The following is a 129,619-nucleotide window of genomic DNA, read 5'->3' on the forward strand; positions in this document are numbered from 1 at the left end:
GCCTCTGATTCACTGCTCTGAGTTAATCTATGTAACCGGAAGATATGACCACAGTAAGATGGCCAATGTAAGAGATGTAATCAGTTAATCAATGCAAGAAAGATCATCAGTAAATTTCTAATATGATGCAATTATGCTCAGCCCTGATGAAAGCATGATTGGGAGAACTGACAGATCTCTATATTCTCCAATGTACTACTGTATATGCACACCACATTAAAACCACTGATAAGTGATGTGAATCATGTTGATGATCTCGTCACACCTATCAAAGGGGTGGAATGCATTGTGAACAGTAATTTCTTAATTGATGTGTTGGATGATGAAAAAACTGGGCAAAACTGGCAAGGGCCAAACTATGATGGCTAGACATCTGGGTTTGAGCATCTCCAAAATGGCAGGTCTTATGAGGTGTTTCTGTTATGCAGTGGTTTCTTATTGTAAGTGGTAAAACAGCCAATGACAGGATTATTGGTGCCCAAGGCTAACACATGTGCGGGGTGAAAGCTAGCTCATCTGGTTTGATCCCATATGCAGAAGATCTACTGTAGATAGAGCAATGAAATCACATTTTCTTTAACATCATGTGGATGGCAGGGTGCGTGTACATGTCAAACCTGGGAAAGAGATGTCACCTGGGTGCACTGTGGGGGAAAAGGAAAGTGAGTGGAGGCAGTTTGGACAATCCTTCGGTTGGGAATCTTGGGTCCTGGTGTTCTTGTGTAAGTTACTTTGGCACATACAGTATCACCTACCTAACCACTTTTGCAGCCCATTCAGTTCATCCCTTCATGTCAAAAATATTTTTGAACCTCTATTCGCCACTTTCAGCAAAATAATGCACTTTATTCAAACATAAATCATCGGCCCAACCTGTGATCCTCAGCAATCTTAGGATATCCTTTTATTTTTCTTCATTCATTTTTCCCTCTATGCTGACTAGTCTCCTAGTCCCAGTTACAGAAAAACATCCCCACAGCGTGATGCTGCCACCACCATGCTTCTAAACTGTTAAATTCTTATTTTATCAGACCAGAGGACTTGGTCAGTCAGGTGCTTTTAGAGAAACTCCCACCAGGATGTCTTGTTTCTTAAGTGAGGAATGGCTTCCGTCTTGCAATTCTATCATAGATGTCTGATTGGAAGAGTGCTGCAGTGATGGCTGTCTTTCTGTAAGTGTCTTCACAAAGGAACTCCGGATCTTATTTATAGTGACCCTTGGATTCTTGGTTACCTCTCTGACCAAGGCCCTAGATATGCAAAGACTCTTCCATTTTTGCATCTGGGAATGATGACGAGCCTACTGTGCTCTTGGACACTTCCTAATGCTCCAAAGGCTTTGCTTCTCATGGCTTTGGTTTCCCTTCAATATACCCTATTTAAGGTGACACCTTATATAGACAGTTTGTGTGCTCTACCTAATTATGTCCAATGAATTCAATCATCCACTGGTGGACACCAATCAAGTTGGAGAAGCACCTCAATGACCACTAATAGGAGTAAGTTGCACCAAAACTCAACTGCCAGTGTCATTTGCAAAAAGTCTTTAACAAAACACTCAAAACACCTGTTTTGGTTTTTATCTTTGTGGAGAATCGTGTGTAACATGATGAGGGGAAAATGGATTTAAGTCAATTTTAAGATCTGTGTGTAAGACATAACAAAACGTGTAAAACTTGAAGGGGGCTTCAAACTTTCTGTAGGCACTGTACTGTATATACTCTTCGATATAACTTCTTCACAGAGACCAGGGGCTTCTTACAATTTTTGTAGTTTTTGTTTTTGGGAACACTAGATGTGTACTACAGTAGGTTTTTTGGAAAAGGTTGCATGTTGTCAGAACATGATGCCCGAGTGATTTTGTGCACTTAGTGTCAATCTTGAAGCAGATTGTCCACCCACAGGAACAAATCAGTAACTTTATCTTCTTATCACAAGATCCCAACTTACTTAAGAAATTGGATTTCGGACCCTCTCTAAATGTTACAGATAAACAGTTTCCATCCAGTCTGTACTAGCAGCAAATATGCAGACGTCTAGGGTTTACTTTGCAGCTTAGTGAAGAAAGATGTCTTAGTGACAGAATGACAGTTCATCATAATTTGAGGAATAGTTCTTGGTTGGGACCAGACAGTTTTGGAAAAATTTCTCAAATAGGGAGCATAATAATAATAATAAATAAAAAAAAGCTTGACCTAAGAACCCACTAGTTTCCAAACCAATATTCTATATTTTCCCCTACTGAGAGATATTCATGTTATTGCGCCATCCAGCACTTATGTTGTAAAAATTCGCAGCTCTATTCACCACAAAAGGTCGGAGAAAAGCAGCCTGTGGCCAAACCTGCTGGGCTTATTTTCTCTGTCTGGTTGTCATCTCTTCGACAAAAGCACGATTTTTTCTTCTCAGGGTTGCAGCCGCAACAGGAGTGAAAAGTTCAAATATTAGACTTCCCTGTGGGGCTAGGGCTCTGTGACAGCCTGCTTATGATGCCAACATCAACAGGGCAGGCCAGTGGAAGAGGGCACGTCTGTCTCGCCTGTGGTGAGTTGCTGGGATGGCGTTATGTACAGACGGACCACCATGTACATCACCTTACCTGCTGGAGAATGGATATCTGGTGCAATAGCCCTTCTCTGTTTTCCACTAAACTGTGTACTGGGTATCGTTATGGAATGCCAGTACAAGCCTTGCTTCCTGGTTTTATTATGATTGGTGTCCTGGTTTCAACTGAAGAAGGATGTGGACAGATTTCTGGACATCCCATGTTTCTGGATTCAAATCCAATTAGATCCAGCTGATATTGATACATGGAGTAAGGAGAGGAGGTGTCATAACAGTGAAAGACTTATTGTTGTGGAAGAGCGTGACTGAAAGAACCTGAAATCATCCAGTCATTATATGCAGTTTGCCATATTACAACGTAACCCCAAAGATGCATGTCATCTAATATAAAGTTACATCTCTTACACTAACTACAACGCACTGACTTGCACTGGAGACTCCTTTCAAAAATATTAAATAAACATGTTTAAACCTCACTACAGTCTAAAACCCATACTGTATAATAAGTGCATTAAGATAAATCTGTACTTTACTTTGCAGCTAGAATGGCACTGCATAAAAAAACCCTCGACTACAATCATAATCAAGTATTCAACGACCATGTGCCCTAAACCCCAAAAATGCACAGTGTTGAACAACAAGCAAGCTGATTATGATTACTGTTGTGTGAAACTTTAAACAGTAATCTTACAGTAATCATTGTCTTGCAGCCTTTGCATAAGAAATATATGAAAAAATTCTCTCAACATTTTTCATCGCGATTCCCTTTGTCTGGCACAGCCAGATTGCATTTGGCATTTCCTATTCAAGTAATTTTTCTGCATCCAGTGTAAAAAGCTGTGGTTTAAGCATCCAGATCCTATCATGCTTTTCAACTGAGGAGGGATCAAATGGACTCTTTGAGTGGGCCATAGTGCAGCTTTGGCACAGATTCCTCAGCTAAGACCTCAGGCTTATCAAGAAGAAATGGGGGCTTGAACGAAGAATGGTTTCCCTTCCCTTTCATGCTCACTTCCTTGTTCTTTTTTCACAACCTGCATTAAGGAAAAGTTGGCAGCGAAAGCAGGATGGCGGACGCCTCCTACTGGCCTTTGTGTACCAACATCAGTTAATTACATTATAACTGTAAGAGCTATTAACACTGGCTTTTTATACTTTCCTATATATTTGCAGCCTGCCATTTTTATTCAGAGATGTAAAGATGCCTTGACATTTTGCCCATAAATGTCGATTCATTTTTTTTTAATGTGAAAATGGCCATGCTCCGGCTGTGACAGTTTGCAAAGTAAGTATACGCATTCATGATTTTTGTAATAAGCAAATCTAAAAAATGCTATGTTATATTCATTCATATTTTTTTAATTGTTAACTGAATTATAGGATCCTTTAAGCCTGACTTTATCACAGAAAAACACAGCCTTTATATTCAGGCTTTACCCCAATTTGATTAAATAATAAATAATATTTTTATTATCCATGCTGAATATGGTATTTTCGATTATGCAGTTTGCTTTGTCTCTATGTAAATGAAGGAATTACTGTACATATTAAGCAAAATAAATAAAAATAGATATAGACAAATAGATTTTTTTAACAATAAAATTGTTAGGAAAGAAATACAGAAATTAATCGCGCAGAGAATAAATTGTTTAAATCTTTAATTCTAATAATTATTTTTTTATTAATTCATACGGCAGCATGAAAGCTTAGCACTGTAGCCTCGCACCTCCAAGGTCCGGGTTCGATTCCAGCCTCAGGGTCTGGTGCATGGAGTTTGCATGTTCTCCCTATTCTTGGCGGGTTTCCTCCAACAGTGTACACATAGTGTGTGAATGTTTACTAGCGGTTCTATCATTGTCATAAAAATAGGCAAAAATACAGTGGTCACCATTGGACATAACAGTCCCTAGTTGGACTACAGAGGTTCCTCAGTAGAAAGTTGGAATTCAATCATAGTACATAATTGGGTACATAACCAGCTCAGCCAGGTTACCATTGTTTGGCCCCTGAGCAAGGCCCATAACCCTGTCTGCTGGAGCTGGAAAGTCCTCCATAAAGTCAGGAGGTTATTTACCATTCATTATATTGCTCAGGTTTGCATTGAGTCTGGGTCCAAATCAGGTAACATTGGATCCAAGGTTTAAGAGTACATCCTGGACAGAGCACCATGCCATGGGAAGGCACCATACACACGTACTGTAGACGTTCACCCACTCCTTCACATCTAGGGGTAATTTAGCTCAATCAGACTGCCTAAGTGCATGTGTTTCGAGCGCACAGGAAACCCATGCAGACACAGGTAGAACGTGAGAAACTCTGCACAAGCAGTAACCTGAGTTTAGAATTGAACCCTGGAGCTTTGAGATGGAGCAATGCTGACCGCTGTGCCACCATGCTTCCCAAATATAATAAAGTATAATAACTATAATAAAGATTTAAAAGAAACAACAGATGAAAACCCATGTTGCATTTTTTTTCTCTTGCACTTACATTCTATTACAAGAGTGTATACCACATCCAAAAAAAAAAAAAAAGTCTGGCATTAAAAGTTGTATTGCCCCATTTTGTTGTGTACATGCTCTCTTTCTCTTCCACACACACACACATACATACACATTTACGTCCACCCACACATGCATGGTACGCTAGAGCCAAAATCCTGCTGGAAAATTGTGAAATGAAAGAAAAATAATGTCAACTTGCACCACAAACTTTTAATCATGATAGTTGTAGAAAGGAGTATTTTAGTAAAAACAGTGACCTACATTTGTTAAAATACAGGGAGTATAATGTGGCGAGCATCCAACGGAATTCCATTTAAGTACTGTAAGTCATTTTCTTCTTCTTTCCTTCTTTCTGCCTTCGGCCCGAACGAAACAGAAAGCGAACACGTGACCCTAGTCTCCCTTTGACCTTTTAGTGCACCCGATGAGTTCCTGGGTGGCTAAAGACACGTCCTGTTACCACATTAGTGGATAAGTGGTTCTGGCATTAGTCACATTCCAAGCATGTCGTGAAAATAGTCCTACCGCGGACTTGTCAGGGTCTCCTAGTAAAATTCTTTACATAACAATTAGCAGAGCAGCTGCAATTACTGTAAAAGAGACGGATTCAATAACCAAACCCTTTCGGTAGAAAACGAATAAAACTGTCTGAGTCATCCAGGTCTTCCCGTGACTCAGGATCAAATCAGGAAATAGATGAATCGAACTAGGGACATGTTTAGTTACGTTCCCCCTTCGCCTTTCCGTTATCCCACAGTTCCTCGAAGATTGTTAATGCTGTTAATCTTTTCTCCTACAGTGACGTCTGTAGACAAACCCATTCAGCCTCAGGGTGGATGGGTCATACCACCAGCAAGATGCGCCATTGTGATTTTGGCATGCCTTTTGTTTCCATTGTTGGCATTGTTTCTTTGTTCTGAAACAATGATACGAGTGTAGCAAATGAGAAACTTGACATTTGTCCGCCCTGTTTTGCATCCATTATTGCCAGTACAGATGTCAGCTAGGTCAGGCGGTTCGCAAATTGCCAACTAAGGCAGGTCTGGCTTTGTACAAAACGAGGTGGCTTGCCAGAAAGGCAGTCTTGATTAAAACAAATCAGATTAATCACCTTTAAAGAGCTCAGCTTTAGAGCGAATTTCCCTTCTTTACTAAACATTTGAAATAATATACGATATCAAGCTTGGATACTGTATATCTGAATAAACATGAAGTATATCAGAAGGGAACGACCCTCCAATGCAAAAATGCATCTATGACGTTTTTCTCAACATCGACATCGTCACGTATACGTCATCCTGTTGTTGATTACTTTACAGCCGTCTTAAATGTCTATTAGGGGAAAAAAAGGGGGTTGGAATCACAGACAGGAAACAAAGGAGGTGCTGGCATTCGGTTTTACCCCTCCATAAAACCTTAAGGCTCACTCTGACCTGAGGGGAGACGGATTCTCAGGACCTCTAAGTGCTCCCTTTAAAATCAGCATCCACAATGAGGCTGGGATTTTTTTTTCTCCTGCATTTCAGCAAAACAGTGCCTAAGAGCTTAGAGAGCAGCCAGAGACAGGACTGAGAGGATCGTCTAGTGCTGTTTGAGATGTTCACGTCTGTGCTGTGTTTCCTAAACCATGTGTGTGTGTGTGTGTATAAGAGAGTATCCCGTGAGGGAAACGACAATATCACTTCTACATCAACAAACCAAAACCGATTTAACCATCAAATAAAGAAATAGTAGAAAAGAGACTATAATGTACTGTACAGTAAATATAGTTTGAAAAAAAAGGTTATAAAAATTCATTACTAACCGTAGCAGATGATGGATGTTTATTGTCCCTCATGTCTTTTTCGTTTTAGTGTCTTATTGCGTTAACACTTTACTCCTGTCCCTGTGCAAAATATGGAAAATATTGATCATATTATATTATATGCCACATACACACATACAGTATTACTGCATCTAATTTAATTGTTTGTTTTGTTAAAAGCTACACAAGACTGTTGCTTTATATGTTTAGATACAGTCACATGTCTATAGAAGACTGCTCAGCACTACATCTGAACACAGCTGCTATTTATTTTACTACCTTTTGCGCTCTTGTTCACATCCTGTGACTGCATGTAGTGCTGTGCAGTGTTTGGAGTTAGCATCTGCACTGTTTCCTCTGTCCTCCCCCTTTATCTTCACATGGATATATACAGATCCTAACATTAAACACTATACAGTATATATATATGAGCCTTTGCCACCCATGACCCTGTCACCAGATCACAAGTTCCTTGGATTACTTTTGCTAGGTCCTGACCACTTCATACCAGAAACATCCCACAAGACCCGTGGTTTTGGAGTTGCTCTGACCCAGTCCTCTGGTCCTTACAATTTGTCCCTTGTCAAAGTCAATCAGATCCTTATTCTTGCCCATTTTTTCTGCTTCCAACGCATCAATTTTAAAGATAATACGGATAATAATAATATAGATGCCTAATACAGTATATCTCATCTACTTCCAGACACCTTTGTATATGAGATATTAAAAAATGTAGCTACAGTCCTGTGGGATGGGTCAAATTGTAACGGCTACAGTAGACACCTCAATCAGAGCATTTCCAAAAATTGCAGCTTTTATGGCATGTTCTTCTTTGTCTTTCGGCTGTTCCCTTTCAGGGGTCGCCACAGCGAATCATCTCCCTCCATCTAACCCTATCCTCTGCATCCTCTTCTCTCACGCCAACTACCTTCATGTCCTCTCTCACTGCATTAATAAATACTTTTGTGCTTTTGTGGGATGTTGCCAGGCTGCAAATTGAGGTAAAGGGTAATGCTGGTGGCAATATTAAACTAGTGACAGGATCATGGAGGCTCATTTATACCTGTGGGAAGCAAAGACCAGCTCATCCAGTCCGATCCCAGAGAAAAGCCAAGGTAGCACAAATTGCACAAACAAGTCTGATCTGTGGAAGCCCGACCTTGCGACTTACACACCGCTAAGGATCAGCTGCTCATGTCCTTGTGCCAGACACCACAGCACAGGTCTTGTTGAGTAAAGGGGTTCAAGCTGTTTTGATGGGACAATGGAAACCTATATTATATTGGGAATAATCTTTTAAAGTTCTGTTAATAATGATGTTATTTGATTGTGGAGCCTACTGATTTACATTTACAGCATTTGGTAGGCGCCCTTATGCAGAGCAACTTATATTTTTATCTTATTATACATCTGCACAATTAAGGGTTAAGGGCTTTGCTCAAGGGCCCAAAAGTGGCATCTTGGTGGTGCTGGGGTTTGTACCTTGGACCTTCCAATCAGTAGTCCAATACCTTCGTCTGATGGTTGCTAAGCCCCATACACAGCAAGATAGCTTGATATCATAGTCAGTATTATCTCTTTTCAGCATATTTGTTGGGACAAGATGGGCACCTCACAGGCATACATGAGCCTCAGGTGTCCATGATCCTGTCACCAGTTTACTGATATACATTTGATAATCAGTGTTAACATGTTAATGTTCTGGCTGATCAGTGATTAAGGTGTTGGATCAGGGTTGGACAACACTTTACTAATTGATGGCAGGTTTCCATGTGCCAGAGATTAAAATCTCCTGCTTGATTCAGTTTGCTCAAGAAATGTGCAAAGAAAAAAAAAAGTCTTAGTAAGCTGCTGGGTCACAACAAGGTGCCATTCCAACTTCAAGTGACCTTGGCATAGATTGTACAAGTCTCTGGAACTGTACTGGAGAGAATGCCAGGGTTTTGAGGATGGTGATGGAGAGCGCTGTCTAACAAATCAAGCCAAAATATCTGACTTTGTATTTTCTCTATAAACCAGTCCATTAAAGTATTTATTATTTATTTTTTGTAGTAGATACATTTAATTTCTGCATTTCTCTTTGTAACACCCATACTATAATATCCATCCCTATGTACAGTAGTTATCTATGGAAAGTCTGCTCAGGTGCTGCCCTGACACCCACCATTTGTGACCCAGTCTGTGAAAACCCAGCTAAAGTCTTTTTTTATTGAGGGTCACTGTTTTCTACCAAAAAATCATACGATAATATTTTTATGTAGAGAACAGTGACTCACACACAGAAAAAAAAACCTTTTCACAGCCTGAGTCACATTTACTGTATGTTGGAGAAAATGCACCAGAAAGTGGTTATTAGAATGTATTCCCACAGAACTTAATGCGGATGTCACTTACTGTAAGTCACTGTTACCTTGACGTAAGCAGCCGAAAGACCAACAAGAACAACTCATGGACAAACGAAGTGTTGCACTATTAAAAAAAATAAATATATATATATATATATATATATATATATATATATATATATATATATATATATATATATATATATATATATATATATATATACACTGGGAAGGTAAAATAACCATCCTACCCCTGTGAGCTTTACCTTATTGTGGATAACCAAACCCACATCTCCTCATGCATGCAGGAAATTTGCCATGTGATTATCTCCAGCTGACTTGTCTTGTTATCAAATTAATTGATTATGCATTTTGTCTTCACACTATCATGTCCTATTTAGACAGTGCTAGCAGAGAGACGGCCATCAGAATGATTCAACTTGGTGCGACGTGAGCAGATGTCGCCAGACAGTTTGGAGTTGCCAGGAATATAATTTCTAAGCTATGGAATAGATTCGGAACAACTAGTTCCACTACTGATCACCCCAGGTCTGGAAGGCAAGAGTAACAATGCCAGGACAAGACAGACTAATTTAATGATGAATCTCCTAATCATTAGCAATGACTGAAATATAATTAAAAATGGAAAGAAAATAATATCAATCTCAGTATCATTCTACCATATTAGTGATTCTTTACCTACTGTATGATAGAAAAAAGTTTTTTTTTTTGTTATATTTTTTCTCACTCTATGGTTCACTCATACTGCTAGTGTTATACATATAGTCCATATCTTTCCTTCTAATGCCCTTTTCATTTTGGACATTCCATATAATTTATACATATTATAATTTTTACATTATACATTTTATATATTTTTATTTTATTTTTTATTTTATTGTGACTGTACAGTATACTGTGTATTTTTAGATTTTATATATATTTTAATTCTAGTGCAATTTGCCTCTTCTTACCTTCTTATTCTATTTCATCTTTTCTTTTTAGGCACTGATATTTTATATTTAAAATGTTTGTTCTATATTAGTTTGTTTCATAATAAATTAAACATTTGAAATAAAATAATACATGATAAGTTAATGCTTTAATTACTTGTTTTTGCTTAAAACTTGCTAACATACTGAGACTACTTTTCATCTGTGTTCTTCTCTGTATAATTAAAAAAGATAGAAAAACATGAAAAATAATTTAATAAATCTGACAGGCCAAAATAAAATCAGATTTTATTTTATAGTCTTTATTAAATTATATTTTTTTGTAAACAGAACAAAGAGCTAATTTGCCATTTAGGATGCACAAAATGTAAAATAGGCTATTACATTGAAGAAAAAATATTGCATGCTGAAATATAATGTCAAGACAGGACAGGGTCAAAATGGAAAAATGTGCATTTATCAAGTTCATATTACTTCCTAGCAACGCCACTGTCAGACTTTCAATGCGTCTATCATGTTGTCACTAATTTCCTTTCACACACATGAACATATTCTCACCACGTCCGTTAACCAGTGAGTCACCACTCCCTAGGTTGTCCCACATAACCCCTTTAACCTTGATCCTTCTAATGGCTTTCTATAGCTGCACAAATCACACACATTTCAAACATTGACGTTTGCCTGTCTGAGCCTTACGCTACTTCAAATCATGCTTGACCCATCATCCCTTGTCTTGCAAGGAAAAAGTGCATCAGAACTGCGTTGGAACCAAGAGGTGGTTTAATAAGATTCCCTTGGTATTTAGAAGCACTGAGTCACCGGTTTTCTTCAAAAGAGCACCAAAGCCCTACTTCAACATCAACACTCTGAAAATGTTGTTTTAAATGTTGAAAGAGCATGAATTTTTCATTACAATGTGACTTTTTTGCGCTAAAGAAAAGTGCTCTTGTCCAGTACAATAAAGTTCATGATTTTATTTACCTTCTGGTTGTTTTGGGCAAAGTCACACACAACCCTCACATTCCTTATGAATTTATCAGTTACAGTATATAATGCAGTGATTTTCAGTAAACTGTGCTGCATGCATAAGAAGATTTTTTATTTTATTTTACCATAACCCTAGACACATAAAATGATGTCATGGCGTTCGAGATCCCCGCTCTGGCATAACTAGCAGTGCATACTGTGCCAACTGAACCACTGCTGAGTACACCTATTCAAGTGAGCCAGGTCATGCTACCTGAACGCTACAAAGGCACAGCATGGAGAACTGGACTTTAGGGGGCCAAAAGTGCTCAAGCATGGTCCAGATTGGCTAGGGTGAAAGCATAAATATAAAGCATAAAGATATAACAAGTTATTTTTTTTTTATCTTGTGTTGCTTTCTGCCAGGAAACAAAGTATTATGTAACTGCCAGCCTTCAGTGCTCTCTGCAAACAAACAAGAAATGCCGATGATGCACTCAGACTGGCCCTGAACGCATCTTCAAAATGTGTTTGACCCCATTCACACTCGTCCACTTGGAAACAGATCACTTGGGATGCATGTTAATGTCAATGCCATGTGGTTAGCACACCATTCCAGAGTCAATTTCTGCCTTGGATCTGTGTGCATGGAGTTTTCATGTTCTCCCAGTGCATGATGGATTTCATACAGTACATGTCCTCCCACAGTCCAATAACATGCAGATTTGCCATTTCCAAATTGCCTGTAGTGTAATAGTGAGTGTGTGACTTGTGTGCCCTGAGATGGACTACCACCCTGCCTTCTGCCTCCAGTACCCTGGGATACGCTCCAGGCCTGCTGCAATCCTGTACAGCAGGTATCACTAAATAACAGACCGTGGTCTGGATCTGGACTGAGTGACTGTTTTATCAGAATCCTGATGCTTTCCTTATAAATGAGAATAATGAATTAATAATTAATCACTAATAATCTAACAGTTTTTTTCTTTTCCCTTAAAGTGGGCTTGTCGATATGCGTCACTCAACAGGGTCCGGGTTCGAATTCTCGTACCAAGGTCTGTATGCATGGTGTTTGCATGCTCTGGTTTACTTCCACAGTACAAAAACATGCAGATCAGGGTAACTGGCATTCCCAAATACTCTGTGGTGTGTGAATCAGCATGTTTATGCACTGGTATGGATTGGCACCCCATCCAGGGTGTACCCCGCCTCGTACAGTACCTGGCCCATAACGACCGTGTTTACAGAATATAGAGTGAGCAAGCGAGAAAGTGAGTGAATTTAATATATCTTGACTTCAAGTTGAGCCACACTCACTCACTCACACACACACACACACACAAGAAGAAGCCAGTACTTGTCAGAACTACAGTATAGAGTAGAAAACATTCACATTTGACTGTGTGAGAGTTTGTTCAGTGGTTTGATTTCTGTATGATTCCTTCAGCACACAGAGGAGGAACTAGGAGTCTTCACAGTTCACTCTGGCAAAAGTACTACCATGTGTTTTCTTTCCATATTCCTCCTCCTCCTCCTTCTCCTCTCAGCGCGCGCTGCGCTACTAACGGACAGCCAGTGACGTCACACCCCGGGTTGCTCTGGAGTTTATTAGCCAGGTCGCGCGAGCCGCCTCTCTCTCTCTCTCTCTCTCTCTCTCACTCACTTTTTTCTCAAACACACATATACTCTCCGGCACACACACACACACACACACACACACGCGGCTCTGTCCAGCCAGCACAAGGCTCGGACTCACAGCTTATAAGTTAGTTGTAACAAACAGTGACCCGAGTGCTACAAACTTTCGACAGACGCAACCATGCCTGCTTTTTTACTGTTGGTTTGATGGTTACAGAATTAATTTAGTGGCCAAGTAGGTGGATAAAAAAAAAAAAAACTTTATTCTTCTTCTTTTTGTTTGTTTTTTTTGGAAAGACTTGAACTTTCTTCAAGACTGAAAGTTGAAGGGAAAGAAATAAAAAAGCCGACTCGTGATGGACGCGCTGTCACTCAGGTTACTCGTTGTTGTGGCTTTGACCTCAGCCACTTTGGTAAGTCAAACTGCTAGTTTTCTGCTTTATTAAGAAAGAAATTTTGATGCAGCAACACCGTGTGTGGCTTGACAGCAGCCTGGCGTGAAGTTTAACGGATTTAACGGTAATACCGCGATATTTAACGTTAGATGATATTTAAATATTTAAATAAATTGCTTCTGAACAAACAAACAGACTGGTGTAACTGTTAAGTGGTTAGCACTGTTGCCCTCCACCTCCAGGGGTCTGAGTGCATGGAGTTTGCATGTTTCCCCAGGGTACCCTCTGGGTGCTCTGGTTTCCTCCCAAAGACTAATTGGCGCCCCCAAATTTCCCATGTGTGAATGTTGACTGACAGTTCTACCATAATCACAAAAATAGAAATAAATACTATGATAATCACAATTGGATTCCATGGTGCCTAGTTAGACTAAAGAAGTTTCTAGATACTGTAGATGGATGGATATATAGTAAAACTGGTAGTCTGGTATGACTGGTAAGGCGTATTGGTTAACACTGTTTGCTTTGCATTTCCAGGATCTGGGTTCGATTCCTGCGTTAAATTCTGTGTGCATGGAGTTTGCATGTTCTCACCGTGCTTGATGGGTTTTCTCCCACAGTCCTGCCGAAGACATGCAGATTAGGCTAATTGGTGTTCCCAAATTGCCCATATTGTTGTAAATGAGCGGTCGTAAAAATGAGAATAAATACAATGGTTATCACCATTAGCCTCCACGGTCCATAGTTGGACTACAGACATTCCTAGATGGATGGTATGACTGGTAGACTGTTGTGTATACTGAAATGTCCTTTAATTCTCATGTTTCATATTGTATACTTTTAGAAATATATTATATGTACCCCTAATATATACCTTTCAATTGGAAATGTGAATATATTCCATAGTTTAAAAAGTGTTTTGGACACATACAGTCAATGGACTAGTGTACTCTTCATGTATTTCCAGGTAAAAGATTTAAATTAAAGGTATACAATGTGTAAAAATGCGGATCTGTGTATATCTTTGTACATGTTTGTCTATTATAATAACTTGCCTTGCTAACCTAAAAAACATGATCTTTAAATGTATACCTTGACTCTATACATGTGCATTTTGATCAATCTTTCTTCTTTCTTTTAGGCTGGCGAAACTAACAAAGAAGGTAAGACACTTAGCTGAGTTTTGATCCTACAGTATATACTAGGTTTAAGAAATCTGCACTAATGGATTTGGTTTAAATTGGCATTCTAGTAATTATGTGAACAGCGACACTGTTTGAGAGGAGACGCTGGAGTTTATGGAAAGATTGTTAATAGCTCTCAGGTAACCCTGGAGGAAAAAGTGAAGCATAAACAAATTTATTTCATTCCAAGTGGGAGGGCCACATTGGGAAGTTGTGAAAAAACGATGGAATGAATATATATTAACACTTAAATGTAACACTTAATATGCTATTAAGTAACTAGGGTAAAGGTTAATAGCATGCTGCCTCTCAGTTTGTTTATTATTTTCCTTTATTTATTTAATGTATAGTGGCCAGTCAAAAGTTTGGACACACCATCTAATTCATTGCCTTTTCCTGATTTTTATTTCATTCTACATTGTAAAAAAATTCTGAAGACGTTCAAAATATGCAATGAACTTTGAACAGTTCAAATTGAGATGCATTTCCTATTCATGACCTGTAAAGTCTTCATAACAGCTCTAATTGGAGGTGCTGTTTAGTAATTGGTGATTTCTAAGAAAGGTAACTTTAAATGAATTTCTCCTTTCCAGCATAATTTAGGTTTAGGAATCTAGGTTTTTAGTATACTGGACAGCAGATAACATGTATGGTTGCCTTCACAAATTACAAAAAGAGATATAATACTAGTTGACTAATTTGGAACATTTAAACAAATTTAGAGGTTAGTTGCAGAAATTGCAGAAATGACTGCAAGTTAAAGTCTTGCCAAATTTGTTATCAAGGCAATAAAAAAATGGACTCTTAGCAGGTAAGATAACTTTGATTGGAGAGATAATGTTCAGTTACATACTGCTGAGCCTGTTTATTATATTGGAAATAAAATTTGTAAGTAACTTATTAGTGTGAGTATAAAACTTTTATAATGTAAATGAGTAATTATAATGTAATCAAAGAAAAATTAAAGTCATTTATACTGTATATAATTTAAAAAAGGGCAAAAGCAAAACTGCCTTGTAAAAAAGGTTTATACATGTATTAAATAATTACCTCATTGATATATGAGACCTTAGTTCTTCCTTGAGGGACTTCTTTATGTTTATCCTGAAAGATTGGATAAGTTGCACAACTTACTGAAGAAATAGTTACAGTTCAGATAAAGAATTAAAGTCCAATTCAATTAATTTTATTGACATGGGTGCAGTTACAGTAGTAGCATTGCGTTAGCACTAGCATTACCACAGCATTGCCAAAGAAGTATTACTCTTACACCACTCAGAAACATTTCTGTAAACTTTACCAGGCAAAAATGATTTATTCATTTCAAATCATATCAATACATATCTGATAAAAACAACTGATGTGAGTGTTCTTTTCCAGGATGCTATACACAGGTCACTCTATAACTTTAAAAGTTAATTTACTGTGTAGGTAAATTATGGAACTCATATTCCAGCCTTCTCCAGATCAGTCTAATCCAGTGGAACAACTATGGTCTACACTAGACACATTATAATACAGGCTTCAAGACACCATATTGATGCAAGACAAATATAATAAATACATTTATTATATAACAACATGATTCCTTGCAATATGCAGTGTAAGTTGGCAAGGCCTTGTCCAACAACACTTCTTTTAGCTTAATAGGACTGTTAAGCAAGCATGCTTTAAGGCAGATAGGTTTCTACTCATAAAGTTTGTGCTCTGTATGGCATTAGCTCTGGTGCTGCTGCTGAGTGAATAAAAAGGTGTAGGGCTAATATAAAATATTAAACAGGAAAATTGCAATATATGATAGCGGCAGAAAATTTTTCTTGGTAATGTTTTGCATCACATTGGTATTCTTTTTCATGCCTGCTTTACACTACCATCATCAAAACAATACTGAGGGAAACAAATGTATTTTAGATGTAAAGTGTTTATCTGTCCAATATCTATCCATTTAGACATTTGGAAAATTGATTGTGTCAAAGTATATTGAATCTGTCCTGGTGGCTCGTGTTGGTCCAACACTTTACTTACACAGTTTACAGTAGGTTGGGTTCTCTTTCAATTTGTCACTTGTCTATAGGATATCCCCTAAGATGTCGTTTTACTCAGAATTTGACAGATGCCTTAAAAACTAAAAACGTATCAGCTTTATTATTATAATTTTTTTGTACATGTGCTTGAAACCAGACCAGGCAAGGAGGAAAGGCATGCAATTTTGTCAAGCGTAAACAGTGTGCTAGACTATAACATCTGCTTTTATATCCCACATTGGTACTGCAGGCAAATTACAAGGCACTCTGACAGCTTTTTACCTATTTCAGGTGCTTACCTGTATTCAAGCCATTGTTTATACACGTGGCATGCCAAGTGTGGGGGAAAATCACTTTGGAGTTAGACTGTTTAAAAGTGTTAAACATCCTTTGCCTATTAAGTTAACCACAAAAGAGTGTCTGATGGACTACTGCAATATAAATGAAACAGCATAGCGAGTTCAGATAAATAAATAATTAATCACAGACAGAATTCTAGGTTGTTATGTATGCATTTTTTTCTTTTCCTGGTAGAAGGAAATAGTGTGTGGTTAGTAATTCCTAAAAAAGTTGAAAAGTTTGCTCCCTTAAAATCGAGGCTGTATTCAATTTAAAAATGTTAGAGCCTGAACCAAGCAGAGACCTTTTAATGATGAGTGATTTCTCTGTAGGATGTCTGACTGCTGTCTGACCCTGATGTGCTGTCTTTCTCTCCATCCTATCAGACTTCTTAAAGAGCCGACTGAAGGAGTATGGCCTGGTCACGCCTATCAGCACAGACTCTGGCGGACACTTCTTGTCACACCTCCTCTCAGCAAACCACAAGCAGCGTGTCAAACGCAACGTACCCCATGCCCCTAAGCCAGCAGGTGAGAAACTGTTCTTCAACGTCACTGCTTTTGGCCAGGAGTTTCACCTGCGGCTCTGGCCCAACAGAAGACTAGTGGCACCTGGCGCCATGGTAGAGTGGCACGACGAGGTTTTGGTGCCTGGCAATGATACTAAGAATGCCACCCACACAGACAGGATTGTGAAGAGAGAGTCGCTCAAGACGGACTGCAATTTTATTGGGGACATCACTGACGTCCCTGGAGCATCGGTTGCTATCAACAACTGTGACGGTCTGGTAAGTGTTTGCACAGAATGTCCTGACCCTTGTTCTTAATTTGTATATACTGTACATACGTTCACTTTGTTCTTAACATGGCCTTACAATTATTTTTAATGTCTGTGCTAAGTTTGTATCAGATTTATGTTTGATGGAATTGATGTGATGCATGTTTGTTTAAGCAAAAGCCAAAACACACTTGCTTTGTGAATATGTGCTAATGTTATTGAACTTATTGAATAACTCTAATTGTTAAGATAAATAATGAGGGTTCATGACATGGTTATTGATTGGAGATCTCATGCTCAGTAAGGAGGCGTCCTGCCTGTTAACTACACACTCTTCAACAGAATGTGCAGCATATAGACTTAACTTCCTCTTTAGGGCAACATATATCTTCCTTGTAAACATTTGTTTTCCCCGCATGTGGGGGCAGCAGGGTGTTCCGCTCACTCGGGCATGCTCCAGGCTCTCAGAGCTTAAACATTACCATTTTTTACTGTCTTACTAACGGTAATGATTAGCATATTGGAAAGCTATTATCTTTGTTTCACATCAGCAGATGGACTTTTGGTGATAATATAATTAGTTAACAAAAGTAACTGTAATTATTCAGCTCCAGCGTATACAGTATCCTTTGCTCCTCAGGCTGTTGTCCATTAAACAGTACACATCACAACAGTACAGAAGGGGTATTAAACCCAAGTAAAAATTGTACATCTCTTCCCCGACTGCAGTTGAAGTTAGAGCTGAAGCTTATATAAATGTCCTTGATGTAAAAAGCACACAGCGTTTACATTGTGCAGCACTCCTACCCAAGCAACCCCCTCACAGTCGATAACGGTGCCCCGGGTGAGTGTCCAAATTGATAGCCGGGTTGAGTGAACCTCAGGTCACTCCAGGATGCTGACAAATGAGCTGCTGCTTCCAGTCCTCAGGGGTTCAACTACCACTGGGACAAGAGTGTGCTTCCTTTGCTAAGAGTTACCCAGAGGCAAAGCGATGTTTACAGGAAGGGAAAAAATATGGGTTTACCAGAGCGCCAGGTTACACAATGAAGATTAAGAATGTAGATCTCAAATACACAGGTGTTTTCCATTGTTACACAATCTAAAAATACGTCAGTGTGGGTTCTGTGCAAGTAAATCCTGCAAAGAAGTGTTGGCCTACCTGTTAAACATTATTATAAAAAAAGATTTTTGGTTAAGTAGCTTAATGTTCCACAGAAAATATGAGAGAAATCCAACCTTTGATGGAGATTCTGTAATATGGCGTTACAGTTGTTTCCATGGGTATTGATTTCTTCTGCCCTCATACTTGTACTTGTACATAATTAACTATATGAACGATATGCCTATTTAACAATATGTTAGAGGAGCTGTTCTTCCTTTTTGAGTGCTGTGAATTCTGAAACACGTGCTGCCTTTTTACACAATGCATAATGGTAGTTGAAAAGGTCTAATAGCCTTTAATTATACATTGATGCACTAAGGTACTACACAACATAGTCTCCATCAAGCAACGCATTTGTGCCCTTGTTGAAACCTCTGAAAATCACTATTATCACACTTGATGGTCTCCAACTGCATTACAGACTGGTCACAGGGATGAAACCTAAGGCTGGATTGGTAATCTGTCGTACTGGGTATTTTCCCATGGGGACAATGAGTTCTGGGGCTGATCCAATGGATTTTGAATTTTATTTCTATTTATTTAATAATTTATGTTTGCCAGCCAATCATGCCAAGACAGGCTATTGGTTTGTCTCCTATACTGACACCGTAAGCCCTCCCCAGGCGGAGCAGTTACCATTTTTAATATTAATTCCTTCACCCCTTCCCACTTCTTTTCACCTCAAAATGAACAAAAGCTGCGCAAGAAAAAAATTTAAATTTGGAAGTGGATGCCGCATGCGTGTGTGTTTGGGTGGTTTGAACGGTGGTTTGTCCAGTGCATCACCAAAAATAAGAATACCGTAGAAAGTTTTTTTTTTTTTGTAATTTAATTTAAAAACAGAGATGCTTATTTTTTTCTAAATTTGTTACAACTAATCTAAAGTATTTCAAGCCCTTTTTGTTTCATTTTGAAGATTATACCTTACAGCTCATGAAAATCAATTGAGCATCAACTCCGAGAAAGGGAATTTTTAAAGAAGATTGAGATTAACGATAATGCAAATGTATCACTTGTGATGGAGACTATATTGAGTAGTACCTTTGTATAGAGCCGTGGTTCTCAAAGTGTAAGGCGCGCCCCACTAGTGGGAAATACAGACATGACAGGTGGGGCGCAATGAACGGGAGGGAATTAGTGGAAAATCATTAATACAAGTGAGGCTTGAAAATTCGCCCACCCCTTAAGTGGCGAATGACAGAGAATGTTTGAGAACCACTGGTATAGAGAAAGAGTTATTCAACTAACATTTGATGTGTAATGTAAATGACTAGTACTGTAATACAAAGTTTTGCCCACTTTTGCGTTACTTTCAGTACAGCCCCTGTACATGGCTAATTTGTCTTAATGTTCTTAATGTTTAAAAAGCAAGATATGGGTACAGTAAGTACTGTACATAAGCTCTTTTAATGGATTTCTCTTTTTAGTGTATTTGAAATTCTTGTATGTTGTTTGTAATATAAGTAATGAAATATGTGTCTGGGACAGTGTGCATGGTGTCCTGCTACTTTATGGTCGGACTAAAAGGGATCTTTCTCTTAAGCGAGTCTTGAGTGATGCACAGAGTAGAGTTAAAAAGAAGGTCAGTGTAATGAGGTAAACAGAAGTGAAATAAGCAACCAAAGGAACAAAATGTGTTTTCTTACACTGCAGTGAACAGAGAACAAGTTTAAGCTGAATCTAATCTCTCGAAGAAGCTGATCGCCTGCCCGTTACAGTAGTTTCAAAAGTCCCCTGGGTGAAATAATGCACACACTTCTAATTAATTAATTTATCTAATCAATTGATTTGTTTTGGTTTTGAAGTTTGGAGGTCGGGACAGTATTCACCATGGATATTCATACCTACAGTAGACACCAAAAGATTTCCCTATGAGCAAACAGGAATAAACAGTAGAACTTGTTATTCTTTTTTTTAAAGGGTTTATGATCCATAAAAGTGTAGTACCAAAAAGGTTTTATCTTCAGTTACTTGGAATCTCTAGAATTAGGCTATAATCTCAGCTCTCAGAAGAGAACTGATGGTAAAAGTGGAGAGCATCCAAAAGAATAAAACACTGCATGACCTGGGCAGCTACAGTATTTAAGATTTAATTTAATCTGCACAGATTAAAGTCATTTACATTGCATGACATCTTACATACTGCAGTATTAGAATACAGTATGGATACATTGTGTGCTTTTTATAGAATATGTATTTTATTAATAATTACTGATCATGTAAATATTTAAATGAGTTATAATAAGTGTAATGAAATTACACATATAAACTTATTGTGCTTCATAAAAACCAGGAGATGTAAAATATTGTTTTTCCCCTTTTTTTTACTGTAAACAAGTACAATTAAAATTCTACTAATTTGAACATGACTTAAATGCTTAGATAACGATGCATCTAGTCAGTATCCTAAAAATTGTATATAGGTACGATATTTCACAAACTAAACTAATTAGACATCTGCTATACAAAATTCACCACCAGACATTTTCTAGTATATATTTTTTTTAACCACAGAGTCTAGGTTTCCTGGCTCAGAGAGAAGGTATCAAAAAGTATCAAGGAATATCAAAATTTTGGATAACATTAGTCTGAGGTCCTGAGAGAAGTTTAACAATATGCATACATCTCCTGGCAGTAAGATAAAGTGTCATTGTGTTTTTAATCTGGTACTGTAGCTATAACAGCAAGGTTTTTCTATAACTTTACCAGAAAACTGGAAACATTCTTTCGCCTGAAGATGTAATTATCAGAAAATGTAACTGTTCTAAAAATCCTCTAAAGCCTGAATAGCCTGTTAATGTTTTACCACCCTAAGCACATCCTAGAAGACTGGATCTAATGGTGAACCTTGATGGACTGGCTTTGATGTTAAGTGGCCCTCTGTCTTTACTAGGTGTGTGTATCACTGGTCTTAATTAGATCTGCTGCAGGTCTGGAAGTCTTTACGCGTAGCCTTAGTTCTTAGGCCTGTGAAGTCAGTGGGAGCGTAGTGGAATGACCTGAACCCCTGTGGAGGAAAGGCTAAAGGAGGAGTGGACTTGCTAACATGAGATAAACATAGTTCTGGCGTGTGAACATTCCTTATAAAAATGGAGGAAGGAGGAATCTTTAGAGTGATTGTCTGTTCCTGCTGTGCAAGAGACCAGAAACTAATCTTGGTAGTTGGTGTGTGCAGAAACACTTACATGGCCTTTATGCATAAATCAAAGCTTAGCTCTCATAGAGCTGGTTAGACCATTGTCTAATAATAAGTCGACATGACTAGACGGTGGTACACTATATGTTTAAAATTATGTGGATACATGACCATAAAACCCATATAAGTTGTTGCCAGCTGTTGCCACAAAGCTAGAAACACACAATTATCCAAAACGTAATTCTAAGCTGTAGCATTAAGATTTCCTCTCACTGGAGCGAACACAAACCTATTACAGAATGGCAATGATGAGGTCCATGAAGGTTGGTGTGGATAAACTCAAGGGGCCTGCACAGAGCCCTAACCTCAACCCTGCTGAACACCTTTAGTGAAATTTGTAAGCACACCAAGCCAATCTCTGGCCTTCCTGAACCTCAATGCTGAGCTGATTGTGCTTTTGTTCCCCAATGCCATCCCCAGTGCTTTAGACATCCCATCCAAAAACCATGGCAAATTAAAATTGAGTTGCTTCACCTTTGCTACAGTGGGTGTCTGTGAAAAATCTTCAGACATTGATGCTTATACTTAATAGACATCCCTGTGATTTCTATGGACTGGAAGTCATATTTATATTCCTCAGCCTGGTGCAGAATGTCTGCTCTAAATACTTAGTTTTTGGCAGAGCTTCACACAGCCAGCTGGCCTCATGCCCTGCTTCTTGGCCCCATACCACTCCTTTTGTCCAGAACTTAGTGCTGTTAATGAGTGGAGCCAGTGCTCTTCAGCACCATGTCTTTTTACATATCTGCAGTAGTTGCTGTTCCTTAGATCCATGTGCCAATGCAGTGTGGGCTTTGAACTCTTCTTTTTTCCAAGCCCAGTTCATACCTAGCATTCTTCTTAAGGTGGACAAAGAATACTGTGTTTAAATATTCATTTGTGGAGATTTTAAGGGAATCCGCGGGTACGTGGCGATATTATTCTGATTATTGTAGTCGGGTTGGAACATTGCTTGGTGGCCTAATGAACATTCAAGTCTTGCTCAGATGGACCACCACTTGAGAACACTTGTAGTCACATCTCAAAAATTCTCGTACTGTACATGTGTCACCACAGTTTATGTCAAACCATGCCACTTGGCCTACACTTGAAGGAAGAAAGTGATGACAAGAGCAGACCTGAGATACACTGCTGTGCTCAGTTTTCAAGCAGGGTTTCCCTGCTGTCTGACTTTTAAAGTAACGATGTGTGATCCAGAACAAGGCATGATTGTCCTCTTTCATAGGGCACATTGCAACTTTCTTTTTAAAACTCTTTAATTCTTCCCTTTAAGTCTTAAATAATTTTTTAACACTAATTTCTTGTAATAAATATAGAGGTGAGGATTATGCAGTATGGATGGACATATTCTTTTTTTTTTTTCAGCCCAACCTAGGCAATATGATGTAATGAAGTTAGATTTCATTTTAACCAACTATACAAACAAGTCTGACTAAAAACCTTTAAAATAAGCAAAGAAATAACACAGATACATATAATCAAGTTTTATCTGATTGTTTTATAATCAGAAATAATAGCAAGAATATAAGCATTTGGTAAGTTTACTATTTTTGCGACATCATCCCCAAAGTGGTAAACCTTACACGTTAAAAGTAATAAAAACTTAAAAGTTTAAAAGTAATAACCAATAACTTTCTGTTTGCTGTATCTGAAAACCCAAATGCACAGTTTGATATCTGAAGGTTTCCCAGTCCACACAAAAAAATATATATATATTAAAACTACTCTGTGTTGCGTTTGAGTTTTAACGGATAAACTAAAATGTACTTTTTAAATCAGTCGTATCTCGATCTGTCCATTTTCTTGACAATTTATTTCTCGCTTTCTGTACTCATCTTCCACAATGCTTCTGTTGTTGGGTGTGTCTCATTTGGGGGGCGAACGAGACACCTATGCTGTCTCTTACTGACGTATGATCATGAACGCTGACCCAGTGGTCTAGTTCACGGCTCCATACTGCCGTTGGTTAACGTTCAGTACAAAAGCCTCTCTCATGGAGTTGATTTCACATAAATCCTCTTGGTCTTTTATTATTTTTAAAATGTTTAATTTGTATATATTTTATTTATACAAGACATTTATTTTTAATACTTGTTGCACCCGTCATTTTAGGGGAAAGAAGGCCAATTGAAGGAGTATTCATAACGTGACCGCCTTAGGTGTGACACTATATGATCAGCCTTTAAATGTGTTCTTCGTATGCAGCCCCCGAATTAAGACACAACAGTGGTCTCCTAATGCACTAGTTTTAACCAGCCATCCTATCGAACACTTATTTTTCCATCATTGAAGAATTGTCTATTGTAACAGAAATTTTTTTGCATATTTCTGCAGAATTCTGCTGCAGTTTTCATTGTTGAAAAGTAATATGGTTGAAAATCAAAATATTTATACACACACAGGCAACTGGTACTTCTGTATGAATACTTGTTTATGATTGTGAAAAGGATCCTAAACATTGTGAGATATTATGAAAATAATCCATGGTGAAGCAGTGCTGTTATTCATTAAGTGATCGATGTGATTGATCACATCCAGTTTTCTTATGTCGATCGACATGTTGTTAAAGGGCCTGTCTTTGAAACCTGTGAATATGAAAGCAATCTCATATTTAACAGTCTATCCAAGTCAATTGGTCATTCTTAAAAACCTATGCAATAAGCATAGTAATATGTACCAGAAAGAAAGCGGAGTTAATAAAGGTATTGCAAAAAAAAAAGAAATCTATCTGCAATATAAATTTTTCCAGAATCTGAGCAGAGAGTATAGCCATATATACTTTAAAATTCATTGTGCTACATTTATCAGCAGTCTGGTCATCAATAAACCACCAGTGACCCGGTTCCATTGGCAGCCATAGACTTTCTGTTCTTGAGGTTTACCAGTGGTGTGGACATTATTGTAAAGGATCTGTGTTAGATGTTAGATAGTTTTATACAGATAATGATGCTATTAGCTTCCTACAGTATACCTCTTGATTGTAGACTTTGATATTGACACCATAGATGGGATTCTGCAGTCAGCCAAAAAAACAGCCGACTATACACACATAAGGAAAATATATAGTATAGCTAATTAATGTATATAAAATAATTTTATTTGTCATATACACAGTCACATACACATCCAGAATATTAGATTATTATAATATTAATAATATTAATGTTTATATTTGTAATAATATTCATAATAATATAATACTATAATTTAATAATATTATATTTTTCTTTTCCTGAAGTGTGTATACATTTTTTGGCTGACATTACTTGCATCTACAGTGTTTGAACTTTGTGAACCTTTTCGTTTTTATTTAAAGGTGTTCTAAAGTGAACTCTAAAACCCAGCCATCTGGAGCGAACATATTTTCCCCTGCAAATTTTGGCTCAGATCAATGGCTCTTTTCAAGGACTAAAGCAGGTAATGTTTGGATCATCGGACATTGTCCTGGCTCCTGTAGCATAAAAGAATACCTGAACTAAATCAACTTTGGATGTAAGCTGAGGTTAACATTAGCTGTTCTCTCACTCAAGAAATAACAGCTGGGAGTGCCCTTCCACATTTCTGAGCTTCTTCTACATAAATTCCTAAACGTGAATTTATAACATAGGGAAGTCATTTACTCATTGTGTTTTGTAAGAGGCACCTGTGCTTTTATCCAGCTCTTCAAAATGCTTTTCAGAGAAAATCTTAATACTTTAGGGTATAGTCAGGATATTTTCTGTTTCTCAAAGCTAACATATGCAAAATGTTGAGATGCAGCAAAAAGGTTTTCTTTGATGGAATGAACTGGAGCCCGTTACATCCCCCATCCAAGCACGACCGGGCACAAAAGTCGTATTCACTAATAGTTACTGATGTAGGCTGTTGATTCAGGCGAGGAGTTTGCGTGTTGCAGAAGCCTGACCCTTGAGCTGTTTTGGTATATGGTTTGAGGTCCAGGAAGGGAGATGCCTAAGGATATGCAGAGGCAAGCGACTTTTTTAATTTAGCTTCAGCAAAAACCGAGGAGAAGTAGGTCTAGCCGTGTACTTTGGCGACTTATATTGATATATTTATGTGTTTACACATAAAATGCCCCTTCCAAACATAAAAAGCGCCCACATTTTCTGTTGTCATTGCCCTGGACATTGGGGCCTATTCACCCAACGAGGTCAGTTTTATTTTCAGTTAACCAGTAAGTGTTAGACACCACTCGGAGCACTGGGTAAACGTTTGCCACTTTTTTCTCTTGAGAGCACAAAAAGAAACGAGTGATCCTCACTTGATTCGGATGTTGTCTTTTCAAATGGGAATTAAAATGAAGTATTATGTTTTTTTTTTATTATAATTTTTATAGTTTGTTTGGGTTGTTTATATGAAATATGTTTTTTGGGCAAAGATTTGTTTAAAGTGTTAAACACTTTACGAATGTGTGAGAATCTGAATGCTCAGTCTAATGGGTTTGCACCATACAGTTTAGTTGACTACGGAATCTATTTTATTATAATTATTTTTTTTTCAACCCCAAATTTTTACCATAATTTCTATAACCTAAACTAATATTAGTATGACATTTTTCCCCCACTTATCTTTCCCCAAAAAAATCTTTTACTCCGGCAACTTTGAATCTTAAGTCTATAAGAAATTAGTCCATGTATTTTTTTTTTTTTTGCTTTAAAGTTCCTTTTTAAGGAAGGATGAAAATGGCAAGTAATGATGACGAAGGTTTGCACACATTTCTTAACCAAATACACCTTTAAACACACAGGGTGAAAGGTAGCAGTGTCTCAACCTGAATCCATGCATTTTTCCGAAGGTGGTAGCGTCTTTTTTTAAAGTACGTTCATACCGGCTCTTTAAAAGTTTAGACTAGAGGGCTGTCTTAGAAAACTGGACCCCTTCAGCTAAATCCCATATGTTTGTCTTGGCCAAGGGTAGCTGTCTGCTTGGCGAGTCATGATGCTGGGGATATTAAACTGATGGAACACAGGACTCTTGATCTCTTTTTAAGGTTGCTATTTAGGCAATGCAAATCTCCATCAAGCCACCTGCTTTTGTCTCTCACTTGAGCCAAACACCTTATTGGTCTTATCTTTTTTACCACTTAAGTTGACAGCAAACATAGCCATATGGTGTTATACATCTGTCAAGGAGTTTATTTATGATATGTTGGATTTGGATGTGCTCGGTGTTATAAATTTACTAGCAGTAATTAAGATGAATGCTTCGTTGCAGCCACCAGCTTGTTTTCTAGTCATTTCTGCAGCATGTGCCATGTTTGGTAATATTGGTATGCTTGGCATGTGTGGGTAACTCTGAGCTCATTACTGTTTTGAAGTGGTTGCAAATGCTAACCATATTGCGTATCATGTCTTTGTAATCTTTTAGATATGGATGGAACCTGCACTTAAATACAACTATTAAAGGAAGTGGTACTGTAGGTGAATGTAGAAGCCAAAAAGAACTAAATTATTGAGCATCAAGGTGACTCCTTTTAACCTTTATTACTAGGCTGTAAATGAGTCAGTGCAAATAATAGCCTGTATAAAAAGAAATACGATACGATTTTACACCAGGCACATTAACAGTTATTGTTAATCGAGTAATTGCAGGTTAGAATTTACTGGATTAAAATGCATTAACTGATCATTTTTATTTGAGCAAACAATCCATGTTTAAGTTTAGGAATTTTAAACTTAACAACAGCTAATTACAGGGTGCTAAGCTTAACAATCCAGCTGTATCACATTAACTTAGTTATCCTTAGTAGCCAGGCTTCATGCATGGGTTCCGTGATTCCTTTCGTTAACTTCAGATTGAGTCGACCTGCTTACAATCCACCTTGCCTTCTGCCATATTTATTTCTTTAAAACCGATCATTTAACAGCATGAACTATCATATGTTCACTAGCGCATATGATTAAAATAAATGCACATTATTATTAATTATTAATCAATTATTGATTGCTAGCATGTTTAAATGTCATTTAGCAAAATGTGTGAAATTTGCATCCCTAGTTTAGACACACTTGCTGATTAAAATGTTTTTGGTTATTTTTATTGGAACACAATTAATCATAAAAATTTATCTTGCAATATGATCTGGTAGGGAAAAAAAACATACTAAAAGTATGACATATCCCAGGTTAAATCACAATGAGAATATGTGTCTAAATAATCACCATGTCAATTTTTGGGAACAAATCTTGCAGTCCTACTTAGTTTTAAAATCTGACATTGTACAGTATGTGCTATAGATTTTCTTTTCTTCTTTACTGCTTTCAAAAGATAATAAGAGCATTACCACTATGAAATTATACAAATGAAGGTTTGCACGAGTAAAAAAAACAAGGGTTAAACAAATCAAAACATTTTCACATTTTCCATTTTTAACAGTATTCCTAATAAATCTTTGCATACCCTTGGCAAGTGCTTTATGATGACATGCTACCCAGGAGGCCCAAGGAGACCAAGCTCCTCACTGCTTCTCCTAAATTAAATCTTTTAAATAAGAAAAAAAATATTTTAGTTTTAAATTATACAACATACATATTTTATTTAGCACATCTAAAAGCCTAATTGGCAGTGTATGTGGTTCGAAAAAAAAAAAAAATTAAAATTTAAGGCTGCTGCCTGTCATAAAAATAAGACAGACATTAATTATTCATGGCTTTTTCAAAATTATCAGAATATAAGCTGTAGACACTCAGGTCATATCAAGGTATTATAAGACAATTATAAAGACTCATAAATAGCCTGTCATTGTTGAAGATTAATGACTTTTTTTAATTTATTGTTTTCTCACTTTTTACAACAGATAAAAGAAGAAAAAAAACAAAAACAAAAAAAAAAAAACATATACATACCTTAAATAACATAAACAACATAACATATACTGTATACAAAGTGCTTTTCTATTGTGTACAGGAAATAGCATCAGAACAACATAAGCAAAACCTGGTAATAGCCACATAGTTTGTCCTCTTGTAGTCATATTTGGTTTTTGATGTAATCTATGAAAGGACGCCACCTAGCCAAGATTAATGACTTTTAATCTCTTTAAAAAACAACAACAACACATAATTATACATACAAAGTAAGCAGGGTTCAGACATCAGCATCATAGATTAGACAATTCTAAAACAAATGGCCATGCTTTCATAGTACCTAAGCACAGAAGGTCAGCATAGATTTTATGTTCAGCAAGGCACAGTCTGATGCAGCCTGTGACTAGAATTATAATAAATTCCAGTGGGTAGTTCTATGCCCTGACATTTTATATGGTGCTAGAGGTATGTCTGCTCATCTTGTTATCTTTTCATACAAACATTTTTGCATACAAACTTTTCATACAAACTATTTGCAAATTCACCATGGTTTTTTTTTGCATGTGAATTCATTTTGTTATACCCTGATTCTGTATATTTAATTTAAAGTAAATTAAATTAAAGAAATGAAAACAGATGTTTTACTGTGACAGGCTGCAAAGTGCAATTTAAAGATAAATGTAAAAAATTGTTTGTCAGCAGCTACTTCATTTCCTCTCTCGTCCATTCCAGCCACTCATCATTCAGCATCACTAGTATAATCACCGGTACTAATCACCGGCCTAGTCGTCTGTCATCATCTGCACCTGTTTCTAACTGGTTCATGCCTTAAGTTAGATGCTTTTAATGCTTGAATGATTTATAGGTCACTGTGTGGCTTAACAAACAGAAATCATTGCTCTGTCATTGTAAATACAAGAGAGGCTGTCTCTTTGGAAGCAAAATATGAAGACCTGAAGGGTGGTTCAAGACCTTTACATCATGTTAAATCTGGATTGATGTGGTTGAAAAATCAGTGAAAATGTGTTAGTTATGAGATTCAAATAAACCTAATAAAGGTTTAATATACCTATTTCTAGAAGGTTGTTTAATAATTTGTACGGTAGACTGAAATATTTTTTTCAGTTTTGTCAGATTTTCATATTGTAAGCATTTGTATTAAGAAAGAAGCTAACTTTTATGCACAAAAATATTTAAAGCTTTAAATGAATACAAGCTTCTTTAGCCTTCATAAATTTATCTTCAATTATCGCAGGATAAGAAATACATAAATATATTTTTCCATATTAAGAATATTTTCACATGCTAAATGTCATTGCTTTTTCAGTGTTGAGGTTAAGGTTGGGGAAATTGGATTATCACAAATGTTATTTTTATAAATGTCAGAGTTCATGGATTTTGGCTGAAATAGACAGTAAATATGCAAAAATAAACAGTTTCATGTGAGAAATTATTGTTTGTGATTCAACTTTAACAGCAAATATGAAATAGATCAGTAGGTCAGTGATAGCCACAAGCGATTCGGCTTTTTGTGAAGCCTTGCACATTAGTTCTTGAGATATATGAATGTAGCCAAAGCTTAGAGTAAGCTCTGAATGTCAAGGCTAATGCTCCCAATGCTGTTGAAAACTTTAAAATCATTTTGCATGCATAGCATGTTATAGATTTTTTTGTTAACGTTTTGCATTATTTTCCTGCTGCACACAGGGGCTTCTTTTCAGTTTAGCTTTTTTGACTGACTGTGCATTCTGTGAAATAGCTAGTATCTCCTGGAATTCATTCTCCTATTTACCCCGGAATGTTTCCTCTGCCACTCTTACACAACCCCGCAGCTTAATAGATCTACTCCAATGCATAACAATTGGCAAGGTGCTCTTTTTATTAAATGCAGGTGCTTTTTAGCTAACAAAGGATTAGTATTCATTCATTTTATTGAACCAACCCTTCCTGTTATTTCAGCCCAAGTATGCTTTTTTTTTTTTGTGTGCATCAGAGTTGCATGCACCTGATGCATGCAAAAAAATAAAAAAACCTAGATAAGCAAGAAGCATTTTGGAAACAACTGCTAAAGACCAATACTGTGCCAGCTAAATCTTCTTGTAGGCCCTGCTTGTGATTTTGTGGTTTTCTTTTGCATTTGCCCAGCAGGTAGACACTTCTTAATAAGTTTATTGTTCTTTGGTGTTGCACTGACCTCCACAGTTCTCCTTATCTGTAATTTCTCTGTGATATTTCAGACAGTAGAAAGTGTAAATCAGAAGTGCTTTTTATATTCTTTCTTTGCATTGTCAGCATGAATTAATTCAGGAGAAGGCATCGCAGATTAATTCATATGTCCTAAACAAGTTGTGTAATAATTCAATTGATATCTAAAGAGTTATAGAATTATGTCATAAAATGTACAGGGTGTCTATGTTTTTGCACATGCACAATTATTTATTTATTTTTCTTCATAAGTTCATCACATATAAATCACACATTGTAGATACACTGATATTTAATAAAAAAGTGCTGCATGATAGCACTAAGAAGGCCAAACCTGTGATAAGACGAAAGCTGGAATCTGAGAGAGAGAGAGAGAAAGAGAGAGAGAGAGAGAGAGAGAGAGAGATACAATAGTCTTTTAGCACATTCCTGAGCACAGCTCTGAGAGGCTGGACTGTGTACATGAGTACATGAGGCCGGTTCTGGGGTTTGAGGCACTGACTAAAAGAGCTGCTTTAAAAGTGCAAGGAGGTCAGTGCGTGCACACACATTCTTACCCACACCACACGATCTGTACACACATTCACACATACATACCCACTCTCTAGGCTTGAACACACTCAGTGGCAAAGAGATACTCACCCAAGAAGGAACATTTGCAGACAGACTATGTCTGAAGCGTAGTACATTACTGTACATGTAATCTTTATTCTGTACTTTCATTATCAGCATTGATCCTCATCAGTGCACATTAAAGAATATGCAGTTTTTTTTCTCTGCGAAAAAAAACACAGAAGACAGGAGGACTGCAGTATGTGTAAAAGTGTAAGACAATGCACAGTAATGGAAAGAAAAACCCAAATTTGGGAGTGCCTTTTGGAAGTCTGAACATATGGTGGAAAATGAGACAAGCTGGAAGAAAACAGACAAAGGGAGAACACTTACAGTAGCTCACATTGCCAAACCGTAAAAGATAAAAAGATGAAGCAGTCTTGAGTCAGGCGGCACAGTGGTGTAGTGGTTAGCTCGGTCACCTTGCACCTCCAGGGTCCAGGTTTGATTCCCGGCCAGACTTGATTTCTGTCTCTGTGTGCGCTCTGAGTTTGCATGTTCTCCCCGTGCTTGGTGGGTTTCCTCCTGGTACTCCGGTTTCGTCCCACAGTCCAGTAACAAGCAAGTAAGGCTAATTGGTGTTCCCAGATTGCCCGGAGTGTGTGTACTGTATGTGTGTGTGCACCCTGCGGTGGATTGGCACCCTGTCCAGGGTGTACCCTGTCGCGTGCCCTAAGCCTCCTGGGATAGGCTCCAGATCCCCGTGACCCTGAATACAGGATAAAGGAGTATAGACGATGAGTAAGTGAGTCTTTAGTGAAAATGCTAATGACAAGGAGTGGAATTTTCTCAGTTACTTACACAAGATATCATAATACATTACTTTTTATTCCTACAGAGCGCAAAATGTCCAAAATATTCATTATAAAACAATGCAGCTTTTACCAATTGTTTAAATTGTGTCTCAGGTTTTAAAGAAACCTGACAAGACTTTCAAGTGTAAAAAATATGCAGTAATTGACATTTTATTCAGAACTTGATCCTTAGCAGTGCAAGTTATCCGGCCAAATTTCTGCATTTAGTTCATCCCTGGAGCAAAGCTAAAAGCTGTGTTTTTGTTTTTCATCCCTAAAGGCTGGCATGATCCGTACCGAGTCTGATGAATACTTCATTGAGCCCCTGGAGCGTGGCACGCAACAGCATGAGGAGGACGGGCGAGTGCACGTGGTGTATAGACGATCTGCACTGCTGCAAACCCCTTCGGACATCTCATCGGACTACGAACCCCCTGGTGCGTGCCCCGCAATGTCATGCTTTCTTTTTTACATTTTTTTGAAAAGCAAGCTTAGTTAAAGAATAGAGGATCTACATGCTCATTAGTTAGCTCACACTGATTTGCATATTCTAGTTGTTTATGTCTCTTGGTTTTCTGATGAGCATTCATATTTTATGCCAAAAGTTTCAATCATTTGCCATGTCTAGTGGTGATGTTTGCTGTTAGTTACTGTTACTTTGGTTATTGCTTTGAACTAGGAAGTGGAATTTTATGTGCTGAACAGAGGACAAGTAGATTAATACGCACAATATCGCAGTGCAATTTTAGAAAGTAAAATCACAATCCACTTTAGGTGGAACAATGAGTAAGTAGAATCTTATCTATGACCGGAGTGATTTTGGCATCACTCTCAGGGCCAATTGTCACCATTAGGTGCAATCACGATGTGCATCACCCCATGGAGGCCAGCTTCCTGGGGCATAACAATCTGAAACCTTTTGTGCTCAGGGTTCATTGTCAAGCGGGTTTGTTTTACATGGACTTTGTGCTTTATTCAGTCATGCAAACAACAGCTCTGCACACATCAAGGCTCCTAAAATTGCCTATAATTAACTATGTTATTCAACCTTAAAAGCATTGTATTTTCATTTAAAAGGAAAGCAGTTCAGTTATGTCGGATTTAGCGACTTCGTCTCATGGAAGCCTGCACTTCACTCCATCCTCTTATATATAGTATGTATAAAGCATTATTGTGTATATTTTGTCATGAATTATCTTTCATTAAATGAAATTGTTAAGAAATACTTTATAGACCTTTCACAGACCCGTGTCTACCATGATGTCAAATACAATAGTGATCGGAAGCACCTTTACCCAGCGTCAGGCTGCAGTGTTTTTTTTTATTTTTTATAATTAGGTTTGAGATGTATTTCAGAGCCCCAAAAAATTAACATAATAGTATTAGCCTACTTAGCGTAAATGTCAGTGAATCAAATAAGTCACCTCGAGGTCGCTTACAAACATACAGTAGGTATGACCAGTAGGTTCAGACCAGTCTGAAACAAGACCCATACATAATGCCTTCAGAGATGTTCACGGATGTTGTTAAAGCACCATACCTACAAAATTTCTCACCACGCGTAATCAATATAATTACCCATCAGTTTTCGTGTCCATAGGATAATTTTAAAGCATACAAAAAGCCTTGATGCATACCAGTATTTTGATGTGGACTCTGTAATGTGTATGCAGTGCCATTGCATAGACAACTACATCGTCATGGTGGAGGTAAGACAGGCTACCACTTACATACTACCGCCTAACATAATGTTTAATTTGTCATCATAACATCATAACACGATAATAACATAATGATGAAGAAATATGTAAATCCTCCTGAATTTGGTGGCGTTTGCTAGCATTAGAGTTTGCTTATTCCTTTGCCCTTCTTACACATGAGACGATGCTATGAATATGTATATATATATATATATATATATATATATATATATATATATATATATGATAATATATGAATATGTCCTGCTTCTTGCTGAATATTATTATGTGCATTTTACCCCTAATTAATTGCTTACTCACTGTTCTGGGGTTGAATCACAAATAAAGTAAAATGGAACGTGTGCTGTGTAGGGTGGTGAATCTCTTGTTCCAAACACCCAGTAATGCCCCTTGTTTAGGGGGAATGTGGATGTTAGAATCTAGTTAGCTTTGTAGCTCCAGATAACTGTAAAACACAAAACAAGAAACACAACACCTAAGGAGGCAAATAGTTGTTGAAGATGACAAAACATTATCAGATTATTGATAATATTATTCTTGCTGAAAGTGCTTCCGTCACTGGTTACGAATCTGGGTTTTGTCACTGAAATCTAGTAAGTTTTCCTTTTGTTTTTCAGTGGAGGGAACCATGGCAGCCCAACATTGTGATGTCAGGTGCAAAAGGTCTATAAATAATAGCAAAACCAGTTATTAAATTTGACGTATCGTCTAAACTCCATTCCATATGACAAAGCCTGTCACCATCCATGCCTACACATATTTTCTTCAGTGAGGCCGTTATGAGACTTGTTATTTGGGTCACGATAAGGGATGCACAGATCGATCAGCCCATGCCCGGAATTGGCCAGTTTTAAGCTTGATTGGCCAACCAGCTCAGGATATAACCCATTTTGTGCCGATCACGCACAAGCTCCCAAGTGGTACAACAGAAATATATTTGCTCCATCATCCAAAGATCGCAAAGTTCAAAACCCATTACAGCCATCTGTAGCCATGAGCTCTCACGGGGGAGGGGTGCACTCTGACGCCGTGCATGTGCAGCAGGTCAAGAAGCTCGCATCTCAGAGGAAGCATGTGATAGCTTTCAGTCTGTGTGTTAAAATTTTATTTTCAGTTAGAATTTGAAAATTCAACTAGAAAGACTTGTTGCCCTTTATATATAGGTCTAGAATAAAAAGAGAATCAGTCAAAGAATTAACAGCCTTAACAAAAAAAAAAGATCAGGTAAGACAGTTATAATCATTGTATCTCCAATCACTATAATACTTTGTTTTACAATAAATTCTCTACTTGAGCTTTGGTCCCTTATAATGTTATTATCTAAAATTGTATGATAAAGTATCATTTGAAGCATGTTCAACCTGGGAAGCAAGCAAAGCACCTCGCTTCATCTTATGTAATGGCTTTAACATATTTACTGTACAACACCATTACATACATAAATAGTGCATTTAAATTTTTTATTTTATAAAAATTAACCTGTTAAAGTCTTCAAACATGTATGAGACGAAATATCTACAATAATTTTTTTTTTTGCGAGATCGTGTATACTATACATACTGTATAACAGTTAATGTCATTTATAAAAAAAATGAAACAATGAATATAAACAGGCAAATGAATTTAACAGGTTTTTCATACGTTTTAAAACTGAGGATGATGAGTCCTCTAACATTTTAAAGAGTTGTTTCATTTACATTTCCTCCTCAATTTCTTTGCTTTGGAATTGGCCTTAGACTTGCAAATTATATTTCAGTGTTTTATAGATGAACATGTAATACCTGCTATACCTGTAAAATGTCTCATATCATCCCTTTACCTAAAAAAGACATGCACTAACAGCTACAAGTCACAAGCTCTCACGTTAAACCTAATGAAGTGCTAAAATTGGACCCCTATCAATTTGCATATCGAGTAGGCCGTGGCACTCTGGACGCCCTCATCGCACTAACCTATTTAATCAATAAGCATTTAAATAGACCACAGCACACATCTACAAGGAAATTTTTATCTGCCGTTAATACGATGTGACCGAGCATACTGTATTACTGGCCAAGGTGCACCAATGACTTTTACCTCAAATTAATGGATCATAGAATATACTGATGAGACATTTCTAGCAGCTCTTCTACATCAGGAGACACGAGTTTTCAGTATGAGGTGGATCTACTTAAGTGTTGCGATAAAAAAACACTTTAGTGTAAATTACAGTAGAAAAACATGAGAAATTATTTCTGAAATTCTAGGTAGTTCACATTCTTAACAAGGAGTAATTGTCTCCGAAATATAATCATATAAATACAAATACAAATGCATTATGCAGCAGTGTAGTTTGAATATTTAGTGAATATATATATATATATATATATATATATATATATATATATATATATATATATATATATATATATATATATATATATTCACTAAATATATATATATTTTTTACTGACATCACTGAGAATGAAAAATTTATACTTTTTGATGCAAATAAAGTAGTCAGTGTCAGCATTCTGCCTGGTGATTTAATTAAGGGTGGTATCCAAGCATCCTTGAAAAATAGGATGTATGGTTAAGGTGGGTTTTAGGACGTTTGTTGAATGATAGCAAGTTAACTGTTAAGACCTACAGTAAGAATTAATCTACCTTTTTCTGGCTGGCATTTTTTATAAAAATGTGTAAAAGTGGTAAAACCTTGGACCGGCATTTTTATTGTAAACTTGTAAGTTTAGGGTAACCCTACAGTAGTTAGCATGTGATCTGCTATCCTGTCACTAGTTACAGAAGTATTGTTTGCTAATGTCTGTGAGAAGTGCAAAGCTGCTGACACGTGCGTATGTATAGAACTAATTGCACAGTAAACTGTTTATTGGTGTGATAGTTTATCATACCGGAGTAAATGATATCGTCACTGAGGTGAAGCATCGCTACTTAACAAGCAGATAAAATCCTTGATTTGAACTATGCTGCATCTTAATCCAAGTACTTCCCATTCAAAAACTTTCTATGAAGAAGTTTATGATCCTACTGAACATGTGGGATACTCTGGCTCCCTACACCCCGTTACATTTACTACGGTGTGAACGCTTGTCTGGTGGTTGGGGTTGCTATAGAAAAGTGGTGGTGAACTATTGTGCCATTGTTGCAAGTATCCGGGAATGAGAAATGATTACCCTCTCGATTTTGGTTGCTTGGAAATTTTGTTCCTTCATTACAGTCTGAGAATGGGTTTCTTTCTCTCTGCCTTGCCAAACTTTTATACTCCCATCATCTTCATCAAATCACTGTGTAGTCTAGGATGCACTTTGGGGACGACCAGCTCAGCATTTCACTCATTTTCATTTTGAAAAAGTGGATAGGTTTTTTTCCTAGTGACTGCCTTTAGATAAGCAGTCCGTAAAGTTGAATCTTTAGCTTTCAGTTAAACAGGTCGTGATTCAATATGCTTAAATTTTCTTCTGATCCCATAACATTCAGTTCAGCACAGACAAACAGACAGATAATTTGTTTTAATCTGATTCAGTGTAAGTCAGTTTAATTCAAAATAGTTCTTCAGGACAGACAGCTTTTGCGGCTTTCCAAAAGAAACCTTTCTAGTAATTTGACAAGATGCATTTTGTCCCATAATTTATTTAGTACTTAAGGTTATTTATTATCAAAAGTCATGTAAAGAGAGGCCTGTCTATTGGTGGCAGTGTAATACATTACACTGCTTACTGTACAGCTTTAGAAACTTCAACAGGACCTCTATTGAACAACTTGCCTTTCAGTGGTAGAGAATGTGTCTATTGAGTGTATTGCAACACTGACTTGGCCACACCCAATGGTAGCGTGATGGCTGAGTACAGTAAGTTAGCAGACTAGTAAAAAAAAGAAGCGCCACTTAAAGGTGCGTTATTTGAATGCCTTCCATAGTGGGTTAAGTCAGGGTCGTTTTTTGACCATGAGTTCTTTAAAGACATGCTAACAAAGAAAGGAATGCCATGAGCACTAGTTAGTCCTATTCTCTTTTGCTCATCATAAGTGAAATGATGGAGTGTGTTTCTCTTGTAACCTGTTTCATAAGGTGAAAGGTTAAATAGAACATTTTAGAGGGTGTTACAATAGACTATCTCTATGCAGATTAAGCAAGATTTGCATTAGAATTAATGTGTTAGTCCAATTAGCTTTTTGGGTGATTAATAAAAGCCTTTTTTATTATTTATATCTGTAAATAGCAGACAGCACATAAAATCCATTAACATGTCTGCTGAATGTGTAGTGAGTAAGAGTGTTATGGCCTTCAGTGTATTTTGAAGAGCAGGAGAGGGTCTGTGATTGGGGTGGAGAGCTGGTGATTGAAAAATGTTGAGCTCACATCCCAGGACCTCTAGATAACCACTGGACCCTGAACCTCTACTTGATCATTTCAGTTGTATGTCACATGGAATAAATAGTGGTTGGTATGGAAATGCCTGTCAGCAGAATGTTAAAGCATTCTTTTATATATCTAGTGGATCTTATGTGAGTTTGTGAACCGGATGTAAAAACATATATTTATTTCCAACATTTATTTTTGCAAGCGTTAAAGCCTGAGTTATCTCTACAGAGTTTTTCTTCATCCACAGAAAAGCAAATTATATCAGCAGTGTAACAGTTCCGGTTTAGAGTAAATTGCAGCCTTGCAACAGAATGAGCATCTCATCTTGTCTCAACATGTCTCGTCTGTGGACGATTCACTGGTCATGCCTTACATAGATGCTCTTCAAGAGAGGGAGCAACAATTACCAAGAATGGCAGCATAGAATCTATTCTGCCTTACACAGCACTGGAAATTGCACATTTAACGTGGTGTAACTACTGAAAGCTCAGAACAGGTGGTAATTTAAAAATGTTAGATTAACATCAAGCTTGAGGAACAGTGCAGATAGTTTAAGACACCCTTGAGAATTCTTATCTGGTCCATCCAGGAAAGCAGGAGCGGTCAGGCAGATTTAATCTCAGCCACTAAGTGCTCTCGGAAGGGAAGAGCTGAATTTGGTAGTTGGAGTAAAAAAAAAAAGTGATTTATATTTGTCACACAGCTGTGCTAGGCTGAGCTTGAGCTGCCATGCTGGGAGGAATTTATTGAGGTGGCAAGAATGAAAAATGACATGTTGTCATGTTACGTGGTGACACGTAAAAAACTAAACAAGCAATCCTTTTTCACGGGCAATGTCCTTAGGAATGACAGAACGCGAGTTGACATTGGAGATAAACTGAACTATAGGACTTAACAAGAAGGACTTAAAAGTGAATAGGTAAGACAGTGGCTGAAATTAAGCTCCATATCCTGTATCCTGTCCCTGGTTACGCATGGATCATCAGCTTATAAAAAGGCCTATACAGGCTGAATGCATAACAGATACTGAAAATGGTCACAGGAGCTTCTCAGATTCATAGCACATGGCTGCAGTGTGTTTTAGCTCAGAGGGCCGGTTAGGGCTAACAGTGCATAAAAAATGGTGTTTATACATAGTGTCGCAGAAATTTGCCGCAATCTATACTGGATATGTGTATATTTATTGATAAATTATTCACTGGAGCATTCAGATAATAAATGTGTTAATCATGAAAATCCAGAAAATTGTTCCCAGAACTCCTGTGTTTGTGTATAATGTTAGTATAAGAAGGGTAGTATAATGAGACTAATTAATGTCAGCCTAACCTTGAATAAATAGCTTAAAAGTCATAATGTATGCAAGTTATTAAAATTTTATATGCCCTGCCAAGTTTAAATATCATTTATTTCAATATATGACACATTCATATGTGGTGAGAAGTGAGAACTTATGCTTTTATGTCAATGACTGGAATCCATAAATTAAAACAGAGCTGAGAATATCATGTTAATAAATAAAAATCATTGGCATCCTAAAAATCAGAAGAATTACTCTAACTATTACTGTAACTGAAATGGCTGAAAACACTTTTTTTGCCACTTTTGGAGCTTTGACTCTTATGACGATTTGTGACTAAATATAAATCTGTGGTGTGAATATGCTTGGATTGGCATTTTATCAACATGCTTATACTTATGTGCAAAGAAAATTGCCTCTAACAAAACATTTGTGAATCTATTTGTAATCAATTAATTTATCCTACAAAAGCATTAACTTTATTAAATAAATACTGATGAATGAGGCCTGGTGCATATATATATTTTTTTTACTTTTAACATTTGTAGCATTCCTTGTTAGAAAAATAGTTAAACGTATTATAAGAAGAATGTCGCCAACAATCAACCAGATCTAGTGTTGTCTAGATCTTATTAACTGTTGGCTAAATGGCAAAGTTAGATTTAACTCACAAAAGAAAGCTACAAAAGAAGTAAAACAGAGGCCAAGGGTCAGGAACATCCTGTGGAATGTAACAGCCCTGGAATCCACTTAGTGACAAGTGAACAACTCGGGACAATCAGGCTTTTTGGACATTAGGGAACGACCAAGTAATGGCACGCAGTTAGGAAGTGAACCATTGTGACGGCAAGGGACTTGATTGTGAATAATGGCATCACCTTAAGTATTTACTATCCCTCATTACCATACTGGAACCAGCCCCTGAGACATGAATCACGTTAATGTATGCGAGCCAAAAAGAGGAGAAAAAAGATATGAGTGCCAGCTTTTTGTTCAAGCCCCATTATGACTGAGTTGCAAAAAAAGAAAACAGTTAAAAAAAGCTGCAGAGTTTTATGAGCGTTATAAAACCTTCATCAACTTACGCACCAGTGTTTATTGAAGTTTTCTCGGAAAAACAAAACGATGAACCAATGGACAGATTGCTGTCAAGAGGTTAAAAATTCCTTCTGTGTTTGCCTAATGTAAAAAAATTAATAAAAATGTGAAAATTACTTTATTCATGGTCACTCGGGAATGTTCGATAAATTTTCTGTAAAGAAAGTGTTCATGCCCTTCTTACTTATTAAGTGTGACGTGATTGTGGGCTTAGTACAGGTGGACCTTGAGATAGTTTACTTTCATAAATTGTTAATACCTTACAGTTATACAGCCACAAAATCACCTGAATCTTGGTAACATGTATTGCAGCGTCTTAAAGGACAGCTCTTAGCCAATGCGGTACTTAAGATCACAGGCAAAGCGTATGTTTTCCATCTTTTTTCCCCCCCTTTGACTTCCCCCAACTTTTGCTATATGGTTTAGGAAGTCTGGTGCTCCAGGGGTCTGGTTTCCGTATTGTTCTCTAGAACACCATACGCTGTGACCTAACTCTGATCCCCAAGTTAAAGAAATAAAATCCCCCCCCCCCCACTATATACACACTGTATAAATGCAGATCAATTCCTGCTTTCTGTTTCACCCAAATGAGGATGGGTTCCCTGTTGAGTTCGGTTCCTCTTAAGGTTTCTTCCTATTACCATCACAGAGTTTTTTCCCTGCCACTGTCACCCGCGGCTTGCTCACCAAGAACTATCTGCTCATTTTGATTCATGCACACTCACATTCCATACAGACTTAAATAATTATTTTGATTGTGTAAAGCTGCTTTGCGACAATGACAATTGTTAAAAGCGCTATACAAATAAAATTTTATTGAATTGAACTATAATGTCAGAACCTCATATCGTACGGAAACATAAAGTCTTCCGGAGACCAGTGACTAAGTTTGTACATACTGTAGTGTCCCTCTAATGAGAGCTCATTTTAGTAAACCAGGCAGTAATTTTTGTTTAATTTCTTTTTGACTAAATCTGTTGGAAGGGCCTGCTTGTGGTGCCTCAAAGGAAGACCACGAGGTTGATGCACATCTTCTCCGGCATTGATTGGAACCACTAGTCAGGCTAGCTTTAGACCAGCATATGCTTACTGTCAGAATAACAGAGAGTGATTTCAAAGTATGCACTCTTTCAGTTTTATTCTTTCTTCCTAAACCTAAGACATCGACAAGGGAAACTTTCATGCCATGTGTAATGTATTGGCATTCATCTAGCCAGAATTTGCTCTTACGCTCTTCGGTTAATCGAGTGGCTCATCAATCGTGGATTACACAATCACCATGCTTGCCATACTTTCCCCTCAGAAATGAGGTGTAAGAACAGCCTGATAAATACTTTCCATGGAATATAGTTATAATAGCTCTCTAAAGCTCTGTCCTGAAAAACAGAGACAACCTTAAGCATTTGACATCACTTTAGTGTATCAGAGCAGGCCAGTTAAGCTAAGAGCATTTGTTCCATTAAATCACCTCACAGCCATGCCATCTGGCAGTAAAACAGGAAGTACTTTATTACCATCCCACAATGCTCTTCTTCTTCTTCTTCTTCTTTCTCACTGTCTGCGCAAGAACTAACTGTATTAGTCACATTGGTGATACGATTTCTAGGCATTGTCATTAAATAGTTAAATAGTTAGATTGATCATTAAATAGGTAAAATGTTTAAAAAGTTTTTTTTTTAAATACAGTCACAGTCGACTTTATTACAAGCACATGTACTGTACACCTGCTTGCTCATGCAGTTATCCAATTAGCCAATTCTATAGCAGCAATGCCAAGCAAAGAAGTTATTCAGATACATGTCATGAGCTTTAGTTCATGTTCACATCAGAATAGATTAAAAGGAAAAAAAAAAAGTTCTGATCTTTTGTATATTTAGATTCCTGACAGAACTGGAACCCAGTGTGTTCTTCGCAATCTGTTTCAAGACTTCACACTGTTTTTTGTTTACTATGGTTATAGAGTATAGTTATTTGCATTACCGTAGCCTTCTGTAAGCTTGAGCCAGCCGGGTCATTTTTTGCTGACTTGTTATCAGTGCGGCTTTTCCACTTCCAGAACTACCGTTCATTGGGTTTCTTTTTCACCACTCCAGTCTAAACTCTACTGTAGAGACTGCTGTAATACTCAAACCAACCCATCTGGCAGCAACTGCGAAAGCCACTGAGATGATTCATTTTATGTGGAAATTAACCACCTGTATGTGCATGACTTAATGCATTACACTACAGCTGCATGTTTGACTGATGGATATATGGGAGGTACAGCTGTTTCTAATAAAGTCTACATTGCATGTATATTTATGCACATTGGTGACTACTCGGATTAGCACTGCTATGTCACGACGAGCCAGTTTGGGGCATGAGAATTTGTTTAACTCGTGTGTGTGTGTGTGTGTGTGTGTGTGTGTGTGTGTGTGTGTTTTACTGTTGTAACTTAAATCTAAAGGTTGGAAGCCTGGAAGGCTCTTAGGGAAGTCTGAAGCTGAAGATCATTTCAGGGCATTTGTATGTGGTACAGATTAGTGGTTTGTATTGTTTGATGTAATAGTTGCCGGCATCTGTCAGGATGTGTCCCTGGCTTTCCCAGGAACCAGGATTTCCTCTGCATTTTTCTTTGATGCAAATCTCTACGTTGAACGTAAAGCATAAGAAAGTTCACTTCCTAACTGGATATCGGAACCAGATTTCTTTTAATGCCAAATATCCTAAAGCATTTTTTTATCCTCCTGGAGTTTTTGGTAATGTTTTTGTTTGCTTTTCTAGTAAGGATTTTTTTTTTTTGTAGGACACCTGGCTTGCCTTAGAGAAAGCTCAATATTAAGACCTCGCTGCATTTCCATCATTATGGCCACATCTGTTTTTGTTTGGAGAAGTGGAGGTTCTAGAGAATACCAAGCATTTGTGTGTGTGTGTGTGTGTGTTGGCTGTGGGAGTGTATATATCTGCCTAGTTATGGGGTCTGACCCACCATGTGAGAGACCTGCAATACCTCAGCGGCAAAAAAAAAAAAAATAGTGACACAAGCTGCCAGTTTTTTTTTTTTTTTTTTTTGTGTGTGTGCGCGTGTGTTGCTCTCCAGAAATGAAACAGCCTGTCTAGGCTACATTGAACTCACTCTCCTACTTTTTTGGACAGCATGAGAAAATCAGTTTTCTAAGCTTTCCAGTAAAGTCCACTAGATCTTTTATGGTATGTTATACAATAACTATATACCTCCTTGTGTTTGTGGTTTTGGAGCTTGCGACCAGGCTTGCCTCAGACAGCTAAATCTAACAACTCCACTTTATAAAGCATAAGGAAACTGCGGGGGAGGGTGTTTTTTTTTCTTTTTCTTTCTTCCCTCAATCCACAAAAACATACTCTCTGGTTTTTACGGTGATTTGCTGACAACTTTTAAACATTTTTTAAAAATGGACACCAACTCGTCCTGTCAGCGCCTTTGGAAATTGAAAGGAGTGAGTGTGACAGGTGTCCTCAATAGTCAGTTCACTTTTCTGCACCATTTCCAGATATTTTTTATCTACATACAATGTCTGTGGCAAGACTTATATTTAACTTTTGCTGTATTTATTTATTTTTTATTTTCTAATGTGATTACAGTACATTATACAGTATGCACAAATTTTATGTGCTATAATCTTGATATCCTCTGTAAAGATGGGTAAAAAAGTTACGAAAAAATAAAAAATTGCGTGTGTGCATTTAAACATGAATTTATTAACATTTTCCTTATACTTGCATTTGCACAATCCCACTTTACCATGATTTCAGCAAAGAGTTTTTCCTGCTTCAATGAGGTTTGAGAATGCAGAGCAAGTAATTGTCAGCTTGATTCTGTTGTAATTGAAACACTTTTAAGGCCAGATTGAGGTGGTTTGGACATGTCCAGAGGAGAGATTGTGAATATAATGGCCAGATCTGTATGTTGGTAGAAGGATGCTAGGCAGGAAACTGCCAGGCAGGAGGTTTAGAAGAAGACCAAAGATGAGGACATGAAGTTAGTTGGTGTGAGAGATGAGGATGCAGAGGATAGGGTTAGATAGAGGCAGCTGATTTGCTGTGGCAACTCCTTAAAGGAAATTGCTGAAAGACAAAGAAGAAGAATATCATGTACTGTATTATAACAGGGAAACATGTCGGCTTAGTGGTGGCTGCATTACCCCTGGAGGTCGGGGATTCAAATCTCACCTCTGGTCATGGAGAAAACTCACTACCTCACTCACTCATTTTCTGTACTGCTTTATCCTGTATTCAGGGTCACGGGGGCCTGGAGCCTATCCCATGAGGCTTAGGGCACGAGGCAGGGTACACCCTGGACAGGGTGCCAATCCATCGCAGGCCACACACACGTACACGAACAGGTGCACAAAAGCTGAGCGGTCAAAGATTGTAAAAATATAACCTGATGACTTTCAGTCTTGAACTGCTCAATTTTAAAGTTGTATGTACTGTAATGAATTGGGTGTTGAGGATGATAAGTATATTTCATGGCTTTTACTGTAAAATGCAATTAACATTTTCAGACTTTCATTCAGTCTATTAAATTATTTTCCTCAGGCTCACATTACTATACTATATATCCTTCTTTAAGAAGCTTTAAACTTATGTTCTGGCAAAACATGACAGTGAAGGATTGAATTTACAACAAAATGTGACACATCCAAAAAAAAACCCCCAAAAAACAATCACATTGTTCTTTCAGTCACATGATCAGTAAAGCAAAACTACTCGCTGGGGAAAAAAAAGCAGCTGCCAGCAATGAACTAAATGCATTAGTGCTGATGCCAAGAGAAAGGATTTTGCAGTCTGTTGCTGCTGTTTAAGTTACTCCAGCAGTCAAGAATTTCTATTAAAGGGAGCTGTTGCTGACCACCGAAGCGAGCGGTAGAAGTGCTGATGAGGCATCGTAAAACTTTTCCCCCCTTGTTTTAAGTTGCTTACTTCAAAAACACAAAGAAAGCACAAAAAATTTAATAAAATACAATCAACATATTATTGCTTATTATTGCTATTATTGCTATTGCATACTATATATTAAATTACACCAACAAACATAATTGCAAGCTAATTTATCATAAAAAATATTATATATATATGTGCTAGAACGCGTTCAACTTCACGACTAGCTCGTTCAGAATCAGGAATTTATTGTAGATTGTTTGACCCGATTTTCTTTTCATACATTTCCGTGCAGCACAGTGCGTTTAACCTTCCTGAAGCCCAGCCTTACTGGAGCTCTATGGGCAGCACAGAGGAGCTTTTTTCACTGCAGAAAAGCTGGACGGTAATTGGATAAATGCACCAAAATCGTCACCTCCAGGAAGGCTTAGCTTCTCTGGGAGTGAATGGAGCAGTGGGCGGGCCATGACGCTGGGCTGCTGCATGATAATTGGAGGAGCTGTCTAAAAGGCGGACCCCCTTTTTTGATTGACAGCATGTCTTAAGTATACATCAGAGATTCGAGTTCAGTCCCATGCGGATTTGCAGGGGAAGTGGTACGACAAACTGCTGCACTTTGTATTGTTTGCAGGTGATATAAACCATTTTTGTTTGTACAAATCATTCTTTAAATAAAAAAAACATATTATAGCGTTTTTGACTTTGCTCCTTGTTTTAGCATTGTAAAGTTAGTTCATTCATATAATTAAAGTACCTTGTGAAAGGAGAAACTAGCCAGCTAGCAAGCTGTGCATAATGGTAGACGCAGACGGTGCTAATATTGTTGACTCTTGACGAAACCTTTTCAGGGAATGGGATGTGTTTAGTCAAACGTGGGTTTTGGGGATCTGGGTAACTTACAAATACAAAGCATACAAAAGGCATGACAAGTGCAAAGAACATAATTAATTTTATGAAGAATACACTCAACAAAAATATAAACGCAACACCTTTGTTTCGGCTCCGATTTTTCATGAGATGGACTTAAAGATCTAAAATTCAAAATTCTCAGTCTAAATGTGTGATAGTGAGCACTTCTGCTTTGCTGAGATAATCCATCCCACCTCACAGGTGTGCCACATCAAGATGCTGATCTGACATCATGAGCAGTGCACAGGTACCTTATACTGCTCACAATAAAAGGCCACCCTGGAATGTGCAGGTTTTTGCTTTATTGGGGGTCTGGGGACTCAGAACCGGTCAGTATCTGGTGTGACCACCATTTGCCTCATGCAGTGCAACACATCTTCTTCGCATAGTGTTTATCAGATTGTCAATTGTGGCCTGTGGAATGTTGGTCCACTCCTCTTCAATGGCTGTGCGAAGTTGTTGGATATTAGTGGGAACTGGTACACACTGTCGTATACGCCGGTCAAGCACTTCCCAAACATGCTCAACGGGTGACATGTCCGGTGAGTATGCTGGCCATGCAAGAACTGGGACATTTTCAGCTTCCAAGAACAGTGTACAGATCCTTGCAACATGGGGCCATGCATTATCTTGCTGAAACATGAGGTGATGTTCATGGATGGCACAACAATGGGCCTCAGGATCTCATCACGGTATCTCTGTGCATTCAAAATGCCATCAATAAAATGTACCTGTGTTCTTCGTCCATAACAGATGCCTGCCTATACCATAACCACACCACCACCATGGGCCCCTCGATCCACAACATTGACATCAGCAAAGCACTCACCCACATGACGCCACACACGCTGTCTGCCATCTGCCCTGAACAATGTAAACCGAGATTTATCCGTGAAGAGAACACCTCTCCAACGTGCCAGACGCCATCGAATGTGAGCATTTGCCCACTCAAGTCTGTTAAGGCGACGAGCTGGAGTCAGGTCAAGACCCCGATGAGGACGACGAGCATGCAGTTGAGCTTCCCTGAGACGGTTTCTGACAGTTTGTGCAGAAATTGTTTGGTTATGCAAACCAATTGTTTCAGCAGCTGTCTGAGTGGCTGGTCTCAGACGATCTTGGAGGTGAACCTGCTGGATGTGGAGGTCCTGGGCTGGTGTGGTTACACGTGGTCTGCGGTTGTGAGGCCGGTTGGATGTACTGCCATATTCTCTGAAACGCCTTTGGAGACGGCTTTTGGTGGAGAAATGAACATTCAATGCACGAGCAACAGATCTGGTTGACATTCCTGCTGTCAGCATGCCAATTGCACGCTCCCTCAATGCTTGTGGCATCTGTGGCATTTTGCTGTGAGACAAAACTGCACATTTCAGGGTGGCCTTTTATTGTGGGCAGTATAAGGTACCTGTGCACTACTCATGATGTCAGATCAGCATATTGATGTGGCACACCTGTGAGGACGGATGGATTATCTCAGCAAAGCAGAAGTGCTCACTATCACACATTTAGACTGATTTGTGAACAATGTTTGAGAGAAATGGTAATATTGTATAATGAATTTTAGATCTTTAAGTCCATCTCATGAAAAATCGGAGCAGAAACAAGGGTGTTGCATTTATATTTTTGTTGATACCAAAAATATTATGCTGAAATAGTTTTGTCAGTATCAGTATATACAATATATATGTATATACAAAATAGGAAAATCACATTGTAGGATTTTTAAAGAATTTATTTTCAAATTATGATGAAAAATAAGTATTTGGATCATAACAAAATTTTATCTTAACACTTTGGTATATACCCTTTGTTGGCAATGACGGAGGTCAAACGTTTTCTGTAAGTCTTCACAAGGTTTTCACACACTGTTGCTGGTATTTTGGCCCATTCCTCCATGCAGATCTCCTCTAGAGCAGTGATGTTTTGGGGCTGTCGCTGGGCAACAAGGACTTTAAACTCTCTCTAAAGATTTTCTATGGGGTTGAGTGCTGGAGACTGGCTAGGCCACTCCAGGACCTTGAAATGTTTCTTACGAAGCTACTCCTTTGTTACCCGGGCGGTGTGTTTGGAATTATTGTCATGCTGAAAGTTTTCATCTTTAATGCCCTTGCTGATGGAAGGGGATTTTCACTCAAAATCTCACGATACATGGCTCCATTCATTCATTTCTTTACACGGATCAGTCGTTGTGGTCCCTTTGCAGAAAAACATCCCCAAAGCATGATGTTTCTACTCCCATGCTTCACAGTGGGTATGGTGTTCTTTGGATGCAACTCAGCATGCTTACCCCTCCAAACACGACAAGTTTTGAGCTTTTTGAGTTCTATTTTGGTCACCATATGACATTCCCCCAATCCTCTTCTGGATCATCCAAATGCTCTCTAGCAAACATCAGACGGGCCTGGACGTATACTGGCTTAAGCAGGGGGACACGTCTGGCACTGCAGGATTTGAGTCCCTGGCGGCGCAGTGTGTTACTGATGGTAGCTTTTTGTTACTTTGGTCCCGGCTCTCTGCAGGTCATTCACTAGGTCCCCCGTGTGGTTCTGGGATTTTAGCTCACAGTTCTTGTGATCTTTTTGACCCCACAGGGTGAGATCGTTTGTGGAGCCCCAGATCGAGGGAGATTATCAGTGGTCTTATATGTCTTCCATTTTCTAATAATTGCTCCCACAGTTGATTTCTTCACCCCAAGCTGCTTACCTATTGCAGATTCAGTCTACCCAGCCTGGTGCAGGTCTACAATTTTGTTTCTGGTTTCCTTTAACAGCTCTTTGGTCTTGGCCATAGTGGAGTTTGGAGTGTGACTGAGTGAGGTTGTGGACAGGTGTCTTTTAAACTGATACTGAGTTTAAACAGATGCCATTAATACAGGTAACGAGTGGAGGACAGAGGAGCCTCTTAAGGCCTTGTTCACAGGGATGTTCCGTTTTTGGATAAACAAACTTGCTCCAAACGTCCTAGACGTTTATGTTGCGTTTTGTAGTGGTGATCGATTGACTTCTACACTGGCGTTCGTTTGTCTCTGTTTAACGTCAGCCTGCAGCCCAAATAGTAGTTTGTGTGTTAACCTGTGGGGGCAGTGTCGGGAACTGAATATGAAAGCCTGCCGCTACCGGGTTCACTCTCTGACTGCACAACGTCGGATTAACGGAAGTTTTTTTGTGGCATATGAAGAATTGTGAAAATTTTCGCGTACGTTTTTCAACAATTTTTTTTTTATTTTGCCCTTTTCCGCATTTCCCTATGAATAGCATGTAGGATCATGGGATATATCCGGTCCTCCAAAGTGTAAAATAAACGCGAAGAAAACGAACTAGAAGCGGTTTCCTTGCGTTCGTTGGGTTTTAAACGGCAAGAAAAAGCTGCATGCAACGTTTTTTATTGCCGTATAAATGTGCAGCCGGACAAACGCACGTCACCAAAGCCTGTGTGAAAGAAGTTTTTTTTTCTTTTTGTGACTCAAACATGCACAGAATATTTTTTTCAGCTTGTATACACACACACACACATAACTCACAAAAAAGTCTTGAGCCACCCCTAATTTTTAGATATTTTGATTCCAAATATCACTAAAAAAAAAGAGGTGAAAAAAGTCCTTTATGAAGTCTTGAGGAATAGTTTTCCAGGCTTCCTGAGGAACGTCTTTTGATCTACGATTTTCTGGTTATGCCACACAGTGACCGTCTCGGGTTACTTTGCTGTAACCCTGTTTCCTGAAAAAGCGGGAATGAGATGCTGCGTATAACCTCAGGCAGGTGACGTCAACCGATGAGGTGCACCTGGAGGTTATAAATAGGCATGAACCGGAAACACCCTCAGGTCAATTTTGTCTGAAAGATGTCCAGTCACGCATGCATTGCGGCATTGGAGCGCAGCATCTCGTTCCCGCTTTTTCAGAGAACAGGGTTACAGCAAAGTAACCCGAGACGTTCCCTTTCAAAAGCTACACTCGATGCTGCGCGAAAGCGCTATGGGAACGAGAATACCCATTTCCGCCGCACTGCAAGTGTCTGGACCCCCAGGGTTGTGTCGTGTGCGCACAGTACCCCCAAGGAGTCCTAGACCCCACGAGTCTGGCATCCAACCATGACGCCTGACCAATGTCTTGCGGAAAGGCAGCCTGCTGCATGCCATGTTTGGAAGCACCTCTTGCCGGAGCAATAGATGAGACAAGCTTCCTGGTCGAACGGCCCTAATCACTAGAGGCGAAGTATGCCACGCGCCTCATAGGCTAGAGCACTAGCATCTTCAACCCGACTCGTCTAATTGCGGCGGCCCTTGGGCCGCGGCCCCACGACATATGAAACCCTACTCTAATTTACGGCCCTGGCTTAATGCTAAGGTGCGCTGTAAATTGAAGAGCATGAGCTGGACACAGCGAATGAAGACTTACTGCTCCGGAGCTAACGGCGGAGGACAGAAGGCTTCGACTTTGGGAGATAGTTGGGTAAGAATGCAGAACGGCTTTTTTTTTCAGGGCCAGAAATAGAGTCAACGTTTCAGAGCAATTGATGTGCCACACGAGAAGATGACCTCTCCAGCTCCCTTGGGCTGGACGGCCATCTAAGGTCGCGCTTCGGCCCCTAAGGGAAAAACGTCTGCCGTTAGCAACTCGCGACGACAGCACGGACCTACAGTGGGACCCAGAGTCAAGGACGAGGGTCTGAACCACATAGAAAGGGTACGAAGCTCCCGGCGCGTAACCCTTGTTGCCTCTGGGGATTGGCCCTTGGATGAAATCCCCCGGCACTAAGCCACCACTGAAACCACCCTGGGAGCGGTGACGTTACCACCTCGTCTAGCTTATACTCCTTTAGAGTATGCCTAAATAAATTCTGCGTGCGCAGGAGACAGCTGTGCCCGCATTGCGCTCGGATTCCGCATGACACTCAGCCTCATACCTCATGTAGGAAGGAGAGCACTTTATGGTGTTAGGCGGAGGGGTGGTGATGGTGGTGGCTGTTAGGTGTTCGGTGTCCTGAAACATGGCAGGAGGAACCCGAGCACCTTACACTTTGTCCTGAGGATACTGGTTTTCCACAGTGCTTCGTGCTTAAGGAAACATAGCTGGCAGTAGGTTCCCCGCTGCCAGCCTCTCTAAAGGTGCACAAACTTTAACACCTCGGCTAGATGGGTGTGTTAGGCGTTCGGCATCCTGAACATAGAAGGAAGGGACCGAACACCTACTGTAATGAATCACTGGAGACCGCTGCTCTTCGAAACGACAGTGGTGGCGGAGATTGAACCACGGCCTCCTAAGGATGCTGGTCTTCTTCATAGCTTCGTACCTAAAGAGACATAGCTGGCAGTAGGTTCCCCGCTGTAGGCCTCTCTAAAAGGTGCAGCTCTCAGTAGGTCAGTCTGGTATGCCTGCAAAGCCATTGTGTGCAGGGCTGCACCAGGCTGCCTGAAAAATCTTCTCCCACCAACGAAGATGTTAGTCTACACACTTGGTGGGGAGTGTGGATTTTTCCCAAAAGGATGAGCTCCCAGGAGAGAGATAGCCCGTGAGCGTCTCTCTGATCTGGGACCTCATCATAAAGGACCGCGCTTTCATCCATAACATTGGAACAAATCAAATGTCAATAGCACAAAAAAACAGGATAAATATGGCTTATTCCATACAAGAGTTAACTCATGGAGGTCGCCAGGAGGGGAGGGGCCATCATTGAGATATTCTTCTACACGGAGGGACGGACTCGTGTCTAACTCTGCCATCTTTCTGGTGAGTAGTAAGACACTTCGCTTTCTGTAAAAAAATGCTTGCACACACGCACACACACAACATGGATCCTGAAGAGAAAATGATCTGAGGGTGTTTCCGGTTCATGCCTATTTATAACCTCCAGGTGCACCTCATCGGTTGATGTCACCTTCCTGAGGTTATACATGCCAAAATATTTGGTGTGTTTGACACACACGTGCTTCACAACCAGTCACGAGGAATCGTTTCCCATAGCGCTATCGCGCAGCATCGAGTGTAGCTTTTGAAAGGGAACTACGAATCATTCACTCATAACAAGATTCAACTTAAGGCATGAATCAGTGAGAAACAAGTGGAGATGATGACAGATGATCAGGCAGATGCTGCCTACCTTCTGTACCTACAGCTCATAACACTCAAAAATACAGTATTTTAAAAGATCAATTACAAGTGATTTACATGGCATTTAGATAATCAGCCACTGGCCTTTTTTATTAAAAGACCAGCTTTGCTTTAATAGCAGGCTTCATCTCGTATGCATTACTGGATCGGGTGTTTCTTTTCTCGCTCTCTATCCCTCTCTCTTGACAATACCTCATAGAGTTTCTAAGGGGTTCAAGTCAGGTGAGTTTGCCTTTTGAAAAAAATAATATTTGGCCTCTCCATAAAGCTTGTCAGCAGTCAGAAAAAAAGTGTTTCTTCGGGTAGACAGCTGTGTTGATGTTGGACTTGAAAGATCTTCACATTGGACTCACACCAGCAGATGACATGGCACCTCAAATTATCACAGACTGTGGAAACTCAATACCGAACTTCAGAAACTTGGAGTCCGTACCTCTCCACTCTTCCTCCAGACTCTGGGAACTTGACTTACAAATGAAATGCAACATTTAATTCAATCTGAAAAGAGGACTGAGCACAGTTCTTTTTCTCCTTAGCCCAGTTAAGATGCTTCTGACATTGTCTCTGGTTCAGGGGTGGCTTGGTACAAGGAATGTAACAGTTGTAGACCATTTCCTAAAGACATCTGTCCCTCTTTGTAAAGCTCTCCCAAGGTCTTGAATCGGCTTTGCTTGACAATTTTTCTAATACTGCCGTCACCCCTGTTGTTTGTGCACCTTTTTCTATTACACTTTTCCCTTACGGTCAACTTTCCATGAATGTGCTTTGATACTGCACTCTACGGAAGGCAGCCCTTTCAGCGATGACCTTCTGTCACTTGCGCTCTTTGTGGAGAGCGTCGATTATAATCTTCTAACTGTAAAGTCAGCAGTCATCCCTATGCAGGTACTGAACCAGAATAAGAGATATATGGTAGCTACACTGTATAAACAGAAATTTACTTAAACGCAAAATTTATACATTTTCTAATATTTTGAGGTATAGGATTTTTTTTTCAAAGCTGTACATTGTAGTTATCGAAATTAAAACAGAAAAGCTTAAAATAAAAAATGTTACATGTAATGTTACTTTTAAAATTGAATTAAGATGATGTTTTTCTTGATATTTTAATTGTTCTAGTTGCGCCATACGTATATGTGGATTCCCTCACAAAAAATTCTACGTTTAAATATTATAGTACAATGTTAAAAATGTAAAATAGAAAAATTAACAAATTAACACCACAGTCTGACATCCTACTGACTGACAGCCAGCTAATAGATAGATAGATAGATAGATAAATAGATAGATAGATAGATAGATACTGTAGATAGAAAAATCACTTTATGCAAATAAATGTATTAATTAATTATGCAATAATTAATTGTGCCACATACACTGTAGATAAGGTGAATACTTCTGGTCTTGGACATACTGTATAAAGAAAATCAGGTCCATAAATTTAGGAACATCAAAGAAATCACCTTTCTCCATTGCTGTGTGAAACTGGTCCATCTGCACAAGTTAAGAGAAAACCTTTGTTACTTTGCTCTTACCCAGTCGTGTGTGCCTCTTTGACACTCTCCCTGTGGCCAAACATGCATACTGTATCTTCCTCCATTCTGAAATATGACAGCTCTCCTCATTAGCACTCAAAGAGCACCAAAAAGACTTCCGAATTGTGCATAATGAGTTGTTGAATAGCTTCTATGTCCGTATCCCCTTGGGCAAAGCATTTGGCTTAAAGAAACAGGAGGAGGAGGAGGAAGCGCTGTGTAAATGGATTTTGTGTGAAAATGTTTCTTAAGCAGCTCAGATCGTTTTGGCTCTTGATACCTTTGATCTGTAGAGTCAGATCTTCAAGCACAGTGTTAAAACACTGAGATCAATACAGTTTGCATATACAAGTTTGCATATTATTCATGTAACCAAAACACAGAATGAGTGCATTCAGCAAAACTCTGTATCGTTTCACTCCATCTTGTGGAGATTACGGCTTGCCAGCTCAGCTTGTTACATTTACTGTGGTGCTTTCGCGTGCTTATAAAGTGTTTTGCCAGTAAACGGTGATTTAGACTGCTGCTTCTGCCTTTATTTTCCAGCGCCATGTCTAAAGCATGCCACGTAAACATTCTTATACAGCACCTTTTACCTCGCTCATTATATTGTTGGTTACTAGCGTGCTGTTCAATCTCAATTGCTGATTCTAGTAAGCGGACAAAAGAACCAGCTTTGGCCTTCAAAGAGGTGCTTGTTAATCTGGGGTTTTATGCGCGGGAAGTCGATCAACCCCCATTTTCCAAAGGTAAATGAAACAGCGTGAACAGAATGAAATCCAGTCCCACGTTGTTTAACAATTCATCAGTCAGCCCATTCTTTTTTGGCACAAGAATAGACTAGATACACAGGGGGTCCAAATGTCTGAGACTATGCAGAAAATCTGGTGTATAGGTAATCTTTTGCCTTCCTTTTTTTGATGGTACCAGTCGAACGTTTGGACATAAGTTTGAATTTATTTTCTACATTCCAGAACAATACTGGATTTTTTCTATGAAATAACACGTATGGCATTGACTAATTCTGTAAGAACAACATCAACAACAACAGTCTAGAACAGCTGTTCTGGAATAGTTCTTGCAAGGACAGTATTGTCAAGTGCATTTGCAAAAACCCATCCAGCACCATGACGAAACTGGCTCTCATGCCAGGAAAACAGGATTAAAACTTACCTTTGCTGCAGATGAGAAGGTCATTTAGAGTTACCAGCCTTAAAAGACGCCAATTAACAAACAGAAGCTCAGATTAGAGCCGTTATGAAGGCTTTCTCATTTCTTGATCACTGTTTAAATGTAAGCACACTTGTGATATTTAACTTTAGTACAAAAGGTCACGTTTGCCCTCCCACGTGTTCAAATGACACGCTAATGAGGTTGATCTGATCAGGTGTTATGTGTTAAAGAAATTTGTGGAGATTGAGTACACACTGTCATTTAAGCTAAAAAGGGTATGTGCTAGATATTACAGAACTATAAAATGAATGTACATATGTTTAAGTATTCTGCTTTTAACTCTGCTGATTATATCATTTGTAATATAACAGCAAACAGAAGCATATTGAGTGGTCTCAGTCTTTTGGACCCCACTGTATTTAAAAAAAAGAGAATTGCTGCAAACACAGTGGGGGCAATTAGTTTGAAATTAAGCTCTATGGCAAAACAAAAATAGTTAAGCACAGCTAATTGCTAAGCACATATTTTATGGTTTTTACATTATTAATGCTGAAAAATCTGTCATGACCTGTGCAGTCTGCGCAGCAGAGTCAAATAGCACTAGCACATGTGTAGGAGGGTGACTTTTTAATGTGCCACAGAAATCCTACTACTTCCAGGACTTGCATGGTATATTTCCATTTCCGGGCACTCTTCCCATACCAGCTGCCATCATTATTAATTTTTAGAAGTTAGTGCTGGTTGGCTGGGCATCTTTTTTCGTTCCGTGAGCTATCTTTACATCTCTGTTGCGCCAGCCAAGAAACCCTCACAGGAGCAAGTTACTGAACAAGAGCAGTCCAGGTTGCCTGAGCGGGGACACACGCACAAAGCACACACACACACACACACACACACACACACACACACACACACACACACACACAGCCAGTGTGAGTTTTGAGCGCGGGGGAAGTCGTGTGCTTCTTTGAAGTGGAACCTCAGAAATGATGTTTACACTTTTGGGTGGCAGGCAGCGCAAGAATGCATATGTAATGATGGGATGCACAAGCAGAGGAATGCGCCTCACAATCCCCTCACTGTAAGAGTTAAAACCCAAACTGTGAGCAACTCGAGCTGGTAATGAGCTGTAGTGTCCATGCTCATGAGGGCCAGTGCCCTATAGACTGATGAATTATGTGAAGCACTCACAGCCACTTAATTGTGTTCCTGAGAGAGGCTGTTTATCGTGAGTGAATCATCAAAACTCATCTCCTAAAGCAACATGTAATAAGCACGATTTGGTCTTGTGGGACTCATCGAGCAAATATTGTTTTTTTTTCTAAAAAAAAAATTATAAAATTTTCCCTCTTCACAGAGCCAGAGCTTAACGTCGCAGACGCACTAGACAACATCGGCAAACAGCTGAACCACACATCCAGGAGACGCAGGCACGCCGGAGACGATGACTATAACATCGAGGTGCTTCTCGGCGTCGACGACTCTGTGGTGCGCTTTCACGGAAAGGAGCACGTACAGAATTACCTACTGACCCTCATGAATATTGTGAGTATCGTGAGGTATGAAGCGTTTACAGTTTAATAACTCCAATCCCTTCTCCGCCAGTGGCATAAATGAATAATTGCACTCCAGCTACTGTAAACAATAATTTTGATCTTAAGATGAAACAGTGGTTCAAAGAGCGTGCTGAAGATGAGCAAGAATAATTGGAATTTTCCTCCTGACTTGGGTTTTCCTGTTTGAAAAATGGTGGCTCATTCAGTGACAGCGACTTCAATTAGTACAGCTAACCTATGACCTCCATTTCAGTTTGGTTGCTTCATGGTTTTAAATGTATAACATCTACTGTATTTACTGGATTTTTTTAATAAGCAAGTTACAGCTCAGAAGAATGAGGGCTTCCTGGAGAATAGTTCGATAGTGTATATATAAAAATAGACTTTGTTCTGCTTGTTTAAAAATGTCTTCTTCCAGTAGATGTCCCTGGTGTACTTTACACACGTCTGTTTTTTTAGAAATAAGCTGTCCCTTTGTGTTTAATAGGCTACTAATGACATGCTGATTAAACGCCAGCTCACTGTGCTGGACTCATATTGTCTCGCACTTATCCAACTATACATTAATACATTAATGTTCCAATTGCTTTAGAGGAAAAAAAGACTGCTTTTACTGTTGATTGTGGCAATAGAAGTCTCATGCCAGCCCCTCACACCCCTTTGTGATGCCCAGTGGAAAGAGATCACTGCACGAGCTTGAGTGTGTTTCTTAAAAGGAAAAAAAACAAAAAAAACATGAAAAGCCATCCTAATAGCTCTCTGATAATGCAGAATGAAGAATTGATTCTGATGGATTGTTTTGTATCACCCCACGAGGCCCCTTTTTGAATCAGTTGAACACTGCGCAACACAACTGAGCTCACGCAATAACCCTTCTCCACTTTTTTTCGCCATCCACCTTACTAACAGCAACATAATCAATTAGGTTCGTCTTGTGTAAAGCTGTAAACAGGTTGGTTTTCTTTAAAAAAAAATTGATTCTATTTTTGTGTAATAACAATCCAGACAGTCTATATATGAATATACCGTAATATACAGGTCATCTATTTTTAGAAGTAGATCTATCCATTTTTGACAAAATTGAATCTGATGAGACCTGTAAGCTCTTTTTTAGCGCATCCGCCATAAAGTTTGATCTGTTACGAGTTCTAAGATCCCGTTAAGAGTGTTTATTTGAGTTTGTACAGAGGTCGTGTCAGCTCAAACCAATCTGGTCGTGCTCCTGTGACCTCAGACTGTTCCAGCCTGCAGACCCTCCACATGCACAAGGTTTTTTTTTTTGTTGTTGTTGTTGTTTTTCACACCTTTCTGTGTAAACTCCAGCAGGTGTTGTGTGTGAAAATCCGTTCAGGAAATCAGTTTCTAAAATTTTCAAACCAGCCTCTCTGCGAGCAACGAGGATCCCACGATCAAAGTTACAGATGCCATACTTTTTATTCTTTCTAATGTTCTATTATAAAGTGAGTGTTCCTAATAAAGTGAACAGTAAGTGCAATATACCATTACTTTTGTAATGTCTAATGGAAATGTCTAAAGGAGCACATATAAAATATGTTACCATATGATACAATATAATTATTTTAATGGCAAATCTTTTAAAGTTTTAATAAGCTGCCATGATGCCAAGACACATGCTCAAGCTAACAGCGTGCATTTTCGCAGACAGTAATCCACCTAGCCAGAACAACCAGTAGAAAACCATGTCTGCAAAAACAGCACCTGAGCTCAAGATCAAACTAAGTACCCTGGAGCTGTGAGGGCACCATCATGGAGCTCGAACTGCCGTACCATCATGCTGCCCAGGGCAAAATTTTGTTTACGCTCCATTTTCTTGCTGCTTGCTCTGTGTTTGGTTTAGTTTTAAACGATTTTTTTTTTGTAAACACAAAGTCTATAATTTTAAGTGTGGCTCGAATGTTGCTTTGTCAGATACTGATTCCTGTCAGCACACGCTTGATTGGTCAGCGTTAGCACATAACCAGTCTCTGCTATCCCACACCTCCTTAATCACCTCAGACAGTAGAGGTGTTGCTTTTTTAATGATCTCTCGGCTATTGTGTTTTGAGCTCAGTTTCGAAAAGATGTTACATGCATTACTTTTCCAGAGATCACTCTGACACAGGGCTTCACCCCTGTTGATTTTGCCAGTCTAGTTCTTACTCATTTGTTTTTTCCATTTCTACTTCCTGTCATAATAACGACCAATCCCATTTCCTGTCAAGATGTCAGTTACAGGTTGTTGCTGATGAAAGTAATACCCAAAGCAGGAGATTTTCTAACATCCACTTTATTAGGTAATTTTTAGTATACGCTTGTACATTCATGCGAGTATCCAGTCACCTGATGATGAAATCATACAGTCATGAGTCAAGAGCTTCAGTTCATATTTACTGTACTAAGCATTAGAATTGGGGAAAATGTCATCTCAGTGTGATTGGTGTGAGTAGAGGTGTAATCTTTAAAAGTTTGTCCTATTTGGAACAGGACATTTGGTCTGAGATCCGAGTGAATACAAAATCCTAGTTACAGCTTTAACTAGTTCTGGTGAATTTTCTCCAATAATTCGATAAATTCAGCTTAATAGAACAGGCAGCCCGTCATTCAGACGGGCAAAAATATTCCATACATATAAGCATGTTTTCTTGAAATTAAATTCATGCATTTTTATTTTACCTTTACTGCACCAAAAATATACTGAACTGTGAGATTTATTTTTTTTGTGGCCAGATCCTCTGTTATAGTAACTCACGTATCGAACTCATCTTTACAATCATGGTGAGCAGAAAAGCCTCTGAAAAAGCACAACACTTTAAAGCTTCAGCTAAAAGACCAGAGCAGAAGACCGCATTCAGTTCCACTTCTTTCAGCCAAGAACAGGATTCTGATCTACAGGGCACAGGCTCACCAAACTGGAACCTGAAATTGGAAAATGGTCACCTGGGGCCTCATTCATAAATGGCGCATGTGCTCAATACTGGGTGTGGAGTGTACATACGCAACCGCTGGGGTTTTTATAAAGAAACACTTGTCTAGAAATTGGGCAAGTATTCAAGGAAGCTTTGATCCATGAGTAAATCCATGCATAGCATTTAGAGATGGTGGGAATTGACAAGAAGTTTTGGATATGTAGAGAATTACAACTAACAGCATAAATCGCTACAACTAACTACATAAATTACCACACTCGCACTTCATATGCAGTTAGGAAGCTCTATAACAACTACTGTACATGTTGGCTGGAGGTCATGGAAATTTTTATTATTTTTATTTTTTTACTTGTGTATGTATTGATGAGAATACTCACCTATTGAGAGACAACAATATTATCAATAATGATGATGAGCTAATGAGTTGTACCCAGGTTAAAGGGAACAACACTGCGAAAACAGGCAATACCTGTCCGTTTAGAGGTCTAATGGAACAGGGACGGTTTAATTAAAGAACCAGACAGTGAAACAGCACATTTGTTAAAGGAGTGAAGCAGAAAGAAATGCCACAGAGCATAATCTGAGTTGTATTTCAGGTGGAACATTAACAGACATACTTTGGCGACACCTAAGACTTGTGGAAACGTTTTAAAAAAAAGAGTATAATATGACATTAAATTATTAGCTTTCTTTGCTCTGTGTTTCTTAATTTTTTAGCCTTTTTTCTCTGGGTCTGTCATGGTCCGTAATGTTGATCTTCCTGGTCATTTTTAACACAGTGTAAAATATGCTAAAGCTTTTCATTTTTTCTTGTTGGTGGTTTGATCTCAGTAAAAGACAGAAGCAAGGATTTGATATCATCTTAGACACTTATGTAATGATATGTGTTTGAGCTAACCAGGATTATTTTTTGGCATGATTATAATTTGTCGAAAGGTTGAATAATATTATTGTATATTCTTATAAAAATATTTGTAGTCACAGTTCATTTCATAGTCTACCGATGCATTCAAATCGTTACACCATTGTGTTAATTAATCTTCTAATCAGTATCGTGGTTTGCACTTTTCTACACTGTAAAGGAAAGACAGAACGTGCATATCCAGTATGGCTGTATTCAGACTTAAATCAAATATAAGATTTTACTCATAGGAGAATGTCAGAAAAGAGAATAAAATTCACTTTTAATCATAATTATATGAACAACAGGTGTTAGACAGACTTTCTAAATATTGGCAAAACCGTCCAACGATTTATTATGTCATGTTTGTAATTAGAGATTATCCATTTTAATTAAATTAAATTTGTTTGCAAGATTATTGCTTGGATTTTAGTTTTTATGTGTTTAAATAACAGGAGTTTAATTAGAGTAGATTTAAATGAACTTCTGCTGTTAAATAAGACCAGTTCACACCCATATTGTTTAGCCACCTGGTTTTTCAGTAAACACTGAATGATCCTGTATACATGGCTGATTTGGGAAGATTTTACCCATTTTAAATCTGTCATACATCACTGAGCTCGAATCCCGCAGTGAATTTTTAATTTAGCTGAAAATGAACATTAGGAACAAAATGGATAAAAGCCACCCTGCTTGAATTTAATTTTAAATTAAAATGAAAGATAAGATAATGTAATAAAATATAACAAATATCTGACAGCTTGTCTCTGCGGAATTGTATAAATACTGAATATTATACTGAGACCTTTTTCCATAGTTTACATTTTATGTTTCAGCTCTAAAACTATTGACATTTCACCTCTTGTGAAAATATGGATAATACATGTATTATAATTATAAATAAATAAATAAGTAACTTCTGTAAAAAAAAAAAATTTTTTTACCTTTATCTTTTATGTGTGCGAAATTATTGGTTAAACTTATTTACTTATGTTAAAATTATTGCCCTAACCCAAATAAACTTGTGTCTTAGGGAAAAAAGTATAGGGTGTAAATATGAATTAACAGAGAAACCCCTTTTTGAAAGGCTAAAAATATGTATTTCATTAAAATTACAAGTAGGTACTATCAGGTCCAAACAAAGAAGTTAAAAAAGCATGGAAATGTTAAAAACCTGCTAGGAAGGTGATGTGTCTGCTTATTGCTTTCACACAATGTAAGGATGATGCTAAGTGAGATCAACTGTTAGCTGTTCAAGCACCTTCATGTACTGAATCTATAAAAAAATTTTTTATATGTTCCACAAAAGAGACGTTTTTGAGACCAAGACATAAATTCTAGCATCTGAAGTTTAGTACGCACCATTGGTGTTAGAATTATGTTGTGGTCAGATGAGACAAACTTTTTTTTGTGTTTCTTGAATGTTTGGGGCTGTTTTGCTGCCAGTGGTCCTGGGGCTATTCTTACAGGTATCGACAAAATGAATTCCATTCAATACCAAAACATTTTAGGCAAAAAAATATCATGTTGCCTTTGCCAAAGAGCTCAGGCTGGTCATCCAACAAGCCAGTCATCTGAAACACATCAAAAATTGACAAAGTAATGGTTCCAGTGACACGAAATCAAGGTTATATAATGGCTTTCTCAGTCTCCAGACTTGAACCTTTGCCGGTAGTTGAAAATCTGTTGTCACATTTTGAAGTGGGCAATTCGCAAGAGCAACCCTAGAATCTTAATAAGTTAGAAATTTTCAGTATGGAAGAGTGGCACAAGATCTCTCCACAAGTATTCTCCATCCCTGTTACACACTACAGAAAGGAACAGTGAGGAAAGGGAGTGCTGAGGCTCTACCAAATGCTAAAATGATTTTGTGGAAGTTTCATTATTTATAATATAATATTATTTTATTATTATAATAATTTTATAAATTGATATTTTTTTTTATATATTTAAGCACTTATTCATGAGGGGTGCCAATAAGATAATTGTGCCTTCATGATTTAATATTTTTTGCATATAAAAACACTTTGAGATCATCAAACACTTTTTAATATTACACAAAGATAGTCTGAGAAAATACAAAATGCTGTTTTTTTAAATTAGGATTTTATTTATTACAGCAATAAATCTGCCCCCTATTTCTAATAACTGGTTGTGCCACCCTTGCCAACAACTGAAATCCAGTGTTTGGGATACCTGACAGTGAGTATTTTACATCGCTGTGGGGGAATTTTGGCCCAGTCTTCTTTGCAGAATTGTTTTAATTAGAGCATTCATGGCCTGTTTATGGTTATGCTACAGCATCCTAATCTATACTTTGACTAGGCCACTCCAAAATCTCAATTTTGTTTTTTTAACCATTCAGAGGTGGACTTGCTCAAAAAGTCAAAAAACTTGCTCAAAAGTCTTGGGCATAATCAAGAGGTTTTTTTGGCAAATGTAGAACGAGCCTTTCAGCGATGTCGTCTTTTTTTTTATTGTCAAATCATAAAAATTCACCTTAACTGAGGCAAGTGTTGTTCAAGATGTTGTTCTGGGTTCGTTTACCGTTCCAAGTTTTCTTCATTTGTGAATAAACCCTCTCACTGTGGTTTACTATAGTCCCAATGCATGATGTGTTACTTTTTGAGATCTTTTACCGTGCTTCAACTTCATCAGACAGGTTTTGTTTAAATAATTTCTAGATTCAACAGGTCTGACAGTAATCACACCTGTTTGTGGCAAGTGAAATTTAACTCAGCCTTTTGAAAATTTTAATGTTAATCAGTTCATCCATGATTCAGCAAGGGGGCAATTACTTTTTCACACAGGGCCCGGCAGGGTTGGGCAGCTTTTTTCCCTTAATAAACGAAATCATCATTTTGTATTTACCCGGGTTATCTTTCTGTAAGATAAATAAAATTATAAAATAAAATTATTTTGATGATATGAATCGTTAAAGTGATCACAGATCTATATATAGAATCAGAGACTAAGTAATGTAGCAAATTTCTTAGACTTTTGGCTGAGATTATGGAGTAGGCGTCAGGGGTCTTAGAGATCCTGTGCCTCCCCACGCTGAGCCACACTGCAGCCTCTTAGCTGAGTGAGGAAGGAAAAACAGCTGTGTTTAAAAGACCTCTGTCTGTAATACCAGCTCAACACTAGGGCCCTTTCATCATTCGTCTGCAGCCACACCAACAAACGCCGTCATAAACTTCCGTCACCGCCTACTTGTTCCCTTCTCTTAATGAAAGCACTGCTGCAAATCAAAATCTGTTCCAGTCTCTTCATCATTCATGTCACTGCTTTTTTGTAGATACTTTTACTGGTACTGCTTTATATGAAGTAATAATGGCACTTCAGTATAGCTAATTGTGCGAGAGCTGGTTCTGTTTTTTTATCAAGAAAATGCTTATATGGATAAAGGACAAGTACAGTCTTCTAAAGTATTCCATTAAAGCAGAGCAGTGCCCGAATACTTCTCAATCACACTGTCTTATTTTTACACATTCAATTCCAATGTTTTTCTTATATTGAATCATTTCAATTAATGTTAATTAAAAGTCATAGATGCCATGTGATAGCCTTGGGCTTTAAACAGGCATGTTGTTCGAAATTGTGCTCTCATATTAATTGAATAGTCTTTCCAAGGGCAAGATCACGTGTAGTCTAAATGAGCTACCACAGTGTTTTTCTATACACTGATCAGATTGTTGAAAAGTTTAATTTATAAAACAATCTGTCAATATGAATAAATAAATCAATATCGGATGATTTAAGCACCTGAACAATACCTTTACAGCCACTATGTCATCCTACTTTAAATTCACTGCATTTTTTAAAACACCAACATTTAATCTACCCTCTTGTTACTACTACTTGGGTATTATTTTTTCAATACATGCCCTAGTTATGAAGCTTCGAAGTGCAAAAAAAGTAATGGAGCTTAATGTACCAGTGATTGTTTTAGAGCTTACATCTCACTAATTCTCTATATCACTTGTCCTGTTCTGGGTTACAGGAGGCCTGGAGCCTATTCTAGGGACTTGGGGCACACCCTGGACAGGGTGCCACCTCAGCACATGGCACAAGCACACACACTCACATATACACACACGCATATATATTTTATATATATGTATATATATGTACACACATAATATGTACACACACACACACAGTTGTGTTCAAAATTATTCAACCCCCACTGAAATTGAGTGTTTTGGCCAGATTGACATTGATGTTGATCATTTCAGTCATCTTGTTTACAATTAAATTAAAGAGGCACTTGTAAGACAAATATAACATAACATTCATAATGAAATAACCACAAATGTATTTTCTGTGCTCACATCATTATAAAATTTTTTTCACCCCCCAAGTGACATTCATTCTTAGTACTTAGTACAGCATCCTTTTCCAGTTATAACAGCTTTTAAACATGAAGCATAGCTCGACTAAAGTGTCTTGCAGCGATCTACGGGTATCTTAGCCCATTCTTCATGGGCAAAAGCCTCTTAGGCTTGCGCGCTGCAACTGCTTTCTTTAAGTCCCACCAGAGGTTTTTAATCGGATTTAAGTCTGGTGACTGCGATGGCCACTCCAAAATGTTCCAACCTTTAATCTGCAACCATGCTCTAGTGGACTTGGAGGTATGCTTGGGATCATTGTCCTGTTGAAAGGTCCAACGTCTCCCAAGCCTCAGGTTTGTGATGGACTGCATCACATTTTCTTCCAATAATTTCTGGTACTGAAGAGAATTCATGGTACCTTGCACACGCTGAAGCTTCCCTGTACCTGCAGAAGCAAAACAGCTCCAAAGCATGATTAACCCCCCCGCCATGCTTCACAGTAGGCAAGGTGTTCTTTTCTTCATAGGCCTTATTCTTCCTTTTCCAAACATAGCGTTGATCCATAGGCCCAAACAGTTCTAATTTTGTTTCATCAGTCCACAGAACACTATCCCAAAACTTTTGTGGTTTGTCCACATGACTTTTGGCATACTGCATTCGACTCTTTTAATTCTTTGGAGACAGCAAGGGGGTGCGCTCTGGCATGGAGGCCTTCATTACGCAGTGTGCGCCTTATTGTCTGAGCTGAAACTTCAGTACCCGCATCTAAAAAAATATTTTTTCAGTTCCTCTGCAGTCACACAGGAACTTTTCTCCACTTTGCGCTTCAGGTAGCGCACAGCAGTCGAAGTCAGCATCTTCTTTCTGCCACGACCAGGTAGCGTTTCAACAGTGCCCTTTGTCTTGAATTTGCGAATGATGCTTCCTATGGTGTCTCTTGGAATGTTTAACATCTTTGCAATCTTCTTATAGCCATTGCCCTTTCTGTGAAGAGAAAATCACCTCTTCTCTTGTCTTCCTGGACCATTCTCTTGACTTCACCATGTTTGTAAACACACCAGTAAATGTCTAGAAGGAGCTGAATATCACAGTCATTTTAAATCTGCCTAATCTTGGTGCTTATTATGCTTGATTGTTGCTCATTGACATCCACAGATGTTTTCAATACCTGATCGAAAACACTTGAATGAACCTCTGTTCTTAAGGGGTTGAATAGTTGTGTCAATGAAGAAAGCACAATAAAAAACCATTTAATACTGTATTACAAAAACAATTGATGTCATTTTAGTTGCATTTGGTTCTTTAAAAAGTCCTTGTAAGATTTCATTCTAAACACAATTGCAAATGTACACCGAATTCCCTAAAACCCTTTACAGCATTGGGGGTTAAATAATTTTGAACACAACTGTATATATATAAAATGATATAGCATGATACAAGGGTTTATGTCTTATGCTCCTGAAAAGTGACAGGTGTCTATTGTGATGCTTTTCAAATTGAAAGCCGCAACATGTGAAATTTTAGAAATTCTTTAATTTCGAACTAAAGAGCTAAATAAAGCTAGAGGCAAACCAGCAACCCTGGCCAAAAACAGTTGCGGTAGGACGGCATAAATTGTTAATAATATGTAACACCTAAAAATGCATTCAGATACATTTGTACATGTCTACAGTTGTCTGGGGTTGAACGTGTAGCTGTTACTATAAATTTTAGCTAAGTGTTGTTCAATACATTCCCATAAACATTTGGATGTTTGATGATCATCGATAACAGCTGTTGTGAATCAGATAAGAATTGTCAAAGACGTGATCAGATATGAGATTTCAAAGACATCTGTTCAACTTTTACTTTGGAATTATTTTGACAGGATGTGTCAAAGGGACATCATTTCAACAGTCATCAAACATGCAAATCACGTTAAGATGGAAAGAGCCAAATGTTATAATAATACACAGTATGCAAATCAGACATCAGCAAGGTATTTTTTAAATATGTTTTAATATGCAGTATGCTTCAAGCATAGGCAGTTTAGTGTCTCATATAGTGCAAAAAATAATACTGTTTCTGGATTTGGAACATGCCACAAAAAATACCAATAAGAACAAAAAATGGAAGGGCATTGATATTTCATTTTCTACTTTAGAAAAATTAAATAATAAAATAAAAAAAACACAGCTTTTACTTAAACAGGTCTGTGTGAACATGAGAGGGAAAACTTAAGTGACTGAAAGCTATGAAGTGCAGAGAAAATGAGCTAACATGGTGAACATGGAGGTTCAATTGACTAAGCTTTTACAAGCTCCTAAATTACATGTTTCTTCATCTATTTATTGATTCACTATGTGGTTTTAGCATTCAGTTGCATCGAACAACACGGACAGCACTTTTGACATGCCACATTATAAAATGTTCATGGGCTGCGAAAGAAAGGAGTCAGTTGTGTTTGTTCTCACTTAAATTTATAGTGTAGCAACAACAGTGTAGCTCCTGAAGTGAAAATAACTGACCACATTGCCCTGCAGTAACATTACTCTCTGTAAATTGGAGTAATGGTTAGTCTTCTGCAAACACTTAGCAAATTAAATGTCCAATCCCAAAAGATTTCCTCTGTGTCAGTCCCAAGGACACATGATTGAACTGAACATTTGATTATCTAACCTAGCACGAGCCGGTTAAAGGTTAATTCACGTTAAAATGCTTTGAGCTTGGGGTCCAAAAGATCCCAATAAAAAGCGATGGCACAGGAAACTACACCAGAATCATCACAGTGATTTACTAAGCCTGTGTTTCCAAGAGACAAATAAGAAATGGCCAGCGGGCTTCACACACCACTGCTATGCGTGTAAATAGTTTTACCTGAGTAGGTGCTTGGGGATCTTGTAAAAAGCCTTCTTCAGTTAGCACTTATATTTTTGTGCAGTTTTTATGTTATTTTATTCTCATTTTCTGATCCAGTCCTGTTAAAGGAAAAGAAATGTGGTGCTGAATGCAGTGACCCTTTTATGATTTTTGAGGCAGGTTGTAAGGTTTTTATTGTTTTATTTTTATGAAGAAGAAATGTTTTCTTTTCTGTAAATGAGTATTTTTTATTATATGTTGTTGCAGGTGAATGAGATATATCATGATGAGTCACTAGGTGTGCACATCAATGTAGTTCTTGTAAGGATGATCATGCTTGGATATGCAAAGGTAAGACACACCAAACTTACACACCATGCTTAGACATGAAAATGGCCCTTAATTGAAAAACACATAAAATCTGACTTTGTTGCTCCATTCAGACTTAGTTTGCTGCCGTCTTGTTGCTGAAGAATGCTACGTTAACAAAAGACAGAAAATTCCAAAAGTTTTGCCTTCGATTGTTTTTCCTCAGTCTATTAGCCTTATTGAACGTGGAAACCCGTCACGGAGCTTGGAGAATGTGTGCCGCTGGGCATTCGTACAGCAGAAAGACGATCCAGAGCACTCCGAGCACCATGACCATGCCATCTTCCTCACACGCCAGGGCTTTGGCCCTACTGGCATGCAAGGTAGAAAATCTCCTTCACATCTCCATATTTCTCCTTCATTTCACATCACACTAATTTACACCGCTCTTTTCAGCTAAAGCAACAGTTGGACCAAATATGAATAAAACTCTCCACGAGGTGACCTCATGACAAAAAGGAAAGAGGAAAGGGAAGCATAAAAAATTAATTCAGTTTCCATGGTTGGTTTTGTTGTTTATTAAAACACAATAATGATGAAGAAAAGAAAAAAGGTAGATGGTAAATAATTAAGTAGCTGTCAGACATTATTATTGAGTAGAAAATAAATAGCTGGTTAATGTTACTGGCTATTATCTTGCTTTGTTATTTAGATATGAATATCAAAGGAACCTTATGTTTGCTGAACTGGATTATAAAATAATAACAGTCATTGAATTGAATAAAATATACTTTAGAAGTATTGTACATACTGTATATGGGTTAGGATAACTAGCATTGTCCTTACAGTGCTTGGTTAAAATTTAAATACGGGTGTGTGAGAGACGTTTTTTTTTTTTTTAAACAGATGCTATATAAGCTGTATGGTACATACTGTACAAGAGTTGTGTGCTTGGCCTTCAGAAATCTGGCTTCTCGATTAGCATTTCTACTCAGCTGGCCTTGAATTAGCGCTTTTGTTGATTTCTAAACACTACACTCGACTCATCCTGAGTGACTTATCTAATCATCTAATCATGTTACACAGATACTTTGCTTATTATATCTGTGAGTCCTCTGTGATGTTAGCATTTTAGCCTTTAGCTTTTGTTTAATTGTTTAATTTACTTAATATACTTGTGAAATCCAGCTCATATCTATTATCTGATTTCTAAGCATTTTTTTTTTCCTTTTTTCTGTGCAAGTAAACTGTTTCATTTCGATCTTTGAGTCTTTGCAAGTTTTATGAGCAGAAGACAAATATTTGGTATGAAAGAACAAAGTAGTAAGTGCAATTGAAAAAAACGAGATGATACAATGCAACTTTGATACTGCACTATTTAGCCATGTAGACACCTGACCACTGATCATCATGCCAACATGGCACTCTTCACCAAACCGAAGCATTCGATTTCTTTTAGAATCTTTATATAATGTAGCAGTAAGATTTCTCTTTACTGGAAGGGGCCCAAACATGTACCAGCATGACAAGGCTTCTGTACACAAGGTGAGGTCTATAAAGACAGGTTTGACAAGGTTAGAGTAGAAGAAGTCGAATTACCTGTGAAGAGTTCTGATCTCAACCCCAGTGATCAACAGTTTGCAAGATAATTTTAGCATGTTAGCAGAAAATACTGGCAGACAATTTTCATTCTACAGTAGGAGCGCTGCGCATGTGTTGCTCTTGGATGTTCCAACATGACACTGATCCAAAGCACAAGGGCACGTTAACGCTCCATGGGGTACAGCAGCAAATTGTTCTAGAGTGACCATCACAGTCTTCTGACTGAAATATCATTGAGCCACTTTGGGGAGATCTCACACGTGCAGTTCATGCAAGACGACCAATAAATGTACAGGAACTGGAAGTACTTTGTCAATAATGGGCAGCTATACCAACTGAGAAAATGAAGGAGCTCATGCACAATTATTACAAAAGACTGCACGCCATCACTGATGCACTGATGAAAAAGGGGCAATACGCGATATTAAAAACTAAAGGTATGCAAACTTTCGAACAGGGATTACATCACCATTTTCTTTATTGCCATGTTTTGTTTCATGTGGTATTCTGTTATACTGCACATATTAGCTTGAGTCCTATAAGAAATAAAATGCATTTGTTTTGCCTTCTCACTCATGTTTTCTTTTTAGAAAATGGCACAAATCTTGCAAATTCTCCCAAGACATGCAAACATTTGAGCACAACTATATGTTTATCATTTGGAATGTTAAAAAAGAGGAATTATTATAAAGTTTAATATTCAAACAGACAACAGTACGAAAGGCATTTTTATATCCATCTTTTCACTTAAGTGAACGTTCATATTTTCTATGACATTTTTAAAAAAAAATTTTCATCGGGATGAACTGAGCACTCCTACTGTCATTTTACAATTTACTTTTTTTTCTTCCTTTATTAATTCTTAAACAAATACTTTTTTTAGATTTTCATGGTCATGCTCTGGTTATATGAAATATTTCTTGCAAGTTGCAAGTATTGCAATACATAGCAATACTCTCTTAATGGTACTGTAAATATTAATTACTCTGAATGCCCCACAGAGGACGTGACTTTGGTGTTATTGACATCAAAAGTGATAATGTGCTCCTTTGTAGTTTTATATTTGTAAGCAGTGCTTCCTGCACTGATTGTGTATTACAGGGCCATCACCCTGTAACAAATGATTTTTGGTAAATTGTTTCATGGTACATTAGGCTGGTAAGCTGACGGTGATGAAATTTTCACAGTGTGACATAACTCAAAATATTCTCATCACTGAGTCAACAAAGACATAGCCATCTGATACTTAGCTGTAAATTGCAGGCGTGATGAGCCTCAGTGTGCACCGTTGTCTTGGGAGATTTGCTCACACTATTCTCTCGCCATGCAGTAGTTTGAGCCTTTTAACTGTGCAGAATAGCAAATCTTTTTTAGCCAGGCCAAGTGGTAACAGTCTCAAGTGGTAACAGTCTCAAGTGGCAATACCCATTACTAAGTAAGCCATACTCCAACTGTAACACCAAGTTACAGCGTTGCATAACGATATCTTTTGGCTCAATTTCCGGCAATCCAATGTTGGCTTCCTCGGCAGCACCTTACTAAAGTTCTGGCATACAGCATTGTACCTAAACCAAGTTGAGAAGACCACTCAAATATCATTGATCCTCCTTTTCAGTAATTTGTTGGGTCGGGCTCGCCCTCTAGACAGTAGGTTGGAATTCCTCATAGCCTTGTGCTAGGCTAAAAAACTCTGGAGAACTGGAAAACAACTCCTCGCTATTTTTCCGTGAGTTTCTGAAAGAGTTCACTGTTTCTTGGCTCAACAAGCCAAACATGTAGCAGGCAGTTCTGTGCTGGATGCAGAGCCACGGTCTCCACACCATCCTGCGCTTGGTGGCAGTTCATCTCCACCCCATGACATCCACATTAATAGCAGGGCCTTCCTTTCTGTTCAGACACTCAGGGCATTAGAAGGAAGAGAAGTCTGGACAGGAAGCCAATCAGGTGATGGAGAGTATAGTGGGTCTGTGCCCATCTCAGACTCAACTTCCTCATGCAGCTCTGTTTCTATGCTTGTTCAAAGACTTTGTGTTTGGCCAATAGACAACAGGATGTTTGAATCACACTGGTGCCTCAGAAAAAGAAGACAGTGCCAGTAAAAAGAAGAAGAGAGAGACACCAGGGGGAAGCCTTCAAAGTTCACCAAGCTTGTCTCATGAACATGACATACTGTACTGTACCTCTCTGCACTCAGAACCTATTTAGAAGAAGAACTTCACATTTCACATAGCAAGGAAATACACATATTCTTTTTTTCTATATACATTATTCATTATCAAGCATAATTGTCATTCATTATTAATAATTATGCATGATTGCTTTAAGCTTTTATTATAAGCTTTTCTTTCAATCTCTTATTCCAGGATATGCTCCTGTCACTGGGATGTGTCATCCAGTTCGCAGCTGCACTTTGAATCATGAAGATGGCTTTTCCTCTGCCTTTGTAGTGGCCCACGAGACTGGACATGTGTAGGTTTTTTAAAAGTCTGTAGTGCTTTAAGTGCATGAACTTTATTAAAGCCTCAGAGGACTAACTGTTATCATTCTAAATTCCAAATAATCCAGATAATCATTAGTACTATTGCTGTAGCCACAGGATTGCTTTTATACAATTATTTTATAAACAAGAAATGACTACAGAGTTGGTAACATTTTTGTCACAGTATGGCCAAATGTTCTGTTTGTTTTCGCTCTGCTAGAAGAAATTTTTCATAAAAAAGCTACACACAATTAAAGCACGCCCTGGCTGGCAGGCTGGCTTGGTTGCTGACATTCATTAGTGTGTTTTGGTTTAGGGTTCTTCAGGTAATATTGATAAACTTTCATATTTCAGTGTAAAGGTTATATTCATGAAAAATGCATTGATTTTCACTGCCGCTGATAGTGTTGCTAACAATACTGTAGGAAAAAAGTGTTCCAGTACCGATGGTGAAACAGCTATACTCAGTGTGGTTATACTAAAAGTATGCATTCTTGCTGTGCTACTTGACCAATCAAATTAATAGAACAGGAAAAAAATGGTTTATGATCATTATTATTACACTGCTGGGACATAATAATGGTGTGTATACAACTCTGACAGCTAAAAGATCATCGCTAAACGGTAGAGCGAGCAACATTTACTGATAAAAGTCTGTAAAGTCTTGATCATTGGTCAATGACTCGAAACATCTATCTATCTATCTATCTATCTGTCTATATTTATTTGTAATTTAAGGTTTAGGTCGAATATACTATTCACACAATTATTCATAGATAAATATCAGTACAGTAAATCTCTATAAAATATATATATATACTGTGTAAAACAGGCGTTTTACTGGATAAGCGGCATAGAGAATGAGTGAGTGAGTGCTATGAGATATTTTGTCTAATTCGAAAATCCATTATTGAATTTGGTTTACTGAAAACAATTATTGTTTCTTGTTATGACAGTTTCAGTTTATATATTCGTCGTTTTAAAACCCCAGTCAAACAATATTGTCTATTAATTGAAGCAAAAAATGTTTATGCAATGCCATTTCATTTCCACAAAGATTAATCACTGTTTTATCTCTGTCATTTTCTCCTTCTCTCCTTTCTTTGTGCTATTATCAACTTTTTTTTGGTTTTGCTCCTTCTGTGTTTCTCTTTCTCACTTTGTTTTCAATGCACACAAGACAAAGATAGATAATTTCCCCCAGATACTTACCTCCATTAATTAATGTGTGTTTAATTAAAAATGCATGTATTCATTAATGTGCACAATGAAACAAAAAAAGATTAATTAATTTCTATAACAGCAGAGTTTATGAATAATACCTACACCAGCATGACTGCTTTGCATAATGTAAAAAAAAAAAAAGGTCAATTATGTGTAATTACTGCATTTACATTTATTTGAATACATACATAGCCAAAACCACAGATTACAAATTCTCTCTCTCACTATTATGTCTTTAGGCTGGGAATGGAGCATGATGGACAAGGTAATCGTTGTGGTGATGAGACAGCCATGGGGAGTGTCATGGCCCCTCTGGTACAAGCTGCTTTCCACCGCTATCACTGGTCAATGTGCAGCGGACAAGAGCTGAAGAGATACATTCAGTGAGTCTGTTTTTTACTCTTTCTCAATTATCTATTTTGAAGAAGCCGGACAATTATAACAAGTAATTATGACAATATCGTTATAAACCAGTTGCATTCCGTTATAAACCAGTTGAACTCTGTATTTTAGTATATGATCTCTTGTGAAAAACAATAGGTTGACAATTCTTACTTATTATTACACTATTTTTTGTGTTGGATCACCTTTTTGTGCCTTATCTGGATACATCATCTTAAAACCCCTGGCAATGGATTAAAATGTATGTTTTTTTTTTTATTAATAAGGATGTTTATACCACTGATGCTTTGCTTCAGGTGATCATGTGTTAGTTGTCCGCTCTCTCAGGTCAGTTTGAAATGGTCTGAAATGTTAAACAGTTACTATTTTAAGCAGAATTGGGCTGTAGACTCAGAAAAGCTGCTGTGTGAGATAAATATATCATGAAAACCAGACAATATTGTTTTATTATTTCCAAGAATGGTCTCATAAAGAGTACAGTCACATCTGCAAATAGGTAAGAATAACTTCTGACTTAAAAAAGCAAACAACATCTTTTAAAAGTGTTTTTCATGGAATAACCTCTAGATTTGCTTAAGCATTGATTTTTTAAAATAAAATTTTATTTAAAATTAAATCAAGACCTCGATGGCTGAAATCTTTTATTGAAGCATTTATTCAACTTAATGAATGAGTTGAATGACTATAAATGACGTACCAAAAAACCTTTATTAAAAAAAGCAGAATATACAGTGATGGCCAGATGTATTGATGTATAAGTGAAAGTCAGTATTTATATATGTGGTTTTTATATTAATAGCTAATACAAAGTGTATGGTAGACACCGCACATAATTTACAGCTTGTAATAAACAGATAAAAAAAAAATAGTGGTTACTTAAGTAAAGTGACTTTTTGTTGATATGGTGACTTCTATTTTGTGTTAAATAGTGCTTCTATACTCCTATAGTGACAGAACATTACATTACTTTTTACTCAGTTTTTTTAGAGAAACAAATGCAGTTATAAAACTGAGCAGATTCCTGAAAATAATAACCAGAAGCAGTATGTTTTCCAAGCCGGTACTTAAACAACCAAATTGAATTCCTGTTTATTTCAACTTTTTTTTTTTTACAAATTATTTTTCACAGGTTTTTAAAAATGTTTATTATGTTGTTGAAATATCAATTAGTATCGTATTCCTATTTGGACATGGGCTATGGAGAGTATTTTTTATTGTTCATTTAGATTTGATACACCTCAATTATAACCCTTAATTCCAAGTTAAATTAGAATAGAAATTTGGCATAAAACCAAAATCTGTAAGATGGTAAAGAGAATATACCATGTATTATATTCAAAACACAACAACACATTATTTGATTATTTCTTATGTTATTTGAATCGTTTGTTAAAAATATAAACCTATTTCAAATTGGGTGGCTGTAACATTCTCCAAAAAGGTTGTGACAGGGCCAATTTAAGACTAATAGCATTATGAAAAGTTTACATTACAAGAGGATGATAAACAGGTGATGTTAAACAGATTAACCAGTTATGTTATAGTAGATAAGGAGTTTTCAAAAAGGCCTGTCCTCGCCCATTTGCAGATCTAGTCATGACTAACAGTTAAAGCTTAATGCATAAGGGACAAGGATCAAAACCACCTCTGAATTCAGGTGATCTCCAGTCCCTCACATGTAAAATGTATGCATATTGACTGGATATTCTGATCTAGGCGCAGAATCACTTTGACAAACCTTTATCCATGACATCAAGAACACTTTGGTAAAGCTGAGTTCCTTCAGCACTGCACTTTACATGGCAAAGCAGAAGCTATACATAAATACTATCTGGTGTCCAAATGCTTAAAAAGTGTTATTAATAAAAATGTTCATGTTACCCAGTGGTAAACAGTCAACTGACCCAACTTTTGAAGCATGTTGCAATCATCAGAGTGCATAAATAAAATTAATCCACATGGTAAAACATCAAGCAATGTGGTGATGTAATGTTTTCAATATAGTACATAGACTTGAGAGTTGACTCATTTAGTTTTATTACCATCCTCCATAAACTAACTTTTTTGGAAATGTGTCTTTGAGTGAAACAGTTTTAACACACCATAAAATTAAGGTCATCTTTATACTGACACTCTCAAGCATTCTCTTTTGCCTCTTTCTAAGTCTCATTTTACCAAATAGTTCTGGGAATGATTAGCTAATTCTAAAAAAAAAAGAAAAAACTATTGCTTCACAACCCCTTTAGGAAAAATAATGATTAAACTCTGTAGATTTTTATATACTCATTTCAGTTAAACTATATGCATTTAAATGGTATCATATTATATGAAATGATTACTTTCTACCTATTAAACAAGTTGGTGTTTATTTTTTTGTCTTGACAAAATGTTATGCTGTTCAATTATTTCATTTCAGTGTAAAGCAAAAGTTTAGTTTTCATGACTAACTGATTTCAAGTAGCTAACTAAACACTGCAAATTACATTGAATGGCTTTATGAAATATTCAGGTAGCAGAGCAATGCCTGCTGGGCAGCAACTCAGCAAAACAAAAACATATGTTCCCAAAAACAGTAGTTCTTCATGTAAAACCACGTTAAAAGCATGATTACTACATTTTCCTCTCCTTTGTGCCCTATTTCACTTCCAAACCATCTATTTAACTTTCACTGATCTTTAAGAATTAATGATTTTTTTAATTTTTGTGTTTTGTCTCTGTCTTTAAAAGTCATACAAAATGTCTTGAACTGTAACTGATGTTTTTTTTGTTTTTTTATTGGTTCCTCACAGTTCCTATGATTGCTTACTGGATGATCCATTCAAGCACGACTGGCCACAGCTCCCTGAACTTCCTGGCATCAATTACTCTATGGATGAGCAGTGTCGTTTTGATTTTGGAGTTGGATACAAAATATGCACATCAGTAAGTGCAGATGGAGGAAACTTCCTTCTGTAGGTGGAGTTTGTGTAGAGCAATTGGCTCTATTTACTGTATATGTGATAAAAAAAAAACATATTTACAGCAGACAATTAGCAGGCCTTGTGTCCTCATGCATTTTATTGCGCAGCTGCAATCCCTGAACAAAGACATCTATGCCAGTGTGTTACCATTTTCACAAAGTGTCAGTGATTAACGGAGTGACTGATGAATTGTCTGATCATCTTGTTAGTGCCATACTGCCCACAATGGAAAAGGAAACCCACTTGAGCTCTCCAGTGAAATATAGGCATCATATCATTTTCTTTTTCTCTCATAAATATCATGTTATATTTGTTTTCTCCTCTTAGTTCCGAACATTTGATCCTTGCAAACAGCTGTGGTGCAGCCATCCAGACAACCCTTATTTCTGCAAGACTAAAAAGGGGCCACCACTGGACGGCACAGAATGTGCTCCCGGCAAGGTAAACCCAGCATATCTTTATACTGTAAGATTGTTTTATGTTGTTTGTTTTAGAAGAAACCAAACAGTCTTCCAATTTCTCTAGTGGTGCTACAAAGGTCACTGCATGTGGAAGAATGCCAACCAGGTGAAGCAGGACGGAGCTTGGGGTGTGTGGACCAAGTACGGTTCATGCTCGCGCTCCTGTGGGACAGGCGTACGCTTCAGGACACGTCAGTGCAACAACCCAGCGTACGTTTAGAAATTATTGTCACCCTAATCATCAGGACAATACCCGAAAATAAGTTTAATAATAAGTAAACATAACACACAGTTTTGTAAGCTTTACACATAAATATTAAAAAACTTTAAATTTTCTTTCTTTTAAAATGTTAGTTTTTTCTAAATCAAATCTCAGTATTGCTGGCACACACAAAAGTGTTTATTGTCTGAACATATTGTACATCTAAGCCAATCCAAAAATATCTAAAGGAACAATGATTCTCAATAAGCGTCTTATTTTAAGCTCAGTGGAGACTCACTCATCTTCAACATAAAACAGTGCTCATTGATCCCTCTACAAGTGTCTCCCAATAGAATCATTTCTTACAGGTATCACAATATTAATTCTTGGATAGCTTCTAATTTTAAAAACATTTTAATTAGTGCCATTAAAGAAAATGTTAAGTTTTAAAAAGTGTGCTCTTACTGTACACCTTTGTTGTAATGATGTATATAATTTTGTTTATTTTTGGACAGGTGTCTTTAATTCCTTAGTTGACTATTTTACCAGTAAAAAGTTTGGACGCATTCTAACTCATGTAATAGTTCTTTCAAGAACAGTATTGTCAAGTGCATTTGCAAAACTCATCATGATGAAACTGGCTCGCATGAAGACAATCCCAGGAAGAGCAAGACCGAAACTGCTGCAGGGGAGAAGTTCATTTAGAGTCACCAGCCTCAGAAATCACAAATTAACAGGACCTCAGATTAGAGCTGTTATGAATGACTCACAGAGCATTTAAACATCTTGTTGAAACTAAACTGTTCGTCTTTTTTTTTTTACAATGTACGTAGAAAGAAAAAGACCATGCAATTAGAAGATGTGTCCAAACGTTTGACTGGTGGCATACAGTGTATATTAGAACGATTTCTTTGACCAACATTAATCAATCTTTCTCATTTAATCATAGCATTTATAAGCTGTAATAATCTATTTTAATTAGCAGTCCTACAGTCGTTTTAATTATCTATTCCATACCTTAATTAAAAAAATCAAGCAAATTACACAGTGTTCTGTAATGATAGGGAATAATTTTTTTGATCTTTCCTTTGACTCTGTAAAACAGTCCATCTAATGGTGGTCAGGACTGCCCAGGGGTCAACTATGAGTTCCAGCTGTGCAACACAGATGACTGTCCCAAGCACTTCGAAGACTTCAGAGCCCAGCAGTGTCAGCTGCGCAACTCCCACTTTGAGTACCAGAACACCAAGCACCACTGGCTTCCATATGAGCACCCAGATGGTGAGTGTGCAGGCCTAGCTACAGTTACAGTGAAAGCCTAGAGTTATAATCTATACTGGACTTCAGTAGAATTCACCTGTATGGATAGTAAGGATCAGTTCATCTGTAAGTGTGTGTTGAAGTAATATATTGATGTTCATTTACACAGTAGTACCTCGTGGGTAAATGATAAAGGGAAAATCCTCTTTAGTCGTAAACTGTAGTCCTTCAGGACAACCAGGTAATCCCTATTGATCCCTTTATCCAAAGCTTTTTACTGTAGATAATAATAGTGGATATTGGAAACTCCTTAAAGCTTGAGGCATACAGTAGAAAGGCAATGAAAAAACATGTGTAAATATGATTGTACTTGATAACTTTTTGTTTACTACTACTGATTAGAATAGTTCTATACAATTTCAATATTGACTCTATAAAAACTATTTGCAAGATGAAATAAATTGTTACAATAACAATTTAGAGATTAGTCGTATTTCTCAGCTGTGTTTTTCCATGGACATCACATGAGGAATCGCTGATAGGGCAAGCTTTTTGCACCTGTTTTAAGAGATGTTTAAACAACATGTTATGTAGTAAAATTGAACATGCAGTTTAGGTACTATGCACACAGCAGCATGCAAAACGCACTAACCCTCATACATATGCATTAGACGAAGGATTGTGCAAAGAAAAGAAAGTAATTGCAAAAAAAGGTGACATTGGAAGTGGGGTTGATTGCCTATTCTGTTCAGTATATTAAACTCTGGGCAATTACCGGTGGCCACAGGATTTTTTTTTGCCTGTAAATTAGGTGGAAAATGAATGGTCACTGCTGGGTGGTGTCATTATTCAATACAAAGTATGAAGCAGCCACCAAGATATAGAATACAGGATCTGTCTGTGTGAATGAGGTCGCTTCTGTGAGTGATGCAATTTACCGAGCTGCTGCTGCTTCACGACTAGCAGCTCTTGTACTTGCCTCATGCCTGCTACCACGTCCTTTTTTTTATTCCAACATTTTAAAGATGCCCCACTTCTAGGTGCTGAGCAGTCAAGCCTATTCTTGTTCCTTCTATGGGAATGTGTGAAAAAAGAAGCATGGCCTATTGTCTGCTGTTCACTTCACACCCTGCTGTGACCACATAGCATCTGAGGGAAAATAATGAATAGTTCTGAGTATTTACTCAGCCTGCGAGCTTCACACATTGCTTTTGGCATCACATGCTGTTTGGTTAAGGCTCTGTAAAGGCTTTTCAAAGATGCTCTTCTACCAAACACTGTGGACATCGATTATTGTCCCTCATCGAGCTTCATCATGTCTTAGCAGAAGAGCTTACCTTTAGGCCCTGAATTTATAAATACATAAAATGTATTAAAAAAAAAATTGCTACGCAGACCCTATAGGATAATAACGCTATACATTGACACAAAAATAGGCCCCGTGTCTGTTCCAAAGGCAACTTCATCTGTGGCAAGAATAGTAAGAAATCGATTACTAGAATTACTGTCATTTAACGTATGCTTCAACACACACTCCAGTGAGGGTGCAGATTTGAACTGTAACAAAAAGACAAAACAAATGCTTAGAGTGCTATACTTAGTGTATTGTATTCACTTTCTTAACTTCTGATAAGATAATAATAGGAAAGAAGTAAAATGTGACATAGCAGGAACCTTTTATTAGCTCCCAATATGGGGTCACGATGTGAAGATTTTGGCATCCGTACAATACAAAGCCAAGGAAGCATGCAGCCTGGAATACTCAACAAGTTGTGAAGAAAGCTGCCGTGGGAGTCTAGAGTGAATTAAAGTATGGCTGTGTGTTTTAACACTGCCTGTGATTTCAATTTCCTTATTATCTGCACAGAAATCACACACAATAAACTGCATAATTTGATTAAACTACAAGTTTATTGCCAAATTAGAAATCTAATTTTATATCAGCTGTAATAATGACTGTAACACATTTGCCTTGAGAGAATGTTTAGAAACCAAAATTTAAAATTTTGGACCAGACAAGGATTAAAACATGATTATGAATTAAATGACAACTAAAGTCCAGTTCCCAGGTGGAACGGTCGCGTAGTGGCTAGCATTTAGCATGGTGTGTTTTTCCGGGTACTCCCACACTGAAAAAACATACATATTATGCTAGTTGACATTTCTAAATTGCCCATATTGGAAAAAGTTCCCACTTTCACAATTCTTTTTTACGAATCACTCTGCAGCTTGGAATGTCACTGATACCCTCTGACATACTGTCATAGGTGCTACAGGGAGAGCTATGTTAAAACATGTCTGTGCTAGGTAAAGGCACAAAAAAAAGCCAGTGATTTGGTACAAGTGCGTAAAAATAGTGTACGTATATCATAAAAAAAAATGTATGTCGTATATCATATAGTGTCGTATATCATAAAAATTTTTTATGATCTAATATGAGAGGATCACTTATCCCACTATTCATTAACTTACTTTAAAGTTATCGCCTGGGTGACGTGGCACAGTGCTGTCTACACTTGACTACTGAAGGCCACAAATAACCATGGATGTGCTTATAGGCTGGACCTATGAGTCATTAAAAGCAGTATCTCTACCGCAAATCATTCGAGCATGTTCAAATTAATTTGATTACTGATTAAAGAGGATTACTGTGGGTCACCCCGACACACCTAGGTAACTTTCCTTATGGCTACTTACAGCTTATCTTGCTCAATTTGCAAATTCATAAGAATCAATAGCGAAAAGTGGAAAAGTGGAAACTGCAAGAGTCAAATAAACTGAGCAAATTCGAGACTAACATGCACAGAACTTATGCAAGTAGTGCAACTTCTAGATCATTGTTTAATAATTGCAGGATGAGTGGCATATTGTTAATAACTGATATAAATGTTGGACTACAGTACTTATGTTGTAATAAATTTGTTATATAATAAAATCATATTAGAAAAAAAAAACATAAGCTGCTTTAGCCTGCAGTTTATTTCCTCTGCATTTTACGTAGTCTTAGATCTTAGAACTTAAAAACCTTTTACATATGCAAAACCTTCTGCCAGAACAAATTACCTGCAAAAACTCTAAATGTGGAATCACTTTCCTAAACTAAATATTAACTTATATTTTGAAATTAAGCTAAAAAAACTCAATAAAGTTCTGTGTGTGCAAATAACAGATGGAAAAAATGTCAAGGGGCAGAAAATATCATTATTGTTTAATTAGCAAACCATTAAAAAGGACTTATAACTTCCATTTTGCGTGGCTAAATATCTCTGATAAACATTTTTAAATGACATCATTTTAACATGAAACAGAGCCACAGTTAAGCAGTGCCTTTTATTTTTCTCCAGCCAGCAAGAGATGTCACCTGTACTGCCAGTCGAAGGAGACGAGCGATGTGGCATACATGAAGCAGCTGGTGCATGATGGCACACGGTGCTCTTACAAGGATCCCTACAGCATCTGCGTGCGGGGAGAATGTGTGGTAAGCTGCCAACAGCTCTGCTCTGAAACTCCCATGTTCATACCACATCAGCATAGCTTCGGTGCAACAGCAAACAGCTCTCCTGACTGCCCCTGTTTAAAATATCCAACAGCAGAACCTAAAAAACTGTGAGGTGAAGAAGGATGAGGAACTGAAAAAAGATAATGAAGTATTGGCACCAGTGTAATCATAATACTGCACCATTATCATTGCTTTCAACAGTCAGTTCATTTTAGTGCATGCAATTGCAAGCTTTTATTTTATTAAACAGGGAATAAAAATTGTTTTGAAAGGGAACGATTTGCTCATTTACCAGACTACAAAATTAAGCCATGTTAGGATGAGTTTTTTCATGTAAACCCTGTTGTTCAGTTTTTTGGACAGTGCACTTTAACTTTTTTTTTTTTAAAGAGTGAAGTCCTGTTAAGCAGTGAAAAGTTTTGAAGCTAATTATTAATTTGTTTCTCCGTTACTTAGAAAGTGGGCTGTGATAAAGAGATTGGTTCTGACAAGGAGGAAGATAAGTGCGGAGTGTGTGGAGGCGACAACTCCCACTGCCGAACTGTAAAAGGAACCTTTACCCGAACCCCCAAAAAAGCAGGTAAGAGGTTTTGCTTCTAATTCCTGATTTTCCCCTAGTAGTAGTTACTACTGCAAAGAAATGGCCTTTATTGTGCAAATGTTGATTAGTTTCCATAAACTTTTGAACTAATGCAAATCTTGATGCGTAATTATATATTACAAATACCATATATAATTAAATGCATATTTAATACAAATTATATTGTGACTACTTTGGCTCTGGCAGAGCATATAGTAATTACTATTTAACTGTCACATGGGGAAAGTTAAATGTCATAATTAATCAAAGAAGGAAAACTTTCTAATTTGCAAAAATGCTATGGCATATTTGACTAGCAAAAGCAAAAAAAGGCTGATTGAAAATGGACAAATGGGTGTAACAATTACATGTATAATAAAAAACAGAAAAAACAAATACGGTTAATATAAGGTTAATGAACATTTCATTGATTATTTTCACGCAACTGTGCTTATTTCATTACTTTTTATTCACCTTTATAGAAATGTCCTTATTCTCAAAGGAATTTTTTCTTATGCTATTTTTTGTATATTCCCAAAGTACACAGTACTATAAGTAAAACAGCTTTTGGGAGTGTGCTTGAGAATATGCCAGAATTCTTCTGGTAACTTTGTCACACTTGCTTCTTTTTATTTTTATGCAAAACTCAGATGCAAAACCCTTTGTTTGTTTATTCCATTTGAAAACTGGTCTGTCATATAATATGTTGCTTTCTTTACAGGCATGCAAATATTCTTGTTTAATGTCATTTATTTTGTTATTTTTTTAAGGTACAGTATGTTTGGAAATAGTGAGTGGTTTTGAACATAATAATGCAGACATGATAAACCTATAGGGGTTGGACAATGAAATTGAAACGCCTGGTTTTAGACCACAATAATTCATTTGTATGGTGTAGGGCTTCCTTTTGCGGCCAATACAGCATCAATTCGTCTTGGGAATGACAGATACAAGTCCTGCACATTAGCCAGAGGGATTTTGAACCGTTCTTCTTGTAGAATAGTGGCCAGGTCACTACGTGAAGCTGGTGGAGGAAAAAACGTTTCCCGACTCACTCCTCCAAAACACCCTAAAGTGGCTTAGTAATATTTAGATCTGGTGACTGTGCAGGCCATGGGAGATGTTCAACTTCACTTTCATGTTCATCAAACCAGTCATCAGTTTTGCTGTGTGTGTTGGTGCATTATCATCCTGATACACGGCACCACCTTCAGGATACAATGTTTGAACCAATGGGTGCACATAGTCCTCCAGAATGGTTCGGAATTCCTTGGCAGTGACGCGCCCATCTAGCACAAGTATTGGGCCTAGGGAATGCCATGATATTGCAGCCCAAACCATCACTGATCCACCCCCATGCTTCACTCTGGACATGCAACAGTCTGGGTGGTACGCTTCTTTGGGTCTTCTCCACATCGTAACTCTCCCGGAGGTGGGAAAGACAGTGAAGGTGGACTCATCAGAGAACAATACATGTTTAACATTGTCCACAGTCCAAAATTTTCGCTGCTGGCACCATTGAAACCGACGTTTTGGCTATAGCAGGCCAGCCATGTACATTGACCCTGTGGAGCTCCCGACGAACAGTTTTGGTGGAAACAGGAGAATTCAGGTGCACTTCTGCAATTTAATTCTGCAGTGGGCAGCTGTGGTTTTATGTTTTTTGGATACAATCCAGGTTAGCACCTGGACATCCCTTTCAGACATATATCACATATATTACATCAGAGATATATCACAAAGACTTGCTGTCTCGGTCACAGAGACGTGCCCCAACAATTTATCCTCTTTTGAACTATTGAAATGTTACCCATAATGTTGTGTGCATTGCAATATTTTAAGCAAAACTGTGCTGTTACTCTGATTAAATAAACCTTCACACTCTGCCCTTACTGGTGGAATGTGCAATCCATGAAGGTTGGCCATGAAACCTCCAACACTAAATTGGCCAGTGTTTCAGTTTCATTGTCCAACCCCTGTATATGACAACATTTGCGACTTAAAGTACTTTTACATTTTCTGTACAGTATAAATCATCTAATTATCATGGGTCTTAGTATTAGGCAAATACAACCTCATAAGAACAACATACAGTATATTGTTAATGTATATGACAACATTGTTTTTTTGACCATAAATTTATTTATTTAAGCCAGGTTATTTATTTAATCATCAGCTCTTAATTAATTAATCATCAGCAGATGTGCTGTGTAAAAAGCTGAAGTTTGGGCAGTTTGCTGGTTTGTAGCACAAGGCCATGAGGGAAAGACAAAGTCATGGTCTTAGAGAAGCAATTGTTGCTGCACATCCATCTAGAAAGGGTTATAAAACCTTTGCTAAAAAAACAAACAAACCAAAAATAATTTTAGCTATTTGAATACAATAGTATTCTAGAGGCAAATGTGTGGCCATTTGTTTGACAGATAAAGCTTGGTCATGCAACAGGACAATGATCCAAAGCACACTAGTAAATCTAAATCAGAATGGCTGTAAAATAAAATAATTAAAAGGAATTAAGGTTTTGGAAATTCTGAGGCTGTATTTGGCCAATAATGATGAGAGCAGCGACGATCAGATGAATTTTATTATGTTTTAGCACAAGAAAACAAACAGAAGAGGGGAATTTTTTTTTTACTCAAATACATAACTGATTCTGTGCCAAACACACCACCCTGTTTGTTATTGATTATTTTCTTTAACAGCACAGCTAGTGGGTTTAATTCCCCACATGTTCAGTCAAGCGTGTCCAACTTTGAACATTATTTCTTTGGCACTGAACTTCCCTTACTTGGAATGATGTTGCTTCTCTGACATTCAGTCTCAAATTGCATGCTAAGAATTGTCTTAGTTTTTTACAGTGCAGTATGACGTGTTGCATGTTGGTTTGATGAAATAGCATGACTTCTGACTTGTCTATAATATGTAATTTCATTGTCATTAACAGGTTATAACACACAACTGTATGATCTTGCTGCAACATGACATGGCATTATTGACTGCATGAATGAAGTCAGTGCTGTAACTTGTCTCTAACATTATGCTAACGTGGATGTGTACTCACTTTCTTAACAGGGAAAAAAATAAGCAAGAGATGCCAAAAAGAAATGCCTTTTTTGGAAAACAAAATCTGCAAGTATTCTGTGTTCCCTAATCTTATGTTTTCCCCCATTGTAATGCTTTCTTTGCCATTGACTCAGTGGGATAAATAGTAAGAGATGGTATGCTGATTTCATGCAGCTGAATAATAATAATAAATAAAAAAAACCTTCATTTTTAAATAAGTTAAGCTAATATAATGTGTCTGGGAGACATTTGGAAATGAAGGGGCTTTGAAAATAACTTCACAAACCCCCAGTAAGCAAAGTTGGTGCAAAATCGCAGTTTCAAGAGTCTGCATGTTATATTGGCCTTTAACAATCTAACACTTTTACCTAAGCTGCATTTTGTAATTTTGAACTGGCATTCCCTGTCCCACCTGACCACCGCTGCTGAAAGTTATAGTATACAAGCTACAGTATATCGCTCACCATATAAAACCATATGTACTGTAAGACGCTAAGTTGCTAGTGACTTCCAAGCACAGTCAATGGCGAAAGAGTGCAGTGCAATACAGATGTAATGCTTGTATTTTTCTCCAAGGGAAGACCAGAGGCGCCTTTTTCCTGCCCAAGGGAGCACGACATGTGTATCTAAATGAAAGTGAGGACTCTAGAAATGTTATTGGTGAGTGGTACAAGGCTTTGAAGAGGAATGGACATCCACACTCAGGAAGGATGCATAAGTGTCAATAGTGCCTTTACTGTCGTGACACAAGGTTTTGCACTGCAGATTCTGTTAATACATTCGTCAAATTAAGTCTAAACAGTTCACTTGACTCTATAGTTTCTCCCTCAGTCCCAAATGAATGCATTTGGAGCTTGTTAGCAAAGCAGAAATGAATGATTTATGCAGAAAAGACGAATGTATTGAATTTAGTCTAAATGGCAAACCTATTGTCACATTTATAGGTAGGTTTATTTATAAGGCACAAGCTTCATTAGTATATGGCTCTAACCTGTCCGTTCTAGAGCCTAACAGCAAAAATGGATGACTGCTAACAAAGCGATGTCCACCTCTTCAAAGACAAAAAAAAAAGTTCAACTCTTTGTGCTCACTAACTGCTTCTACCGTCTTTTCCCTCTGTACATCTTATGTCTATTGCTGCTTCACTCTGGTGAAAAAGGTTACCTAAAGATGTTCCTCATCCCCCCTGGGGCTAGACATGTGATCATCCAAGAAAATGAGGCTTCTCCTCACATTCTTGGTAAGTGACAGGTGTCCTCACAACTTTTTATCCCGAAAATAAGATGCATGCTTACCTTTTCACACATACTGAGCCGTAAAGATTATAATTTCTGAGCACTTACAAAACCATGCTGGCTTTTCTAAGAGTACTGGGTCATCTTGTATTTATTTTTTTTATCTCAAACACAAGTGTCTTCAGTCTATAGTAAAAAAAAAAAGAGAGAGAGAGAGAGAAAAAATTAACCTTGCTGTTCCAGTACTTTCAGAGAGGCTTCTGTAATCCCTATATCTTTTTTACAATATAATTATTTTCATGTAATAGATTATTAACATGTTTTCAAGTGGCTTAACATAAACGTGCCAGTTCATTACACGAGTATCATATTTTTGTCAGTGCTCAGTTCTCAATCATGCATATATTTTTCCTAATGAAAAAAAGTTGAAAAACCATCTAATATGAAGCATGAATGATGCTTCTCTGCCTGTAGTCCCCACTGATATTCACTCTTTTCTTTGGTTCTCCTGTTGTGATTGCACCATTACCTCTCAGTGTTATGAATGTGTCTTTTCATCTTTTCTCCATCTCTGCAACACACTCCAGTAGTGCTAGTAATAAATTACTACTAATGCTTACTCGAGTTTCTTTTACACAGCCTTACAAAACTCTACGTTTTCAAGGCTCTTACTATACATTTTGTGTATTGTATTAATATTATTCTATTCACAAGTTGTAGATTGTTTACAAGTATTTACATGATATTACTCAACATCTGTAGATCTGAGCTAGATGTTTCATCACTTGCAATCTTTTAATCAACAAAGATAATTTCCTGCAAATGTAACATGTGAGGTTTTGTACATGATCATCGGTTGTAGCGGTCAAGAACCAGGCCACTGGACACTACATCTTAAACGGCAAAGGAGATGAAGTAAGGTCACGCAGCTTCATTGACCTTGGGGTGGAGTGGGATTATGTCATCGAAGATGATGCTGAGACTCTACACACAGACGGACCATTGCATGATGCAGTCATTGTTCTGGTAATTAGATTTTTGAAACATTTTATTAAATAACTTGCAAAATTTTTTATTTTTTTTTTATTTTCATCGAGTAGAAGAAGCATTGTGTCGGCTGGTGCGTCCATCTGAGAGTCTCGTTAGCGCTATAGAGACCTCAAGACTGTGTGCAAAAATCGTCATATTCTGATGAATTTATTAGGAATATTCTATCACCATATACGGTTTATTAATATGCATGCCCACTGCGACCCTGAAAAGGATAAATCAGCTTTTGAAGATTAATGAAAGAATTCATATTCAACATAGTATAGATATTATAATATATTTTATATTATAATATTCAGTATAGCTTGCTTGGAACCTGCCAGCTCATCTTGAGGGAATATATTCGGAACACATTTTAGAGGTTTGATTTAAAGAAAGGCATCAACACTAATTAGAACCAAATGGCGCATGGACTCTTCATTCTCTTATCTGTCTTCTCCAAAGAATGTTTGAAGTGAGTATACTGTCTAAGCAATGTTGCTAGGCAACAGGTGTCATTGCATCTGCTTTTCTTGGTCTGGTAACAGTTCAGTTGTATAGATTTTTGATGCAAGTTGTTCATTGACATTTTTGGACAAACAAACATAGGTTCTTTATTTGATTTTTATTTGTTATTCTGGGTGCTTTTGTGAGGAGTATACACAGTATCATAAAAGTGAATTACACTTGTGAAAGAGATAATCTGCAGTGTACATTTCATGTTTAAAAATCCATTTATTTGTAGTAAAATATTCCAGCAAGAGTCATGGGTGATATTCAGCTTTTACCGTACAGGGTGTTTCTGCTCACATTTAAGTATTTAAATGTTGTTCTGGGGAATACATTCCTCAGCATCTGCTTTCACAGCTTAGAATGCTGCAGCTTTAAACACGTCAGCTTTAAACCTTAATTGTTAGCGATTTCTGTTTCTTTCCTAAGATCAGGAGTACACATAATGGGGCCTCCCAGTGGCGCAGTGGTAAAATGCTCGCCCCATCATCAGTTCGATTCTCGGGTGATGCTGTAACCTCTCCCGGAGCTCTAGAGAGCTGATTGGCCGAGCTCTCTCAGTGAGGAGGGATGAGAGGTACTCCCACGTTATTCATGACTCTACAGCCAATTAGGGGCGTCTGTGAGCTCACGCAAGCGGAAGGAGCGGATAGCGTACTGTAACACATATCAGTTTATCCGCTTAACGGTGTGTAAGCAAGCAGTTCGAAAAGATGCATATGGAGGAGACGTGTGACAAACCACGTGATAGTCTTCGGCCCTCACGACAGAGTGGTAGTGGTAGCCTTAATATGGAGCCCCCTAGTGACAGGGAGGAATTGGACATGACTAAATTATGGAGAAAATCAGGGGGAAAAATTCCCCCCTTTTATACAGTATGTTAATACATATACATGTACTTGTGAAAAGCTTAACTATTAATAAATGTCTATTTGGTTGGATTTTTCAGTAGTGAAATTATCTCCATATATATCACTTAACTATTGAACCTTTACATACTGTAGTGACGGGGATGAATTGGATACGACTAAATTAGGGAGAAAATCTGGAGGGAAAAAAGGAGTGCAAATAATGGAACAGAGAAGGATAAGCAAACATGAGTTGCTTCCTAAGGGGAAAAAAAGGCACTCAAAAAGAAAAAAGGGTTGCTCAACACTTGACATTGGGTACATATTTAATGGAGCTCATAGCTGAGGTGATGCATGCAATGTGACAAATAGGCTCATCTGACAAAACAGTTGAAGACCTGGAGAGCAACAGCTTATTTCTCCACGGGAGATAAATGCAGGGTGAGAGATGAAGAATAAAGACAGGTGGTCAGAGAGAAAACAAGTCCAGACAAGTTGGAAGTTAAGAAATGGTCAGTGAAAATGTCTTTGGTGACAGCAATGCTGGCCAGGGGTGAAACAGAGGTCTTATGAGTTCTTATGAGACACATGCATACATAAATGTGGTGAATGCTACTTAAATCACTAAACAGTACTGCAAGGTGAATTGGATATCATTGATTATAAATAATGAACCAGTAAACTCGTGATAAGATCATAGGCACCCAAGGCTTGTTTAGGCTAATTTTGGGACCAAAAGCCAACTCGAAAAAGTCCAATCCCACAGAAATGCCAATGTAGCACAAATTGCTGAAAAAAAGTAAATGATGGCCACAATGGAAAGGTACCAAAACACCCAGTATATCACAGCCTGTTGCATATGGGGCTTATCAGGCAGAAATTTTAAAGTTGATCCAGTCCCCAAATTCCCCAAATCTCAATCCAAACAACCATCCATGGAATAGGTCAGACAGAAGCGGCCCAAACTGGCAACCCACAAAACCCAAAAGATCTGCCACTAACGCTTTAGTGCCACACACCACAAAACATTTCCAGAGGTCTTGTGAAGTCATGCACCTAGAGCCAGAGCTGCCCAAGCCACTCAAGGGGAACTACACAATACTGGGCATAATGTCTTGAATTTTAATGTTAAGGCAGATCAGTGTACATGTCCAATGTATCAGTATTTTCAAAGAGAATTATATGCACATATCATATGTCATATGTCGTCATTATTAGTGACAGCGTTTTATGAGCAGCACATACAGTACACACAACATCTGGTTGAACCGTCCTTTCCATTTATTCCATTCAAATTCACAAAATTCCAAGTCATTATGTGTCCGACATGGGCACATCTCTATATATTTATTTATTCATTTATTTATTATGAAAATGATTCCTCCATTGTGTTCCTCTATTTGGAGTGTGACAGAGGTAATTATTTCTCCTTTCATTAATTAACTGCAAACCTCTGAGGGCTATCACTACAGCCATCTTTATCCCATGATGTTATGACTATAAATATTTTTACTATACTTGTATAGCCTTTATATCAGAATATTAATTTGTAGCATGTCATGGAGAAAACAGCATGATTATAGTTATTGTGAATTAAATTACATTAATTTGCCTAATGGTATTTGCATATTCATAAAACAATATGCAAAGTGCATGTTCTATTGCTTATTATCTCTCTCTCTTTCTCTCTCTCTCTCTCTCTCTCTGTGTGTGTGTGTGTGTGTGTGTGTGTGTGTGGCCTTTTTCTTTATTTTGCTAGATCATGCCAAAAGACAATGAGACAAGATCATCACTCACATATAAATACATCATCCATGAGGACTCTGTCCCAATAAACAACAATAATGTCATTCAGGAGGACACATATGAGTGGGCTTTGAAAAGTTGGTCCCAATGCTCACGACCTTGTGCTGGAGGTAATACCTTTCCCAAACATTTGTTCTTTCTGGTAGCTACTGTACGTGTTTTCTACAATTTTATCTTTTTTTACACTTAACAACCCAAGTCCATTCCCTCATTTTGATTTAGCAGGCTCAGTGACTTATCATATGTAATGTTTTCTTGACATAAGGTTTCCAGTACACAAAATATGGATGCCGTAAAAAGGGGGACAATAAAATGGTACACAGGAGCTACTGCGACATTAGTAAGAAGCCCAAACCCATCCGCAGGATGTGTAACCTCCAAGACTGCACACAACCACAGTGAGTAGATCTCATTCGCGGGCAAATTTAAACAGAGTTTCTTGTTTTGAGACACTTGTCGTTATTATTGTTATACTAAGTATAACTAAGTTATACCAAAATATTTATATTTAATATATTTAATATATCCAAGTATTGTCATACTGTTACTCTGTGCCAAATAAACAAATCACAACTATGAAACAACACTTTTTTATTTAATAGATGAACACTCTGCATTTGTAAGACATCCCTCAAACAATTTCAATTATATTATTTTAATTAGCTACATATTTTTCAGGGCGAGTAAGGCAAAAACCTCGTGGTAGTAACGTGGTTTACGAGTGTTCCGCAAGGAGAGCAAAGATTTTTAATTAATTTGGACTTGGAAAACGAAGAAGTCTTGGTATACGAGTACCGAGTATCATGTATCACGCACGTGCTTCTTGTTTTGACGCCGAGCGTCACATGATCACAACTGAGCCAACGTTTTTTCTCTTTCTTGGGCTGCGAAATTGTGGGTAATCGTCTCTCCTGCTGGGTCTTACTGGTATGATCAACATCCGTGGATGTGTGTACTGTTTACTATAACACTGTGACCACACGTGTGTGCGCGGTAAACATATTTTATTACTTGTCTGTATGCGTGTATGTACAGCGCACGTGTAAAGCAAGAGCAAGTCTCATTAGAGACGTTAAAGATTCATTTTCTCTTTCTGTATCAGCCTGCTTTTTGTATCTGTGTGTGTGCGTCATTGGACACCGTGCCATACACACACACACACAGAGAAACATTGCTCTGTTGCGATTCTTTTCGAAGGTAAAGTGCAGGTTAATTTGTTTTATTTCTACTTTATGTTTTGTGTTAATTTTTTTTATGTATTCATTTTTTGGCGCTGTGGAACGAATAATTTGAGTTTTCATTATTTATTATGGGAAAATTTGAGTGTTTTGAAATACAAGCCCGCTTCTGGAACGAATTATGCTTGTGATCCAAGGTTCCACTGTAGTTATGGGATAAATAATTATCAGTTAATGGTGGCTTGAATTCTTTAAGACAGGCACTTAACTAATGAACAATGACATTCTCCATCAAAGTTAATGTAAGATGCCATTGACGAATTTTTTTAATTTCCACTATACATCACTCGGATTAAGATCCAGACTGTCTGCTAGCCATGTCTTTAAGTTGAAGTACACTCTTTGCTCTGCAGCAAGATGCAATATCATTCTGAGAAATGACTTCATTATTATCAAACCTATTTTCTGTTGATGGAATGAGAAACCCCATGCAACCTCCATATCATAAATGAGTTGAGAAATTTGATAGTTTTCTTCAGGCAGTCATCTTTATATGTTAGAGTGGCACCAGATGTTATCTCCTTGGCCAGCGCAGATTTGGCATTTATTACTGAATATCACATTCATCCAATCTTCCATACTTTATAACTGCTACTATTTAGCCTTCTATAGTCTTTTTTTTTTTTTAAGGTGTTAGCGCTGGTTTTCATTTGGCCTTGTTGTATGGAAATCCCATTTCATTCTACTGATTTCCTCCAGTTCACTTACAAAAAGTCCTGTTTCCATCCATTATTTCTTTATTAGTTTTGTTGCGCTATTTCTTTTTTCAAGGCTTATTGTGTCAAGGCATACTGTTTCGAGGCATACTGTTCAGTGTGCATATTGTGTTTTCTATCCTGATGCTTTGGCATACACCTTGGTCTATTTGTTTGTTTTCCTTTCATAACCTTTCCATTTCCCTTACACTGGTCTAACAAAATGTTAAACAGCTGATGGAAAACAGCCAGCATACTCCATTGGATTTTCTTCTTAAATGAGTTTTATAATCCTTTTCACTGTTTCTTTTGACATTTCTCCGGTTGAGGCCATGATTCCTTTCAATTGGCCGAGCCAAAAGCTCATTAAGGTTTGTTCACACCAAAGGAATTTATTTACATACCGACTTTGCATTTCTAGACTTATTTTAGAAACGCAGATTACAAAGGGATTTGATCTTTTTTTTTACTTTACTTAATGTGGAAAAAAATATGCAATTCATTGAAATCAAATAAATGAATTTCTTTGAGGCTTGTTTCACAAAGCCAGAATATTCAGCGATTAAATATTTTTATGTGTTATAGATGTGTTTTGTTTTTAGGCTGCTGTTAAAAGCCTTGAAGGAATCTTAGAAGGTTGAAGGTTCTCTATTTAGGTAAATCCTGAAAGGTTCCAAGTACAGCCATACAAAGATTAGTTTTTTTCTGTCAGACTTTATTTCAATCTAGAATTCTTATAGGGCCATGATATATACAAAGATACTGAGTATATAAATGATGATGACAATAAATGCATGAAGGTGGCTTGGTGTTTAACAGATTATAATAAAATTCCTTATAGTCTTGTGCCTTTGATGTTCAATAATTAGTATCACAGACAGAAAAATCTATATACAAGCATATTTTCTTACTTTTAATTTAATCATCAAATTCAGTGTTTGCTTGTGTGGCGATTGATTGAATTTTCAATAATTGAGAATGTATGACCACTGTAGTACCTCCACATTCATGCTCTTGTATCTCATGTATCATTGCACAATACATAGTAAGGTTGGTCAAGTTGTGAATCAGGTCAATATTTATTGATATATTCTCTATAGTTCTGTCACTTTCAGTTCTGTGACATTATTATCCTACCCACTAACTGCTCATCTTGTCACTTCTTCACCCTTGTCCCTGAATCTTCTATTCTTTGCAGTGGGTGGCCTGGTTTTCTATCATGAAGTGTTAGAGTACTCTGATTCACTTCATTTTTTACCCTTCCTGTCACAATTGCTCTTTATATTATGAATCAAAGTGCACTCCGTCCTTGAAAACTGTTACCTTTAGTATTACTGTAGATTTATTTTTAAATACCATATATAATATTAATAATAATAATAATAATAATAATAATTGAAATAATAAAAAACTATACTCATGCCCATCTAGAGTAAGTCTTCTATAATCTACTGTAAATAAGCTTAACTCTTTGTACATGCTGTTCTATTTAATGAAAATCCTGACTTTCACTTTGACTTTATTTATTTAGATACCTGCTTTTCCAGTGTTAGACAGTTTTTTTTATCTATTACAATATGTTTTTCATATATTGGTCATCCACAGGCCCTATAAATAGAAATATAAAATATATTTGTATATTTATATTTACTGTATATATATATATACACACACAAATATATTGTATATTTCTATTTATAGGGCCTGTGGGTGACTAATAAAGGAGTTTATACACTGTCTGGCCAAAAAAACATTGCTTACTCTAAAATTTAATTCACTCTCCTCTAACTTTGATTGCAGCTCATAATGTGGTAGCCAACTCATGTGTGAAAATAATTCCACATGCTCCTAAAACCACTCTTTGTCCCAGAGTAGGATATAACTCCCAAGTGGCCAGAAATTTTCAGATTGATACAATTTTGGTGTTTCTTTTACTTTTACTTTTACTTGTAGGAGTAGGAGCAATTTATCAACATTCTTAAAATAATTCTTAAAGTAAATCACTCATGTCACCACCAAAATGTAGGAGAGCTCCGGAGGTGTCCTAACAATTTAGGGCTTGGGAGAAAACTGCTTTCAGGCAGAGGGGCGTTTGGAAAAAAAAAAAAATTGGTAATTTAGAATGACACGGAGCTCATTAAAAGATAAAATTTTTTGTTTTTACAAAAATGGAATAGGTTTTGTGACAGACACAAACACACAGTCTTGATCATGCGGCAGTCTATTCAAAAACATTTTATATGCTGTCTCCATGGAAACTAACATGATTGCTACTTTTAAGTTTTTTAGTAACAGAGAAGATGCAGCTTTGCAACATTGACGCTTCAGGTTTGTCACAATACAGTCAGCAATAATAAATAAATAAACTCAAACTCAAATAAACTTTGCTCTCTTATGACACCACAGATCATATGCAGATTCATATATATGTCCACCACACAGCGTGAAATCATGCCCATTGCTGGTTTTCCTGCAGGATGATGGATGCATCATCCATGGCACACACGTTAAAATAATTATCCGAGCATCGATGAGGAGGCTTACATGAACGAAAAACATCATCACAGCATTAAAACACAAGTAGTCATGGATGCAACATGATCATTATATATACAGTATGTACATGACTTTTTGAGATTCTGTTAAAAGCTGAAATTTTAGCATCGACCATTTTTCCACACTCCTCAAGGGTAGTTCAGATTATTCAATTCAATTCAATTCAATTTTATTTGTATAGCGCTTTTAGCAATTTTCATTGCCGCAAAGCAGCTTTACATAGTCAAAAGAATTATTTAGGTTTGTATGAAGTGTGAGTTTGTATGGATCAAAATGGTCAGTTTGTCCCTGGTGAGCAAGCCGAGGGCGACAGTGGCAAGGAAAAACTCCCTGAGATGGTAAAAGGAAGAAACCTTGAGAGGAACCAGACTCAACAGGGAACCCATCCTCATTTGGGTAAAACAGAGAGCAGTAAATGATCTTCATTTATACAGTGTGTAGGGTGGCAGGCAGTTTAGCATAACAGTTGATGTTAATATGGAGTCCAGGTAGTTTTTGAAGACTCTAGGTAGACTTGTAGGAAGTTCCAGTCCTAAACTAACGAACTGTCAAGTCCCCAGAGAAACAGTCCTACTGTACTGTACATCAGTCCTGATTAGGATAACGCCATTTAAATTGAATAACGAATACATTCTGTCTAAGTATGTAAAGCTTTCACACAACTGGCACTGACTTTACCATTTCAATTTTTCACAATTTAAACTACAAAACAACTGTCAAAACCCCATCACCCACTGGTGAGCACCACTTTTGAAATGGTGACCTTTTTTGGCCAGGCAGTGTACTGTAAATATGTACAGGATATCATCACCGTAGTCATTATTAAGAGATGCCCGGTCATCGAATCCTTATTGGACTATTGGTGCACCTTGCTGGTGAACTTGTTACTTATATTTAAAAGAAATCATAAATCAATATCATAAGTAAATTGGTAGAAAATGCATTTAAGCAAAAGCTAATATGTAATTACAAACACCTTTGTTGTTCTTGTTTTTTAAAGGTGGATAGCCGAGGAGTGGGAGTACTGCACTAAAACATGCGGAAACCTTGGTTACCAGATCCGCACCGTGCGCTGCGTCCAGTCTCTGCATGAGGGCACAAATCGCTCCATCCACAGCAAGTATTGCAGCGGAGAGAAACCTGAGACCAGGCGTCCCTGCAACAGAGTGCCCTGCCCTGCCCACTGGAGGATTGGAGCCTGGTCGGAGGTCTGCCTTTTTACCTCTATTAAACTAAGTCTTTGTGATGTTAGATCCTCACAGGCTTCTTACTTCATACTTCTTTATTAATGTTAGTGATTTCAGCTTTTCAGCTGCTTGGGTAAATAGACTTCAGTTATGTTAGGCTGAAATCCAAGACACAGCTACTGGGTTTCATTTGCTGATTAGTTAGTTAATTAGTTGGGTTAAGTAATTTGTATAGTGATTAAAAAGTTTGTGGAAATCTACATAAAGTGTTTGAGTGAAGATTTTAAGTTACAGTATAAGCCAGCCAGACTAAATATTCAGTATTTGGAAAGACTCTTTATATATACAGTAGTAGACTGCTGATAGCAAATATGCTTTCTTGTAACCCATACACTACAGTATAAATAGATTTGTGTCAAATTTTCTGTGTATTTTTTCTACAGTATATATTGTTGTTTGTTTAACCTGATCAAATGTTATTCACACGTCATTTGTGCCCATGTTGAATATGAATATGAAGTATGTGTACAGTATGTATTTCATGCAGATGTGCATTTTATGCAGCTGTAATATTTAAGCATGTAACTCATAGGGAAGAAGAATGCTTTCTTGTCTTTATAAATAGTTTTCAGAGTAAATAATGCCAGAAGAAAACTTTTTATTTCATCCTATTTAATGGTCATTTTCTCAATTTGATTATGACCACACACTAAAAGAATTTATGCGTCTGCCCGTAGTCATCCTGTTTCACAATGTCCCGGCCATGCATTTCATTTTGAGAACATTAGGAAATCTGTTCTTCTCTGACATTTAGTTCTGGACTGAGGAAAGAATTACTTGCCAGAGTTTACCCCTTGTAAACTTCTAGGATGAGACAGAGTATTTTGCATTTCAGCATGTTCCGCATTCAGCTTTAATTACTTTTCCCAGCACCTATTAATGTTAGTGATTTCAGCTTTTCAGCTAATCATTTTACCAAATCAAGTTTCTGATCGCTAATGTAATTCTCTCGGCCAGTGCTCGGTGTCCTGTGGCGAGGGAGTGGCACGCCGCCAGGTCACATGCCGCATTGGTGATCAGTGCACTGGTGAGAAACCGGAGTCACAGAGGTTGTGCCGCCCTGGACCCTGTAATGGTAATACAAAATATTTCACATCAGTAACACTAAAAGAGATAGAAGTACAGGGTGGATGTATGATTGCATGATAACAGGATAAAAGAAGGATACAGTATAAGTAAAATACATAAGTAAAATTAAGAACAATTAGAACATTTCTAAAGATTGCTGTTTAATTCAGTATTTTCTGACCATGTTAAAGGGGTTACAGTAGATAATTAGAACATTTCTATCAGTTGCTTATTCATAGAATAGAAACTTGATTTAGTCCTTAACTCACAGCTGAAAAGGGATGCATATCCCAAAACTCAGCCTCAAGCTTTTCCCATCAGTAAAGGGTTAAATAATACAAAACTTTAATGGTGTAGTATAAATAAAAAATATAATGACTTGCTATCAAATTTTCATTTGCACCACAGGCAGTGCAAACTCGCCAGACTGGTTCAGTAGCTGTGCTGTCCCTCAAGGGGAAACGTTTTCAAGGTTAAGGAGGATTGCTTTAGAATAGCCGTTTTTTGCGTCTTTTTACTCTAAAGTGCCAGGTGTAAAGTGGGAGGATGGATACTTTCTCATGCACAGAGACCATTTAATGTGTCTGCACACTAGGGAGCTTTTATTACAATTATTGTGCTGTCACATCAGGGTATAAATAGTTCTGTTCTCAAGCTTATACCATTTTTTAAGTTTCTCTTCTCTCAATAGCATGACAAAAGAATTACCAAAAGAAAGTTATTGCAGTGTGCAAAGGCTTACAAGAGACCAGGCCTGGCAGCATAGAAGAGGGTAGATAGAGAGAAGACTCACACTACTATAGGTTATTTTGTTCATATTGGCTTTTCTGCTGTTGCAGGTCATTTTAGGCAGAATGTCCAGTATATTTCAACTAGCGCATTTATAAGAAGGCCATAATCAGTGATGTGTGAAAGTTGTGTTTTGTAACACTACTTTCTAAGACATGCCCGTAAAAATAGATTAATACTGTCAGGGCACAAAATGGGGGACAGCATTGCAGGTAGACAGACCTTTATTACACTAAATAATAGAAACAAACATGTGAAGCAAAACCTGGAAATATACATAGCAAGTACCACTGTAAAAAAAAAAAAGTTGAGAAAAAAGAATATTAATGCACTAGATGCAATTGATATGCAATAGATGATGCTAAAGATATGTTTTAGTTTTATTTACGATACAGTTTTAAGTCAAAAAGCTAGTTTAATGATCAGATAACTCTGATTTTACACTTTTGTTCATACAATATCAGTTAACTTTTTTTGTTTAATAGTTTTTTTGTTTTTTCAACTTAAATGTTCAACAAATCTTTCTCTGGATGTAAATCATGATGAATACATGCGTTTGTAAACAAGATGATGTTTTTAAATTTCAAATTAAAAATGTGTATATAGTAATTAACAGCTTAAATAACGTGTTTCTGTCACAGATGAGCCTTGTAGAGGAGACAAGTCCATATTCTGCCAGATGGAGGTCCTTGCTCGGTACTGCTCCATCCCGGGCTATAGTAAACTGTGTTGTGAATCATGCAGTAAACGGAGCAGCACTCTCTCTTCCCTCTTGACTGAAGCTGCCGAGGTCGAGGAGGAGATACGATTTGGCTCAGCCTCACAGTTACTCGAAACCCTCTCAGCCTCCATCAATCAAACCCTTAACCACCCTCTTCAACCACCGAACCAACCTGGGGGCTCAGCCAAGCAGACCTCCACCGGCGAAGCTCTCAAACCGAACACCGAAAGCAAAACTGCAAAACGTCTGATGCAGGCCTTTAAACCCAACTCTAGAAATCTGCCTGCCATGACAGTCTACAAGCAACACAATGACAACCTTGCTAGCGCTTCCTCACAGCACACAGATAGGCTTCTAGACATTTCCAAGGTGGAGAGATGAAGGCAAACACTAAACTTTTTTTCTTTTTTTTTTTACATTCCGGGACTTTTTGTAGATAACAAAAAAGCTTTATTCTTTATCTTCATTCAAATCATTTCTGTGAGAGGTTTAGGGAAGTAAAGTGCTGGTTCACTTTTTGGTTTCAACGTCATACCCACAAGTGGTTATTCACACTAGAGATTTACACTTTTTTTGGTTTGTTTTTGGGGTATAAGGCACCAAAGATGTTTTTAAATTAGTCAGATATCTCTTTTCAGCAACCTTCCAAGGTTTTGCACATTTAGCTCATGCCGTAGAGATGCAAGTGATCAGAAAGGCTTATAGTTTTGTTTCAATTCAGAATCAAGCACAAAGGGTTTGTTTAATAAATAAATATTTATGAATGTTCCTGTAAATACTGTTTATGTAATAGTTCAGTATTATTTTTTTACTAAAACATGGTGCAAAATTTTTATGTAAAATTTAAGCATATGGGTATAATGACAGCAACTGAAGATCTGTCACTATTTTCAGCTATTCCCTGTCAAAACACCTCATCCAGCATAAAGCCATCATTACTCACCGAACCTGTCAAGGAACTTCTGTAATCGCATTTCCTTTGTGTGCAAGCACATCAGTGATTAATGTCGAAGCTTTCTGGTGTTTCCTTCTTTTTTTATCTTGTACTGTATTCTATTCCGAAGCTAAACATGTATTTCACCAGCACGAGAGCTAAACGTAGAGACATATTTTAACGTCGAAACCCAGCAGAACAGAGGAGTCCTATCATGTGCCAGCGCAGTACATAGGGTGGGAAAGGCTATATTTTAAGGACAGCAACGGTAGAATTAATATAGATAGTTTTATAAAAAGCACATTATGTGAGGTGGTGTGCTTTCGCCTGCAAGATTTTAAGGGAAAGATGTGTTTGTTTGTTTTTTAAACAAGGGCAATATCTCAACCACAATGCATCTGACTGCAATAGCAAAGAACTCCAGTGTACGTATCATTGGAGTGCAAACGTATAAAATCCATTCACACATGCTTGCCTGTGTGCTACTGTATAGCTATTGTATATAGAATTAAGAACTCTAGAGTATTTATTGACTTCCTTGTCTGTTTTTTATGTTCAGCATCTCTTATTTCAGCTGAAAGAGCTAAAAAATTGTCAATCCTTGCATATTGAATCAAGTTTTGCAGATTTTCCCCCCCAAATAGCCTTTAAATGTTGACACCATAACAAAAAAAGAACACAAGGAAAACTAGTTTGAAATTAGTTGTGAGAAAGCTCTAGTCCAGCTAATTTAGAATAGCATTTAGTGTAAAAGCCACCACAACTTTCAGTTGCTTCTAAGTAGTTAATAAAATCACAAGACGAATCTGTTCTTACAGTCAATTAGTAGAGTTGAGTAAAAAGAAAAAAAAGACAAACATGGAAAATGTTGGTGTTGTAGATATAAGTTTTATAGAAAAAAACTATTGTAACGATCTTGAAACATATTTTGAAGTATTTTTGAATTGCTGCCTTTGACAACTTTGCTGCTACTGCTATGCAAAGCTTTTTTTTTCTTCTCTGAAGCCCAAGTAGTTTAGTATTTGTAGTTTTTGACAATCCCTGAGCCTCAGACAGGTCCGCTGTATATGTAAAAGATCTTTCTCTCCTCTCTCTCTCTCTCTCTCTCTCTATATATATATATATATATATATATATATATATATATATACTGTATATCCCCAGTCTTGCATTTGCATTTATGTACGTATTAATTAATGTGCTGAATAGCATGTCAGTTTCTTACATCTTGCCATCATCTGTTCAATTGTACTTTTGTTTTATTTTGAATGAAGTGTATACTACTGATGCTGTTTGTTGCAATGGGGAGCACATAGCAATAAAGAACATAGTAAACATTCAGGTTGTTGTCATCTGTTACTAATTTTTCAGTTAAAGTAGATAGCATGGTTTATTTTATAGCACAAACCCTTCGAGGCTGATGGATGGGAAGAAGGTGAGAGTGGGGTGCGGTCAAGTCTTAACTTATGCAGTGAGTAGCTTCTTATTTGGCTTTGGATAAAGAGCCGTCTAACGCATCAGTAAAATCTGATGGGAGTAATGCTGGATTTTTATGGAAGAAATGTGGTTGAAAAAAGTCATGAATATTTGGAGATCACTTAGACACTTGGTGAAGTTGCATTGTAAAATAAAAAAAACTGATAATGGAAGTCACAGCTACATTTAATAGTGACAGTAAGATAAGACCTCACAGGATTGGAACTAAAAAGCTGTGTGGCCATAACAAAACATGTTAGAGTAGGTTAATCAAATAAAAGGCTTCAATTTCTTATAATAAAGATTGGACTTTGGAGCAATAGGAAAAGGTCATGTGGTCTGATGAGTTCAGATTGACCCTATACCAGAGCAATGGGTGTGTCAGGGTTATAAAGGAAGCACATGAAGCAGATACCCATCATGCATAGTGGCCATTGTTATGTATGATCTAGGGTTGATTCAGTTGTTCAGGTCTAGACTCAGCAATGTTATGTGGCAATGAAATGAAGTCAGCTGACGACCTGAATGTACTGAATGACCAAGTTATCACATCTATGGATTATTAGCTTTAGTGATGGAACAGGCATATTCCTGCAGAACTCCAATTATGAATGACATTTTTTTTTTTTTTATTTAAGACAGATTTATTTCACACATGTATTAGCATCACTAGGAGTCCTTCACATTATCCCCATTTAAAGTCTTCTAGTGCTGGAGAAGACTTCATGGAGTCATGTGACTCTCCCATCATCAGTGTAAGATCTCTGACCACCATTTCATGCAAATCCGGACGGAATTAATGGTGATGTTGAATAGGGTTATCAAACCAATGAAACAGTGAATGAGTGCTGTAATCAAGGCTAAAGGCGGTCCAATGAAATATTAGTGTCTGACTTTTTATCGGCTTGTCTTCTTTGAATAAGGCAATTTGTTCTGAGTTCCAATATATTTTTTTTTCGATGGTTCTTTGATGGCGACATTTTTAGAAATTAACTTTTGTAGTGATTACATTCCCGCATCCTACAGTTCAATTCTCCTCAAAAAATCAATTATCTGTCTAACCTCCTGTGCCTGTTAATTTTACCAACTACAATCAAATTAAAACAGTTTTTACAAGGAAAGCACCATGTAATTGCATTTCCAATGCAAATCAGCAGAGCCACATGGGCGGCAAGTTAAAATGTAACAACATGTTGCAACTGATCTACAGTACAGTGGATAGAAATGCTTTAATCAGTTAAAATTGCATGTTTTCGTGATTTAAAACAAACGAAACCAAGATAAATTATATCAGATCTCTTTCTCCTTTGATGTAATATAAAACAAAGAACAAAAAGAAAAATAACATGATCTGATCCTTAAGCTATTAATACCAAATGCAACATACTGTACAGTACTGTGCAAAAGTCTTGAGCCCCAAATTTCTCTGTTGGCAGTGAAATTAGAAAACGAAAAATAAGAAAACTATTCCTTAAGACTACATTAAAATATACACATGTCCGTCTCTTTGGAAGCAAAATATGAAGGAATTATGGTGGCTCTTGACTTACACAAATAGCTCGGTGCTGTACAGTATGTGTTTATACAGTACCTTTAAAAACTGGATGGGATTAAATTAGAGCACATTTTATCTGTCATAATTAACAGCACCATGATTCAGGGAAATATACAAGTGAAGAGCGAAATGCTTTAGCCAAAGCTCTGTTGGTGAGGTATAAGATTCCAGGCAGACTGGAAAATAGGCAACTACCACCACCACCCCATTAGAGCCAGTATCCCTGCAAGCCGGGGGTAGGAATCGATGTGTCTGACAATGCAGTGCAATTACAGGTATTTTCCTTTTTTTTTTTTTTTTTTACTCAGGAGCTAGTGGCAGAGACACATTTATATGCCTTGCAAAGCAAGAGCAACACTCTATCCAGCAGCAAGTGGGCACCTGGTACAAGTGAAGGAAATAAAAACTCATTGGGTTATGTGTCACCATGAGCATTCCCCAGCTTTCAACAAGGAGAAATTATTAGGGAAAAAAATAGGTCATTCGTCCTAAATAATTTCCCCAAAGCCATAGTGACAGATTGGCAATAATAATAATAATAACCAATGCTATTATTATTATTATTATACAGTAATTTCTCAACTCTAGTCAATTTTAGTCACCCTATGAGGTGCATGACATTGTAACAGGAGATAAAAGCTTGCTTTAGTGAGGGAACGGAGACTCACTGGATCTACCCAGACCCTACACTATCCATTCTCATGGACGAAAATACTTAATGCTGAGCAAGCACGCAAACTTCCTGGAGCAAATTTGAATTCAAACTGGCTTAAAAGGGACGATCTTACTTTCTAAGGTTTGGCTGCACATCAAGGTTGTCATGGTTCTGTTTTATTACCATAATCCCACTGAGAAAGTGCGAGTAAAGCAAAGGAAGCGAGAGTGCAACAGCTGGCTGCTACAATGCATACAATCACCCAATTATTGAAAGAGGAACCATATTCACAGCCTAAAACACGATTGTATAAGATCAGTATACAGTAGTTCATGGAACAAGGTCAGTATTTGGTGTTACAGTACAACACTTTGAGGATTCTTTAGTGTCAGGTGCGGAACAAACTACACTTCTTTTTTCCCTTTTTCTTTATTATATAATATGCTGACAATCAAATATTTTTCAGTAACATTTAATTTTAAAAATAAAAACAGGGTGTTTTCCTAAGACTTTTTTTTTTTTACAGTAGGCACACATTCATGCAGTAAGCATTTCACTGCATATCGTACTGTGTATGACTGTGTACAGGTATGTGACAAATAAAATTTAAATTTGAGAAATCCATTCATCCATCCATAGATACAGTACAGCTGTACATAAAAAATATATAGTCCAAGACAAACCAGTTTTTAGATAAAAACAAAAAACCTAATGTATGCTCCTGGGATTTGCATAAAAATAGAAAGGAGCGAGTGTGACAAAGTTACCAGGAGAACTCATATTCTCCAGCATGCTCAGTAAAACCTAACAGCTGTTTCACTTATAGTACTGCACAAACCTGTGTCTACAACTCCTGTTTTTAAGCAATGAGTTTTAATTCCAAATATTGACTGTTTATTTTATTACTCTTTATTGCTCTTTAGTGAAGTTTATTTAATGCAGAAATGTTTTCTAAAGCATCTTTTGATTTTCTGTGTGCCATTTCACGTCTTTCTGAGAGGATTTAGGTCTAGTCTCAGACTGAGTCATTGATCTCCTGATGCCAGTCGTTTGCTCACTTGGAATTGTGATTTGTGCTGTTTTGCTGGAAGGTAAAATGGAAGGTTAAATAACTTTTCTTAATTATTAGCTGTCTGACAGATGCATGTGGATTTTGTGATTTTGTAAACTATTTGTGATCCTTTCTATATCTATATCTATATACATTTAGTGTACAGCTCCAAAGAATGATGATGATGCCATGACTGCACTGGAAGTACATGGCTACGGTGATTTTTCCTGTCTTGTCTTGGCTTTAGTGCACATATTTTTGCACACACACAAACACAGACATATATATATGAATGTCTCAGATGAGGTAAATCTGCTAGCAGACTTAAGGGTCATGATGAGATGGGTAATGTTATTATGATAAATTACCTTTAACTTTCCCAAGCAACGAAGCAAAGGAGTGTTAGAAAACTTCAACTGAACCTGTCTAAAAAACATTCGCTCAAATGTACAGTAAGCAGGTGTACTAATGGCTTTGATTTTACAAACTTCTCTATCTTTGATGATGACAACTATTTCTCACAGTACAGTTGTATGCAAAAGTTGCCCAATTAATGTACATATTAGAGTTTTTTTTTTATTTTATGAAGCGTAAAAAAAGAATCAGCATCTGTAGTAAATTATTACAAATATTTACCTTTAAAAATAATGATAAATAAATAAATAAATAAACAAATAAAAGGACACTCTACGACATAAAGACTTAGTAACAACTTCTATTGCTATGACTTATTTCCCAGCGTATACAGACTGTTTATGAACACCTACATATTTTAAAATAATGTGAAAGTGCGGGGACTGTAAGGTCCAGGAGATTCAGCTGTTGTTAAAAGTGGATTTTAAGGTTTGTTTTGGATCATTATTGCCTCGAGTGTCTAAACTTTTTGCACATGCTATAATGTATTTTCCAACTTTTATAATAAATCAAACACTATCGACAGTAATTGTGCGTTTTAAGTATAATAATAATAATAATATTAATAATAATGTATTTTATTTAAAGGCGCCTTTCTGAACACCCAAGGACACCTTACAGCAAACATCCAATAAAATAGTAACAATATAAAAATGACATTATAAAATTTACAGCATTAATACATCCATCACACAGCAAAATAAAAAATAAAGAAAGCTGCAATTCACACGTAAGCCTGAGTAAAAAGATTTTAAAAATATGAAGACTGTCACTGTTCCAGGGAACGAGTTCCACAACCGAGGTGCCACAAGACTAAAAGTTCTCGCTTCCATTGTACTTACAGTAAGCGAATGAGCGGTAGCACAAGAGAAATAGAGTGAATCGATCTAAGAGAACGAGAAGGAGTGTAAATGTTTAAAAGATCAGTGAGATACGGAGAAGCCAAACTATGTAGAGCCTTAAATGTGAGAAGCAAAATTTTTAAATCAATACGGTACTTAACTGGGAGCCAGTGTAATTGCTGTAGAATTGGAGTGATGTGCTCGCGTAGAGGAGTCCTGGACAAGACGCGAGCTGCTGAATTTTGGACCAGTTGAAGTTTGCGGAGAAGTTTCATAGGAAGACCAGAGAGAAGAGCATTACAGTAATCAATTCGTGAAGTGACCAGCGCATGATATCATTCAAATAAAACCTTTATGAAAGAGTTGTTCTTTCTTTTTTTTTCTCAAACCAAAACTCAAGCTAAGAACTTTTTGGCACAATCCAGACAGAGCTGTTGAAATTAGCATATAATTGTCCCTATTTAAAATGAGAAATGTTCAGCAATTAATTTTTAGCAATTCGAAAGCAATTAATTCATTCATGAAAAGTGAAAATTAAATAATTATTGAAAATATGAAAATATAATAACACAATACAATGGATATGCACAGCTGGATTTCAATTTTAAACTAGGCATATACAGTATAACAGCCAGACGTGTATGACAGGCTGCCATTTAGGATCTAGAAATGTTTAATAGTCCCAGTATCTAAAACTGAATTTTAAATGCATCTTGATATTTGAGGATGCAAGCTAGCAAATACCAGAAGAAAATAATATATCAAAATGTACACACTTGAGAAAAAGACCAATAGTATGATGTATACAATAAGTTATCTATATAATATAATACTAATAATGTTATCATATTATTATTTTAATATTATCATATATATCAATATATAACACATTTTTGTTGACTTTTTTTGCACACTTTTGCAACGCATGTTTTTAGAAATGGTAGTAAATGTAATGCTAAAGGACATCTTAAATGAAATGTCTTGTATTGTATCCATTCCTTTGTGTGTCCCATATACCCTTTGCACTTTAAGCTAGACAGATTGTCTTTTCTGTTCTGCCAGATGCTTTAATAATAAAGTTCATGTTGTTTAGTTACATATGTATGAAATCATTTAACATTTAGAAATATCACAATTAAAAGAAAACTTGGCATTCCAGTAGATGGAAAAGGTTTTTTTTTTTTTTTTTTTAATCTCAGTAGCATTATAAAATAAAAAACAACAATGTTGCAAGGCTTTTAGACGCTGTTAAGGTTGGTAGACGCTCTTAAGTGAGGCGAGGTGGTATTAGGGTCTCTACATGATGCCAGTGAAGTGATGCCATTAATGTAGTAGGTTTTTGGCAACGAAAGCTGCATTTTCAAAGCTGTAAGTTCTTTTGCAAATGAAGAAAATGAATACCTTTACTGCAGTGGTAAGAGTTGGATGTCCGAAAAGGTTTTGGGGTAAAGGAGTTTATTATGTGTGATTTGGGTTATGATTACACTAATACACAAAAAAGCTAATTTACTCCAATCAAATTTGTAAAAATAAATAAATAAATAATCCCTTCCTGTTATTTCGTTACAGCAGCTATTAGCATATGCCACCTAATCACACTCAGTTTTTTTCTGCTTCTCTGCTGAAGATACTTAGACAAAAATAAATAAAAAAATACAAAAATTATATATATATATATATATATATATATATATATATATATATATAATTTACAAAATCCTCAGGACAAAGACTAGATTTCCAAACTATATAAGAATATATAAGAATTTGTAGCCTAAGACTTTGTGATACATTTGCCATACAGGTGCCCATGTACGAGCTGTATGAGCTGTTTTTTTCCCCAACCCAGTTTTATTTTGCAATATTAAATATTTCAATATTAATATTTCACATCAGTTCTCCAGACAAAACAGAATAGTTCTATCAAAAAAATTACATTTTATTCTCTACTTGGAGCCATTTCTATTCCTACTGACCCTTTATCAATGCAAACTCCTTGACTTTAGAACTGTGTGAGCTGAAATTAGCCATGCAGATGTTCTTCTCTGTTAAATTATCACAATATTAGAATCGCAACATGGGAGTTTTTGAAATCTGCAGATCTTTTGTGGATTTTTTACACTTTAGGTGTCTGTTGGGGGTGAGATTTCCCAAAGATCAAGAGTTTCTGAAACAATGGGACATGTTTTGTATTTATTAAAGCAAGTATGATCATGTTAGAAAAGAAGGATGAATACTATTATCATATTATTAGCATAACATTATCATATATATCAATATATATTCATTAGCTGTAGTTATGATGCATTGTTTAAACAGCTTATTATATTTAATTTGATTTTAATTGTTGGTTTAGAAAAAAAGGAACTTATAAAAAGTTTGTGAAGTGCACTTTAGACCGTTTGAAGTTTTAGTAAACCTACACTAGTTTTCATTGCTAGTGATCTGTTCCAAAAAGTGAAAGATGGTTATGCTGCCTCCCTATGATCATTAGTTAATGCTATATTGTCTGTCCTGCTGCAAGGCTTCTGGCAGCTTTTAAAGTGGAACATGCTCTTGTGTGCTATCCAGGTGCAGGAGTTAATGAAGCATGAGAAGATTTTATAAATGAATGCTTACAAAAATGTAAGTATGTAAGTACAGAATGTTATTTCGCCTCATGTGGGGGTAAATAAAAGGCAGAGCATTTTTTCAGTGCTTTACGACAGAGGGCCAGATGGTTATGGCTAGAGGGCTGGGTCAAACCAACTGCAAAACTAGTGTTGGGGAATGTTCCCGGTCTGCAGTGGTCGGAATCTACACCAAATGTGGTCCAAGAAAGAAAAAGCAGTGAACTGGAGTGACTCATTAATGCACAAGGCTGTCCAATAGAAGAGCTACTGTACTGTAGCTCAGGTTTCTAAAAAACGTGCATGTTGATTCAGATAGAAATATGCCAGAACACACGGTGCATTATTATTTGCGTTGTATGGTATTTGTTTCATACGAGACTGCCACAGACTGGTGATAGTCCACCTGGATACATTTTTACATATCAGCCACATCTAACCAGTAAAGGAGGAGTCACAGTTATTTATCATGAAAATCTACTGTGGGTATAACACGAAAACATGGACACAAATTTAATGCATTTGAAGTTCTCTATACTAGAATAACATATGTATCCACAAATAAAAAGTCTGCCTAGTTGTTTCCACCAATTATTATTTACAGTACAGACCCCAAGAACCTGAAAGATCCTCTGAAGATCTATAGTAGGTCATACTTTTGATCTAATACTAAAATTTGGAGTAAATATAGAAACTGCGATCACATTTCCAGAGTTCCCTCATCTAATTTAACTTGTGTCTTGAAAATTAGCTTGGAAAGCTTGGAAAGAGAGTGTTTTAAACTATTGAAAAGCTCTTAATGCTGCCAGATCAATGTATCTCTCCACTCTTATAGAAGACAGCAAGAATAATCCTAGATTCTTATTTAACACTGTAGCAAAATTACATAAGTAGGACCATCAGAGAAACATGCACACTAATGGCATAAAAACCACTGACTTTACATTTATAACAAAACAATTATAGGCCGATATCATATCATATATAATAGGGCGATATCAAACCCCCCCTATATTACCAAAATTCGAGAAAAGGTTGCAGCCCATGTAATCCTGTATCAGTCAGGATTTAAGCCTTAATGTAGCACTGAGGCAGCACTACTTTACTGCTACTACTTTACAGTACATCTACGCTACATGATCATCCTATTCTCCTTGAAAGATTAGAAAAAGTTGCAGGAGTTACACATCTATAAATTTTTTACTGTTATGCAGATGACACACCGCCGTATGTTTCAGCAAAGGCAGATGAAAGGCATATTGATGAGAGATGAGAGCTTATTAACTTCCTTCTCTTTAATTTCGAGAAGACACTGCTACTGGTACATGCAGCTAGACATGAGCTTTCTGCTCACACAATAACTCTGGATTGCATTCTCTTTCATCATATGAAGTAGTAAAAGACCTTGGTGTGATTATTAAATCTCGCCATTCATTTAAAGCTCAATTACTAAGATAGCATTTTTTTTTTATCTTAGAAACATTGCTAAGATTAGAAATAAATGTCACTTCATGATGCAGAGAATTTATGTCATGCTGTATGTTCCACTTGGGATATAAACAAGCTCTAGTTAGTTCAGCATGTGGCAGTCAGAGTCCTTACTAAAACCAAAATAGTCTATATGATCACCCCTACGTTATTCCCACTACACTGGCTCACAGTGAAATTTAGCATAATTTTAAAATACTACTATTATAAACTTATAACGCACTGAATGGTCTTTCGCCACAGTACCTAAGTGAACTGCTAGTGTTCTATGAGCCACTATGCCTTGCGGGCTATTTGTTGGTGCCTCATATAAGGAAAATGTATTCATTGATCTTAACTATTACATGATTGTGGGTATACCTACTAACCCCCCTCTCTCTCTTCTCTCTCTGTTAAGCTACACATGCCACTCTTGTGTTACCAATAACCTAGACCCTACTACTACCTATAAGTTTTTATGATCGCGTTTGACCACAATTGCTTGTATAATTTAAGGAGTAAAATTGCTATTTGCACCCAAATCTAAATGACTGAATAGTTTGTGACCTCAACAAAATATCAACTAAAACACATTTTCTTTAATACAATTGCAGTTTCAACCTCATGACATACAGTACAGTTTAGAACATATTTATTTATGGTCTGTAGCGGCCTGTCAAGGCTGAGTGAAATATGGACACCACGCTCACAACACATGCAGTGTTTTTCATATTTACAGAGTGCAAACACCATCGTCTTTTCAATGTAGCTAATGATCAGACACACCTTTCTGAAGTCTCAGTTGCTTTACAGGCCTGAAAAGGGCTGGCACACAGGTCCAGCTGGAGTAGTAGTTGTGTGTTGAGACCTTGTGATTACAGCCAGTCGAGGCGAGAAGTCAAGCCGAACTGAGCGGAGCAGAAGGCACTTTAGATAAAGAGGTGGCTGGGCACAGACGCTGACGCTATCTCAGAGTCTATGGACATTGAAGACAGATATGAGACAGTGAGATAAAAGTAATCAGCATCCATGCCTGGTGAGTTGAGGCGCCCCGTCTCTGCCCTGCACACAGCGGAGCTGTCCAAGGTGCCAAAAGCTCTCCGAATCCTCTTTGTTTTGATCGAGCGTGAAGCTGTCCAATGTAAAGAGACACTGGCTTTCAGACCGCCATCGCATCTAGTAAAACTTAAATTAGTATGGATACCTTTTGAGTCTGGTTCGTCTCAAGATTTTTGGTAAAGGCACTATACAAATAAAATTAAACTGAACTGAGTTCTAAGTATTGCTTAAATAAGTATTGCTTAAATATCAACTCCCACGGTTTATTTACATCAATGTGGATGAAATCATATAATGACTTGGTCTGATGGAGCTGAACTGAAATGATGCAGCTAAGCACTTTAAGTTTTATGGCTTAGCGTGTTGATGTCATTAAAATATATTGATGTTAGTACATGTACTGTAGATTGCATAATAAGATCCAGATGCTCATTAAAATCCCATGAAGTAGCACTCAAAATTGGAAATAGAAAGAAATTCACAGCAGCAGAAATCAATCTTAAGCAATGCATTGTGAAGAGTCTGTAAAGAACAACTGTTGCATAACCATGTGTATCTTTCTTATACTATCTGCAAAGTGTACAGTAATAAGAGATATTAAACCTTCTCACTTGCTTCCTGCACTACTTCAATACTAGATTAGCTCTATTAGCAAAATATCTGCAGGTGGCACTATGAATTCTTTAGTAGTGAATGACATGGTCTTCAGATGAAAAGGAGTATTTAAATGTAAACTTAAATATTGTATGAGGGGGATAATGAAGTGATAACCATTGGTCTTCTCTTCTTGATACAGTAGATCTAAAACCTTTTGATGGATGCTGGGGTTTAGCTTCGAGCAGTCTTATGGTGCATATTAATTTTTAAAGTAGCATCTAATCCAGAATGATATCCAAAGCTTCCTTTCATGGTTTATTTACATTGTGCTTGGTTGTGATGAGCAATTACAATGATACCTTTTGTTCATTACAGAAACTTCACCACAAAGTGTGTACGTGATTAAGGAGTCCCTCACTAATATAGCTCTACACACTGGAAATTATTTCACATTTATAAAGTGACAGTACAGTAGGTTATTACCATCCTTAATCGTACATATCCTAATTTTTATATATTTTTTTAAATATCACCAGAGAGCGACGTGGATGGCTTTAATATGCTAAGCAGAAAGGAAAATTAATAACCATCATTAGTCATCAGTCTTTGTCAGTCCTTGTAGTAAATACTAGCACACTGGTAAAAGGTGTGAGTTTCTCCTGTATGTGTATGCTTTAAGGGTGTTTGTATCTGCTTAGGACAGGGATCGTCAACCCGCGGCTCCATCATCCCTCTGCTGTGGCTTTGGAAAATAAATAATGAGTATTTCATTTAAATTTATGTTTTGTTAGAATTTAATGTAAGTGAAAATTTGATGATTATGGTGATCTTGTAACATTAAAATAAAACGCGTTTCTATGTTTTGTCGCTTAAAATACATGCGTCACGACCGCCCGCTGATGTGTGACACCCGCCAGCACGCGATTTATCTAAATGGCCTTTTTTATTCAGGTTGACATCTGATTGCTTGCTCCAGTACACGCGATAAAAGGATGACGGGAAAACAGAAGCAGACGAAATTTTTGGTTTGCTGCAGTTCAGCTTTTCTTTTCATAAATACGAGGAGGACTCGAATAGACATCAAGTATTTTATGTGAAAGTAACCTTCAAATGTTTTTGTTGCATAAAGAAATAAAATTTTGTTTTCTCTGTAGCAGTTCATTGATTTCATAAATGCAACACATTATAGTTTTTTATAATTATAATAAAAATAAATATTTATATATATATAAATAAATAATTTCATTTTAGGATTTTTTTTCTTTTATGTAAAGCACTTTGAATTACAATTGTGCTATATAAATAAACTTGCCTTGCTTTGCCTTATACATAGCATAAAGATAAAAAAAAATTCTATATACAGTGTTATCTTCATTTTAGATGTTAATTCTGTACTTTATTATAAATGAACATGGTCATTCTTTGCCACTTGACACAAACTATCTGTTTACTTGATCACGCATTATCAATTCTTTTTTTTTTTTTTTTTAAAGGTTTATATTTTATGTATTTACATCCCTTGTACTGTATGCACGTGTAGTCTTCACATAGTGCTGAAATTTTCCTTAGAAGAAGATGAGGATCATGAAGTTCTTCAAAAAGCTGCTGTAGAGGTCATGGATTTACACACGCCAGCTCTTTTTATTCTTCCTAGGATCACGGTTGGTTCAAATGCAAGGACGCATAATACTCTATTGTTTTAACATGAGAAACTAGGAATAGAGCCAAAAAAAAATGCTTAGAGCTTTCTGACTTCACACTGAATCCTAAAAATATATATAATATATTCACAAACTGAATAAAGTTGAATAAAGAAGCAATTGAAATCTGTAAAATAATCTAATGTCTGGAAATTGCTGTGCCTTCATTTTTATATTCGCTGCTTTTTTGTAACTTTTGAACAATAAATGATACATCTGCTGTTTTGTTCGAAAATAATTCCCAAATCACGTTGACAAATCACTTCCACGTTCTTTTGTCTATTTGTCTGTGTACAGAATTGTTTCCTCGTGACTAAGAATGAAAGCAAACTACTGATTGCCTGCGTATCCTTGTTTCTTTGCAAGAAAACTGGAGAAAATCGACAGATGCTTGAAATTATCTCTACCACAGAATACCAATATGCCAACAATCCAAGCCACATCTAAAAGAATGACTGAACACTCTTAAATCTCAGGAAGCCTGCATTATTTTCTATGGTGACAGTTCATAGTCTGAAGAGGATATGAAAATAATTCCTTGGGAGAATATATATATATATTTTTTAAGTTTAAAGTGTAAGGTCATAGGACTCATGGCGGAAAAAGTTTCCATTGGCCATTTCATTTTCAGGGGTTTATGAAAAGCATGGCTTCAGTCTGTTATCGGTTGTCCTCTTCTAGACATTCACATCACTGCAAATTCAGATCACATCACGGTTATTCGTCCAGGTTGCATAACTTCTCCTCTGAATGCTATTATTGTCATTAAGTGAGGACACAGAGATTTCGTGTGCGTTAGAATGACAGCTTGAATCCTGAGGATTTATACTGTATGTGAATGCATGATGCAAGTAACAAGTGCAGACAATGTTTTAGAAATGTCAGTCCTCATCCATCACTAGGACTTCGCTGAATGTGAAAGAGCTCTTTTCATTACTGAAATCCGGGAGAAGAGTTTCAATGTGCTCCTGTCTTGGCTGACATGAAGTGGCATCCTGTCTAATTTGTGAATTTGAGGTCCTCCATATGCTCCATATTTTAATGAGCCAAATAAAAAGAGATAAAAAGTCAGTCATTTCTATGTTTTCTGTGCTTGGTAGTCCGCTACATACTCGTGCACTTTATTTGGCTTTGCGTGTTTTTAACTAAATCTTTAAATAATCTCTTTACATTCTGAGATGATGGAAATATTCATTTGAAGGCAATATTAACTGAACAGTCTGTGCGGCGGTGATCTTAAACGCTACTTTCATATTGCAGGCACATACACATCAAGAGTAGTCCTTTGCCTGTCAGAACTTAATCTTAAATTCTCAATTTAACATTCATAATCTTATGAATTTTTACCGACATTCACATTTGTGACATATAGTACCAGAGCTGAGGACCGCAGGTTTAGACCGCCTGATAGAGTTTGAAGTGTGTTTGCATTGCCTTGAAAAAATAAAGAAATTAAGATAAGAATTTTAACTGGATGCAGTGCATAAAAACCTGCATCCGGCATAAAAACCTGTGCCAAACTGTTGTGCGGATCTGATGTTCAGCTGTGGCGACCCCTCGACAGGAACATTTACATTATTCCATTTATGTGTAATGTTTAAAGATGTAAGTCACTGTTAAAGAATTGGAGAATAAAAAGATTTGAGTTAATTATGCCTGATGTTTGTGACCATCAATCAAAGAGTTCTCCAAGTTAAGAGAAATAGTTCTCTTAGCAATAAAAGTAATGATAAAGTATGTAAAAGCACATAATGCACTTTTAAACAAGACATTATGGCAAACTTACATAGGATAAAATTTATCTTATAATAATAATAATAATAATAATAATAATAATAATAATTATTATTATTATTATTATTATTATTATTCATCTTCTATATATTCATCTCATCATGTACAGGTCTGTGGGTCTGGAGCTTATACTAGGAGACTTTGTGCATGAGGCAGGGTACACCTAGATGGTACACACACAATACACATACAATACGGACAATTTGGGAACAGCAATTAGCCCAATCTGCATGTTTTTGAATTGTTGGAGGAAACTTGAGAACCCGTAGGAAACCCACCAAGCATGGGGAGAACATGCAAACTACATGCTCACAGACCCGAGGTGGGAATACAACCCTCAACCATGAAGGTCCCTTTTGTAGATTTTGATATTCTGGTAGTATTTTCTTACTACCAGAAATCCAGGGTTTTATGAACTTAAGGAGCGCTGCAGATTGTAGCGTGTCAAAAGACACATTACAATATATAAACAAACATATATAAAGTATATATATATATAAAGTACATATATATATGGAGAACAGCAAGGGTCCTAAAACTGACCCTTGTGGGACCCCATATTTTACTGGCATTACACCAGACAGTTCTCTATTTAGATCTCCAAAATGGTATCAATCAGACAGGTTAAGTAGGATCATTATAATGCCTGTCTCCAAAAACCTATGTGATTTTATAAGCGATCTACGAGAATATTATGATCTATAGTGTCGATTGAATAGTCTCTTCAGATAACTTGGGTTTTGCTATTCTAGCCACTGTTTAGGTTTTTTCTTATCAATTTGCTCAGATGCTTGGCCCTAGCAGCTTTAGAGCCTGCCTATAGCTGGACATACTATCTTTATATGCAATTCTTCTGTAAAAACTTCCTCCACTTTCTCTTAAGGTTATGGGTTGCTTTCTTGAGGGTGTAAGTACAGTATGACTTGTACCATGGTGCAGTGTGTTTTTTTTCTGACCATTTTATATATATATATATATATATATATATATATATATATATATATATATATATATATATATATATATAAGTGCTGTCAAAATTAGTGCGTTAACGCATGCGATTAATTTTAAATATTTAACGCATTAAAAAAAATTAACGCAATTAACGCGGTTGCAGTTTTTTTTATTTCCTGTTGTGGCCGACGTGTGTTTAACGTGCAAAGAAGTATGGATAAGACCAAGGAAGGACTTTTAGACGGAAAGTTTCAGTATAAAACTCTGCCGGATGGTTCTGTGGATAAAACAAAAGTAATCTGTACATTTTGCAAAGCCGAATTTAAATACCAGAAAAGTAATTCGTCTTTGACATATCACTTAAAAGCAAAACACCCCACAGAAACAATCTCTACAGGGCCTCGCCAATGTAAATTGCATTGATTGTTTAAAAATTCAAATGACACAAATGGCACATACCTGTGTTTTTATTTCTGTAATAAATATGGCTTTCAAGCCAACAGTTAATTTGGAGAATATGGATGGTTTATTGCAGGTATGTTGTTTACATGAGAAAATCTGTGTTACAAGTTAAACAAAAATTCCAATAAACAATCATATTTAAATTTAAATAGTTTCATTGTCTTGAGTTTACATTAATTATTTACATTTACATATCCAAAAAGTTTCAGTCTTTTAATTGTGATTAATCGCGATTAATTGCAAAAAATTGTGCGATTAATTAGTTAATTTTTTTTAATCGATTGACAGCACTAAGTTATATATATATATATATATATATATATATATATATATATATATATATATATATATATATATGTATGGTGTACAAGTGTATATACAGCAGTGTTACAGTATGTATGAAGTGTTTATAAATCTACATTGTTGTTTTCTCAAATAAAAACATTGACAAAAACCTTCGGGAGGTTTCTGAGATTATGGTTAATTGTTAACCTGAAACTGACGAAAGATGTTGTAGTTTCTAACTCACCTCAGTCTGTGCTACACTTTCCCTGCCAACCCTTTCCTCCCTGCTGTGTCCTGTAATTCTCTTTTGAATGCAAAACAATGAAAATAACATGGAGAAGTTTTTCCTACAATTCTGTTTATCTCACCCCAGAGGTACAGTGTGTGTTCATATTGCATAGGGTCCTCTGCTTGTGAGAGACTCTCATCCAGACCAACTTATAGAAGTGCTTTGAAGTCTTTATTAATAAATGTATCCTGATACTGGTTCAGTAGGTGAAGGACTTTAAGCACTGAGCCGTGCTAGAGGATCAGAGGGAGCGGCGAGAGGGTGTGATAAGTGCTTTGTGGTAAGTGAATGCTGGTCCATTTTAGTTTTGCAGATAAACATCAGTGTTTTAAATCCCAGGCAGCAGGTACTGTAGCTGCAATAAGAACTTAGGAAGACTAAAAACAAGTCACGCAGCTGCATTTCTGAATCAGGTATAAATATCAAACAGAGCACAGGAGCAGAGAGACCTACAGTACCAGGAGCAAGTTACAGTAGTCCAGTCTGAAAATGACCAAACAAGCCATTGAGTGGTCTGTGTGGATTGAAATGGATAAATCTTTTTGAATCATCTGGGTTGAACAGCTTTTGCTGAGATGGTGAGCTGCCCACAAAGATGAGATGTCTCCCAGACATGCTGAGATCTGAGTGGAAAGTGAACATCTGAGGGAGGGAATCAGCAAATGAGTCAAGTGTTATCTGCAGAGTTTTTTCTTCTCTTACATTTTAATTCTCTGAACATTTAATGCAGTAGAATAATGTTAAACCGGCTCCTACTGTATATATATTTTTTATTAAATGCATGTTCTGAGATTGACGATGGGAAATGAACACTTTTCCTCCAGTCTCTAGGTAATGGAATTAATCTGCCAGCCTGCTGTCAGCCTTGAATCCATTAAACATCCTTATGCTTTTTTGGAATTTTTGAGGTTAAATTCACCACTAATTACTGTTATTCATGTCATATTTAAAATTTTTCAGTTTTTATTTCTGACAATCATCTGACAATAAGAGTAATGATCTCTCAAAGTGCATCTCCTTTAATTATAATGCAAAAAAAAAAAAATGTTCACAGCTAAGAATAGTTTTAAACAGCTTTTAACACAAGGCTGAATCCCAAATCCCTCTCTAATTCTTGATTGATTTCTGGAACAAGGGATTCTTGTATTGTTATTTATATATTTTTCTTAGCTAAAGTTATTTTCTATATTTTATTTCTTATTTTATTCCATATTTATTTCCTATTAATAATCTTTTTCCTTTTAAGGTCACAGGCGTTTTTTTAAGCATTTCACTGCATATCATACTGTGTATGAGACAAATAAAATTAGAATTTGCTGCCATTTAACGCAATTTGGGATTCAACACCAGAACCAAGAAGTTAGATGGTATTCTAAAGTGGAATAAGTGGAAATATAGAAATAAGTCGTCATCTATACCGCTTTATCCTGTATTCAGGATCGCGAGGGGCCTGGAGCCTATCCCAGGAAACTAAGAGCATGAGGGAGGGAACACCTTGGACAGGGTGCCAATCTACATGGCAATTTGGGGATGCCAATTAGCATGTCTTTGGACTGTGGGAGGAAACCGGAGTACCCGGAGGAAACCCACGAGCACGGGGAGTACATGCAAACTCCATGCACACAGAGATGGGAATCGAGCCTGACCGGAAATCGAACCCAGACCCTGCAGGTTCAAGGCGAGTGCTAACGACTAAACCACCATGCCAAGTAAGAAAAATTTAATCTGTTAATAATAAATTGTGTTTGTAATATCTGTAATTTTTTTTTGCACTTAGGCTGCACCATCGCGCCTATAACTGCATCACAGCCATGCTGATATTGAGTGTAAGAGCACTCTCTCTCATGTGATCATGCATAAATAGATAATGGCACATATGGTATACTGTACAAACTGCTGCTGCCTGTCTTCCATCCATGATGGAAGTGTATGATCCGTTAAGTGTATGACGCCACAGATCCACAGGACGCACAATCTTTTAGGATTGTGAAAGTCATGCAGTGTATCCACATCATTAGAAGCATTTCCCCGGTCCAGGCAGTGAAGATGAAGATAATGGTCTTATTCGCAGTGGTGTTGTAAAATCACTGCTGTGATCCTTCTCAGGAAGAAAAACAGTTACTCATTAAGGAAGAGAAAGTTACTCAATTCCACATGGACCATTAGAGACTCATTTCTTCAATGTTTCTTTCTTTTACTTTCATATTGGAATTATGGCTCTTAGCAGGACACTTGCTATAATAGTTAGTGAGATGTTTAGATGTGTAATAAAGGAGGATGGACGAAATCCAGAAATAGTGGTTAGCTCAAACGAATGGAGGCATGAGAAAGTGTTCTTGTTATGTAAGAACTTGGGATGGGAGTCACGAGCTGGAAGATACCTACAGCTCAGAACATTCCAGAGAATGAACACGGGGAATCGCAACACAATCCTAACAGGGATAAACAAGCAGGCATTCACAAACATGTCCACAACTCCCTCGTAACTTTTAAACTCAAAAAACTCTACATCTGCTATTTTGTTCTAAACAAACTTGCAATTATACGAATTTGTCCCGAACATCTCATGTCACATTGCTAAATGACTTTCATGGTGTTTTTTATTGTTTGACTGTCGATTGAATTGTTTGTGCACAACTGAAGAAAACAAACCAGTAATTGCCTGTGAAACCTTGATTCTCTGCAGGAATGCAGAAAAAAAAAAAACGGCAGATGCTTTAAATTGTTTCAAACACAGAATGCCAAGGTGCCAGCAAGCCAGCCACATCTAAAAGGTACAAGCTTGTATGAACACTGAACTATCAGGGAGCAAGCATTATTCGCCATGGCGACAGTCCGTAGTGTAAAAACCACAGCAAAATAATTCCCCCGGAAAAACATGTGCAAGGTCATGGGACTTGAGGAACCGTTGGCACTGTGTGACATTTCCCTTTTACAAAAGCAGGGAAAGTGTTTAGAAGTGAAATGAAAAGGTTGGCATGAGTCTGTTAAAAAAAAATGGTCTTTTTAGACGTTCATATCAAAGCAAGATCAAAACCGTATCAAAGCTGTTACTCCACTGGGGACAAACTCTACTACTGTCTACTGCTGTCTTTAAGTACAGTACAGCTGAATCCAAAGTATTCCTGCTATTATAATGAGCAGACGAACTATATGTGTTAGATCGAATCCTAATGGATTTAAATGTACAGTAGATACAAGATGCAAGTAACAAGTGCAGGAAATGTCCATCACTAGAAACCTATTTGGGGATTGACCACAAGTTTACCATGAGATTAGGGTCTGGGGACTTTCTTGGCTATGGACTCAAAATTTCGATGTTTTTTTTTTCTAGAGCACTGTTATCTTATGGCAAGGTGAAAAAGGTATTGATCATCACCAAACTGTTTTTGTATGGTTGGAGGATGTTTTTGTACCATATTTTCTTCATGGCTGTGTTCTTAGGCAAAATTGTGAGTAAGTCCACTTCGTCGGCTGAGAAGTAAGCCCACACATGAATGGTATCAGGAAACTTTACTGTTGGCATGACACAGGACTGATGTGGACTTACAGCACTTGTAATTATACTTCAGTATACCATAATACTAAAAGATCTAAAAACATTGCACTTTGAACACAGACTAGTTCTGTAGTTGTGTAATTCTCAAAACATTTGGTTACTGCTGTACTTACTGTATGTTGGAAGTTTCTAAAAAATGTTTTATTATAGTCAAGGAGTGAACTGGTAAAGGTGTTAAGATTTCCGTTAAACTTTCACCCCAGGGAACTAAGATTTATTAAAACAGTAATTAAATTCCATTTGACATTATACATTAAATGAGCATAATAATTTGGATAATGGTAGGTTTCCATCAGGGTCTTATAAAGTCAGCTATAAAGTCCTCATACTGGCCATATCTCAGCAACTCAACATAATACAGTAATAAATTTGGTCTCAAAATGAAGCTTATTGAACCAAGAATCTAAAATTATGCATAACTCAAATTACCCAAAATACAACTTAATATCTGATTAGATGTGATGGATCACAAAGAAAAATCACTTGGGCTTTGGAACACTTTTTCTGAATAATTGTTATGGGTAAGTAATTGCTGATACACCCACTCACAAAAGTAAGTACATCCCTCTCATGTCTCAAAGGACAATGCTATGGAAATGAAACTTGGATATCGAGTAGTCAATGTGCAGCTTCTATAACAGTATAGATTGACTGTCCTCTGAAAATTACTGACAACCCTTATTGAACAGCTGTGGGGCATCCTCAACCGGAAGGTGGCGAACATCCAGCAGCTCTGTGATATCATTATGGAGGAGTGGAAGAGGATCCCAGGCCAGGGGGATTTTACACTTGGTACAAATCCCCATAGGAGATGCTCTTTCTTTATGACAGTAGAGATAAGCAATAAACTGTTAAAATAGAAGTGTTTTTTTCATATATATATATATATATATATATATATATATATATATTGTAGCGTTTTTACGCCGGTAAGGATTGTGGAGAGACGAGTGAGCTTATTTTGCTGCCCAATGCAAATGGCTGGGAGTATTTTATTCGCTCTGACACAACGGCACATTCAATAACAGTCACACAACACAAGACACACTTCTGATCCACACACACACCCTGGCCGAAGCCACTACCCCAGACACCTTTCCCCAACACGGTGAACACATAACAGTCCCTCCCGCAAAGCATGATGGTCATTACTCAAACCCCACCCACGCCACAATATATATATATATATATATATATATAAGTCTGGTTATAAACGTACAGTAGGTGTTTATGAAAGAGTGCTTTGACACACTACAGTATGTATGTTATTACCAAGCTGACGTAACATTTTAAAGAATAAGTTTTTTTCGTGATGCCTGTAAAGCATAAGCAATGCATTGGGAATCATGCAGTTTCAAGAAAACATTCACAGAAGCTTTATTAGAAAGGCCTATTAAAAAAAAAGAGACAGATTCAATCTTCTATCTGCAACTTCTCCTTAAACATTAAGGGGAATTTGCCCAAACTTGCACAACACCTTCTTCAGAAAGCATAAATGTGCATTGGTGGTTCTTTTCCACAAGCGCCATGTGCTTAACAAGGGGTGGGCCAACGTAACTCACCTGGACTGGAAGATCATCAAGGCACACCAACTTCGCCCAACACAAGTCTCTCTGGGTCTCTCTGCTTCTACCTGGTGAGTAGAGCGTACCTGTGTATATCGCGCCACCTGCTCAGCATCGCTTGATTAATCGCTATTAATCACAATTTTAAAAGACTCAGATTTACTTGTATTATCAACATGCAGTGTTGGAATAAAAAAATGCACGACAAACTGGTAAGAGGGAACCTTATGCAGGTTTATAATAACTCTATAAAAATGTTAAATTTAAATCACTCAAATGCAGGACCTGGGTAGTGTTGGTTGCGGCAACCTAACGACAGCGGGGCTTGAACCCAAAACCTCAGATAGAAACATTAACAATCTAGAGCTCTAGCCACCCGAGCCATCACTCCCACATCTTACATTTAATGTTTTCTTATAAAAAAATTGTTTCCCTTAAGGGTAGCTTGAGCACACAACTTTTTTATAATGAAACTTGGCGTTTACAGTAGCACACTTGGTGATGTTTTCTCAATCATCTTATTAGCTGTGTTAAACGTGCCATTATTACACACAGCCAGATAATGGAAATGGAAATGGATCGCCCCATCCTAAAAATGACTTGTGATAATGCTAGCTTTTGTGTGTGTGTCATCTGTGTATTCATCTATGACATCATAAAATCTCTAAGCCATCATGCCCTTAAGAGTGTAAATTCACTGGCCCTTATTACATGAAATATCTCATGTATAGTTACAGTATAGAGGATTAAACATTTTAGACAATTTGTTTGTCTTTACTTAATTTTCTTAAAAATCTTAAAATTTAAATTTACAATAAAAAAATTTAACGCTTTACTTTTTAAATAAATAAACAAACAAACTAATTAATATTACTTTAATAATGGCAAAGGGAAATTTAAATTTTTGCAATAGATCAGATAGGCAATATAAATAGGAATCTGATTTTATTTTTTTTCTTGTTAATAAATAAATAAAAAGATACCAGCGATCATTTTATGCGCACCCATATGAGTCTATTATCAAGAACATAACAACAGTATGACTATATAAGCTAATGATTTGTCCTTTCTTAATATCGCATCTTGTGAAATTTAAAGCCATAGTTTCTTTCTTCTATCTTTCAGAGATTGATGACATCTTCAGACATCAAAGTGCTGATAGATGGGACTGCCTTATATCATACAGTACATGTGTCACAGGCGTTGCTCTCTGACATGCCTGTAGAAGTTCAGACAGTTTCGATAGCAAGCATAGGAGTGAATGTCTTATCACTGCAGGGTATAATTGCATGTTTTTATGTGCATGACAAGTCGATTACTGAGCACACTGATAGGCTTTCTGTTACACACAACATTTTTGACAGGCAGAGATACCCATGCAGCTCTTCTCCCTGAAGCTATTGTTCCTACTGACAATTAAGACGGCAATCTGTGTAATGATTTTTCACTTTTTAAAAATGTTTATTTCATTAAATTTTGTATTTTATTTACAGCTTTCAGCCTATTAGTTTTATATTTTAGTTTTATATATATTTATATATTTCCCCCAGAAATCACTATTTAACAGCAGTTCAGATTTAAGCACTATGTAGCAGACATGTTAGTGGGTGGCCGGGTGAAGTGGGCATTGAACACCGTAGGCAGTGTCATGAATGTAACAAGTGACAGGGTCATCATCACCTTTTATGTCACATTGTGAAATATTGGAGCAGCATGTGGCAATGTTAGCGTCAGGATCTGAATGTACTTTCTAATATATACTAAAAAGTATGTGTGGTTCCATCCTTGTGCCGCATGCAGATCTTTACGCAATAATGATAGCATGTTGGTGGCACGCAGTTGGAGCCACAGGTATTCTACAGAACCACTCTTTCACAATCTGAGTCCTGGAATATGCCTGTGACATCAGCGACAAAAACCTTCTGACCATCATTAACTGTGAATAAAGTGAGCAGTCACATCACTGCCCAATAGTCCGCATGCTGCTCCAATATTTCTGCAGATATATTATTACCTCACAGTGTGACATTAAAGGTGATGATGATGCTATCTACTGGCTGGTGCAAAAAAAACAATTTTTTTTTTTTTTTGGGGGGGGGGGGGGGCACAAACAAAATTAAAATTAAACTTTTATTAATCGCTTATAAATAGCCATTTATCAGGTGATTAACCATCCTTACTACTAGTAAAAAATAAAGGCATGACTCACATCGCATCCAGTCAGCCAACTCCGCTTGCCATAAGAAGTGCTAGAAAAGCACTGAGTCTGAGCTCAGCCGCACTTGACTGCTGCTTAATTAGAAGATCAGGTCGATCTGGTCCAAGTTTTCTAACTTTTTTCCTTTATCCGATCGCAATTTAGCAATTAGCAAAGAAATTACAGAATTTTCTCTCATATTTAGCTGGCTTCCACGTCAATCACTATTCAATACATTAACTAACAATCTGCTGACCCTTTGAGAATGGTCCAATCACATGAGCTCATATATATATATATATATACACTGCCTACCGCTACACCGGCCACCTGCTACACCGGGCATCCAAACACCGGCCATCTGCAACAGGCCAAACAAAATTTCAGTTCATATTTATGGATTATTTATGGATTAGTTACTCGTGGCTCCGCTCGCATGCAGATCCTAACACAGTAGATGTGACGTGCTCACAGTGTGACATAAAAGTTGATGATGATGCTGCCTTTGAGTTTAAACAAACATCGCCTGCCATCCATACAATCAAACTAACAAATAATTAGAATTTATGTTTTACATATAAAGTACAGTAAAACCTTGGATTGCGAGTAAATTCATCTTCGAGTGTTTTGCAAGATAAGCAAAACTTTTTTAATTAATTTTAACTTGTTACACGAACGAGGTCATGAAATACGAGTAGTACGCATGCGCTTTTTCACATGTTCACAGCTGAGCCAATGATTCTTCTCTCTCTCTCTCTCTCTCTCTTTTGCACTGTGGGATTGTGGGTAATCTTCTTTCATGCTCAGTCTCAAAGCGTGTGCGTCACTCGTATATGTTTACCATAATATTGTGACCACGTGTGTGCAGCGCAAAGAACAGTCACTATACTTGGACACAAAATTTATAAAATGCTTTTATAAATTTTGTGTCCAAGTATAGTGACTGTTCTTTGTGCTGCAACAACGGCTCCAGTGAAGAAAGAGATCAATCTGTATAATAATCTGTAATAGTAGGTCTTTAAGAAGAACTGTCAGTAAGCAATTCCCAAGCCTACTGGTCCATGTTTTAACTGTATATTGTCACCAAGTATACTGTAGATGTCCCAGATGTATGCATTTTAAAAACGTCCATTGATCAGTGAGTCTGTCCATAAGGGTGTTCATCATTCAGTAAAGTAGTTCCTCATCTGTCTGTCACACAGTCAGTGAGTTAGCAAAGTTGCTTTTGGGAAAAGAGAAAATGGAATAGAGTCTGACTTGGTGCAGAGAAATGACTTCCTACAGCGTTTTTGTCGAGCACCTTTGAGGTACTTTATACTGTATATTATACTACGTGTAATTTTCTGCATAGTGGGTGAGAGGCTTTGTCCATGATTTCTGCAGCATCCTTTTGCAAGAAGTCAAGTTACAACCAAACAACAGAGCTAGTCCTTCTCACTCTGTTTGCATTTTAGATATCTGTAATCTTGTGCCACCTCCACATACACACCTTTAATAACAACCTGTTCAAAAGATCATGTGCAACATTTGCGTAATATGACGGCTGATCTTAACTGACAACCAGACTTACTTTATTTAAACCCACCTTTACAGAGTGACGCTAAAGTCTCGTATCGCGTAAGTGCTACCTATCTCAAAGAAAATGCAACAAAATTCTGTCTCATGGCTATTTGCAGGATTTTATTATTAGCAATGTGTAAACTTTTTAATTTGAACTTTTCCTATATTTCTTTGTTGTAGAAATGAGACCACACTCTGCCTCATGAGAGTTAGCCATCAGAGTCAGCATGCACCCACTGCTTTCTGGAGAAGCAAAGCAAAGGAGGAGTAATTTGGATTGTACTGTGTGCAAATTGGTTGCTGTTTCAGCAGGCTGGCATTTAAAATCCAGTGTTGTTATGAACATGCAAGCTCTCCTGGCAAACTTTTCATGGTCACAAAGAAAAAGATCTTTGTAGAATCAGTCACATTAGTGTCACTGTTGATCCAAAAGGAAATTAAAAAGTTTGCTCAAAGAGCACCAGACTAATAACATCATACTGTAACAATGCAGCTTTTTAAAGGCGCCACCTTTTTTTTTAACAACTTACAGTTACAGTACATTGTTCTCGGAGTGTGCCTGTTAAGGCTTCAGCTGAAACACCTTTAAGATAATGAGGTATCACAAACCTCCTTCTGTTTCACTCCTTTTCCAAACACGCTATTTCAGTGTCTGTGGGAATGAGCTACTGCTGAGTCAGACTCTAACAGAGAGACGCACTGCTGGATAGAGACGAGCAATATGCTAGGGAGGGTATTATCTTACAGTACATGAGGTCACATTAGGGGGTAAATCAATTGGCCTATACAAGCCCTGATGACACAAATAGAAAAAAAAGCGAAAAGTCGTTATAGTGTGTGAAGGGCCCTATTGTTTTATTAAGAATTTTTATATTTTATATTTATTTATAGCTCATACATACTTGCATGTATGCACGCAAAACCTGGTACAAATTTAGAGCTTATTTAGCTGAACAACTTTCACATTGCATGTCCTGGGCTCAACTCAACACCAAGTCAGGGGTGATATACTCCTTCTAGGGAATTTATACGATCGCCACCAAACCGGGCTGTAGCAATATGAGTGACATCATAGTGTAATACTTTTTGGAGATCTAAACAGAAATTTCTATCCTTTTCTAAAATTGTCATAATGGTATTGGTATGTCCCCTTTAAGTGCATGTGCCCGGTGTGCCCATTGTCTTTCTGGAGCCTCATGGTGGTAATGGCGCAGGGTGCTTGGCCCCGCTCATTGTTGCTTGCAACTATATTTTCTCTTGTTTGTTTTTTTGCATGTAAAAGCACATTGGAAACCCATCTCAATGTCAAAAAATGACATTGTAAAAATGAAACTGAATTTTATTGATTTTTGGAAGCAAAAATATCTTAGCGTCACTGGTAGTTTTTAAAAAGAGTAGAAAAAAAGTAAGTAAAAATGATGAGCAAAAAAAGCAGACTAAATCCCATTTCGTTTTGCAGAACCTACAAACATTTTGCTTTTTTGTTGTTGTTTTTTTTTGGTACCAGCAGCAGATTCTGACTGCAACAAAGCCTAGTTTTCATATGTATTTCAAAAATTCTGCTGTCGCAAACATATACTGTACAGTATAACCTGACATGCAAGGTCGAAAAATCTTTTTCATTTCCCCAGGACATAATGGCCGCAGAGATCCGATGCAAGACTAAAATTTGGTTTCAGTGATATCTTTTTCTCATTAATGAAATGTTATAGTCAACAGGGTTTTGTGTTGACATTCAATTTTCTCCGCTTTGCAAAGCCCCTGTCACTTTTTTGATGGAGGGAGCTTCTGCTGACTGTAATTGTGACAGGCCCACTGCAGACGTTTCTTAATATTTTGGAAGAAAAGCTCAGTTGTTAACCATTCGGTATTCAATGCACCTTACTTGAATTTCATTAATAGAAAGGACATCACTCCTGCTTTCCCGAGGCAATGTAAACTGAGATTTGGAAGTTTGTGGCTGAGATCTTTGTTATTTTGTCATTGGTACAGAATAAGTAGGACTGGACAGTTACGTCTGTATCCTATTATAAATACTGTACAATAATATCTTTGTCCAGGCTGTCAAATTTGCAACATGGTTTCAAACTGAGTACAGTAGCTGAATGCATTCATACAGCTATTATAGTTTTTGAGTGTGAGCTGTATGATGGTTTCTCCCCATGGCCGATGGGTTACCTTGGGGTGCTCCGATTTCCTCTCACAGTCCAAAGACAAGCAAAGTAGGCTAACTGGTGTTTCCAAATTGTCTATAGTGTGTGTGTGTGTGTGTGTGTGTGTGTGTGTGTGTGTGTGCCTTGCAATGAATTGGCAACCCCATCCAGGGTGTACACTGATTTGTGCTCTGAGTTCGCCTGCATAGGCCCCAGGCCTCCCTCAGCCCTGTACAGGACAACAAGACAGAATTTATGCATGTTAAATAAATGCAAATTTTTCTTTAAATCAAGTACAAAAAGGCCAGCCCCACAAAATCTTTGCCTTGAAAACTGACACTTTGGTAAAAAATTTGCCTCAGCATACAAAGGATTTTCAGCATACAGTTAAACGACCCAACACTGGGTAGCCGTTCCAAACTTGTGTAAAGTATACATATTTTGTCATGTTTTTTTTTTTTTCATTTTGTGCAAGATTTAGTGAAGATCCCTGGAATGTTAACAAGGCTACCCACCTTCAAGAAGAAAATGAAGCCGCTTTCAGATTTTTTTAAAGCAGCCAGCACCAAGGTTAATTAGGGTTTACTCACTCACTCATCTTCTATACCGCTTTATTCTGTATTCAGGGTCACCAGGGACCTGGAGCCTATCCCAGGAGACCTACTGTAGGACACAGGGTGCCAATCCATAGCAGGGCACATACACATACACCCATTTACACACTACAGGCAAT

At 37.2% G+C, this 129,619-nt stretch overlaps 1 protein-coding gene across 1 annotated transcript; it reads left to right on the forward strand.

The window, feature by feature from the left end:
• Positions 1-12,846: 12,846 nt before the first annotated feature.
• On the forward strand, positions 12,847-101,964 carry adamts3 (ADAM metallopeptidase with thrombospondin type 1 motif, 3). The gene is made up of 22 exons (XM_053480920.1): positions 12,847-13,188; positions 14,312-14,333; positions 17,104-17,504; positions 32,553-32,709; positions 56,728-56,915; positions 68,194-68,277; positions 68,462-68,618; positions 72,201-72,306; positions 73,780-73,923; positions 76,732-76,864; positions 77,230-77,343; positions 77,428-77,573; positions 78,671-78,846; positions 82,170-82,303; positions 82,781-82,904; positions 87,127-87,207; positions 88,065-88,228; positions 91,349-91,505; positions 91,661-91,793; positions 96,885-97,092; positions 98,089-98,206; positions 99,630-101,964. The coding sequence occupies exons 1-22, from the start codon at positions 13,132-13,134 to the stop codon at positions 100,088-100,090; spliced, it is 3,465 nt and encodes a 1,154-aa protein (XP_053336895.1). The 5' UTR covers positions 12,847-13,131; the 3' UTR covers positions 100,091-101,964.
• Positions 101,965-129,619: the final 27,655 nt, after the last annotated feature.

Source organism: Clarias gariepinus, chromosome 21, assembly GCF_024256425.1.
Source record: "Clarias gariepinus isolate MV-2021 ecotype Netherlands chromosome 21, CGAR_prim_01v2, whole genome shotgun sequence".
NCBI lineage: Eukaryota > Metazoa > Chordata > Actinopteri > Siluriformes > Clariidae > Clarias > Clarias gariepinus.

Excerpts from the sequence above, each read along its gene's own strand:
- adamts3 (XM_053480920.1), top strand. The coding sequence starts at position 13,132 with ATGGACGCGCTGTCACTCAGGTTACTCGTTGTTGTGGCTTTGACCTCA. Across the intron at positions 32,710-56,727 it reads ATCGGACTACGAACCCCCTG|AGCCAGAGCTTAACGTCGCA; the intron begins GTGCGTGCCCCG and ends CCCTCTTCACAG. Across the intron at positions 76,865-77,229 it reads GATACAAAATATGCACATCA|TTCCGAACATTTGATCCTTG; the intron begins GTAAGTGCAGAT and ends TTCTCCTCTTAG.